The 116418-nt window shown below is 37.8% G+C and overlaps 1 long non-coding RNA gene across 1 annotated transcript; it reads left to right on the top strand.

The window, feature by feature from the left end:
- The first annotated feature begins 7757 nt into the window (after positions 1-7757).
- Positions 7758-95951, top strand: LOC128868090 (uncharacterized). Its single transcript, XR_008455061.1, has 3 exons — positions 7758-10204; positions 35288-35932; positions 94404-95951. It is a non-coding gene; the product is annotated as an uncharacterized LOC128868090 (long non-coding RNA).
- The last annotated feature ends 20467 nt before the right edge of the window (positions 95952-116418 follow it).

The raw sequence follows: 116418 nt of genomic DNA, 5'->3' as shown, positions 1-116418 counted from the left end.
CATAAAATCACGCGTGATCTTACCTCGCTATTTCACACTGGCCAAAACTTGTACATTGCAAAACATTTCTTGCATCCACTTAAATCAAATTTTTTGCTGCACTTGCGTGACTTTTTCATAGTAAATTTCAGCTATCCATTTTGTGTACTTCCGTCCTATTCCTATGTACACTCCCTCAATTAGCCACTTGACCGTTTCGCTTACTCTCGGCTGCCCATAATTAACTTAAGCATATTCAACTTTCCGTCAATCTTGTAACTGTCGCTCTTGCGTGTACGCTTGCCTTCTTTAATGAAGTACAAAAAGAACAAGAATACCGAAAAATCGGTAAATGCCGCAAATGCTAAACATTTTGAAACAGCAACACCCCATTCAAAATGATTTTTAGTGATTTCTTCACTTTCTGTCACTTCGGCTATTTGTTGCTTTTACTTTTTCTGCGCACACAAATGTAGACATATGAATATTTAAATATGTAAATTCATGGGTTAGTGCGTATGTTTGTTCCACCAACACCACCACCACCGCCAGCTCTTCTCCGCCATCGCATATGTTTTGTTTTAGTGTTCTGTGGCTTGCGGCATATTTTATTTTCTCTTCTAATTTGTTTTTCACTTCACTTTGTGCAACCAACTTCATGTCGCACGCTCGCTCAAGTTTTCTGCCCCACACATTTCCATTTTAACCGTTCACACTACTGCCCCCAAAATACAAGTTTGTTTGGCACCATAAAATGCCTCTTCTTCTTCTACCTTTACTGCTGCCACTGCTTCTTGTTTACCTACACTCACATTGTAACAGCAACATAAGCAATAATAACAACAAAAATCACAACAGTTGCAGCAACCACGTTTTATAACGGAGTTTTTATTATTTAGTAGGTTACTGTTGTCCTTATTTCCAGAGATGCATTGCAGGAGCAACTAAAAATAACGGGAATTCGCAGCAACGCCAATAATTTTCTTCTACTTAAAGAGCAAATGTTGTCCTACTGCTGGCGGCTCTCATTTTTGGGCAGTTGAGCGATTTGTTTTTGGCACAATTTGCCGGCTGGCATGCGGCTGTTGGGGAATTTTAACAGAAATGTTAACCGTTTAATGTAGCATTTAACATATTTTATAAAATTAGAACAGATATATCTGGGGGTACGTGGAAAAAAACTGATTGTGAATATTATTAAATATTTAAGGGCTGATTTAAGTTGGTATATTTTTTTAGAGAATACTATTAAATTTTTTATATATTGTCTGTCTACTAAAAGCGTGACCTGCATTGCATGGACTTATAAAACTTATTATATGCAATATATTGGATACCGCCTGCGATCGGGCGCAACGCGAGCCATGTGGGATCGCTACAGAGAGCTAAAAAAGGAAGAGAGACGTATTATCCGAAAGAAGAAACGAGAGGCCGAAATACGTGAGTGCGAGGAGCTTGAGATGCTGACATGGCGGCGAGGAGCTGGTAAGGTACATGCATCAGCTCCTATGCCAAATATGGTCGACTGGAAGCATTCCTGCCGATTGGAATTTAAGTTCGCTCTGCCCAATCCATAAGAAGGGCGATCCTGCAATTTGTGCCAATTACCGCGGGATTAGTGTTCTAAATAACGCCTATAAGGTTGTAGCGAGCGTATTGTGTGAAAGGCTGAAGCCCACCGTCAACCAACTGATTGGACCTTATCAGTGTGGCTTTAGAGATGGAAAGTCTACCATTGACCAAATATTCACAATACACCAAATCTTGGAAAAGACACATGAAAAGAGAATCGACACATACCATCTTTTCGTCTACTTCAAAGCTCATTCGACAGTACGCAAAGGAGTTACTTGTATGCCGCGATGTCTAAATTTGGTATCCCCGCAGAACTAATACGGCTGTGCAAGATGACGTTGCTCACCACCAGCCGCGCCGTCAGAATTGGGAAGGCCCTTTCCGAGCCGTTTGATACCAAACGAGGTTTCAGACAGGGTGACTCCCTGTCGTGTGACTTTTTTAATCTGATGTTAGAGAGGATCGTACGAGCCGCAGAACTTAATCGCTCAGGCACAATATTTTATAAGAGCGAACAATTGTTGGCGTATGCCGATGATATTAACATCATCGGCCTTAACAACCGCGCTGTTAGTTCTACCTTCTCCAAACTGGATAAAGAGGCAAAGCGAATCTGTCTGGTGGTGAACGAGGACAAAACGAAGTACCTCCTGTCTTCAAAGAAACAGTCGCCGCACTCGCGTATCGGCACCCACGTCACTGTTGACAGTTATAGTGTTGAGGTTGTAAAAGACTTCGAGTATTTAGGAACCAGCATTAACACCGACAACAATGTCAGCCTGGAAATCCAACGCAACAACAAGTGTCAACTCTCTTGCCAACAAGTGCTACTTTGGACTGAGTAGGCAACTGAGCAGTAAAGTCCTCTCTCGACGAACAAAACTAATACTCTACAAGGCTCTCATCATGCCCGTCCTAACTTATGGCGCAGAAGCTTGGACGATGACAACATCCGATGAAGCGACGCATGGAGTGTTTGAGAGAAAGATTCTGCGTAAGATTTTTGGACCTTGAAGAACGATGAGCTGTATGAGCTTTACGACGACATAGACATAGCCCAGCGAATAAAGATCCAGCGCATCCGTTGGCTGGGTCATGCCCCCGAATGGATACCAACGCTCCGGCTCTGAAAGTATTCGATGCGGTACCAGCTGGTGGTAGCAGAGGAGGAGGAAGGCCTTCTCTGCGTTGGAAAGATCAGATGGAGAACCACTTGGCTTCACTTGGTGTATCCAACTGGCGCCGATTACTACAAGAAAGAAACGACAGGCACGCTTTGTTAAACTCGGCCAAAATTGCGTAAGCGGATATCGTGCCAATTAAGAAGATTTACAGTATGGATAGTAAAGTTTGGATGGTATCACAAGCGGTGTAGGGGTTAGGATATGCCCGAGGTAAGGTATGCCTGACTTAAAAGGCGACTAAAATCTAGGTCCACCAGTGCCTGAGCAGTATGGGAGCTCACCTGGCAGTGTCTTCGGGTACGATGTCATACCGGAGACCATAACTCGGTACCACGGGGAACAGGAGCCCTCAGAGTTCGCTCAGACCTGTTCTTTGGGAACGGCCCTTCGGGGAGGTTTTCGTGGTGGCTGTGGTTAAGACCTAAAGCACGGGTAGGTTTTAGGCCGATGTGGAGTTGCATTTCATCCTGGTGCCGGGACCCATAGAACGGCAGAGGTATGGGTAGGCCTCGAGCCCTACCAAGGCGGTTAGTGTGTCCATGCCACACTGCCAATTGGTACCAAAATTGTTTTAGGTCCTGATCATTGATTTTTATTTTGATCCGTGTGCCTTTGGGTACCGTGAGTTAGAGCTATCGCCAGCAGGTATTCACGTAAACAAAATTGGGATGTTGTATCACAAGGGTCCTCTAACTGGCCGAGGCGCGTCGAAGGACTGCCACTTCACCTAACCTAACTGAATATTCATCCGCGAATATTGTGTTTGCCCAACTCCGTTCTGAATTTACCTTAACCCATGCAAGTACTTTTTCAATGTGTTCCGGCACTTGAGGCCTTCTGCACATAAATGCTGAACCCTTGGAGCGAAATTTTTGGAAGGCAAAAAATTGGTTCAGCGTGCCCACCATCCAGTATCCGTTATAGTTTGGTGGGGAGTGTCTCGTAAAGGATTCAGACCGGGGCAGTTGTGCAGCGCTTTCTTCAATGGGGAGGGTAGGATCTTCCAACAAGACTCCGCTACAGTCCATAAGGCGAAAACCACCCAGCAGTGGCTAAAAACTCATATTCCTGGGTTGAAAGCCGCAGAAGATTGATCGTCTGGAAGTCGAGATCTGAATCCATTGGACTATTCTGGAAATTATATTGAAAATTTGTGGTCAGAATTTGCCAGAGGCCTATTGAAGGCCTCACAAAAATTTGAAGAGTCTCAAACAATCTTTGATTCGAGCAGCGGCGTCAAATCCATGGAAACCGTGCGTGCTGCAATAGCAGAATGACCTAATTGGTTGAGGGCTTGTGTAAAAGAAAATGGTGACCATTTCGAAAAAATTAAAAAAAAATTTTCTTTAGTATTTACATGAATAAATAAAACTAACTTCAATAAAAAACTCATTATAATTCCATACCTATAAGGGACTTAACTTGTAACAGATCTTATGGCAGGACTAAGTAAAAATAAAATAATTAAATAATTGGCGCGTCCACTTCTGTTAGGTGTTTGGCAGAGCTACTCTTCCTGTTTGTGGGGAGAATTTTGATGTTGTTCCGAAAAAAAATATATATATACATCTATGGTCAGACAGTTAGCGCACTTTATATTATACTGATAAATAATGCAGTTACTTCTAAGAGAGTGCGAATTTTCCTAATTTTGTTTTCAGCATGATAAGAGTTATTTATGGGTCTCTTCAAATGCCCAAAAAATAACCGTTATAATTCTTTCGTATTTGTTATTGCTTATTTTTTCTTGAGTTCTGTCTCAATTACGTTGGACAACTACATATTTAGCGCACATCACGTGTTTTTCTCTTACATGCGATCGGTTCGGCAAATAACTATTTTTTGTGGTGAATATTTAATTAATAACGTCTATTATTTAAATTTTTGCTAAAATGGCTAGAGGAAAGTGTTGTTCAGTTGAACAAAGACAAATAATATGGAAGCTTTACCAAATGGGGACCAATCAAGTGAAGATTTCCAGAATAGTGCATTGTTCCAGAAAAATGGTATACAATGCCATCAGAGATGTCAAGTCGCATGCTAATTTATTAAAACAAAAAAAGTTCGTAAAGCTCCGCCACGTAAAAGTTCCCCCCGTGAGGATCAAATAATTGTAAGGAAAAGTCGATCGGATCCTTTTATGTCTTCACGAACGATAGCGGCTGAAGTAAGGGCAGAATTAGGCTTTGTTGTGTCCAGTAAGCTCGAGCGAAGGCGTCTGAATGAAAATAAAATATTTGGTCGCATAAGCAGAAAAAAACCGCTCCTATCAAAAAAGAATATTAAAGCGCGTTTATCATTCGCGCGTAGGCAACTCTTCGAAAAGACAGAGTTTTGGAAACGAATACTTTTTACGGATGAAACTAAAATAAACCGCATCGGTCCTGATGGAAAAACGTATGTACATCGTGAAAAAAATCAGGAAACCCATCCACGGTACACAAAAAAGACGGTGATGCATGGCGGTGGGAATTTAAAAGTTTGGGGGTCTTTTTCTTTCGAGTTTATGCCAGTAAATTGGATATTTATGCACGACAACGATCCCAAACATACTGCGGGAGTGGTCAAAAAATGGCTTTCGCAGGAAAATATTACCCAGCTCGATTGGCCAGCACAAAGTGCGGATTTAAATCCAATCCAAAATTTGTGGAATGGTGTGTAGACGATGGTTGAACAAAAAAAATTTTAAAATATCGATGATCTTTGGGAAGGTGTACAGGAAGCATGGAACTCTATTCCTTCGAACAGGTGCCAAAGTTTATCACGCAAGTGTGAAGCAGTTATACAGAATAATGGCTATTCTACCAAATATTGATATGGTAAATAATAATAGTCAACAATCTTTTCTCAATTCTTACAAATATTTCATATTTTTTACAGAAATCAAAATTGCGCTAAGTCTTTGTCCAAATCCCACTATGACCAAATAAGAATTACTTCTATTTTATCATATTTTTACCAGGGAAAAGTGTCTACTTTAAGTTATTTTGTCTTATAATAAAGTGTTAAATATATTAAGTTAAAAAAACTGGATTTAATTTGGTTTCATATCATTTAATCGAGCATTATATTGAACTCTTTTTAAGTGCGCTAAACGTTTGACCATAGCTGTATATACTTGTACATATATATCTGTATCCTTCGTACCCAAGTTTGTTTTTAGTTCCTGTTAAAAAAAATATTAAATTTTGATGGAACTTTCTCGAGTTTTTATAAATCTTTTACAAAGTTTGAAATTACGATTATTATGTTTTTTGTTTTAGAATGAAAAAAATTATTGAAATTAAAAAAAAACATATAAGCCAATAGCCGAAAGTTGTCACGTTAATTTCAGGGAGATGTCATATCTAGCTGTGCCTACACTCTTTATTATAATAGGACTATGAATAAGTTCGTTTCGGTTTTACAACAGATGGCGTAACTTGATTATTATTCCATCGATCCACATTTCCAAACATTCATTGGAGAGCTACTGTCGTAAGGCACAAACGTCAGTATAAGTTTTTTATTTGAAGCGTAAACAACAATATTTTTACCACACTTGAAAATGTCGAATTTCGTGCCAAATAATGTGTTTTTGCGGGGAATTCTTCTTCATTATTTTAATATGAAGAAAAAAGCAGCCGAAAGTCATCGTATCTTGGTGGAAGTTTATGGTGAGCATGCTCTATCTGAGCGAACGTGCCAGAAGTGGTTTGCACGCTTTAAAAGTGGTGATTTTGGCTTGGAAGACGAAGAACGCGAGGGTGCGCCGCCAAAGTTCATGGATACCGAATTGGAGGAATTGCTCGATCAAGATCCGGCTCAAACGCAAGAAGAGGTTGCAAAAACTTTGGGAGTTGATCAATCAACCATTTCCAAACGTTTAAAAGCCATGGGAATGATCCGAAAGGTAGGCCATTGGGTGCCGTATGAATTGAAGCCAAGAGACGTTGAACGCCGTTTTTTGGCATGCGAACAACTGCTTCAACGGCACAAAAGAAAGGGTTTTTTGCATCGAATTGTGACTGGCGATGAAAAGTGGGTCCATTACGACAATCCAAAACGTCGGGCAACGTATGGATACCCTGGCCATGCTTCAACATCGACGTCGGCGCAGAATATTCATGGCCTGAAGGTTATGCTGTGTATCTGGTGGGACCAGCTGGGTGTTGTGTATTATGAGCTACTGAAACCGAATGAAACGATTACGGGGGATGTCTACCGACGACAATTGATGCGTTTGAGCCGAGCACTGCGAGAAAAACGGCCGCAATACGCCGATAGACACGACAAAGTTATTTTGCAACATGACAATGCTCGGCCACATGTTGCACAAGTGGTCAAAACATACTTAGAAACGCTCAAATGGGATGTCCTACCCCACCCGCCGTATAGTCCAGACCTTGCGCCATCCGATTACTATCTCTTCCGATCGATGCAACATGGCCTGGCTGACCAGCACTTCCGTAATTACGATGAAGTCAAAAAATGGATCGATTCGTGGATTGCGGCAAAACCGACCGAATTTTTCACAAAGGGAATCCGTGAATTGCCAGAAAGATGGGAAAAAGTAGTAGTAAGCGATGGACAATATTTTGAATATTAAATTTGTAACCATTTTACGTCAATAAAGTTTCAAATTTCGAAAAAAAATCGCACGAACTTATTCATAGTCCTATTAGTACAAAAATAGATCAATTTTATTTAATAAATACTCTTAATTTTATAAATATCTAATGGCCAAATCTATATTCTAATTTATCCGTTACATATTTGCACATTTTCGCGTATTAAAACTTAGGAAAAATCTTGGATTGCAAAATTTCCACCCAAACTCAAACTCTAATTCACAGCTACGCAGCGAAAGCCCTAAACAACGTCCTTGTAGGTTAGGTTAGGTACATACGCAAGCATGACGATAAACACACCGGCAACCGCCAATGAACTATGCACAACATTCAACAGCCGCAACAGCAAGTTTTCGTCACAAGCCTTAAAAGAGTGCCTTAGTGCACGTTGCTTGGTGAGTTTTTCCGGTATACACCACCTGCACGCCTTCTATTATCCTTTTCGGGTCAGTTGTGCTCACCAACGACACCACCAACAAACGAAATACTGGGAAATTCCAGCACAGCGAGTGCCTACAGCAAGGCGGCAGCGGCAACCGACCAGGCAGGATTACGTCAATCGGAAAACCGTTCAGTCGCCGACGAACCTCTCACACGAATTGTGGTAAAAGCGCTTCGAGGTGCCCGCATACAGATCGCCAGCCTGAAAATATGCTTTGAAAAAAAAAAAAATCAAGTAGAAATTAAATAAAACTAAAGCAAGAAAGTGCATATAATATAGGCGCTAGGAAAAGAGCAAAAAATATTTGTGTATGTGCTTGTGGGTCGTCTGCAGTACTGTACTGTCAAGTGGAACAACAGTTATTTTGAGCGAGTTTGACAAATATGTGCAGCAGTGTGGTGAAGTGCTAGAAAGTGAAGGCGCAAAGCAAAGAATTTAAAAAACAAAATTTCAATAACAAAAAAACCAAAAAAAAAAAACAAGAAAAAAAAGTGAGACAACCGTGGAAGGAAATGGCTTAAAAAGTTTTAGACACCAACTTTGCTAAGTCGTGAATAATTAAAACAACAACAACTACCCGAAAAACGAAGTCAGTGGGAAAAGGATTAAAAGTAAGGTATATTCCTAACCTAAATTCCCTAGCACATTTCGTCGCACACACACGCGCGCGCATGCCAGCACACCAACACAAACACATGCAAGCTCGTGTATGTGTGCCGCGATGTGGGTAGTGGTGTCGCTATTGTGTGTTTTGTGCATTGGCGTTGTTGCAGCTGCAGTTTTGCCAGCAGAATAGCAGAGAGTTGCAAGCGCTGCTGTTACTGCCGCCGCCGCGGCTGCTGGTGGGTCCAGTCAAAATACGAGAACTGGTTGCATGTGTATTGGTGTATTGCTGCGATCTAACGTCGTCGGTGTGCGTGTCTATAGCTGTCGCTGCTGCTGTTTCGCGTTTTTGTGCCGGCGGGCGGTCGTTCGGTCGGACGGTAGGTCGGTCGATCGGTCGGTGGGTCGCTTGGTTACTGGATTGAGCTGTCGCTGTGTGGATGTCGGTGTGCGCGCTAGCATTTACAACGTTTCAGTGCTACGGTGTCTGTGTGCGCGTTAACGTGTGCGTGCGCGAAAATCTGTATAGTGAAAGATTTTTTAACTCAAAAATGGCAATATTAGAAAAATATTAAGTTGCATATTTTATAAATTACTTTAAGGTTACTGAAGGTGAGAAAAATATGGAATTCACACAAAAACTAAGAAAAATGTCATACAAAAATGGAAAAAAATTTTATTAAATAAGTGCAAATAGAGGGAAATCAGTGAAGAAATATACTGCTTGTACTTATGCACAAACATATTTGGAGAAATTAATTCATAAAATTAAGGGAAAATTCTATTTAAGCACAGTGAGGAAAATCAAGTAACGTTTCCGCTAATTATTAAGCTTAAGGGCGTAGAGCTCAAACCAGCATTCGATTCTAAAACTGAGTACGGAAAAATGTGAGCTGCGAGAAAAGAACTAATTTGCTACAACAACAAAAAAAAGAAAATGCAAAACAAAAAAAAAATAATTGTGCAGTGGTTGGGTATAATTTTCTTGCTCTCAGCCATATTGCAACGCTCCAACTGAGTCTACGGCAGTAACCGCTGGCATAGTTGGCAACCAGCAGCGCCTATTGGCCATGTGGCTCTATTCCAAGCGCATATAAAATATATTGAGTAACTATATAAAAATATACCAAGACTTCGCACTAAATAATAAACTGCATTTGTAAAAAATATGGAATGTAATGGGAAAATTAAATAAGCAAATAATTGCCAATACTTATAGTGCGAAATTTTCATCCAAATTTGAGGCAAGTGAAAAAAACTTCATAAATATGTAAAAATACATTCCTTTAGGAAACTTGCAGCGCAAAAACCTGCAAAATGTGTATGTGACCAATTCGCAAACAACCAAGCAAATCACATTAAAGGTGGAAAATTTGTGCAACGAGCGCGTAAATTCATTTAACAGTCAGTGACTGACAAACAAAAAGTATTTACCAGCAACACAACAACATGTAGATGTGTGTGTGTGAGTGCTGCGCGTGCATTTGAATAAGCGATAAAAGTTGCAGTAACATTAAATTCTGTGTATGTGTGTATATATAAAAAACGCGGCCTGCAACTATAACAGAAAAATAACGTTGCAAGCGGCATGAAATTTTAATATAAAGTAGTAAAAAACATAAAATCATATAAAAAAGTTAAATATTAATTAAATTATCGCTTCACAGTGAATTCAATGCAAATAAAAAAGTAGAAAAAAAAAAATAGAAATATCAACAAAAAAAAATGTGCTTTCCATATATTAAATGTACATAAAAATCATGCAATAGTAAAATTGTGAAACAGTTTCATAAAACGAAAATAATTGTAAGGTAAGCTAACGCACAAACAAACATACAAATTATATATAAATATAAAAATAAGGAAAAAATTATGAAAATACGATTCGTTTTGCCTATTCAACAAATGGGCTGAAAAGTCCCGGGCCTAACACAAAGATGGCACTAGTTTCATTGCACGCACCTCTTTTTCAGTTAATACTAACCTCAATGGCTTAGGGGTAGTCACAGGCCCGAAAAAATGGTGATTTCCAAACTTTTTTTTTTTCCTAGTCAATTGCTTTATTTTATTACGTGCGCAACTAAGTTCTCGCTGTTTGTCAGTAGATGCCACCAGCAGTGTGTGCTAGTCGATTCCAAAATAACCTAAACCTCATAAACTAAGCTTAGATTTATGGTGATTTTTTTTGGTATCATAAACTTTTGATTTTTTGAAAATGTTTGATTTTCTGCCGAATAATCGTCATTTTCGGGAAGTGTTGATTTTCCTCTTTCGTTCGAAAAAAAAAAAACGGCAGCTGAAGCGCATCGAGAGCTACAAGAAGTTTATGGAGATGCTGCTTTTAGCGAAACAACGTGCCGCGATTGGTTCCGTCGCTTCAAATACGGTGGTTTTAATGTTGACGACCGTCCGCGTGAACGAAGGAAGGAAGGTCGAAAACCTTCGAAGACGCTGAATTGGAGGCATTGCTCAGTGAGCATCCGTGTCAAACGCAAGAAGAGCTCGCTTCAGTATTAGGAATTACCCGTCAATCCATTCCCAAGCGCTTGCATACTTTGGGAATGATTCAGAAACAGGGCTCTTGGGTTCCTTATGAGTTAAAACCAAGGGATGTTGAACGTCGTTTTTCCGCTGGTGAACAACTACTCCAGCGGCAAAAAAGGAAGTGTTTTCTTCATCGCATCGTGACGGGTGATGAAAAATGGATTCATTATAACAGCAATCCAAAGAAAAGAAAGTCATGGGGACTGCCGGGTCATGCTTCTACGTCGTCGTCTCGGCTGAATGTTCACGCTGCGAAGGTTACGCTATGTATTTGGTGGGACCAAGTTGTTGTTATTTATTATGAACTCTTAAAACCAAGCGAAACCATCACTGGGGATCGGTATCGACTTCAATTGATGCGATTGAGCCGAGCACTCCGCGAGAAGCGGCCGCAATACACGGAGTGGCATGAAAAAAACATAGCATTAATAAATCATCTTTCGACTTGGCTTTAGCGAAACTGCAACAAAAAAAATTAATAATTTTAAAAGTAGTTGCTGTTTGTGTGGAGCCCCTTTCTCCAGAACTCCTTTGCGGTGATCATTACAAGCCCTTGAAAATTCATCTAAAATCATTCGGACAAGAGAAATTAGTTTTATTAATAGATAATCTTGTACCTGATCGAAGCTTTTTTTCTTTTCAAATTAACAATATGGCAGCCTCAGGAAATATTTTTTAAATCTTTGAGCAAAAAAAAATTTTTGAAAACAAAATCCTTCGATCAGGCACGAGGAAAAACTCAGGATAAATAGCCTAAAGTGTATCTAAGATATATATAAGGTATAGTTCTCTCTCTCCCTTTCCTCTACGTTATATCTTTTTTCTCTCTCGCGGAACGAAAATCCCCAAAACGTTGCATGGCCTTAAAATTTTACTCTCCATTCTCGCTCGTTCATTGACGCTTAAGAAGTTTCACTTCAAAAATCGAAATTTAACAAAAAAAAAATCCGAGTTTTTTAATTTTTCAAACGCAGTATACATTTTATTCAAATCTACTAAGCGGTTTTTTAGTTACAGTGATCACCAGTTCGAAAAACAAAGTTTTGAGAAAAACGCATTTAAAGTTGTGCTATCGGCTCCGGAGCGCCCGAGCGCCCTTTGTTAATTGTTGAATAACTAACCCTTAGTGCTACTTGAGGAGAGCCAAACTGGCACTTCAACCATTTCATTTCACCTAACTCTTAAAAGGACAGCTGTTCAAATTTCATGATATTCTCTCCATTAGTTCGTGAGTTATTGTGCTAAGAGTCACTCTACTTTTGTTGTTTTCAAAACAATGGATGGAAAAAGAATTTTGCGTTTTAATTTCACACTGCTTCTTGATGGAGAAAAATACCGTTCAAACGAAGCAATGGCTTGAAAAGTGTTATGGGAACTCCGCTCCATCCAAAACAACGATAAAATGATGCTTTCCTGAGTTCAAATAGAGAGGCCGTGGACACACCGATGATGCACCACGCAGTTGACGTTCAAATGAGGCGAGAACACCGGAACACCAGAAAACCAGAAACTTCAAAAAATCCACAAAATTGTTTTGAATAATCGAAAAGTGAAGTTGCGTGAGTGAACTGACATCGTAAAGATATCAAAAGCACGTTCGAGCTTCATATTGCATGAGAATTTTACTGTAAGGAAGCTCTGTTCAAAGTGGGTGCCGCGTGTGCTCACTGTTGACCAAGAACAACCCAACGCACCGTGTCACAAGTCAGTCAAAACAAAGGCACAACTACATGAATTGAACTTCGAATTGCTCCCACATCCACCGAAATCGCCAGATGTGGCTCCCAGTGACTACTGGCTGTTTGCAGACCTAAGAAATTTCGCTCGAATGAAGAGGTTGTCGCTGAAACTGGGGCCCATTTTGAGGCGAAAGATAAATCGTTCTACAAAAGTAGTATTGAAATGTTAGAGCGAAGCTGGACTGATTGCGTTGTTCTTCATGGAAATTACGTTGACGAGCAAAGCTAATTTTGAACAAAAAAAAACGTGTTTTCCTAGTTAAGATCGGGACTTTTCAGCCTATATACGTAAATAATAGTTTAATTTGAATTCTTGATTTATAAACAGATAGTTACTTCATTCTATAAGAAATACTGTGGTACAGTCTGTGTCAGAAGCAAATAACCGGTTTTTTTGTTAATTCGAGATATATTTCGTCCTGCTTTTTGCTGCATAATAGTGCCACTCAAGGGCTACGAAGCCAGTGCTAACTCAGTTTAGTGTCTTTCAAAACTTTCCCGTAAACGCAACCAAACAAAAATGAGTGAGAAGTGCGCGAAGTGTCTTGAGGCGGTATTTTTATGCACGCATTCGAAAGGGCCGAAATTATCTTACGCCGCGGCTGCAAAAGTAATTAAAAAATCAAAAAAGTTTGTTGTGATGTGGAATCATGGTATGCGATATAAAGTGTACAAAAATGTTGATGACTTTTCCGAGTGCGGCTTGAAGCGAGTGACGATAAGCAGGATAAAGTGATCGTCCAACTTTTTAAGCGGGATCCTTCTTTGCGACTACGCCAAGCACGCACAATTCTTGCTAGAAAGGGAATAGATATGAGTATGAACACCATCGAACGTCGACTGAAGGAGGCGAACATATCCTACCGTGCCACATCATCAAGACCTCTGCTCTCAGAAAAACACCTTGAGAAATAACAAAACAAGAAAATGGCGTCACAGTATTGAACTGACCTTCCCAGTCCCCAGACGCCAACCACATTGAAAATGTGTGTGGAACTATGAAAACGTATCTTGCCGGAACGCCAGTCCATGATTTACAGCAACTCGTATGTCAAGTACGCAAAATCTAGTCCTGTTTGTCGACGAGCTACGCAAAAAAGTTGTTTCAAAGCATGAAGGGGATGCCAGGTTATACTCGACAACGATGAAGACTACTCTCGGCTTATGGAGTAATTGCGATTCGTAGTTTTGCACACACTTTCACGTAAAAAAATTCTAAATATATGTCTCTTATACTTTATGAATAATCGCGGTTCCTGTTTTCTGACCCACACTGTAGTTCAAGCATCAAACTTTCTATAAGATTTATAAAAATTGGACAAATTTTCATCAAAATTAAAAAAAAAAAAAATTGGTTACACAGTTTTATAGCCCATTAAGTTTTAGCAATTTCAGGTAATTTTTTTCTCTGATGGCGATTCACATTTTCTCTATATAATAAAAAAAGTTTTTTCTAATAGTAGTCACCCCTCGGCAGATAATGGCACACCTTCGCGTGTGTTTCTGACATGAAAAAGCTCCTCATAAAAAACCATTTCCCTTTCGAAGTCGGAGTAATACGCGCGACACTGTCAGGGGGGGGGAAAAAAATCAAAAATCAATGAGGATATTTAGCGACATCAAACTTGTTTTTTATTGTACTAAAATTAAATAGACCACAAAACTGCAAAGCTAAAAATTTTCTGAAAATTCTGAATAAAAAGTTTGCGAATTTAAGAAATCAAAAGTCGCGTTTTTATATACTTCCATAAATTATGAAACTTGGTTAATGTGTTTGTTGTTACAGAGAGAGATATATTAAAAAAAAAAACAAATAATTAAAATTAAAAAGAATTAAGTCACAACTTATCAATATACTTAATTTTCCACACTCTTTATGCTACCTGCATAAAGAATTGCAAAGCTTGAGTTATTCTGATCCACAGCGAATGTCTGTCTTCAATCAAAGCGGCTAATTTCTACATTAGATACCTAAAACTAATTCTGAAAATTCGTTGTTAATTTTGGTTTGCTGTTTAAGGGGCAGCTCCGCCAGACAACGAGATTTGCAATCAATTTTTGCGAAAAACTGCAGTATTTATTATCTTAAAATAAAGTACATACCTACATACCTAAATGAATACACACAACCTTTTTTTTTAATAAAAAAAAAATGGCGGCGCTACTGCTGCTCAAACGTGGCTCCTTTAATTTATACCATGGAATGTATAGCCTCTTGCAATGAACTGAAATCAACCAGACACAATTTTATCACTAAATAAATTATTCCACTTTGCACTTACCTATTTTTAACGAAAGAAAAGAAAAATGAAATTTTGAAGTGAAAAAGAAAAAATTACACTTTTTTTATAAACAAATTGATCAAAACAATATTTTTAGTGATAATTAATAGAAAATTTGAAGTACCTGCTAAGGCTAATATGTTAAAAAGTATCCCTGTAAATTTTTAAGTTGATATATTGATTGCTTTTTGAGTTATATTCAACAGCGCGGAAAAAACTTTTTTTGGAAAAATGCGATTCAAGTTCGCGTTCTTTTTTATCTTTCGTTCAACGCTCATCACTTCACTGACTGTATAGGGACTTTTTAGACTTTCTATTAAGCTTAAAACATTAAAAAGATGTTCTTTAGATTGTAGATGAGTTTTTGAAGTAAAAAAAAACACAATGTAAAATTTGAAAGTGCTGGAGGAGCTGCAACCCTTAATGTAAACGAAAAAGCATGTACTGTTCGACGTGCGCCGTTTTAATCTGGAAATAAAATGAAAACGATTTGCATGCCTTTTTAGGATATATGCAGCATATTTCTACTATTATAATAGTTAGGGGAAAAACAAATCCATTATTTAAACTTTATTTAAGATGTTTCGTATAGGCCGATTTGAATCAAATACGCACCGTTTAGTTGCCATTTTAAAGGTAGCTTCGTAATACCTCTTTAATAGAAGTCTTGGTCCTTATTGCAAAAAACTCTAGTAATCGATTTTCACAATCTTCTCTTGATACCAATTTCTAATGGTTTCTAATGAGAGAAAAAAGTGGTAAACGCTTGGTGCTAGGCCTGGACTATTTGATGGATCTATTAAAGCTTCCCAACCAAGCTCCCGGAGTGTGTGGCCTTGGGTTACCCTAATGGAACGCAAAACCTCTTCTGTTGACCATTCTGGAAGCTTCTGGTCCACCGCTGGCTTCAAACGGTCCAGTTGTTGACAGTAGAGGGCTGAATTTAGTGTTTGGCCATATGGAAGCAGCTCTTAATGAAATAAATGATTCCTTTGAAGTCCCATCAAATGCATATATAGTAGAACCTCCAGGCTGTTAGTTTTGGCTACCGCTTTCGCACAATATTTTCATATATAATTCATTTCTCATGCCGGTCAACTTCTTTTATTTCTCTGTTTTTATCGCCATTTTCGCCTGCCTGAATGGCTGAACGGAATCGACAAAACCAAAATTGCACTTAATTAGCCTTTCAGTCATCGTAACATCGTTACATCGGCACTATAAACACCATTCACAATTTCAGCGGCCTGGCTTGCATTTTTGCCTTTACCAAAGAAAAACTTTAAAATGTACCGAATTTTCTATTTTCTCTTTGTTGACTTCCATTGTTAACACCCTGTAACTCTCAACTGAATGGAAAAAACAAAGCAAATAGCAACAAAGTTTTTTTTAGTGTAAAATGTCACCTTGGCAAGGAGCATAAACTTAAAATAGTTTGATGGATACTTTATGAGTTATCGGCCACTCCAGCCATCACCGAGAAAATAATAGATTTTCTTTTCCCCAAACTGTTATAATTTTTGTCATTTATGTTTTATAAACTTAAAAAACATTAATTTTCCAAAAACAAATTTTGGTAGGAAAAAAATTCCAGCAACAAAATTATCAATGCTTTATCAAACTAAAAATCAGAAAAATCAGTATTTGGGTTGCTTTGAAGAGTAATGATTTATTCCTTCTCCGACTATCACTCATAGCGAGCGGTTCATTCTTTCGTTTTGTGTGTTTTCTGACTTTTTCGCTATCTGCATAGCCCCAAATAAAGATGACTCAAAAGTGCACTATGCGAGAAGCCATAAAAACACACAAAACAATCACTCCAAATCTCTCTGAAAATTCTCCTTCATTTGCTTCCATTGTTTCTAATCCAAATAATAAAATAATATTGAACTAAACAACACTCAACCACAAAATAAGACTATTGTCAGCGAACAATTTGACACTCCAACGCCACAAATGCAGGAGATCTGCATTCCACAATCCAATTCACAGCTTATTAAAAACACTCAATCTTTTATCCAATCTCTCACTTCACATTCGATACCCACCCAATCGCAAGTTCAAAACAGCAACCAAGCTATTGATATTAATTTACAACATTCCTTTTTGAACACTAACACCAATATAGAAAATTATCTACATTTACCTTCAAACTACTCTCTTGACTTCTCTCATATCAGCAACCCAGATGAAATGAACGCTTACTCTCATATCAACTCTTTACCTCCTGCTGATGACTCCACAATGTTATCAGACAAAGAATGAAAATGCAAAGCATAAGATGTAAATTAACAATTATTGATCAACTAATTCACAAAGCAAAAACAAGACACTACTTACATATATACCCTACAGATTAACTTTTTGTTTTTTCGTTCATACACTCTTTCTATCCATTCTCTCTTTGCCGCATTTTGTTTATTTAATCATGACTAAAGTACTACAATGGAATATCAAAGGCTATTGGAATAATTACCATGAATTGCAACTCTTGTTAAACGAATATAATCCGGCAATTATTGCATTACAAGAAACCCATTTACATTATGGGAACTCTCCCACACCACCCAACGCATTTTGTGGATATTATCACAATTTACCCATTAACACTAGTAATAAACAAGGAATATGCTTGTTAATTAAAGAGGATATCCCGCAGACAAAATTAGATGTCACATCGAACATTTCAACAATTGCAATAGAAATAAACATTGGGTTTAAACTTACCATAATTTCAATGTATATACCACCCGATCAAAATTTTAATTCAAGCGAACTCCTTTCTGTCCTTACGAGCATATCAACACCAATTTTGTTATTAGGGGATTTTAACAGTTGGAGCCCTCTCTGGGGCTCTGATACTGTTAACCAAAAAGGAAAAAGTATTGAAGACGTAATTCTTGCCTCAAACCTAATCGTACTAAATGCCGGGTCTTCCACCCACTTCTCAACGCACAAAACTTTCACCAATACAGACATTTCTCTTTGTAGCCCTAATTTAGCTGCGAAATGCTCCTGGAAAATTTTAAATAATCCCTATGGAAGTGATCACTTTCCAATTATTATAACAATAGAATCTAACCACAACAACGACAGAATAAGGAAACCACCGAGGTTCATTACCGACAAGGCCAACTGGCCAAAGTTCCAAAAGTCCTGCGATGATCAACGTTTAATAATTCCTACTTCCGACAACATCAATAAAGAAGCAGCAAATATTAAAAAGATTCTACGTGCTGAATCCCACCTCCATATATCTCAAACCAAAAATAGACTACTCAAACCATCGGTTCCGTGGTGGAATAACGAGTTAGCAAACTTAAGGCAAAATAAACCAAACGCCTGGGCTAAATATAAAAAGCAACAAAACGAATATAATTTAATAGCCTATAAAAAGGCAAATGCTACCTTCAGATACAACTCCAAATTGGCTAAAAGAAAGTGCTTTGCAAACCTAACTGATTCAATCAACCCCAGCACTAGCCCAAAAGATGTCTGGCACAGTATTAGGCTGATTTCCGGCTCCCACAAACAAAACAAAGTTTCAGTTATAAATACAGAAAGGGGCACCATTACTGAAAGTAAAGAAATTGCCAATCACTTCTCCTCAGTTTGGTCTGCATTTTCTAGCGACACCAACTTTGATCAAGAATTTATAACCGAAAAAAACATGGCCCTTAGTGGATCTGATTATCTCCCCATTCTATTTCCAAAGAAGCTGTTCTCTTAAAAAAACCGATCACTTTTGTAGAACTTAAGGAAGCCCTACGGTATGCTAAAGGAAAAACCCCTGGGCATGATAGAATATGTTACACTATATTGAAAAACGCTTCATTTGATCTAATAAGCAGACTGCTCAGGCTCTATAATAATATTTTCGTCCATGGGATATTTCCACAAAATTGGAAAAACGCCGACATTATGCCAGTTTTAAAGCCTAATAAACCAAAAGCTGACGTCAATAGCTACCGACCAATTTCTCTTCTCTCTTGCCTCAGTAAAACGTTAGAAAAAATTGTTGCAAAACGCATTATGTGGTTTGCGCTAAGGAAAAAACTTGTATCTCCTAATAAAGTAGCATTTAAATCTGGGCAAAGTAACTCAGATGTACTATTATATTTTGATCATTACTTGTCAACCGCTATTTCCAGCCGAAACCATGTCACTGTACTGGGTCTCGACTTTGAAAAAGCGTTTGATAGAATCGGCATACATGTTGTATTGAAACAACTTAAAAAATGGAACATAGGCCAAAAGATATTCAACTTCGTAAAAAGCTTTTTAACAAACCGCACTTTTCGAACTAAAGTTAACTATAAATACTCTGATAGAGTACCTCTGTACAATGGAATTGCACAGGGTTCTCCCCTATCAGTGATATTTTTTATTATTGCTTTTGATGAAATAAGTAACATTATTGAAAAATACGACGTCAAACACTCTATTTATGCTGATGATGTGTTAATATTTTCAAAGAGAAACAACTTAAACGAAATAAATAACATATTCCATAATTTACTAGATGATATATCTCTCTGGGCACTTACTTCTGGAGCTAGCCTATCATATAATAAGTGCAAAACTCTGCATATATGTAAGAAAAAACCCTATTGTAATTTTAGCTTGACCTACAATAATCAGACAATAGAAAATGTTACTAACCTGAAAATATTAGGCATAATTTTTGATAAAAATCTTGGCTTTAAGGAACATTGTAAATACCTTAAATTTAAACTTAATAAGAGATTAAATCTCATTAAATACTTTGCTTCAAAATATAGTAATGTTACCCAAAATTCTCTAATAAATCTAACAAAATCATTAATAATATCTTGCATTGATTACGGTCTACCAATATATGGACAGTGTTCAAAAGGTACCCTCGCGAACATATCAGCAATCTACTATTCAGCCGTTCGTAAAAGTCTTCGAGCTTTTCCAACCTCCCCGACAAAAAATATTTTAGCCGAAGCTGGACTCCCCGAAATTAGTGATAGAGTAAGGTATAATACACTTCGTTTAATTCCAAGGATATATTGTTCCTGTAACCCAATTATAAACAATGACTTAAAAAATGTCATCAGAAGAACCACAAAATTGAAGCGTGAATCAGCTATATACAGAGCGGTGGATGAAACCGCGAAATTCGACGTTTCCATAAAGCCCATGTTAACTTTTCAATCGAGATTCCCACCCTGGGAACTTCCTCCATCCATTTTCATCACTAGTCTACTGATGTATCCAAAACAAAACACCTCTAAACATGTTTATCAAATGCTATTCTTTGAAATCACGAACTATTGGGCTGGAAATTTATTTACACTGACGGCTCTAAAGAAACCGACTCAACTGCATTTGCTGTGGTATCTGATAAGGGAAGCATACTTAGGACTGGTCTTCTATTCCCACACAATTCGATATTTACTACCGAGGCGATTGCTATAAACTTCGCCATTGACTACGCCTCCTCAACTAAAGGAAAATATATAATCTGTACAGACAGTAAATCTGCCATTGCAGCTCTGTCGGGCGCAAACAGCAGAGAACCTTTAATTGACAATATTCGAAATAAATTGTCCCAGCAAAAGGCAAAAATAAAAGTTATGTGGATCCCTGGGCACAGCGGAATTCTTGGCAACGAAAACGCTGATAAAGCAGCGAAAAATGTCAGCAATATCCCTACATTCTGTATCGAAACCTTCGTTAAATCCGACATTCTCTGGATAATCGATAGTATCTATCACTCAACCGTAAGGGAGAAATGGCTTACATACCAACACAGCTACAAATCCATAAATCCAGAACGACTAAAAGCAATTATTCCAACTGGAGCGACACTGCAGCAGACAAAAATCTTTACTCGACTCCAGCTAGGACACACAAATATTACTCACCAACACCTTCTAAAAGGAATGCCTGCCCCGATTTGCTCAGCATGTAACTGCCCACTGTCCATCATTCATATAATAGACTACTGCACCAAGTATAACAATGGCAGAAACAATATCTTTAACGGCAGCAAACCTTCCGAGTTACTGAAAGAGAATTCTCTAGAAAATATGTCGAAAATTTATAATTTTATATATCAAATTGGACTAGTTTATCTTTTATAATTTTGTTTATTAATTCCCTACACATAATAATTTTGATTCTAATATTTTTTTTATAAATAAGTAAAAAATCTATTAGTATTATTTCAGGCCGATAGTCCCAGCTACTAGTGCCTTTCGTAATGTAATATAGTTATTTATAATTATATTTCTAATAAATAAATAAATAAATAAAAATTATTCCTTCTAGAGCGGGTTAGAACTCTTTATGCCTCTAAAGCATCTTTAATTGGAACATTGAATGATGAACCATATTTGAAGTTCTTTGGCTTTTGATTTACCGCTATCTGTATGTACCGAAATATGTATTATTTCGTCGAAGTTGTTGAGCCAGTTTTCAAGCACCTTTTAGTTATTGAATGTAACGCCTGCCCTTCATATGGTTAGACAGGGAGCGGAAAGAAGGTAATCGGTTCGGAGTACTTCACGTTCTTCGCTGAACCGTGTGCAGTGAAAGGTCACGGTGTTTTGCGCTTTCAACTGTATTCGAGCAACTGGGGTAAAAAGGGCAGTCAGCCAGCTGGAAATGGTGTAGGTATTCCAGAAAGCAGCCGTGCCCGGTGAGTGTCTGGGTGAGGAAGTAGTCGATATCGCCATGCTTCCTACTCATTTACCCTTCAAGATTTGGTATATGTTTGTATGTCCATCGGCCTTTTGGTTCATCCAATTTTCTTTGCCATTCAACCATCGATTGCTGCTGTCGGTTTCACTCCTAGCGCTCTATGTAGGTGATACAGCTCCATTGCATGGATGTTAGCTGGTGTGTTTCTGACAACGCAATACGTATTGCATCGTCTGATAGCATTCTGCTGCGCCTGAGGGTTCGGACTACTTCACGCGTATGACTATTTTTAGCCTCCTCCCATATCGGTTGTTTGGCCTATTTTCTGTCCTAATTTGCGGTGTTCATCTTGCAATTGTTCTACAAATGTAGTATTCTAAAGTTTTTTATCGCCGGATGAAGCAGATGATTTTTATGAGACTTTTTTATACATCAGCAATGCAACCGGAGGTGTTTGGTGTTTATTTTGGGCTCAGTAGGCAACTGAGAAGTACAGCTCTCTCTCCCGAAGGACTAGACTGGCACTCTACAAAACGCTTATTATTCCCGTCCTAATAAATGGCGCAGAAGCGTGGACGATGTCAACAGCAGATTAAAGAGTTTTGAGAGCCTTCGAGAGAAAAATTCTACGTAAGATCTTTGGCCCCGTCTGCTTTAGTGAGGACTATCGTATATGGTGGGACAGCGAGTTGTATGACCTTTATAGGGACATGGACATACTTAAGCGTGTAAAAAGACAGCAACTACGCTGGCTTGACCATGTCACCCGTATGAAAGAAGACGCTCCAGCAAGACAAATTTGCAACACGGTACCCCAAAAAGGAAGGCGTGGAAGAGGAAAACCACATCTCCGTGGGAAATATCAAGCACTGCAGGTCCTGTCTTCACACGAGATTTTCAACTGGCACCAACGAGCGCAGGACAGAAACAGCTGGGGCGCCATTTTGGATTCGGCCAAAACCGACACACGGTTGTAACGCCACATAATTTATTAATTATTCTGTACTTTTTTCTTCATGTTCATTCCAAATGTAAATAGAAACGACAGGTGCTTTGATCTGATAACTTTGTGTTTATTTATTCAAAATAGTTCCTTTTGGCTTCGATACGATGCCAGTACAAGCCTTTTGGATGGCCTCTACGGACGCAAAACGTTTTCCTTTCACGGCCAAGTGCAATTTTCCGAATAGGTAGAAGTCCCGGGGAGCCAATACGGTGAGTGATTAATGGTTTAAATGCGATTTCTAGTCAAAAAATCAATCACAAGAGTGGGTCGATGAGGTGGTGCGTTATCATGCAATAAGCGCCAGCTTCCTCCTTTGCGGTATTCAGGGCGAATTCTACGAATGCGATGCAACAAACGCTTCAAAGCGTCAAGATAGAAAATTGCATTGAGGGTTTGGCCCATTGGCATGAACTTCTTGTGGACACTTCCCTAGGAATCGTAAAAACAAATGGGCATCGACTTGATTTTTGACCTCTGCAAACGCGATTTTTTGGATGGTGGCTCGTCTGGGCCTTCCATTCGGCGCTTTGACGCTTAGTTTCAGGTTCATGTTGGAAACTCCACGTTTCATCACCAGTTACAATGTTTAAGAGAAAGTTCTCGTCTTTTCTCGCCTCTGTAATGAGGTCTTTCGAATGTTGAATTCGAAGCTATTTTTGGTTCTCAGTTGCCTTGTGCGGAATGAAACATGCAGAAACCTTTCGTAAGCCCAAATGATCAGTTAAAATGCGATGAATCGATTTTCTGGAGATATCCAACTCTGATTCCGTGAATTTCAACGATCACTTCGGTTCCTTTTTGATAAATTTACAAACAATTTCGATGGAGTTTTTGGTGATTACTAACTTTTTTGACGTATGTTCATTGTCTTTTATGTCCCTACAACCATCTCTGGAACGTGTAAACCATTCATGAACTCTGGCATCGCCATAAACTTTTTCTTTTTCAAATGTTTCGGTAAACGTTTTACCGATTTTAAAACGAAATTTGATATTCGCTCTTTCTTCAAAACTCATTTTTGGACCGGTGACACAAACAGACTGACGCTTGAGACACAATAACTTCGCTTCGAATGAACCGAATGTCACCAAGCTTTCACTGGAAGTCAGCTAGGGATGTAACTTCCAACGCACCAACTCATTAAAAAGATGCTACCTTAAACAAATTTTTATGAGGCCAGTCTTTTTTATTTTGGACTTCACCTTGTATAACCTTGATTGCGTTCACTGATCACATTTGAAAAAAATTTAATATTTTCATAAAAATAATATCAAATTTTTGCTTAAAATTCTATGCTTGGTAAAGATGAACTCCTGTGTTATTTCCACTTTCACTCTCAAGTTGATATTTCATTTAAATGAGAGTAGCTGACTATTTTGCGCAACTTTGCACAACCGCCGTGTCTTCAATAATTAAATGTAAATCAAATGGTGCACCTAAGCCATCTGAAATTTACGTTGAATGCCGCTATCACTTACGATACCCAAATACAATTGCAAACAAGCATGCAAATAAGCAAACTGCCCTAAATGCCCACAGCTCCGCAACAAACCCACTTTGCCTCGTGACCCAAAATTGTAAAACACCGGAATGCTGTGCTTCTATACAAAGGCAGGTAAGTTTACGACAACACCGCAATCGAAATGAACAGCAAATAGTTGCAATTGTGAATGTGAAACCGAAATTGCCAACTGTCAACATAGATACATAAATACATATACATGCAAACATACATATGTATACACACACACACACATACATGCATACACACTAAGTACTCGAATGCATCTTCAGCACGTACCATAAATTTTTGCAATGGAGCTGGTAAATTACGACCTTTGCCAATGTTGTTGGCCATTTTGTGTTCGTAGTTTGTCGAAATGGTGCAGCTCATTTATAGCGAATTCAAAGCTGTACCTTTACGCTTTTACACTTTGCTGCCTTTGCTGCTGCTGCTCTTCTTATTGTTGTTGTTGTTCTTCTTCTTGTTGTTGTGCTTGTTGTCGTGCTTAAGGTAATTAATAAATAAAATTCGACACCGAAGATAAATGCACAGCGGTTGGCTGAGTAATGTGCGAAACGTGCAGTAAAGTGCCATTGATTTGGCGCAGTCACCAACAACAACACCAACACCAACACTACTACTCTTCTGCCAAGTACCTGGGTCAATAAAGCCTCAACCCGCCTGGTTTATGGCTCACTATATCACTTTACGCGCCCTATTTTCATTTGCTCTCAAGTAACTCATTTCCTCCGTACGCTTCTCCCCCCCCTATTTTCCGCGGAACTATTACGGAATTTCCACGAATTCCAACATAATCACCTCATGTATCGCTTCTGGGTCACTAGCGATTTGCTTGGATTTAATGAATTCATTTCGTGCACTAATTACAAATAATGAGCTGCCATTAGGCCCACTGCATTTCGCTTGTTTAACTGAAGAAATAATTAAGTAACTTACAAATGAATATTCAAAAAATTCTTTGCTAATGACTAAAAATACCTCATAATACAATAAAGTTTTCGGCCATACATCATTGAAGGCTGCTTAAGGCAAGGGTTTCCTCCTTCAGTTCGTGTTGTGCCCGCAAATAGAAAACCACGCCAGGTTTGTGCCACCTTCGAACGGCAGATGGGATTTGGTAAGATGAGAAAGCGCTTTCTTGGAGGAAAGGTTTTTGAGAGGGAATCGAACTTGGTTTTCTGCTGCAAAGTAGGTCCTTCAGCTATTATTTTAGTAAAACTCAGAAGGTCGCCCTTTTTATCCTAGAGTTTTTCCGAATGATTTGCTGATATTTCAAAAACGACTATATTGCAATGTGGAAGAGATGCTTGCGTATAGAAATGTAATTCCTGAGTAAAAAGTAAATGAAATTTTGTACAAAACTGTAATGTTAAACTATTTAGAAGCCATCGAAATAATGGTGAAAATGTATGAAAAATTGTTGGTTTGTTTATGACACATTTTTTCTCTAAATCATAACAAATTTTTTGGAAATCAGCATTTCAAAAAATCGGACAAAGTCTGGCCAAATTAAACTTAATGTAGCAAACTACCTAGGAAATGTATTGAAATTAAAATCCCTTCTAGACTGGAATGACTTGAAGAAGATCCATCATCCAACACACCCGTTAAGATCTACACGGTCTGACCTAAAATGGGCACCGGTGTAGGATCAGGGTTATATTGCGAAGAGCTTTCTATTAGTGAATCCTTTAAATTACCGGATTACTGTAGTGTTTTTCAAGCGGAAATGAACACTACTCATGAAGCCTTAAAATGGTTAGAGATAAACAAAATATCATCAACAGATATCTGCATTCTATCAGACAGCCAAGCTGCCCTACGGACCCTGGATGCATTCCAAATAACATCAAGGCGTGTCTTACATTGTCGCCAATCTCTAATGAGATGGCTAAACGGTATCGTGTTATCTGGGTTCCAGGCCACAGTGATATGCCAGGGAACTGTAAAGCTGACTAACTTGCAAAAGTAGGTACCTGTATGCCAAACATAAGTAATTTTATGGGGTTACCTCTCGCAACTTGTAAGCTTCTAGTTATGGACAGTTCTGTAAATCAAAGTTCGATTAGTGCCAATACCTATAAAATTGCTAGGCTAAATTTATGTCTAGCCAAAATTATTATAAAAGTGAGTAGACTTCAAATTAAGACCTTCGTCGAGGCCCTCATAGGACATTGTCTCATAGGAAATCGTGCAAGGAGGTTAGGCGTTTACATGCATGATTTCTGTCGTAGCTGTAGGAAAGAGGAAGAGTTGGAAACAATTCAACACCCGATTTGCACATATTCGGCTCTAGCCAGAAGCAGAAACCGATTTTTAAGATCCTACTTCTTAATGATTATAGATAATTTATATACTTTAGATATCAAAAGCATTTTACGCTTTATCCAAAGCTGGGTATGGTTCAATCTGGAAGGGGAAATGTAGCCCAGCCCCTGCGGCTCACAACGGACTCATTTCGGGGCCTGCGGCTGTCAAACCTAACCTAACCTAGCTATAAAAAATGTACTTTCTTCTAAATCTGCGCAAAATTTTATTAAAATTCGTTGGATGACCCTAAAAAAGTGAAGGCACTGCAATTTCAGTGTTGCACTTTAAAACGTAACGACACCAATAAACAACCGTTATTTGCCAGATTTATTCAGATAAACTCTGCATATTTGAAATCCCTTAAGGGGGGAGCCTGCTTTAGAGGCTTCAAAAAATCGATTTTTTCGTGGATTTTTTTGAGAAAGAAAGTTCTATTCGATTAAAACGAAACTTTCTGGTTTTATTGTTATATATTTCAACTGTCTTCTCAAATTTTTTCATTAAAATATATGACATATTATGCCTGGTACAAGCATTTTGCCGAGGCGCCTCGAGTGTGAAACGGGAAAGATGCAGGTCGCAATTTGCATCGGAAACCAAAAATCAAAAAAGTTTTTATTTTGGTATAGTATAGCTTCTAGTTAAACCAAGAAAATTAAACAAAAAGTGAGAAATTCAACAATTTTTGCTAATTAAAAAAAAATAATTTTTTTGGAAAAACTAATTCACTTTAGATTGTTTAAAAGTGGGTTAATCATAACTTTCTTAAGGTTTTTTAGGTTTAACTTGAAGAGAATTTAATTCCGAATACAATGAATGTTATCTTGTTTCGATTGGACGTTTAACTTTTTCCCTATCTTTCCCGCTAATTAGGAAAAATCACAAAAATAAAAAAACCGAGAAATCGCACTTCGAGCGATCGGGCCGCTCGTATACCTGCTCGACGCTTGCTCACAATTTCTTCTGTAACTCCGAAAATATTTCGAATTTGCTTCTGAAAATTTGAGGACACATTCTTGGATAGTTTGGAAAGACATTTATGCAAAAAAAAAAATTGATTTTTTGATGCCTCTAAAACAGGCTCCCCCTTAACCCTTTGCAGGTATTGGGTATTGAAATTTTCTTTTGTATGATTGATGAGGAAAAAATAAATCGCTTCAAAATAATTTTTTAAGGGTACTGCACTTTCCATATATGCGTATATTGTATGGATGTATGAGTGCGTGTACATATTATTTATACTACAATTTAATTACATACCCATTGCACTACTCTGAGGTAAACAGTCAGTATTGCTTCCACATTTACCTTTCACACACTCGTCTAAATGTAAGTTTGCACTGATTTGCTATTAACTCTATCCGTATGCTTAGTGTATCTATTTACAATACATATATGTAAATATGTATGTATGCATGTAAATATGTATGTATGCATGTAAATATGTAGCAGCTTGCGCTATCAATTTGCGTGAAATATACTATGAAAGTGCCCCATTTCGCTGTTTCCTTCCTCACACACATACACATATACATATATATATTATTGCTTAGTCTATAGGGGAATATTGCCTATTTAAATGCTTAATTACAGATGCATTAATGTACGTAATCTGCGTTTCTGCACTACCTATAAGCCTTTAAGTGGCGATTTGCACATTAATCATTCGCAGTGATGTAAAATAGCGGATATTCCGTGCATTTCAAATTATCTTATGGGAGTATTGTCGGTGTGTTCCAAAACACTGCGGAAGTACAAGCACATACACAGAGAGTCATAACCAGTTTCTGTATATCCGAGTGCACCACCCGTACGTGTTACGAAGACTTATCTCAACCTTTCTTCACTTAGCGGCTGAAAAAGAAAAAGTCTGCCTTGAAGAATTTCAATCTTTCAGCATGTCAGTAAATGCCGAAACGAACGAGTTATCTTTAACTACGGTATAGTCGGATAGTCCTCCATGACTAAGCATCAAATCAGAGCAGTATAAACAAGTGCTTCAAAAGCATATGGGGAGACTCATAATAGGAGGAGACTTCAATGCAAAACACGTTCATTGGGCCTCGAGACTCACAACAACCAAAGGGCGTGAACTCTACAAAGCTGCAAGAGACAACGGCTGAGAATTTGTCTCCACCGGCAAGTCTACTTATTGGTTAATAGAACAAAATAAAACTCCAGATATATTTGATTACTTCGCTGTAAGAAAAATTTGCAAAAAACCACACTGTATCTTTAAGGCGGCAAGCCTCGCCGCGGCTTTAGAAAAACAGTACTTTACAAAGGCTTTTGCAATTTTCTTATCGTGTTAGAGCGAAACCGTGTTATAAGCTGCCGTGTTGAAGGAGGTCTACCGGTACTTGATAGAGATCAGATCTAAAATAGGAGATGGTACATATAAAAGGAAAATATATGATTATTAATTTGGGGAAAAAGAAGTCCATTATTTGCTCATTAGATGGCTGTAGTGATCGAAATCTCGTAAAGTATTGATCAAACAATTTGAAGTTTATGCTAGATGTTAAGGGGACATTTCACACTAAAAAAATTATTTCGCTTGTTCCATTCAGTTACGAGTTACAGGGTGCTAACAATGGAACTCAACAAAGAGAAAATAGAAAATTCGGTACATATTACAGTTTTTCCTTACTAAAGGCGAAAATGCAAACCAGGCCGCTGAAATAGTGAATGGTGCTTATGGTGCCGCTTCTGTAACCGCTAATTAAGTGCATTTTAGGTTTCGTCGACTCCATTCAGGCATTTTTGATGTTAAAGAAAAAGTCGATATTGTCGAAAATGTAGAAAATGCCGATAAAATCACAAAATATTCGAGGTAAAGATCGCCCATAAAACAGTTTTAAACCAGTTGCGCGAAAAATTTTACGCAAAAATAATGGATTTATTTTGCCTCAAACTTGTACATGGACGCTAACGGTACTTTATGACTTTGTTTTTTGCCAAATATGCATTTAGATTGTAATTTATTACAATAACAAAATAAGACGATTATAAAACAACACCCTTTATAAACAAACGCTTGCTGAACGTGAACTAAGGCGCACCAAAGCGAGCTGAGGTAATTGTGGATAGCACTAAAAGCGCCTGGCCCGAAGATCGGAAGAAAGGTCTGGGATTTGCTGCACAGATCTCGTACATCTTCGGTAAAAGCACTTTACTTGTTATTGCATGCTGTGGCATTCTTTTTTCCTATTAGATCCCACCGATGCTCAATATAATTTTGTGCTGTTTTGTAGTACTTAAGCCAAAGCTTGAGTATCTCGGCTGAGTGTTTCGGGTCATTATCTTGTTGGAACCAAAACATTTTTGTTAAGCCAAGATTTTCGGCACTCTGTTTTAAACTCCATTTTAAAAAGTTCAAACTCCTCCATTTATCCATTGTCTATTCAATAAATTCTAACCGGCGCGCACCACTTGCCGCCAAGGATCCCCATAACTTCATCTCAGCCTGAGCTAAGATGTTAAAATCCCGGTTTGCTTGTAGTTTTTTTACTACGTTTTTAACAATGGAATACTCTCTCTCAATAGCCTTGCCAAAATTTTGGGAGCTATTTGTATCTCTCCACAATTTTATAATTACACATTTTTCTTTCCAATACGCTAATTTATTTTTCCTTCCTTTCTTTTCCCCTTCTTTTTTATCGTTTCCCTGTTTTTAAATTATTACGACCTTTAAATAAAATGTGCAACTGAGTACGCAAAAGAATGAAAAGTGAAGTGAAGAATCTCGTTATTTTCTCTTGCTTTTGTAACTTAAGAATAATAAATAAATAAATAAAAAGACGGGTGTCGTTTGAAAAGCTAGCGCAAAGGCAGAGAGATGGCATTACGAGAATCGAAGTTAAGTTTAGTTACAGGGTTCGGCACTCGAAATGTAACCAAATTCGGACCACTCGAGCAGATGAAGGAAAAAAGAAATTGAGAACATTTTTCAAATTGAGCAATTCGTAAACTCCCAAAACGACAGGGTTTATTTGACCAACCGTCCATACAAGAATTTTAGTCATCGATTGGCCACCAGGAGGCAGCACCCGCCTCAACTAATGGTTTGGGCAGCTGTAACCGTGGGTGGGGGCACTCTCATCGTTTTCATCGAGTGTGGCGTCAAGGTAAATGCGAAATATTAACGGAAAAATATTATCGAGGTGGCTTTGAAGCCGTGGGCAGACAAAGATTTCGGTGGCAGACAATGCACGTTTCAACAGGACTTGGCACCGTCTCACAAAGCTCGAGTAGCCAACCAAGAGTAGCTAAAAAACAACGTTCCGAACTTCATAACGCCCACATAATGGCTCTCAAATTCACCAGACGCGAATCCGATGGATTATACTCTGAACTACAACATTCACCAGTCTCGAGACGTTGAAAAAAGCCACTCTCCGCGAATGGGCCAAAATACCTGCAGTCATATTCGGGCAGCTTGCGATTCGTTTCTGGACCGCCTCAAGGCCGTAGTCAAGGCAAAAGGTGGTCATTTCGAGCAAAAGTAATTGATTCTTAATTTTTTATTATTTTCACACATTTTTTACTTTGAATTGAATAAAAGTAATTTTCCAAACTAAATGTATGGTCTTTTTAATTGGTTACACTTCGAGTGCCGGACCCTGTAGTCGAGTTGTTTTTGCTTGGCATTCATTTGATTCGAGGAAGTCGAGTGATTTTCCTGTTCACGTCTCAGCAGTGTCGGTGATAAAATTAATGGAAGTAGGGTTCCAACTCGTTTCATCCCCTCTGTTCTCCAGACTTCGTTCACTCGGATCCCATGGACTACTCTTTGTTTCCCAATTTGCAGAAATGGCCCGCGGGAAAGAGATTTTATTCAAACGAGAAGGTGATTGCCGAAACGAATGCTATTTTTCCGACTTGGACAGCTCGTATCATTCGGAAAGGATCAACTAACTAGAACAGCGTTCAACGAAATATATAAACCGAAAAGGAGGCTTTGTGGAAAATAAAAAAGGGTCACCCCAAACAATTAAGTAGTTTTATTTTTGCACGAAATTTTAAAACGACTCTGGAATGTTTTCAACTATAAATTTGTTGATACTGTGTTTTTACTCAACTTAAAGATATTTCCGAAGTGAACACAGATTTTATGTGGTAGGTGTATGTGCATATTTACATATGAATTAACACTAAATAAATCACTGTGACTGTGGATATGTGAATACATCTGCATGTGTGCATATGTGAGTGTGTGCACAATTGGTTAATTTAAAATGAAACAAGTATTCGTACCTTTTATTTTTATTATTTTAATAACTTCTGCACAAAATAAATCGCACACACATAGACATACATACATACAGAGTTGTTCTGCAGTGTGTGCTAATTGCTTTTCCAAAAGGAAATTGAATATATGCTAAATTAGTAGGAATTTGTGAAATTGCTTGTGGAGTGCTGAGCAAGTTTGATTGAGTGTCGAATGGAGCTGGAAAAATTGTCTAGTAAATATGGAGGTTGCTGTGAAATGTATCACGCTTTGAATTTTCATGGTAACTGATTACTGTTAGTTTGAGTTAAGTGAGATATACTTGGCCCATAAAAAGTGATCCCAGTTAGAGCAGAAGTCGTCTCTAGAAATCATAGGCTTGAGATTTTACTCGTAATGCAGTCTTAGTAGAGCCAGTCTTAATAAAACCTGCTGCACGCTAAGCAGTGACACAGAATACGGCAGAGGATTCCCCAAGGATTACTTATCCTTGGCTACTTGTCGTGTGTGTTACAATTTTCTCCAATCCCAATTTGGTCACTGTAGATGTGTCTCGTTATATATATATATATATATAACTGGAGCGTACACCCTTTTTGGGTGTTTGGCCGAGCTTCTCCTCCTGTTTGTGGTGTGCGTCTTGATGTTGTTCCACAAATGGAGGGTCCTACAGTTTCAAGCCGACTCCGAACGGCAGATCTTTTTATGAGGATCTTTTTTCATGGCAGAAATACACTCTAAGGTTTGCCATTGCCTGCCGAGGGGCGACCACTATTAGAAAAATGTTTTTCTTAATTTTGGTGTTTTCACTGAGATTCGAACCGACGTTCTCTCTGTGAATTCCGAATGGTAGTCGCGCACCAACCGATCGCATTTACTATCCCACAAAGGATTCTTGCGCTATGGTATAGGGGAAAAGTGCCTCGTAGGTAGCGAAAATATGAAGCGAGCGGTCGATTTTATTGGAACTTCGTATAAGGGAGTTCTTGTGGTCGCTGATCACTTGAACGACTTTTAAAAATAATCATCCCGTTTAAATAAAACTTCGTATAGGAATTGTGTCAATGGCGATAGGGAGACCTTAGTTCGGCTGGTGGAAGCCGCAGTTGAGCTTCTTAACTTTAAATATTCATTCATGTAAATAAATAAAATGCCACATGTGATAAAGCAACGCATTACAATTATTCTTACGATTCCGAACACCAACCAGAAATTGAATCAAACAGCAGACGAAAATAGAGTGCAAAAGGTAAAATGTCAAATATCCATCAAATCATCAAATAACGTAAAACAAAATATTAAAAAATAAAACAAAATATGAAAAAATGAAACCCAAAAATAAAAATAAAAAATTGGAAAAAAAACTTATAAAAACACTTTTAATGTTTTAAACAAAGCTTATCGAAATTTAAAAAAAAACATGCATAAAAAAAACCAATAATATCACAAGTTAAAAAAACAATTACATATAAAAATAAAAATTTATAAAAACCTTATGAATTTTTTTTAAATGTTTAAACAAAGCTTATTAAAAAAATTTGTCAATAATATTACAAATATCAACAGAAAATTTATATACAATAATTAAAATTAAAAAACAAAACTTATAAACAAAAAGTGCATGTAGCGTAGTACACATAACATACTAGAAAGAGGGAGAAACCCGAGAGAGCATGAGAGAGAGAGAGAGAGAGAGAAAGAATATATATCTAAATAAATTCACAACATTTGCAGAGAATACAAATAGATAAAATTTACAAAAAACGGAGAAGGTTCGACCGGTGTAGGTAAACGCCGGACACAAACCGTGGCGCACTGCTCCGAGCGTTTATCACCCGCACAAACGCAGCGATTCCAGAACCGCAGCAAAGGCACAAGTTACCGCAAGGCAATACCAATAAATTCGACGCCGGAATGGATAGCCCTTTATAGAACGCACAAGCACTGGCCAGGAAACGGAAATAAGCGCCAAAAAGTAGGAAGAAAAAAAAACACGCCAAAAAATTGGAACCAAAAAACGCCCCAAACAGTAGGCACCATAAATATATTTCCTACCAATTTGAGCCAACAAACAAGCGCCAAAAAGTAGGCACCAAAAATATATTTCCTGGAAGTTTGCACCAACAAACAAGCGCCAAAAAGTAGGCCGTCTTATTTCTCACTAGAAATTAGCAACCACAAGGAAAAACTCAGGAAAAATAGCGTAAAGTGCATCTAAGATATATGTATATATGGTATAGCTCTCTCTCTCTCCTTTTCCTCTACGTTATATCTTTTTTCTCTCTCGCGGAACGAAAATGCTCAAAACGTTGCATGGCCTTGAAAGTTTACTCTCCATTCTCGCTCGTCCATCGACGCTTAAGAAGTTTCACTTCAAAAATCGAAATTTTGAAAAAAAAATCCGAGTTTTTTTGATTTTTCAAAAGCAGTATACATTTTATTGAAATCTACCAAGCCGTTTTTTAATTACAGTGATCACCAGTTCAAAAAACATAGTTTTGAGACAAACGCATTTAAAGTTTTGCTATCTGCTCTGGAGCACCCGAGCGCCCTTTGTTGAGGGGAGAGCCTGGTTTATGAGGTCTAAAAATTGCATTTTTTTGCGATTTTTCTTTTTAAGGAAAAAATTTATTTAGCACTGCAAAGTTTTTTCTATCTTTGATGAACATTTAAAAAGTATAAAAAATTGTTGTATTGGTTAAAACAAGTTGAAAAAAATGTTTAACATAGAAATTAGTAGAGCGCTGCAACTCTGGAGTTTCCAACTTTCGTGCAAGATACAGCTCGTAATTATTATCTAAATCAAAAAATTCAAATGGATTTCTAATTATCATTATTTTTTATTCTAGATGAACTAAGAAAACTGAGAGAAATTCCAAAATTTCAACTTTTTGGAGGTTTTAAAGAAAAAACTGCATTTCTATAAAAAAAAAATTCACTTCAACTTGGTATAAAAATCTTGAAAAATTTCTTTTTATCTATTTTGTTAGTTCAAATAGAAGAGAATTTAATACTGAAGGGAACAAGCTATGATTCATTTCAAAAGGTTCATTAGTTTTTTTTCATTTATGTACGCCAATTCAAAGAAATCATAAAAACGAAAAGTCGAGAAAAGAAGATAAAGCTTGTACTGTAGCTGTCCGGTCACAGCGTAACTACCTAACGCTCGCCTACCTTTGGCTTTGTATCTACGGAAATATTGAGAATTAGGCTCTGTAACTTTGTGTGAATATTCTGAAATATATTAGGAATCGCTTAAAACGAAAAAAAAAAAATTGATTTTTTTGACCTTATAAACCAGGCTCCCCCCTTAATTGTTGCATAACTCAAAAAATATTTAGCGAGCTCACTTCAAATTGTCACACGATATTTTTAAGATATTATACTTTAAGAAAATGTAAAAAAAATCATTGTTTTGAAAGTTCTAACTACTCCTAACCCCATAATGCAAACATCTTTTTTATTTTTATTATAGTTTTTATTATTGAAAAATAATCGATACAGCTGCGCGAATACTTTGTGCTAAAACTCAAGCTGTAAATTTATATAAAAATTTTAATATTTTTTATTTTCACTTTCGTTTCAGCTATCGCTACTGTATTTAAAAATCCAAATGCAAAACAAAAATACCGAAAGAGGAATAAAAAAATGGGCAAAAATATGTTTATTTAGATAATAAATAAAATGTCAATATTTAGCGCATATGGCTAAAAATAATTACCAAAAAAAAAATAAATATACTTGGTAAGCTCAAAGTGTAACGAAACTAATTAAATTACTATAAAATCTTCCGCTAATTACCAAAATAACATCACATAAAACGCAAAGTTGTGAAAAAATTCCATTGAACGCTTCAAAAATTTGGGTGCAAAACAGATGAGTAAAAACACTCTTCAAACCAATTAAGCGATAAAGTTTTAAAGAGTGAAAAAAAGTAAATTGTGTTAGAATAAAAAAAAAAGATTTAATAATAAGAACTCTATAAACCAACAACAAATTCATGCTTAACATGAAACAAATTATACTTTAAAAATTAATATAAAATATAAACAAAAATTGAACGCAATAAAATAAAAACAAAACACCAAGCAGAACATGCACAGGGCGACCAGTTGGCTACCCAAGTGCCAACACGCAACAAACTACAAAAACAATAGTTTTATAAAGCGTAAAAATTAACTTCGTTAAAAGCATTGCCGCAGCACAGGAATGGGAGTGGCGCAGCCAAAAGGTGAGTCCCGCAATAATATACCACTACCAATGCAAAAACAAAAAAAAAAAAACATTTAATAAAAATACACTGTCCCCTCTCTCTTTGCCCCCTTTTCCACTGCGTTTGAGGTGTACGTACAACGCGTGACGTATGCGCAACATTTTTAAACATTTGACTAAGCTCCCCATGCATGTGCTGCTCGCCCATATATGAATGAAGGCACACGCAGGTCAGCCATGTCAGTAGGCAATGGGCGATAACGAATGTAAAAGCATGCCGGCTGCGCTCGAGATCGAATGTCACGCACATACAGCTTGCATGTGCACTGGTGGAAAAGAAATAAAACAATTATTTTAGTTTTATGCTCTTATAAAAACAAATAATAAAAGCAAAGCAACAACGAAAAAACCGAACAAAAAAAAAAAGGCTTTAAAGGATCAAAAGCAAACGCTACCTACGACGGTCGCATAAAAGAGCAGATTTGATGAGATTTATACGTTGCAGGAGCTTTAAAAAAATTCGTGCATGCGGTAGGGTCACAATTCAAACACCAAATATACAGACATACATACATAAATACGTATGTATATAAAAGCCCCGTCATATAGAAAATATACACGTAAAGCTGGGCGCTCGAGTTGGACTGGCTATAAATAAATCTTGCGCATAAAATTCGTAATCTTCGGCCGCTTTTTTTGTCACCATAGTTGCTGTATTTCCAAGCATTCTCACGTTTTATTTTTTTCCTATTTTCCTGCCATTTGGTATTAGTTTTATTTTTTATAGGTAATTTGAAGTATTATATTTTTTATAGGTAAATTCAAGTAAATTCTGTGATACTTAAATCGGAAAAATTGTTGCTACAGTATTCATATATGAACATAAGTATGTAAAGGGTGGTCAATTTAGAGGTATCAGATTTCAAATTGAAATAAAGCAACGAAAATTCAAATTGATTAGGTCATCTATATTATTTTTGTGTAGAACCATTCACGGCATTTATTTGTTAAGATAATCCATTCCAAATATTGGTGCAATCACACCGTAATCCGGCCATCCGTAAACACCAATTTTGATTGACTCACTGGAGGACTTCGGTTGGTGGATAACTTCTCGTGAATATCTTTACGAGTAGTAATGTCAGCTTTCAGTGCCTCAATCGAAGCTGGTTTATACACAAAGCATTCACACTTTACTCACCCCCACAAATAAAAGTCCAAAGATGTGATATCACACGTTGCTGGTGTCCAATCCACTGATCCCAGACGAGAGATAAAATGCTCACCGCAACGATGCAGAAAATTCATTGTTTCGCAGGCTGTATGGCAAGTAGCGCCGTCCGCCGTCTTTTTAGATCCAAATGTTGTGCAGATCACGGGCTTCAATTTCCGGCATTCGAAAAATGAGTATCCATTTTGAACCTACTCGACAAATCCGCAGTAAGTGCCCACCTTGGCTTCTTTCGAACTCGTCATTTGTTAATTGCTTTCAAGATTACCGAAAGGAAAACACTTGTGGCCTTATCTACCGACAAATATTCCTTCAGCACAAACGAGAATTAAATCACAAATCTTTCAAATTCATATTTACCGATGGCTCCAAAACTAACTTCTCAACCTCTTTCGCGGTTATACCTGAGGATCTACAAGTTCTGAGATAAGGTTTGCTGCACAATCACTGCTCGGCATTTAGTAGTGAAATCTTTGCTATATATCAAGCCGCTCTAATAGCCTCCAAAAAGAAAGAGAAATTTTGCATTTGTACCGACAGTCAATCTGCCATAGATGTCGTAAGGAATTTTAACAATAACAGTGCTGCTGTAGTAACTCATGTCCGAGATTTACTTGTGAAGCAAACAAACAAAATTAAATGGATGTGGATACCAGGTCACTGTGGAATTAAAGGCAATGAGTTCGCTGATTATGTCGCGAAAAGTGTTCATAAGGAACCGACTCTGTATTTTGACGTTCTGGAAAAAACTGACTTAAAACGTCTAATAAAGCAGTACTTATATAACAAGGCTCTATTGAAATGGAATGAGTACTTGCATCATTACGCGACAATTAATCCCTTCAGAGTAATGCCTACCTATCCACCGGAATCTAAACATGCACACATTTTGTTGCTCTTAAGACTTCGTTTAGGTCACACGCAGATCACTCACCGTTACTTGTTAAACTCTGGAGATGCATCCTGCTGTTTTTGTGGGTCATCTAGAATATCAGTAAAGCATATCCTAGACGAATGCACCCAGTTTACCAACACCAGGCGAAGGATTTTTGGCACAGTTCTCCCTTCAGAACTTCTAGTTAATACAACATTATCAAATGTAACTATACTAATCTAATACTATATCTAACTTTCTTGAACTGTGTAACATAGCTCATTTAATTTAATATACCTATACTTAGACATATTTTATTTACTTGTATTACACATATATTTCTTATTTTAAATATAAGACTAGCAAATATTGTAATTAATCCTAGTTTATATATTAGTAAAACCAGCTGATGGCCTTGAGCTAGTGCTGTTCTTTTTTTCCTGCTATTTTCTGTATATTCATATACTTAAAATAAAACATGATTCTGATTGTGATTCAATTTTCGGCATCAAAAAGTCCTTTATCATGGCGCGATGGCGTTCGCCCTTCACTGTAACTCGTCCTTGAAAAAATAAGAGTCGATGATTCATCCAGCCAAAGGGCATGCCAAACGGTTGTTTTCCATGGATGTAATGGCTGTTCTTGAATAGCTTCGAGTTGTTCTTCAACTCAAATACGGCAAATTCGCTTATTGACGTAGTCATTAAGTTAAAAATAGGCTTCATCGCCGAACAAAATTCGGATCCCGAAATGCGCATCTTCGACGAGTTTTTCAAGAGCCCTACGACTGAAACTATGATGCTTTGGAAGATCAGCTGGCTTCAAATTTTGGACTAGCTGAATTTTATACGCTTTCAGACCATGATTTTTGCGTAAAATCAGCCAAGAAGGGCCATAAAATAGGCCAAGTTGTTGAGATTGGCACCGAATCGATTTTTCCGGGTCTCCGGCAGATCTTTCATTCACGGCCGCAATATTCTCTTCACTTCGGGCTGAACGTGGCTTAATCGGTTGAGTATATTATCATCCAGTAATCTAAAATTATTCTCAATTTTGCTGGTGGTTTGCCGAATAGTGCGTACTGTAGGGCAGTTATGTACATCAACACAGAGCGTTGATTAGTTGGTTGGCTAAAGTGGTGATTCATCCAGAATCCAATTAGCGCTTCCGCACCATTTTGCTGCCACATACTCGCTACCAACTTGTTTAACGGTTATTTGCAGGGTGACTATGTCTAGTCAGACAGTTGTTCCAGACTCTCCAACAGTGGTTTGCCCAGCGTTAACATTCTGTCCTACCATAGGGTAGGGCATTCGCAGAGAAAATTGAAGATTGTTTTCTTTTTCTCCGTTTGTTTGTTTACAACTGTGCCAGTATGTATTGTGAGGGATACCCATTTTGGCTGCTTCTTCTCCAATAGACCAGAAGCCAGTTACGACTGCCGTTAGTCTACGTCCCGTCGTTTCTTGTTTATCAATGTCGACGATTGCTTGAGGTTGTAGGTGGGCCATAATGTTCTGCTAATTTTGCATTTCGTCTGGTCTTTCCATCTACAATCTGCTATTCGAAGGTATTTTAGAGAAATTATACTCTTGACTGCATCCAGTGATGTGAATACCGATATTCCAAAAACGTTATTCACGACAGATCCCTGGCCAGTTAGTCCGCTTTTTCGTTGCCTTCAATGTTCCGAAGTCACGGGACCCAGATTAAGTTAACTTTATGGTTTTCACTCAAGGTGTTACGGCTATTACTACTTTGTTCCACTACTTTAGAGGTTGTTGCAGCCAGCACCCAGTGCCTGAATTGTTCCAAATTGAATTATTCCGAAAGAATAGCGATATTGCCTTTAAAAGGAAAATCTGCGATTAGTAGCCTACAGGCTTCCCTATTTGCCAGTACTTAAGCCTGAAAGACACTGCTAGTATTAGGGAGACGCGCAGATTTCTTAATTTAAAGTCTGTGAGAATATAAACAAGCTCCAACTCCACAATCCATTTTACTGTCATCTGTATTTACTGTAGTGACGAAGTTATTTAGAGAGAATCCTTTATTCCATTCTTCCTTAGATGAAATCCATTGGAGAGCGTCTATCTGCGGTTACAGCGGCCCAAACAATTACCTGTGGCGGGTGCTGCCTCTTGGTGGCCAAGATTCTGTGCGTTTAGCATTTAGAGTCGGCCACAGTTGACGGGCGATTTTGCAAATGGCTTCATTACGCCATCTTCCGTTTGCTTTCTTTACAATTTCTTCAAGGATGAGTAGCTTACATGTTTGTAAGGGTATCCCTATGTCATTATCTATGTGCTCATCAGACAATTTACTGCCGAGTCTTGCTAGTTCATTGGCTCTACAGTTACCCTCAATGTCGCGATGGCCAGGAACCCACCTCCGCCCACCTTGCCCTCGAGCTTTGAGCCATCTGTGTATACATGGATGGACTTGCCCTGTCTCACATCGTCCCGTTCCCACTCTTCCCTTGAGGGTAGGAGGGTCGTTAACGATGTAATGGCAAGTATAGGCGGGTGTGCATAGTCCACCAGTCCGGGAAGCTCCAAAGTGCCAGCCAGAATTTTACCGTGACCATAATCCGTTTTTGACCACTTGTTTAGAGTGTTCAGCCTTATTGCCGCACTGCGTGCGTGCAGATCTACCGGAAGGAAGTTTAATGTCGCATATAATGCTTTCGATGGTGTGGTTGACATGGCGCCGGTTACCAGAACCTTGCACCTTGTCAAGTTTCTTCATGTTCACACCCTTATGAAGGGCATCCCACCATATTACAATACCATAGTAGAGAATCGGTCCCATTTCCAATAAGCCTTCCGCAGGAATACATTGCGGTCATAGCTTTACGTGCTCTGTCTGCGACTGTGAGACCCCACTTCAGCTTCCTATCTAGTATAAGTCCTAGATATTTTGCCCTTTCTATTACTCTAAGTGGTTTCCCTCCTAGGAATATTTGTTGAAGAGCAGGTGTTTTGTGTTTCCTACTAAAAAGTATCAGATCCGTTTTTTCCGGATTTACTTCTAGTCCTCGACTTTTACACCAAAGTGATAATCTGTTGAGAGATCTTTGTTGGAGGCTACATAATGTTGGAAGGTGTTTCCCCGATATTTCTATTACAATATCATCGGCATATGATATTATTTTGGGAGTTAACGATTTGCTAACTTTTCTCGTCAGAAAACGCAATGTTCGCACACGGAAATTGACTGCTTTCGGCCAAGTGAAGCAACTCTTTCGCTCTCTCCAGTCTGATTTGTTGCTGCTTTGGTGTGAGATCACACGCCTTTTGGTTCTTGTAAGGCTTGACTTTAAGATTATTTTTCAGTATGCGGCGGATGCTTCGGTCAGATATTTTCAGTTCTTTCGCCATTTGATTAGCACTTCGTCGGGGATTTCGCTCAAGTCGCTTCTTCGCTCTTTGGACCATTACACGTGACGTTGCAGTCTTTTAATGAGTTGCTGTAAGACGTTTCGCGATGCTACCAGAGTCATGGTAACGAGTAATGGTGCGATAAACAAAAATGTAGGTCCCTCCATTTGTGGAACAACATCAAGACGCACGAGACAAATAGGAGGAGAAGCTCCGGCAAACACCCAAAAAGGCGAATTAAATAAAACCGCCTAAACAGAGGGCCCTAAGTTTCAACGAAATTGTTCCAGCTCTAAAGCATTGCTAATTGTGACAGTTTTCTTTGTGACATTCACGAACCATGGTTTCAAGAACCTAACGTTTCTTCTATCACGCAACTCCTGTGCGGGACAGCGCAAATAAATTTCAAATACTCCAAGCAAACCAAGGCATTTCACAGAAAGTTTGTGATTGTCTGAAGTTTTATTGAAATTCAATTGAGCTTAATTCACTTTGTGGCGTCTAAGCGAAATTTATTTCTTCCTTGTTTGCTTTTGCGGCAGATGTGTGCAAGTATTTGCGCAATATGGCAGCACGAACACAACTACATACATATATGTATGTATGTATATGTAAAACACATTCTGCCAAGAGGAAGCAAATGAAATGAAGGAAAACATGGGCACCAATAAAAAGTAACAAAAGTAACTGTTTCAAAGTCAGTAAATCAATAAAACGCCGAAAATTCGCTGACGCGATGACTCGCTGAATCGCCATATTTTTGGTGTTGTTGTTAATGCTTTTACATACTTCTGTATGAATATAGTACATACACATACTAGCCTTGTTGTCATTGTTGTTGTAGTCGGCATTGGAGTTGCGTGATACTGCAGTTAGCGAGCAATCGAGTCGCGTGAATTTGGAAATTTTCCTTGTTTTTGTTGTTGTGTAATTTCTGATGGCTCGATTGCTTTGCTGACTTTTGCGCGAGTAGAAGTTCCGAACATACCTACACACGTACTGACTTATGTGCATGAATTTGTGTGCTTTAAATCTGTGCGGAAAAGACAATTGATTTGCAAACTCTTGAGAATTTCGAAGTGTTTTTGTTTGAGTGGCTAAGTGAATTAGTAAATTTTATAATTTAAATAGCGTTGTCATTTATGGCATTAAGCAAAAAAAAAGTATTGATTGTGGAAGAATTTATTAAAATAACAAGCAGTTAGTGAAAATATTCCTTTCAGACGCGCTGAAATCCAAAAGTCTCTATTCTTGATTTTTGGAGTTACACATCTCATCAGTTTTTACTTCATATTGGTTGCTCAATAAGTTTTGCGGACAATAAGAAACCACAGCTTTATGGCTCGGAACACAATTTATCATTTAGTATAGATTTGACGCAAATTTGTACGTATCCGCAGCGCATGCAAAGCTACGCTCATGGCCTTAGACTACCCTCCAACCACTTCAAGGCTAGTCGAGTACTGTAAATCCTGGTTAAACTATGTCGACAGACTTAATATCCCGATTCTAACATAGGTTCCGGGACACGTGGGTATGGCGGGTAACGACATCTCTGACTCTTTAGCTAGGATGGGTGCTGAGGCCAACTTCTTAGACCCGCTTGAGCTCGTTCTGCCACTCCCTTCTGCATCCATCAAAGCCACGCTTAGCAAACGGGTTACTTTAAACCACAAGTGATCTTGGCAAGCTGAGAGAGGCTGCAGATGGACAAAACTGATATTACCTGTCATGTCCGACAACCTGTCGCAAATCCTCCTGTCACTAAGCAGAATGGACTTTAAGCAGCTGATGACGGCCACTTTCTATGGGCGAAGCATATGGAAAAGATAGGTGGATAGTGCACTCTGCCCAGCATGTGGGGAAGAGAATGAGACGGTGGACCATGCCGTGCATCTGTGCATCTACTTAACTTTTGCTCGAATCAGACTTGAGGTCTTTGGCACTGATGTGTTAAGAAGTGACCCCTTTGGCTCCTTGACACCACAAGATCTACTCAGATTTCTTCGGAGGTCGGGTAGATTAAAAGAAAATTAAAAAGGCAACCCAAGTGCAGTACAATGGGCTTAATGTTGCCTGAGAGCTGTACTTGCAAGGCGGTTTTACCAGTTTGCAAGTAATCCAAAGCCAAAATTTTTGGCCGATTTCTTAACACGAGTTCGTTTCGGAATCGAAGTACCAGGTTATGCATATATATCTTTATCCTCTTGTTTTAATTTAGGACCATTGCGATAGATCCAAGTCTCATCCATACATTATCCCTTCGAAAACGCTCTAAATGTTGTTGTTGTTGCACTTCAGTCACAAAATTACTAACTACTAATTACTCACACTACCCAATGAGACCACTAGAGCTTATACTAAATATCTTTCAGTTACTCGATAATTCTCCAATAGGATATCCTGTATTTCTCTACGATTTCTGTTGTGGTTGCTGGTTTTGGACGTCCTTGACGTGGACTGCCTTCAAGGATTCAAGGTCAGCAACTCATATTTCTAATGTACTAATCATAAAGAGTTTTTCTACAAGACAGGGATTTCAGCCATTATTTTAGCTAAACGTACTCAGAAAGATTTTTAGACATCAGAGCTGTGTGGAAGATTTGTGTTTTGACCTAAAGTTCTTTTATGCCTATGTTCCAAGCAACCTGGGCTGGAAGGAGGCGAAAATTCGAACTGGTCAGGTCCTAGAGGAGGAAATGTGACCTCTGGGGTGTGTAGGTCATATTTCTCTTATCTGGGTTCCAGGACATAGAGGGAAATGATATTGCTGATGAGCTTGCCAGGAAGGCGTTGACTGAATTGGTCTCAGAGACCTCATACCCGATCATCGGTATCCCCCTGACTGTTGTTAGAAGGGAAGTGTAAAACTTATTTATCAGGAAAAGGCAGAAAAGATGAGACTCCATTTCTTCGTGTACTATTTCGAACACCCTTTGGTTCCACTACAATAGACAGAGGACTCAGAAAGTGCGGGAGACGCCACACGATTCAATTTCCAATTCACTGGCCAATTGGCACACACGCGGAAAAGCTTTGGGTTACCATTTAACCCACATTGCAAAAGCTGGGGCAACCTTTCAGAGAAGTAGACTATTGATTATTTTCACTGTATATGTGAGGGCTTGGCAGCTAGACGATTAAGGTCACTGGGTGCTGCTTTCTGGACAACCTGGGGTAGTGCGCCAAACTAAATTCCATCAATCTTCTCCATTATATCAACAGCTCTTGCTGGCTATAGATATCTGCCTGATGGAAGTCTCATAATGGTATCGAAACTATTGACACTTTCGTCATTTTGTGTAAAAATTTCAAAAAACAAATCGGCGAAATCTGAGGGAGCGATTGAACTTCGACTGAAAAAATTTAGCCAGGGCAGCTGAGCACTGAAACTGTCAGAAAGAAATACCTAAAACTCGTAGGCGAGAGAACAAAAAAACAAAGTCACATTACGAATATATTAATCTGGTGACATTTATCACCTATTGCGCTAGTGCGACGTCACCAAAATCAGCTGATATTATCAAAGAGAGAGAGGGAGAACAAAGTAATGGCACCACGATAGGCACGACCTTATTATTCTCTCCATCGCCGTTTTATACTGCCTCCCGTGATAGAAATACATTTGAAGAATTTTTATAGCCTGCTGAAGGGCGGCCGCTATTAGAAAAAACTTTTTCTATTACTTTTTGTTTCATGCGCACGGTGGGCCCTCAAGAATGGTAGTCACGCAGAATCCCATTCCTCTATAGCTCCTCCTTCAACATCTGAAAAAACAAAAATTCCACTTTTTAAGCGGCTACTAAATATTGCGACTCACTGCAGTATTTCTATGCTAAATTTATTAAGTTCTTACGCCATCGCTTGACCAGCTTTTAACGCCTCTATTTTACAGCCAATTACAACAAAGGCATTTTATTTATTAATTTGCGAACCTCTAAATTCCAGCAAGGGCAATTAACTTCCGATTATTGATTTTCATGCGGTTGAATGTTTGACGATATTCTGCCGCCCTTCCCCTAAACTTACTCACTAAAGGCCACACTGGTTGACTAAGTTTCCCAGTGGCACAGTGACTCAAATCGCATTGCGAGCAAAGTGCTTTCTATATTTGTTTTTTTTCTTTCTATGTATTGTACATATATACATACAAAGTGAAGTGAAAGCGAAAGGCATGTGCGTGTGTGTGTGTGTATTGATTGCATTTACTTGCAAACTAACTTACATAAACACACATTTTCCAGTCACATTTCATTCTGCTGGCCTTTCACTTCTTCCACATCGCTCCACACACACACGCACAGCAGTAACGCGAGCACTCTACCATTGTAACGGTATTTAGAGTACGTTCGTCGTCGTACATTCTTTGGCCCCTCACCACCATTTGTCGTCATCGATTTTGCATGTCGCGTGCTGCCACGCTTTTATTGTGATTACTTTCAACGATTTTCGTTTGTGCTTCGCATTTTTTCGCTTTTGCCTCATACAACAGTTTTATTGTTGCTGCTGCGTCTTTTTTATCGACATATGTGCATATGTATACTTGCATATGTATGTATTCGTGTATATATAAATTTATGCTACGTCTGCGTTTGCTTTTATTTGTGCGCTCCAACTGCAATTTTATTGAGTTTTATTGCGGCTGAGAGTCAGAAAGTAAGCGGACATTTCCTTTGTCTGTTCCATTATGATTTCGGCGAGAAATCACGAAATCAATTGTTCAGAGGCGTTTTAGCGCTAATAAGTGTAAGTAGCTGTGCAGTGCTTTATTTGCATATGTGTGGGTGCTCACGTGCACTTCGCCACGTGCTTCTTAAGTAGCTAATGGCAATGCGCATTAAAATGAAATCCAATTTACGTAACACTGCAAATTGGAGAGATGTGTAAATCGATTTATAATGCAAATTGACTCATTCACACCTTTGTTTACAATAATTGCAGCGCGACGTATTGCAAAGTTTTCAGCTCAAGGAAACAGTCGCACATATTCGTATAAACGCACTCTTAATTATAGCTTCGCTAACTTCTCTCTCTCTCTCTCTTCTCAATGCACCGCTCACAACAACCTCTAACTCAGATTGCATGTGAAATCCAAGTTTCGTTGTATTGGGCTGGGGAATAAGTTCATAGAGATTTTCTATTTTCTTTTAATTTACAACGATTTTTTTCCTGTTTAGTAAAGGTTAAGCATTCATGCGATAGAAATGTTTCTGCGCTACTAAACAATGTAAATTGTTTTTTCGAGTTATTTAATTTTCTATTAGTTTTGAGGCTTACGAATGGAGTACCCAGTAGGCAAAAATCAACATTTTCGACTCCTGCTCTTCTTTGCTTTTCATCGAGGTCAAACAGCTGTCGAAGCCGCCAGGGACATTTGCAACGTGTGTAAAGAAGGTGTCATAGGCGAGTCTACAGCACGAAATGGTGTGCAAAGTTCATAAATGCCGACTTTGACGTCGAAGTTGTCGATGACACGTTCCGCAATGGAAAGCCCCACCCCTTTAATAACTGTCAGGGGGATACCGATGACCAGGTAGAAGGTCTCTGAGGCCAATTCAATCCCCTTCCTGGCAAGCTCATCAGAAATTTCATTTCCCTCTATGTTCCTATGTCCTGCAACCCAGATCAGAGAAATGTTACCTGCATACCCAACAGATCTGATCTCCTCCTTACAGGAGTTTAGTAATTTCGTTCTGCACATTGGGGTCGCAAATAGGCGTATTTCAGTCCAAAAACCGGTAAAAATTATTAAGGGCTTTTTTCAAATACATCTATATATAGTATAAAAGAAAGTCATGTTAGTTACACTATTTATAACTCGAGAACGGCTGAACCGATTTGGCTGAAAATTGGCGGAGAGGTAGCTTAGAACCAGGAGACGGACATAGGATACTTTTCATCCCATTCGAACGCGTTTCCTTGAAGTCACCATAAAAAGTGGTATAACAAAAACGCGTCTGATATGGAATAACAAAACGCAAATGACAGCCAAACGTAATTGTGTCTATGGTTAAGTGAAAAATTTGATAATATAAATTTTGTCAGAAATGCCGTATGCAAGAAGGATACGAAACATGACGAATGAAACGACTGAAGAAGCACAAGGAATTTCCCGTGAAGAGCGCCGCGTTAGTATGGCTCGACTTCGTGCTTCTCAACCACAAGAGCAAAGCGAGGCAGCCCGTGAAACGGCTCGTTTGGCAATGCGAAATCGTCGAGCGAGTAACAGAGGTCAACAAGTAGACCATTTTCGACGCACAAGAAGAGAATTATCAAGTGCTGATTTGAATCGAGCAGCGTTTCGATATGATTGCAACACTTATTACTGCTTGCATCCTAACGTTTGCATTGAGCCAATGACCTTGTTTGCGAGTATTGTGGCGCATTGAAGTTTTCCGGAGAAACGCCCGGATTGTGCTGCCTTAGTGGAAGAGTGAAATTGCCATTATTGCCACGTGAAGAAATTTCAAAGAAAGTTAGCTCGATGAATTATTACGCATATCGTTTGATGATTCGTCAAAATGCTGACAACTATTTGCGGCGCTTTCGTCGATTGTTTCAGCAGTATTGCGTCGACATGTACGTCAAAATAGAAACGTAGCGTTTAACTTTCATTAGGTTGAAACAAGCCAAACTGCGTTCTGAGGAATGTACATTTACGTGATGCAATTGGTACTGAAGCAAATGCAGCTAATATTGGTCGATTCACTATTCTGCCGGCGACGTACATTGGTAGTGAAAATGCGCAAGATGCAATGACATATGTTCGCCATTACGGTAGGCCAGATGTCTTTATTACTTTTACCTGTAATTCAAAATGGATAGAAATTGTTCAATTCCTGCTTCCCGGACAAACATCAAGTGATCGACACGACATCACAGCACGTGTATTGAGACAAAAAATGCGGTCCCTGATGAACTAGATTGTTAAACAACGCGTCTTTGGAGATACTCGATGCTGGATGTATTCAATCGAATGGCAAAAACGAGGCCTGCCGCACGCATACATTCTTTTTTGGTAAGTGGAAAGAATTCAAACAGACCAAGTAGACAGATGATATCATATGTGCCGAGATTCCCGATAACGAAGCCGATCCAGACCTACATGATGTTGTAATTACAAATATAATTCATGAACCGTGTGGCGCCGTTAATCCCCAATCACCTTTCCAAACGATATCCACGGAAATTAACGGCTTATACTGTTACTGGCAACGATGGTTATCCACTGTTTCGCCGTCGATCACCCGATGATAACGGTCGAACTATCGCAACAAAAGTGAAAAGAATGGATTTCGTTGTCGACAACAGTTGGAGTGTTCCATATTCGCCAGTTATTTTCAAAACGTTCAAAACACATTGCAACGTTGAGTACTGCAATTCAGTAAAGTCCATAAAATATTGTACATTTGCAAATATGTCGCGAAAGGCAGCGATATGGCGGTTTTTGGCATCCAATCATCCAATACCAACGATGAAATTGCGCGCCATCAAGTTGGTCATCCTACTATTATGCATTTGTGCCTCTAGGGCGGAACAAAATTCGCCGGGTCAGCTAGTTTATTAATAAAACACCTTTATGAATCATAATGTTAATATATTTCGCAATAATAAAACAAAATTAAATAAAAATGATCATTTAAATAAACAAAATATATCTAATTCACACTTACTTTGTAAGTTATTGATTTCTGATTTAATGATTATGATGATTAATGATTTATGATTTTTTTTTCTAGTTCTTGAATAAGCTGTGACTTAAACTTCGTCCATTGTCGGTGTACCCGGAATCAGGAGTTTCTTTGCCTCTTCAGAAAACGGTTTTTCTTTTTCTAGAAAATTTTCGGGAAAAATCCACGCGATATTTTCGGAAGTGTTTATTTCTGGCCTCGGCTGTCTCTTCCGATAGCTGTTCGATTGGTAAAATGGTATGAGTGATCACCATGGCACAGTGTATTAATACCTTATGGAGTGTAGGAGACATTGAGTGCCAGTCATACAAGTCTGTGTAAAGTTTTGCTGTAATTTGTGCATATCTATCAAACTCAACAGGATCTACATCGTAGCCGCTTGCAATCACTTCTAAAATAACTCTTAATCGCTCTATAAGCTCTTGATTAATTCCAGTGATCCGAGAAGAGGTTTTTGGGTCATCAAAAAATCTTCTTGACGTATTGCTAGCGTTGGTGTTACCATAACCGGCTTTCGGAATGTCAATAAGGATACCCATTTCTTCTCTGAAACGTTTTTGAATTTTTATTTGGTTTCCTGCAATATTTTTTTCACTTCTTTTGATCGTGCTTGCCATTTTTTTAATGTCTTATTGAATTTTCCATCAATTGACACAATCAATCTCACAGGTACGAGTGAACTCAAAAAAATATTGGCGTCACTGTCTTCACTGTTCTTAAATTTTTGTTTATACTGCTTTTGATTCGACCCATCACAACTCCATTTTCAAATTAAAAGGAGATGTTACTTTTCCAATTCAGGTAATCTACCGATAACTGCCTCTAAATACTTGCAAAGTAGCGATGCGGTGTGGCCTAGCAAACCTTGAAGTTTCATTTCATATCCGGTGTTTCTCACTGTTATAAAATATAATTATCATCGCGATAACATTCCTTCTTTGCCTTTTATATAAGTGAGTAACAAGGGTAAATATCTTTGTTAGCCCCTTGTATCAATTCCCATTGACATTGTGTGAAATCTCCTTCAACAAAGAGAGGCGTGTATTTCCTGACAGGTACTTCTTTTTCGGAAGTCTCAATAACTTCCCTTAATTTCCTGGACCGAGTAGGCGATGCAGTCAAATCCTTTATCATTGTTGACGTGTCTGTATTCCCAGAAGTACCTTCTTTCGCACGTGCTGCGTAAGTTAATTCTTCAGCAGGTATCTTATCCCGTAAGTCTTGTGTTCTTCTCCGTTTGCTTCAGTCGCTTAATTCGTTTAACTGTTTTACTGGTCGCCCCGGTTTCTGTGTATCTGACCATGCAGGTAATTCTGTCTTCGCTACTTGCAAACTGTTCCCGGGGAGGTAGGCTACATTCTAGCGCAGGGCAAGAACACTAACTAGTGAGATATTTCTTGGCATGAGTATGATCGCAAGTGAACGAGAGAACTGATTCAGCTAACCTAAGATCCAGACATCCTAACTCGTACGGGGAAACAGAAAGAAATGTGTGGAGGAAGGGACTTTTAATTAGAGGATGACGACCAACAGCGAGTATTTATTTTTCTAGTTACCGCTTCAAGCTACTGATGAAATATACCAGTTGTTTGAGACTTATACTCGCAATATCCGCAGATGTAGCAAAAAAGTGAGAGCCCAGATGTGTCAATCTTTGCCCGACGAGAGCAGAGCAGCTGAGAAGAAGGTGCTGAGATGATTTCACCTCATCCTGTAGACAGTTTCTTCCAGATGTCCAACTCTTTGCCGGACAAGAGCAGAGCAGCTGAGAAGAAGGTGTTGAGATGATTCCACCTCATCCTGTAGACAGTTTCTGCAGAAAGAACTTGAAGTAATCCCAAGTAATCCCAAAAAGTAATCCCCTACCAAATTCAAGAGATGCGGCTTTGTTAGCCTTAGCAGTTACCTCGAGTGCCCCCGATCTAACCGTGGCCAGAAGGATTTTTGGTCTTTGCACGTTTGTTCACTAGCACAGCGCTCACTGAGTTTTCGCGATTCCCTTTTTACAGGAATATACCACAGATTCTTAAAGGACCCCAATCCTTTCATTTCGCGCTCAAACAGTCTCCAGGCTTCCCTGTCTAGCCAGCTTATCAGCTCAGTAGTTGCCCTCTATGCCGCTATGACCAGGAACACAGAAGAGCCTAATATCGAAGTATTCGAATGCGTCGTGCGAGAAGTCAGCCCGTCTAATTTCGAACGCGCACACAAGACGAGTCGAAGGTTCTCATTGCCGCTTAGTAGTCGTGGTAGGTACATATTTACGTCCTTTACAGTAATCAGAGAGGTAAGCAATCAATCCACTGCTTCGTGAATTGCGACTACCTCCGCTTGGAAGTCACTAAAGCGCTCTAGAAGCCTGAATTTGAGATTGATAGGGAGAACACTCGCAGAACACTTCCCCACCAACTCTTCCATCAAACTTCGAACCATGCGTAAACATTTTGCCATGCCTTGTCTTCAAATACTGCATCCCGTCGACTTCTCCCTTGAGGAAATGTGCATAAAAAGAGTACCGCTCGAAGACAGCGAGGATGCCAATTGATAGCGTTCTTACTTATTCTTCTTTCCCGCTTGCTCTTCTTACCTTCCATAATGGACGAATTTGAGATTCTCGTAGATGTGCGCTCGCTTCTGCGTGAGGACAGCCAACTATTTTAACATACAGGTACAAAAAACCATGAGATCGAATTACAAACCTTGAAAAAATCTATCTATCTAATACTTAAAAATAAATGTAAATACACTAAATTAGGCAATTTTCTAAATAAAAAGGCAAACTTAAATCGGGCATTTAATATTGGGACAAAATGTTGAAAAAGTTATTTGAAGACGGAGCGCAAAAACACTCAACTAATTAATCGAGCATAGAAACAAGTACATTTCGTTGCCCCCCTCCAGCTGTTCGTTAGTGTCATTTAAAAGTCTTAATTTCTAATTAACTTACAAGTCAACATAAAAACAAAATCCCAAAAATAAACAACAACATATTACTGGCGAAAACTTTTTGGCCAACAGCTGTTCATGCTTCTGCCGCCAACCCCATTAGCCTTTGATGTTAAAAAGGAGATGCTCTTAAGAAGAAGATGATTATATTTTTCTTTATTTTTGCAAAACGTCTTTATAGCCCAAGTAGTAGCCATCCTCAGGGATCACAGATTGGCATCAAAATGTTTTGGCTATTTAATTTTGTAATTCGATAGCAACAAGCAAAGATGCGGGTGAGATAACGTCCGTAAAACGCACATAAACGTACACACAGATATTTGGGTAGAAAAACAAGATTTTATGAGGAAAACTTGATTTTCGTTGAAATTTGTTCGCTTTCACAACTTCAGCCAAGGCCCGTTGAATAGCCAGGCGCATACTTACATACATACATACATACATACATACATTTCTATAAGTACTACATCCAAGTTTATTACTTTTTCTCCACTTACGACTCATCCTTTTCGCTGTCACTTGGCTTTGTTGCCAGTAAGCATAAGCAGCTGTGTTTATGTGTAATGGTTTATCCTCTGCTGCCTATACTCGTATTTTTCCTCTCCCACTTACCGCCTCTTGTAAAATTAGGTTGGGTTTTGTTGCAGCTGGTTTGTGATGGCGCTTTGTTTGCTTGCTTCTGGTTTTTTTTGGGATTTTTGTTTTGTTTTTGTAACTATTTGTGTTAGTTGTTGTAGTTTCTGTGTTCATGTTTCGCTATTTCTATCATTTCTATGTTGTTTCTATCCCACGCACATTTTGTTTGCGCTTCACTTGTCGTAATTTTTGATTTATGCCACACCATTTCATTAATCAGTGTTCGCGCAGCATACAAATTTATAGCTTTCAAAGTACTTTAAGTGAGCAGATAATTTTGGCGCAGGTCAAAATTGTAAAAATCATTGACTTTTAATGCGCTGGTGGGTGTACGAGTAAACAGCGATTAATCATAAATGGAATTCAATGTTTAGTTGTTGTCTAAACGACGATAAGTCAGAGTAGCGACTATTAATTAACAGCAGAAATGATGGATGGAGTTTTCTGTATTAGAAAGTTGAGTTGCGTTGCATTGGTTTGCAAGATAAACCATGAGTAGAATGTTATCGAAAAAATAAATGCTTCTCTTGGTACGACTACTCCGCACTGCTAGCATCAGCTAGATAGAAATGGAAGAGATTGAGAAAGACTGTAGTGTACAAGGGAGCGATTTTGGAGGAAAACTAAACTTCATTTTCTCAGTTAGTCAGGCTTTATTTTTCTTTTGTCGCGACAACTCCCAAGCACAGCACTCAAGAAACATTAAATCCAGTGTACTACACTCGGATTCCCTTTTCATTTTCTTTAAATCTACTCGACCTCCGAAGAAATCTGAGTAGATCTTGTGGTGCTAAGGAGCCAAGATGGTCGCTTCTTAACACATCAGTGCCAAAGACCTCAAGCCTGATTCGAGCGAAAGCGGGGCAGATGCACAGAAACTGGTCCGCCATCTCATCATCCACTTCACATGCTGGGAAGAGCACACTGGCTGAGATACCCACCTCCTCCATGTGCTTCGCCCTTAGAAGTCATCAGTCCAACCAGAGCTATCTGCAGTCCCTTCTGCTTAATGAGAGAACGATTTGCGGCAGTCGGTCGGACATGACAGTTACATCAGTTTAGTCCATTTGCAGCCTTTCTCAGCCTGCCAAGCTCATTTGTGGGTTGTAGTAACCCATTTGCTACCCGTGTCTTTGAAGTTGGCGTCAGAGCCCATCCTAGCTAAGGATTCAGAGGTCTCGTTACCCACGATACCCACGTGTCTCGGGATCCATGTTAGCATCGGGATATCATGTCTACCGACATAGTTCAGCCTAGATTTACAGGAATCAACTACGCTTGAAGTGGTTGAGGGGCTATCTAAGGCCATGAGCGCAGCTTGGCTGTCGCTGTAGGCACATATAGATCTGTCTTTCCATCTGTTTTCCACAACAAAGTTCATCGCTTCTTGAACAGCATACAACTCTGGTTGAAGCACAGATGCATGTGAGCCAAAGAGCAAAGTGCAGTTTTATCCCGCTGGATTTCACGTAGGCCCCAGAGCCGGAGCCATGCTTGGTTCTGGCCTTTCTCTGTTTTCGTACATTTTTTCTACAATTTTGTGCCACTTGAATTTTTGTAGAGCAAAGTGCAAGATCGAAGTATTACAAAAATAATGTTGATTTTTAAATAGCAGGCTTAGCAATGCGATAAGAGCCAAGATGTGATGCATAAATCTTAGCCCCGCGAAGGCAGGTCAGCTGAGGAGATGGTGCTGAGATGATTCCACCTTATCGTTCATACAACTGACGCAAAAATAATCCAAAGTGATACCGAGTCTCACAGTATATAAGTATACCTCGCAGTGAAGGTTCTGTAAAGGCAACCACGAGCAACTTAAGTGCTGGGATTTTGCTATCCTCAGGAGCTACCTCGACCGCCTCTGATCCACTCGTGGCCGGAAATTTTTCGCGACCTTACAAGTTTGTGTACTTGCCTAGAGCTTGCAGAGGCGCGCTAACGTGAAACCTATCTCCCCACTAGCAGATCGCAGGTAGTCAACAGAATCCCAATCCTCTCATTATGCGGGATAACAACCGCACAAGTTCCCTGTCTGGCCAGCTCATCTCCCTCGCGGTTTGCAGCAATGTCACTATGACCAGGTACCCAGACGAGCTCTACATGGAAGAATTCGGATACGATTGAAAGTGAAGTCAGGCATTTCCCAGTTTCGAGTGCACCATCATCGAGCCCAAGGCCCTGATTGCCGCTCGGCTGTCGGAGTAGATATTAACTTTCGTGGCAGTTATTACAGAAGTGAGCACCCATTTATTTAATTGAATATCAGTATCAACTTCAGGGCATGGAGATTTGCTGCTTTCAGCCGCCGTCTTCCTCCGGTTACGTCGAGAGCGAAGCGATTTGGGAGTACCCGTGCGCACCAAGGACTCGGTGGCTTCTGTGGGTGTCACTTCCGCCGATCGAGGCCTTTTGGAAGACACAGACGCAGAAGGGCCGATAGAGCCGCATGAGGATTTCTCCCGAATGAGCTTCGCCAGCCTTATTCTCCTTTCCCTCCTTGCCATGCTTTTCTATTTCCCGGCTTCTTTGGGAGGTCGCGCCGCCACCGCAGTGACCTCACAACTCCGGACCTACGAAACCGGGAAACGTTTTTCAGTCTCTGAAGAAGAGGAGATTGCGATAGTAACCCCCGTCTCCTCCAGGATGCTCTCGCGCTCATAGAGCTGAGAGACTTGACCCGAAGCGGGTGGATTGCCACTTTTGTGGGTTCCACCTGGATTGATCAATCCTTCGCTTTTCACTACCTTTGTTTTTGTTCGGGACTCCTCTTTGGCCAATTTGGTTCGCGTATGGCAGCCTGATTCTATGCCAACTTTGAGTCATCACACGAGTGTTGGAACCTAACCATACTCTGAAGGCCGCTATTGTGATACCAGGGCTCCCTATCCTCCACCCGGGAAGCGCCCAATGGGAAATCAGGCAACTCCTCACGGATTAATTGCTTGAGTCTGGTGGGGAGCTCCCTGCAAATACTCCTCTGCCAACCCTTCTATCCAACTTTGAGCCATCTGTGAACAAGTTCACCAAACCCTGCCTCTAAAGGTTGCACTCAGTCCACTCCATCCTTGATGGAATGTTCGTGGAGAATGTTCCACTTGGACTAAGCGAGGGTATACACTGATCCGTTGTCCTCCAAAGTTAGCATACAATTCAAATATTTCTACGTGTCTTATTGAAATGGGGTGGAAACAAAGTTGACAAAGTCCATCACCATAAACAAATATTTTTTTGATCTTATTAAAGACACAGGAACTGCTTCGCCTTTGAGGAGAGGATATCTTGAAGGTCGTGGCTTGTAAACGCGATCATTGGCTGTTTGGCAGGCATTCCTTGAGACTAGCAGTTTTCTCCCTTAAATATTGTAGAAGTTGTAGGGATGAGAAAGGAACAATTGAACACTTCCTTTACAATTGTCCAGCTTTAGCTAAAATCAGAGCAGGCTCCCTAGGAAGATACTTTTTCAATCATCTACGGAGCTGTCTGGCGTGGGGATTGGACCTATCCTGCGCTTCATAAGAGCCACGAAATGGTTTCACGAGTAGAAATAAATGAGTGGCACAGTGGTATCACAATAGGACTGACTGTAAGGTCTAAGTGAGTTGGTCGTACCGACCGACTGCCACTACAATCTAATCTAACCTATTAAAGACAGCTGAATTGTTTTTTGGTTTTTTTTTTACTTGATTATTTGGTACCAGATTTTGCAGTTTTTACAACTTTTTGGTATATGAAGTTAGAGAAATATTTTTAAGGTAAATTTTTAAAGCATTAAAGTACCTACTTTAGGCTGATGGATCAAAAAGGATATCTTAATGGGATTATCTCTAAGGGATTATACCACTGCGGAACTTACTCAGTTGAGTCCTTTGCAATAAGTAAGAAAAAGACCGAGGGAATGCACAAATTCATTGGAAGCCTTCAATTATAGGTTCGCGCTTAAGCACAAAGGTTCACCCAATACAACTAACAAACTTGTCCAACTATGAGAAAACGACTTCGGTCCACAAAAGTGAATGATATATAGTACTCTTGAAGACTAGAATAATGGAATAATTGAAAATCGGATATCAAATCATCAAACATTAAAAATAAATTATTGCCGCAAACAGTTCAGTTAGGTGTTTGGTCGAGCTCCTCTTGATGTTGTTCCACAAATGGAGGGACCTACAGTGCTAAGACGACTCAGAACGGCAAATGGTTTTTTTATGAGGAGAAATACACTTTTTTCATATGACAACCGGTCCGGACTAGAGTTTTATCATCTCAATAAAATCAACTGAATAAAATTACTAAGAAAAACTTAAATTTTTTTTCAACTTCTTTTATACTAAAACTCGCTTTTCCAAAAGGAAAAAGATATTAATTCCTCAACTTACAGGAGGCAGCATAAAACCGCTTTGCCATTTTAAATTTGATATAAAAACGCTGAGAAAGTAAAAAGGTAAAAAAAAGAAGTGCCTTTCTGATAGCAACCAATTCCATTTAAATTGAATTGTAGGCGAAACGACCGACTCGTTTACGCAGATTCACATAATCCCACAAAGCTTGTAGTAAATGTATTTGCAATTTATCTTATTGCCACTTGCCCTCGTTTATTTGTGTGTTTGCCAGCTCATCTGTATTAAGCCTTTGCGTTTCTATGTAGCTGAGCAGAGAGAAGATTGAGAGAAGTGTATAAACCGTTTCTTAATCAGTGACACCCAAAACCGCAACGCAAGTTGTCAAAAGATGAAAAGGAAGCAAAAGGACTACAGGCTTTGCGATTCTTATCTGGCTCGCATGTCACAGATGGGTATTTCTACACTCTTGTTTTTGTTGTTGTGGTTGCTTATTTATTGGTTGTAAGGCACTATACTCTATGCTTGTCTATCGAAATGAGTAAAAAACAACGAAATTTTCACAACCTTAAGCAGCCGATTTGTGCATCTGCGCTAGTAGCAAGCGATCCATTCATCTAAGCTGAACCGAATTGCTTGATTGTCATGTGTGCTTTGCCATTTGTGGACAGCTAAGAAACTTGTCTGTAGCGGCTGATATGTGGTATTTATTTAGGTGCGAAATATTTACTCATAATCTCTAAAATATTAGGGTCTTAAATAAAAGCAGCTACGGCACAAGGACATGAAAATGAAATAAAATAAGAAATAAGGAGCTTAAGAAAGAGTGGAAAGTTGTATTCAAAAGCAGAAAAGTGATATAGTTGTAGAAATCTTTACAATTCTGCTGCATACAGAAGAACACAAAGCACAAATCAACTAAACTCTGTAGAATAATTTGATTTTTTTTTTTTCATATTTATAATTTTATGGGACTAATTTGCACGTAGCAGTTCCGATACTTGGCCTCCAAATCGAAGTGAAACGTGTAAAGGCATGGAATCTTGAATTCACATTGATGAGCGAAATTATCAGTTTACAAATTTATCACATGGTAGAAAACTGAGAGCGGCGTATATCCGAATTTTAAGCTTTATTTTATTTTCTGAATTTTTCAAATGTCGTTTTCCACAAAGAAAAACATTAAAAAACCTTGTACTTCGTAGTCTGTAAAGGGTAATTTCAAGAGTTAGATTAAATGTCCAAAATTATCGGCTTATCTGAAAAATCTCTTGCATACTTTTTGAAAAACAATACAATGTTATATTCAACGACTTTTCGACAGCGTTCAATAGAGTCAGTCATAGTGCCCTACTTAAAAAGCTGGCTGCAATCAGTCTTCATTCTAGCTTACTTAAGCGACTTGTATCTTATCTAACAGATAGAACTCAATTCGTTCTTTTAAACAATATAAAATCTGATGCCATCAAAGTTACCTCCGGTGTATCTCAAGGTAGCCATCTCGGGCCACTATTGTTCTTAATATTTGTTAATGACACTCCAGACAGATGACCTGAAAATGATGACGCTGATGATCTGAAAATCGGTCAGTCGTATAGAGGACGTAACTGACTGCATAAGACTTCCGGAAGACTTAACAAGATTGGAAGCTTGGTGTGATGATAACTCCTTACCTCTTAATGCTGGTAAATGCTAGCACTTGTTCTTCAGTAGACCCTCACAAAAATGTATGAAGAGAAAGACCGGAGGGTCATATTTACATCGAAAATGACATTTTCTCTAAGCAAATAGACTTAATGATTGCCAAGGCTAGATCTATGCTTGGCCTTCTATGCTGAAGAATATGTATTTTTCTCTTGTTAGTTCAAACCTCGAATATTACAGCATTAATTCTTTATGGGGGCATCTTTAAGAAATGGAAACGTTCAGAAACGTTTCACTAGATTTGCCATTCATTCCCTTCGTTGGCCTACAATGCCTGCTTATAAAAGTAGAAGCCTTTTGTTAGCATTGCCAACTTTAGAAATACGAAGAAAAATGTCATCGTTAATGTTCATAAGGAGTATAGCCACGAATCATATCAAATGCCACTTCTTACTGGAGCTAATACTTTTCAATTGTCCTACTCCTGACCTTAGACTCAACAATATGTTCCATTTACCTTATAACAAGACTGCTTACACGATGTATAAGACAGTCTAATCAATTTTTTTTTAATTTTGATATGTTGTCTAACTCACGAAAGACTTTCAAGAACTTCTTCTGGAGATACATTTTTTGAATTGTGACTAATGTAACTCACCGTATTGTTTACCATATATTATATTTAAGCTTTAGTATTAATAATCTATTTGAGTTGTATTTTATTGATGAAAGAATGAATAAATAAATGAAATTTCACATTTCCCCAGAACTGGAATTGAATGGCCAACTCAAAGCCCAACAAAAAGAAAAACAAACAGGAAGTGCAATCTTTGTGAAATTGTGAGGAATCCACCACATAAAAACATTCTATATACAGTGACACCTAAAAAATTTATTATGTTGGGGATCAGAAAATACCGGAAATGTTTGAATAAAACAAAATAAAGTAAAACTTGAGGAAAATTTGAGGCAAATTTTACTTTATCTCCTTCAAAATATGACCCGTCTGAAGCAACACACATTTGGCAACGTTTAACCCAATCCTCCATGGACCCTTGGTGGGCCGACGAAAGGATGTCCTTCAGCTACTTTGTCGCATTCTCTTTGATCTCCTCTATCGACTGAAATCTCCTTCTACGAAATGGTAACTTCAACTTGGGACACAAAAAGAAATCACACGGGACCATATCAGGTGAATAAGGTACTTGCTCGATGGTATTTACTTGGTGTTTGGTCAAATAATCCAGCACAATTTGGGCTCGGTGCGATGACGCGTTATCATCATGCAAAATCTCACATTTCCGGCCGTTTGCGACGTACAGCATCTCTCAAAACGGATAAATAATATTCTTTATTGACTTTCTGGCTCGATGGAAGGTAGTCATGGTGCACTATGCCTTGGCTATCAAAGAAAATACTCAACATAACCTTACTGATACTATTTGATCATAGGGTAAGCTCGCAGCGTTCTTACCGAAGACTTTTATTTAAACAAGAACCAATAATTAACAACCTCTTCCCACTTCTCGATCAATTTGTTTATAGCGATCCGACAAAAATCGCCTGGTGTGGTGTCAAAAAATTTTATTGAGCCAGTTTTTAAGGACCTCTTCGTAATCGAAGGTAACGACCGACCTTCATATGATTTGACAGGGAGCGGGATAGATAGTAATCGTTGGGTGCAAGGCCGGAGATTACGGCGAATGCTGGAGGACCTCACATTCGAGCTCTTGGAATGCGACTTTGACGACTTGTGCAACATGGGGCCTGGCGTTGTCGTGAAGGCGTATAGTTTGACCATGTCGATCAGCCTTTCAGTTGAATAGCCTCATTCATGCGCTGTAGCTGGGCAATGTAGAGCTCGAGCATTTAGCAGTGCACCATGCCCTAACAGTCCCACCAAACACTTTTCATGATCTTCTTTGCAAGGAGATCCGGCTTGGGTATCGGCTTTGGAGTATCTCCTGGAGCCATACACTCTTTTCTTTGCTTCATATCGATGTATAGGCCCCATATCTAATCTCCCGTGACGATTCGCTATTTATGACCACGTGTTGCTCGATGGCGAGGGAGATGCTGAGAAGCAATTTGAATGCGATTTTCTTTGTTTTCTTGTCGTTGAGCCCGTGAGGCACCCAGGCTCCCTATTTTTCGGGAAATTCCATTGATTGCAGGTGATTAAGAATCGTTTTATGATCGCAGCTCATTTTTTCCACAACAGGTTTGGCGACCGGTCTCCTCCTTTCAGACGTTGTTCATCGAAGAAGACCTTCGGCTGTGGAACGTGTCATAGACGTCAAAAACGTCGAACTTTGCAAACCATTTCCATGCTGTAGACTCGCCTATGACTTCTTCTCGTCGCAATTCATCGCAAATGTCCCGGGCTGCTTCGGCAGCTTTTTGACCTCAATGAAAAACGACGAAGAGCAGGTGTCGAAAATGTCGATTTTTGCCTACTGGATATTTTATTTCTTAGCATCAAAACTAAAAAACACTAAATAACTCTAAAATACAATTAACATAGTTTCGTAGAGCAGAAAGACTTGCATCGAATGAAAACTTAGTTTTGGCAAATAGCAAACAAGTCGGTGTAAAATAAAAGAAAATGTAAAATGGCTATGCATCCAATATAGGATGCTTTTATAGTTTCACAACTGGCTATGCAGTCCACAGCGTTTACCTATGACACTGTCTGCGTAAAAAAAAGCATTTAGATTCCTCACAAAGCTTTGTTTTTCCATCCTTCTTTGAAGATAAAGTCTCCAAATCAGCTTGTTCTAATTTTTCTTCCATACCAAGAGCTCTGCATAAGCTAAATAGCATCTGGAAGCATTGACCCAGAATTCGCTCTGCTCAGATCAATTTTTTCTCAAGGCGTATGTGTTTTTATATATTTTTTTCTTGTGCTTTATTACCAATAGCTTGCACCCTTGTCTTCTTTTTAGTTTTTAGTTAGCATATGTTGAGGCTTTTACCTCTAGTCTGTACGGTTTTCTAATCATAGACTCTAATAAATAAAAAGGAAAAAAGAAGATTTTTACGACTTCTACTTTTTCATTCCTGCTGCGAATTCTCCAAAGATAAATTGTGAGACTACAGCAATGAGGCTGGCCGCATGTTTCACTTACAGATAAGCCTTTAAATAATTTTAACTGCCACCATCAACATTGCAGCTTTCATGGCTTCTGAGCAACAAACACGCATCTAACAAAATGATCCAACTTACACGGGTTTAAGTGATCAATTTAAAATAAATGAAGGTTTTGGACTTTAAAAATCAAACGCAAAATTCCTATTACTGGCATATTAAAAAGAGAGAAAAAAATGTACAAATAAAAAGCACAGAATGTCAAAAGGTCAAATAATGGAAAAAAATTACAAAAGCTCAAATTAATAGCGCTTATTTTTTCGCAAAATAAATACAACTATTTTCCACACTTTCCAAAAGTTTCACTACTTCTCTCATTCCTCCTTGCTTGTTTAGCCGGATTCACTGACTGTCATTTGTTTTTATCTCACTTTATTGCTACTTTGACGTCTGCAGCCATATGCCGTATATCCGTTTGCTTCTTTTGTTTTCTGTTGGTGGTTGTCCTGTTGAAATGATGCTCCATTAAATGCGCATGAATTTGCCAAAGCAAGAAAACAAATAACTTAATATTCGTACAATAGTTACCCACACAAACAAATACAAATTGTAGCGTTGAAAGGATAAACTGCCGGCTGGCAACCCCCATCATCGTTTAGTTAATGTGTTGGCCTAATCCTTTAACCGCAGCAAAGTTCAGAAAGCACAAAAGCAAAAACGGCAGTAAAGGCGAAAATAGAAAAGAAAATGTAAATGAAAGTGTATTTGTAGTTCAACCAGCCACAGCACAGCAGTCTGTTGCCAAAGATAATAATTGTGGCAAAATAGACAAACGCCAAAAGCTATCGCCGCCAACGCTGCGAGCCATTTAGTGCGGGTGCCCAGCGCCTAAGCAAATACCTTGAGCACAACTGCTGATACACCAATGCCTACGCCTGTGTGTGTGAGTGTAAATACAAACATTCATATTTATTTACATTTACGCTGATGACTTTTACACAACAACGCAGCAGCTTATAATAACAAATGCATGGCATACGAAACGAGGGAGCATCAGAGTATAAAAAATAAATCTTAAGCCATTATTTTAGTTTCGCTGCCGTCTGTCTACTTATTTGCTAGAGTTTGATGATGATATGATGGTGGTCAGGAGTAGATCCAACAGAAGCAATAAGAAAAGCCAGCAAGCTTATAAAATACGCAAATGACTATATATAGCATTCACGCTTTCATGCATTCGCTTGCCTTTATAATTCGAGTTTGATAACGAACGTAGTTCTTCTTCCCACCCTAAACAGTTGTTAGTGTAATTTAAAGTCGCTTCCTTTTTATCCAAATATTTGTTCATTTTCTATAAAAAAACGTTTGCTATCGACCATCAGCGTTCGCCTTTGTACGATTAGCCACGTTTGCTTCGTTATCTGCACCGCTTGGTTGCTCATCCGCCCGGGTGTACACCCCAACGCAGCAAAAAACTCTTGATTATGGCCGTCAATTTTAACTTTTCGTTAATGCTTCGCTTTTGTTCTAGTGTTGGTTTTATGCTGGTTAAAGTTGGCTTTATATCGTCAGACTTGATTTCAAGGTTCTTTTTTGCGTTGGGGATTATAATATTAAAAAAAAATATCTAATATGTTTTTTAGCGAAAATTCAACGAATGACAGCAGTTGACAAAACTTTACAAGCGAAATGTGTTAAAGCGGGCAAAACCAGCAAGTTAATAAAATTGTTAAAATGAATTAAATATCATTATAAGGATATCAAAGTAAAGATGTTTAATTCATGATATTTTTGAAGAGGGTTGCCACCTTCTTTGAACATTTAATTAATTTAGATTGATAAGATACACGAAATATCATTAATGGGCTTCACAAACTAAGGTGGTTTAAGATTGTTTAATTTCTAAAACTCTCTTAAGAGGGTTGCCACCTGTTTTAAACATTTAATTAATTAAATACTAATGAGAAGATAAACGAAATATTATAAATGGGCTTTACAAACTGAGGTGGTTTAAGATTGTTTAATTTCGAAAACTTTTTGAAGAGGGTTGCCATATGTTTGAAGAATTTAACCAATTTAAATTGATAAGATAAATGAATTATAACAATATAAGTATCAAACTGAGATAGTTTAACAAAGTTGTGTTTCTCCAAAAACTCTGTAGAAGGTTGCCACATGTCTCAAAATTTCAATTTAACTAAACGGATACGGTAAATGAAATATTGGAATCTGGGAAACAAACTGGGATGCTTTAAGAAAACTTAAATTTTAATATTTTTTGAAGAGGGCTGCCACCTGCTTTAAACATTTAATTAATTGAAACTGATAAGATGAACGAAATAGTATAAGTGCGCACAAACTAAGGTGGTTCAAGATTGTTTAATTTCTAAAACTTTTTGAAGTGAGTTGCCACATGTTTGAAGAATTTAATCAATTTAAATTGATAATTTAAATGAATTATAACAATACAAGTATAAAAACAAGATAGTTTACTAAAGCTTAATTTTTGAAAAATCTGCAGAAAATTGCCACATGTTTGAAAATTTCAGTTTAACTAAACTGAACGGTAAATGAAATAATAGGACTATGAATAAGTTCGTGCGGTTTTTTTTCGAAATTTGAAACTTTATTGACGTAAAATGGTTACAAATTTAATATTCAAAATATTGTCCATCGCTTACTACTACTTTTCCCCATCTTTCTGGCAATTCACGGATTCCCTTTGTGAAAAATTCGGTCGGTTTTGCCGCTATCCACGAATCGATCCATTTTTTGACTTCATCGTAATTACGGAAGTGCTGGTCAGCCAGGCCATGTTGCATCGATCGGAAGAGATAGTAATCGGATGGCGCAAGGTCTGGACTATACGGCGGGTGGGGTAGGACATCCCATTTGAGCGTTTCTAAGTATGTTTTGACCACTTGTGCAACATGTGGCCGAGCATTGTCATGTTGCAAAATAACTTTGTCGTGTCTATCGGCGTATTGCGGCCGTTTTTCTCGCAGTGCTCGGCTCAAACGCATCAATTGTCGTCGGTAGACATCCCCCGTAATCGTTTCATTCGGTTTCAGTAGCTCATAATACACAACACCCAGCTGGTCCCACCAGATACACAGCATAACCTTCAGACCATGAATATTCTGCGCCGACGTCGATGTTGAAGCATGGCCAGGGTATCCATACGTTGCCCGACGTTTTGGATTGTCGTAATGGACCCACTTTTCATCGTCAGTCACAATTCGATGCAAAAAACCCTTTCTTTTGTGCCGTTGAAGCAGTTGTTCGCATGCCATAAAACGGCGTTCAACGTCTCTTGGCTTCAATTCATACGGCACCCAATGGCCTACCTTTCGGATCATTCCCATGGCTTTTAAACGTTTGGAAATGGTTGATTGATCAACTCCCAAAGTTTTTGCAACCTCTTCTTGCGTTTGAGCCGGATCTTGATCGAGCAATTCCTCCAATTCGGTATCCATGAACTTTGGCGGCGCACCCTCGCGTTCTTCGTCTTCCAAGCCAAAATCACCACTTTTAAAGCGTGCAAACCACTTCTGGCACGTTCGCTCAGATAGAGCATGCTCACCATAAACTTCCACCAAGATACGATGACTTTCGGCTGCTTTTTTCTTCATATTAAAATAATGAAGAAGAATTCCCCGCAAAAACACATTATTTGGCACGAAATTCGACATTTTCAAGTGTGGTAAAAATATTGTTGTTTACGCTTCAAATAAAACACTTATACTGACGTTTGTGCCTTACGACAGTAGCTCTCCAATGAATGTTTGGAAATGTGGATCGATGGAATAATAATCAAGTTACGCCATCTGTTGTAAAACCGCACGAACTTATTCATAGTACTATTATTTGAATCTGAGAAACAAACTCGGATGCTTTAAGAATACTTAAATTTTGATATTTTTGATGAGAAAATTAATAAATGATACAATTGTATAAAGTCTATATTATAAATTAAAAAATTGATAAGATTGAAACATTTGTAAGTGGGTATTAACCAGATGATACTTGAGAAATTTCCGATATACTCTATGATCAGAAAGTACCGGGAATGTTTAAATAAAACAAAACAGAGTTAAATTTCAGGCACATTTATTTTATCTCCTTCAAAATATGGCCCGTCTGAGGCAACACACTTGTGCCAACGTTTAACCCAATCCTCCATGCACCTCTGGTAGGCGGACGAAAGGATGGCCTACCATCCAGCTCCTTCGTGGCATTCTCTTTGATCTCCTCTATCGACTGAAATCCTCTTCCACGAAATGGTAACTTCAACCTGGGAAACAAAAATTTACTAACTATTATCAAAGAAAGTGTTCGAAAACTCTATGACCCAGAAATTTTTCAAAAGTGTTGCCACTGACTTTATATACTTATATAATATTAAAAATGTATGCCTTGAAATCCCGGCCCAGACTCGGAATACAAGTCTAGGACAGAAAATGTGTTGACTCTGCATTTCCTACCTATTTGTCATTCAAACGAGACGTAATGCGGTGAATAATTCCAAAGGCAGCTAATTAAAAAAGTTTCATATAAAATAAAATAAACTTAAACTCTCTCTCTTCTTTTTGGATAACTAAATCGAAATAGATGTGGTTTTATTTCGCGATTTCACTCCTTTTTAACTTTAGTATTAAATCCAGGCGACAGCCGTAGCCGAATGTGTTGGTGCGGGACCACCTTTCGGAAGTGCACGCGACACCAAAAGGCAAGAAAGGCTTTTCTATAGCAATCGCCCCTCAGCAGGCAATGGCAAATCTCCGAGTGTATTTCTTCCTTGAAAAAGGTCCTCATAAAGAAGTGTCTGCTGTCGGTTTAAAACCGTAGGACCTTCCATTTGTGAAACAACATCAAGACAAATAGGAGAAGAAGCTCGGCCAACTCCAAACGAAGAGTGTAAGCGTCTATTATATATATATATATATATATATTGTAACTTACAAAACGCTTGGTAGATTTCAATCAAATTTATACATTAAAAATTCGTGCCTGATAAAAGGATTTTTTTTAACAATTGATTTCCGGTTTTTTCTCGAAAATCTGCAAAATATTTCCTGAGGCCGCCATATGGTTAATTTTGAAATCAAAAAGCTTCGATCAGGCACAAGATTTGCTATTAATGAAACTTATTTCTCTTGTCCAATTGATTTTAGATGAATCTCCAAGGACTTGTGATGATCACCGCGAGGGACTTCTGGAGAAACGGGCTCCACACAAACAGCGTCACTTTTACTATTATTAATATTTTATTTTTTGAAATTTTGCTAAAGTCAAGTCGAAAAATTATGTATGAATGCTATGTTTTTATTTTTGTAAAGTAAAGCAACTGACTAGCAAAAAAATATTATTGAGAATCATCATATTCTCGAGCACCTGACTACCCCTAATACCTTAACACTCCTCTCAGAACTTGAGCTGCAGGTTATTTCAATTATTATTGATTATAATATTTAATTGAAACTAAGTTTATACATCTCCATCCTGCCTCCAACCTCCAAACGTATATATGTACATCCTCCTATAATTTTTAGGGTACATCCTTTTTTGTATCTTGGCTGTATTCTAATGGCCTGCGCAGTGGTAATAAAAAGCACAATATTCAAACAATCATAGTTTTAGGCTGATAAGCAAGTCATTAAATATGTATTAACTACAGCAACTAGAATAATAAAATCGATTTTGATTATGCTCGTTGTAACTAAATAAAAATAAATGGAAATGCGAGCAAAAGAAAACAAAAAAGAAATTAACATTTAAGCCATTGGGCGCATGTGGAAAGAAATTCCGAGGCAATAAATCTACGACAAGAAAGTGTAGCAAAACGAAGGTAATGAAATGACCCTGACTGAGGTAGAGGCCAGCGCGCAAAGCCGGCATATGAATATAAGAATGTATTCACCAGTTTTTGTGTGCCTGACATACGCGTATATATACGACTATTTCACGGTTCGTGACCTTCTACACTACTGTGGATATGGCTTTGTATACATCGTGTCTTGGTGTACATTTGCACTCATGGGTGCAGAGGAATGTATGTATATGGGCTGGTATTTACAAATCTTCTTGTTGCGCTAACAGGGGTAAGACTGTGGGGAATTGTTGTTTTCCACAACACTCGATGTTGCTTAACCTTTTGCCACTGTATGTGTGTAGGCACGCATACACGTAAATATTAATGCAAATGTGCCTAATTTGTTATTTATAACGTTTGAACATATGTTATGCTATTTTGTTGTGCATGCACAAGCACACCCACGCAGCTATACCTGGAAAGGAAGTTTTTAACTATTAGAGAGTTGCTGGTAAAACTTGAAGCGTAAGACCTCCAAAAGTTATTCTTAAAAATTAAAACACAATAATATTTAGCTCGTTTTTTTTTTTTTTGTTCTTCTGATATAATTTTTTTGACATTTATGAAGAGAAATTGAACGAGGAGTTTAAATTGTCTATTCTTTCACTTTATGGTCATAGAACAAATTTAGGTAGCATCAAGAAAAAAATTATTTTCTGTTTTTCTTTATATTTTTTTTTGGATTTTTTGTTTTTTTTTTTTTGTTTTGGCCAGCATAGGAATTTCCGTACACGTGTGGTCAGTTTGCGGTATGAAATCATTCCTGAAAATTTTTTTTCTGCAGAAAATTTTATAACTATTTGCCGGCTCGCAATATTGATCGAGTTATTCTTACGTAGTACATACAGACAAATTTTTGCCATTTGAAAACAAACAATTGAATTAAAAATTATTTTTTTTTGGTCGATTGGATACATATCAAAAGTACATTTAGATTACACTTAATGGTCCATTGTCTTCGATTTTTCGTAGAGTAGAGCGAAAGTCCCGATTTAGGTTTTGGACGGTTCTTATATCGATTTCTTTCAACTTTCATTTGATTCGATTGATCAACATTGCCTCCTAGCCCTTTTCGTACACCATCCACTTGAGAACTGCCCAGAAATTTTCTTTTTTTCGTGCCTGTGGCACTTTTGGAGGATTGTGCTTTTTTGACACAAATGGTATTTTTTGCTCAGTTAACCAATCCAATGAATTTTCTCAGTTTTGGCAAGCATTGACCGATATAAACGTCAGCATTGATCGCTGAGGCTTTGTTTTTGCGAATCAATGGTTCTGAAAAAGCCTGAGAAAAATGGCCACCCATACTAGCACCTTCAACTGAAATTTTAATTTGCTGGCATATTTAACCTCGTCTGGTGTTGTTTCGATGCTGTCAGTGTAAAAACCGCCATTGTCATTCAATTCATGATGAGAAAATGTGAAGTACGATTCATCATCCAAAATTATGAATTTATCATTCGCAAAGTGTTCACGACGAAGTGCACGGCAGCAAATTGGTATTTTTCGAGTTTTATGGCTGTATATTTTGGTGCTCGTTTACGTTTACGATAAATTATATTGTATTTCTTCAAAATCTTGTGAACACCAAATTTTCGTGCTAGTTTGCGTGTTGATTGACCAACGTTGTTTTTGGCACTTGACAGCAGTTTTTTCGTTGTTGCGGCACTTACTTTTGGTGGGCGACCCGGTATAACTTTATTTTACGCTTCTTTTTTATTCCGGCAATCTTTCAAAACACGAAAAGTAGTCGCACGGGAGATTGGTTTATCTTCAAACACCTTCAGAATTTCACTTGTACTGAGTCGTCCAAACAGATTGGCGACAGGTTTACGTAAATCCAGCTTGTACGGCATTTTGAATGGAAACTTTCGCGTAATATGAATTTGACAGTTAAGTATAAGTACGCTTGGGCATGGCAAGTGCATGGAGCTACATCTGTGTGTTTCTTGATGCACTCAAATATATGTCTGAAGTTAGTTGCTATGCTTAGTGGACATATGATAGACAAAAATGTAAAAAAGCAAATATTAGCAATTAATTCAAATTCAGTATTAACTAAATTTTACAAAATTAGATCCAGAAAGAGCGAAATCAAGCAGACTGCAATTAGATATTGAATTAAAATCTCGAAGTGCGCGACCCATAGGTGCATTACTCGCAAATTTAGGCTTCAAGGATAAATTTTGCGAAGACTTCTTTGTGGCACATAAAAGTTTATACACTCAAGTAGAAATGGACTGTCGAGAGATTCCAAATTAATTAGTATTAGCTGAGAATTGTGCAATGGAACAATGGCCTCAAATCGTTGTAAACTCTGCTTGAGAAATATATTTTCAATGCACTCGATTTTATTCATCGAATGACGTTCACCTAAAATAAAAAAAATATATTAATATAATATATTAAAAATAAGGAACTTACTTTTCTCCAAATCTGTGCAGAACATTATTAAAATTTGTTTGTAAAGGCTTAGAAAACTGAAATCATTGATTTTTTACTGTTGCACTGACGCCAATGAATAATCATTATTTAAGTAGCTGCCAGACTCATTCACATAAAAATTGCACATCTGAAATCCCTTAACCCTTCCTACAGGTAGGTAGGTAGGCTGGCTGTCGCAATGACACACTTAGACCTTTCATGGGTCCAAATTCCAGTTCTTTTGACTCGATCCATTCATTGAGCCAGTTTGCGTTGCTCTCGTAAGAAGTGAACCGCTCTCGAATAAGGGCTGACTGCATTGAATGCAACCGATGGTAGTCCGAATGTGCAATGTCTGGGGCATGCGGAGGGTGGGGCAAAATTTTCCGATTCAGTCCCCCTAAATATTTCTGGACCGATTTAGCAACGCGTGGCCTGACGTTGCCATGCAGTAAAATCAGTTTGTCATGTCTACCGTCCTGTAGTCGCTGTAGATGGACTTCGTTCACCTGGCAGGCTCCAAAAGTGTTGGTCGTTTAGGGTTATCATAATAGATTCATTTTTCTTCGCCAGTGATGATGTGCTCCAGAAAACCGTTTCTTTTCTGCCGGTTAAGAAGCAAACGTCAACAAACGTCTCACGATATCCCTCTCCTTCAATTTATGTGGCATCCAGTTACCTGCTTTCTGGACCATTCCCATCGCCTGCAAACCTTTACCGACGGTTGATCTGCCGAAATCCAATTCTTTAGACATATAGTCAAGGGTTCGCCATGCGCCTTCATCCAATAAAAGTTGTAGTTGGGTATCTTCGAATTTTTTCTATGCCCCTTCACGATCTTTATTACTCACGTGTCGAAACCACTCTGTACAAGTTGTATTTGACGGAGCGTAATTACCGGAAATAGTGATCCATACACGACAAGTTTTAGTTGCACGTTTCCTTAAAGGATAATAATGAAGCCTGTCTTTCCGCAAATGCTGGGAACGAATGTTGACATTTTTGACGTCAGATAAAAAAGGAGTTACGCTTCAAACGAATGTCAACTACTGCAAAGGAGACCTCACACATACACCTTCAAATCACCAGTATATTACTAGGGCGAAAACAAAAATAGTGTCGGCAGTGGACACCTCTTTTACGAAGACGGAAGCTTATTCCTATAGCTGTGTAGGCGATAGGATGGAATGACCCCAACTTAGTGCTATTAACATTTTACAGGACTGTCACACATCGGCATTCAACCATGTTAGACTCCTACACGGATATACCCAGTGACTATGATTATCACACTCCCATTCTTTGCTTCGAAAGAATTTCCTAATGAAAATCCTTTCTAGACTGAAATGGCTTGAAGAAGATCCAACACACTCGTTAAGATCTACATGGACGGATCTAAAATGGGCACCGGATCAAGGTTATATTGCGAAGAGATTTCTATTAGTGAATCCTTTAAACTACCGGATAACTGTAGTGCTTTTCAAGCGGAAATAAATGCTATCATCAGAATATCTTCAACGGATATCTGCATTCTATCAGACAGCCAAGATGCCCTACGAGCCCTGGATGCATTCCAAACAACATCAAGGAGTGTCTTACGTTGTCGCCAATCTCTAAATGAGATGGCCAAGCAATATCGTATAATCTTATGCTGGGTTCCAGGCCACAGAGATATAACAGGGAATTGTAGGGCAGACCAACTTGCAAGAGAAGGTACCTGTATGCCAAGCATAAGTACATACTTTTATAGGGGTACCTCTCGCAACTTGTAAGTTTCTTATTAAGGACGCACTGAACAGTTCTGTAAATCAAAGGTGGATTAGTGTCAATACCTGTGAAATTGCTGGGTAAACATGGCCAAGGCTAAATCTACGTCTGTCCAAGAGTATTATAAAACTGTGTAGACTTCAAATCAGGACCTCAGTAAGGGCCCTCACAGGACATTGTCTCATAGGAAATCATGCAACGAGAGTAGGCGTTTATACGCATGATTTCTGTCGTAGCTGCAGAGATGAGGAGGAGTTGGAAACAATTTAACAACTTTTTTGCACATGCCCGGCTCTAGCCAGAAGCAGAAACCGATATTTAAGACCCCACTTCTTAACGAATATAGATAATCTGTACACTTTTGGTATCAACAACCTTTTACGCTTTGTCAAAAGCTCTGGATGGTTTAATTTAGAAAGGGAAATGTAGCCCAGCCCCTGCGGCTCCCAACGGACCCATTTCGTGGTCTAAGTGGCATCGTTGTCTCTATCTGCGATGCGGCTGCCAAACCTAACCTAACCACCTAACGTCGGAGGAGTTATTTCTAGAATTCTATGTTTCCTGGTATATAAGATGAGTTGAGTTTTATTAGGATCGCTTTTAACCAGTTTTCAACCATGTTTAGTTATGCCAACAGAGTTATTTAAATATAAAGATTGAACGGAAAATGCAATGTTGTTTGGTAGAGAAAAGTTGTGGCTCTGATTTTATTTTAGAAAAATACTTACTTTAAAAACAAAAATAATTAAATAATAAATGGCAGCAATCGTACTGCGCCGGCTATAGGTAAAAGTCCAAAGGAAGCGTAAAGAGAACTATAAGTACATACAAGAAACACCTGTGCGGAAAACCATACTCTTCAGCAAAATTTTGGAATATGACACCCACCAATGCGTGTTCAATTGGACCAAAGCAGCGCATGGTAGGAGTGATTTTAATTAAAACTCAGCGCCTGCTGACTCAGAATAAAGCAAACAGGACTGCCATTGTATTCAAGTGCACAATAAATAAGCAGAGGACGATGATATTCAAGCATTTGTATAATGCGGGGTACAATTCCTTTGGGTGATTGGCATGAACTACATATAAATGTTATAAAACACATTTATATGACGCACACGCACACACATGCAAATTCGCATACTCGCAATTACGCTTGAAGCTGAAAGGCTGCTTATGTATATGAAAATATGACAAACGTGCAGCGGAAAGCAAAAGCAAAAAACCGGAAAGCTTGTGCACCGCTGAGTGGGTGTGAGCTGTATTGAAGTATGCCAGAGTGTGTACACTCACAACGAAGGGCATTTATTAAAAAGTTCAAATGTCATATGAAATTGTCAATAAAAATATTGCCGGAAATGGCTGATAGTCTGTCCGTCTGTCCTACCTTCGGTATGTTTGTCAGTTTTGCTGTGCGATAGTTAGCAGATGCTAAAACTGAAAACTAATAGAAACCATTTGAATGTGGGTGAATAATAAAAATTGAAATAACGCAATTGTGTACCTTAGTGAGCTGAGTTAGTAAGTGCGAGTGCAGTGTGGAAAAATCTACACAAATGTGTTTGTCATTTTCTAATTTCGTACGCTGCATCAGACGAAATGCGAAATTGGGCAGGTATACGCCATGGAAGATCATGGAAGATTCCGCATGCACACCACAAAGCCACTTGTATATGCGCATATAAACTTGAATACTTGCACAGTACGCCTATACCCCTTACATATACACTAATACTCTATTATATGGTTGTGGATGTGTGAGCGGGAATGTTCACACGTGCATGTCATGTGAATTCTTGCTAAAAGCTACGTTTTTATGACGTTTTCAATGGACGCAATGCAAACAAATTTCGCATACATACAACCCTTAATGGTGTACATATATACATACCTGCTTCTGCATGCGTGCCAGTTTGAAACAACAACATTGACACATCACCAGTTTTGACATACGTGTGGGCAGCCAAGCTATTTAGTGTGAATGTATGTATGTGCATATGTAGGTATGTGTAGAGCTTCTGGTGCTTCTGCCAACAATAAATATAACCAAATATCTACAGCATTGCGAGCATTCAACGCAGACAAACGTGCTGAAATGAATTTCACACTCAAGGGAGACATTTCACATGTTATTTCGGCAAAAAATTTGTTATAAGCATTAAGTGTTATTTTGATGTTGCTGTTATTGTTATAATTATACCAGATGTTACTTGTGACTTCGCCAGCAAATCGTTGTGCATTTATGAAAAACTCAAGCGTAACTAGTAATAAAGTTTTCTTCTAACAAAATTTCACCTTAGATCGCTGATCAATATAAATTCAATTGCCTTCAATCTTCTTTGGCCCATCTGAATTTTGCTGAATCTCTAAAGCTGAATTTACTGGTAAAGTCAATGCTCTGTTGAAGCACAAATGAAATCGACAAAGTACTCCTTTCATATTTATTTTATGCAAGTCTTTGAAAACACAGCAAAGTAGAACCCTGCATTTTGATAGATCCGACAATCAATTTGATACTCACACATGGACCTGCTCCCTTTTCTTAAATATATTTTTTGTACATAACACTAAAACTTTCTTATATCTGGAAATACTTTAAGGGGTTAGGGGCAGTCAGATGCTCGAAAATATTATGATTTTTAATATTTTTTTTTTTTGCTAGCCAACTACTTTATTTTAGAAAAATAATACCATAGCATTAATACCTCACGTTTTGATTTGACTTTAGCAAAATTTCAAAAAACAAAATTAATAATTGTAAAAATTATCGCTGTTTGTGTGGAGCCCGTTTCTCCAGAAGTCCCTTGCGGTGATCATCGCAAGCCCTTGGAGATTCATGTAAAATCAATCGGACAAGGGGAATTAGTTTTATTAATTGATAATCTTGTGCCTGGTCGAAGCTTTTTTCTTGTTTTGAAAATTAACAATACGGCGGCCTCGGGAAATAGTTTTGAGATTTTCGAGTAAAAAACCGACAATTAATTGTTTAAAAAAAATCGAAATTAAAAAAAAATCCTTCGATCAGGCAGGAGTTTTTTATGTTTTTCCAAAGCAGTATAATTTTTATTGAAATCTACCAAACGGTTTTTAAGTTACAATGATCACCATGGTTTTGAGAAAAATGCATTTAAAGTTTTGCTATCTGCTCCGGAGTACCCGAACGCCCTCTATTAATTGTTGAATAACTCGAAATATATTTCTTGGACTCACTTCAAATTTTCACACAATATTTTTAAGATATTGTACTTTAAGAAAATGCAAAAAACGAAAATCCAATTTTTTAAATATCTGACTACCCCTAACCCCTAAAACGGCTGAACTAAGCGTTAAATGGAATTAGGTGTATTTGAGTTTGGTACGATAATTAAAAATTTTTCAAGATATTTATTACAAAGACATGCATTTTTGTTTTGCCAAAATAGGAGTATTTTTGATTAATATTTCAAAAGAACTAATTCAACATTTCTGACAGTTTATCGTAAATTAAAATAACCAATTGATGAGATTAAACTCAATTTCGTTGAATACTCAATTCCGTCAAAATGGCGGAAATAGGTGTCTTTACCTTTTCCTTCCCTTTTTGATTGGCGCGAAAACTGCTTACACGATTTTGGCCGAATTGAACAAAGCGCGCCAGTTGTTTCTTTCCCATACTAACCGGCGCCAGTTGGACACACCAAGTGCAACCCAGTTCTCCTCCACCTGATCTTTCCTTCCTCTTCCTCTGCTACCACCAGGTGGTACCGCATCGAATACTTTCAGAACCGGAGCGTTTGTATCCATTCGGATGACATGACCCAGCCAACGTAGCTGCTGAATCTCTTTTCGCTGCGCTATGTCTATGTCGTCGTAAAGATTATACAACTCATCATATCATCGCCTACGATACTCGCCGACACCAACGTATAAAGGTCCGAAAATCTTCTACTAAATCTTTCTCTCAACCACTCCAAAGGACGCCTTCAGTTACTGTGATCGTCTAAGTCTCTCCGCCTTATAAAGTGCTAGCTTTGTTCGTCAAAAGAGGACTTTAGTACTCAATTGCTTACTCAGGCCAAAGTAGAACTTATTGGCAAGAGCGATTCTCTGGTGGATTTCAAGGCTGACATTGTTATCGGTGTTAATGCTGGTTCCTAAATGAACGGAGTCTTTTACAACTTCGAAAATTTTAACATTCAACAGTGACGTGGGTGCCGATACGCGAGTGCGCCGACTGTTTGTTTGATGACAGGAGGTACTTCGTGTTGTCCCCGATCACCACCAAACCCATTCGCTTTGCCTCTTTATCTAGCTTAGAAAAGTCAGAACTACAAGCGCGGTTGTTAAGGCCGATGATTGTACGCTCGTATAAAAAATTGTGCCTGAGCGATTAAATTCTGCTTCTCACACAATTTCTGTCTGTTTGGTGTCAAACGGCTCAGAGAGGCCATTCCCCATTCTGATGGCGCTGCTGATTTCGAGCAGCGCCATTTTACATAGCCGTATTAGTTTCGCGGGGATACCTAACTCAGGCATCGCGGCATATAGGTAACTACTTTTGGTACTGTCGAATACTGCTTTGAAATCGATAAATGGATGTTATGTGTCGGTTATACTTTCATGTGTCTTTTCCAAGACTTGGCGTATTGTGAAATATGGTCGATGGTGGACTAAAGCTACATTGATAAGGTCCAATCAGTTGGTTGATTGTCGGCTTCAGCCTTTCACAAAATATGCCCGCTAGAACCTTATAGGCGAACAGATTCCAGGATCGCCCTTCTTATGGATTGGGTAGAGCACACTTAAATTTCAATCGGCAGGCATACTTTCATTTGACCATATTTTGCGTAGAAGCTGATGCATGCACCGTACCAGCTCCTCGCAGCCATGTTTGAATAGCTCAGCCGGTAGTCCGTCGGCTCCCGCGGCTTGGTTGTTATTTAGCCGCATTATCGCTATTCTCACCTCGTCATGGTCAGGTAGCGCGACGACAGCTCCATTGCCAACGATATTTAACAGGTTCGAGAAGGGTTCCCTCCATAATTCGAACACGCTCTGGATGTCAGTCACCAGATCGCCGTCTTTGTTCTAATAGGAAAAGGTCCCGGTTTTTAAACCTTCTGTATGCCACCGAAATTTCTGGTAACATTTTTTCCCCTTGGCTAGCATCTCAAGCTCATCGCACTCGCGTATTTCGGCCTCTCGTCTGTCACTCTCAGCATCCCTTCTCATCGTCATACCAATTGTTTTTCGGGGTCGGGATTTTATGTTCCACTATAAATAGATGATGTTGTAAGATCCAAAGATCTTCTTGCCCCGTACTTCGCATCTCTTGAATGGCAGTGATGCTAGCTCTTGCTCTCACGAGAACATAAACCCCATTAGCAGACCGGACATTCCACGTGCATACCCACAAATCATTATCCTTAGTTCGTTTGCAGGCGTCGTAATCAGAGTAAGCAGTTATCATCCGAGGCTTGGTTTTGATTTTCATAGAGAAAGAATTTTTACGTTTGGGACCCATCCCAGCGCACAACCAGATATCCTGGGAGGCTAAGCTTTCTCTCATTAGCTCGCTCCCAAACGGATGTTCGGGAGCTACCGAAAGGATACTTGGGCGAAGCCCGGAAGTTCTGAGCTGCTTGGACCATATGTAAAAAAAAGCGTCCTAGCCACTCGCAAGCTAATGGCGATCAGGGGCTTTCCTCACTTGCGACGACTTCTACACATTAAACAGTCCTCCTCTCTCTTGCCAACAACTTACCAAAGATTTTTCTACACTTACCTTTGTATACAATTTTGAAAAACAAATGTCAGCAATGCCATTGAAAACCCTTTAGCGGAGTCGTAGGCGTGAAGAAGTTAGCTTACGCATCGGCTCGCGTGGAAATTTTGTATATTGAAATACAGAGTTAAGTTACTTTGTTTTTCCTTGTTCACTCCTCTCGGAAGCATAGGGCCTCGACAAAACTCACTGTTGCTTTGTTTTCCTTAATCTACAATATTTTGATTTCTGACAGGGCAAACATTTGTTTTATTTTATAATTAAAATATTGATTTTGTGTTAGTTTTTGGTTACATTTTTAATTGCATCCTTTCTCAAAATCTAATTAAGCACCTGTGGTAAATCGCTAAGCCGTCAATAATTCACTTATCCACATCCTCACTTCTGTTGGCCCTTGTTGTGTTTACTAACCTGTTTTTTTTTTTGTGCTTTTTTGTGTTTCTTTGCTTTTTTTTGGTATACACAATTTCATTCTCTATTTTCCCTCCGTCAAAACCACATTCCAACTAATTTGTGGCAATCAGCAGAGCGAATAATATGTCGTCTCCACCCCCACAATTAGCTGTAAAAAGCACGTGTTTCCGCTTAAGTTGCTTACTGAAGTGAAAATGTTGAAATGTTGGGTAGTTTATAAAACCGTGAAGAAGACAAACAAAAGTTAATTAAAATTCTCTGCTTTTTTGCTGTAAAACACCTTTCCTAGTTGACGAGGGTTATTCAAATGTTCGAACAAAGTCTTTATTGTTTCCAAACACCAGTGGCAGAGAAACGTGCGAATGAAAGCAAATTTCAGTGCAGTCATGTTGGAGTGATTAATTATGTGGTACTAATTTTTGGCTTAGAAACGGTTGGATGTGGCAATGTAGGAAAATTGTGTTGAATAAGGGCTTTGAATTTAAAATTCTAACAAAATATTGATATATGATATAATATGAGCTTTCAATTTAAATTTGGTCTTGTGTTGGGGGAGCTAATTTTTTTTTTTTAAGTTTGGCTTATCGATTCATCACGAATAGACTCGCTGGAATAGACGAACAGAAGAAACGCTGGGAAATTGTTAAAATTTATTGTGCAAAATATAATTCAATACGGGATAACGATAAACAAGTCATTGTTGAAACACTACTTTGAGAAAAAGGCCTACCTTTGGGCCACATGGTTCGTGCGATTTGAGTTTTGAAAATTGTTTACTCCCGTTATAAGCAAGATCACGCTATGAAACAATTTCTGGGCTATTGAATTTTTCACTGAATGCTTAGCGAAAATTTTAGGGTCACTGAATTTTTTGCCGAACGCCAAGTAAAGTTCGTAAGTCAACTAAAATTTAATAAAATGGCAACTTAGAATGCTTGACTGCTTATTGACCACTTCAATGGATTCTAGAAATAATTTTTTTGAATTAAAAAACTGCATATAAATTATGAAATATTTATTTGCGAACAGAAAGAATTTACAATAGCATTTCAAGCTTAGCACAGCTAGCGACTAAGTGAACCCCAAGCTGAAATAGAACTGCCATTAACCAATTCGAATTGGATGAGGATGACAAAATTTTGAATTGGTCGAGCCAAGGAGCACCAAAATAGCCCTCAAGGTTCCTAAAATACTCAGGCTAAAAAGCCCATTGTATTTGCAACTCTGGAAAGAAGGTAGATAGCCAAGAGGGAGAAGAGATTGGAAAGAATATAGACAGAGATAGAGACAGAGACAGAGACGGAGACAGGGACAGAGACAGAGACAGCAGAGACAGAGACAGAGACAGAGACGGAGACAGGGACAGAGACAGAGACAGCAGAGACAGAGACAGAGACAGAGACAGAGACAGAGACAGAGACAGAGACAGAGACAGAGACAGAGACAGAGACAGAGACAGAGACAGAGACAGAGACAGAGACAGAGACACAGACACAGACACAGACAGAGACAGACACAGGGACAGAGACAGAGACAGAGACAGAGACAGAGACAGAGACAGAGACAGAGACAGAGACAGAGACAGAGACAGAGACAGAGACACAGACAGAGACAGAGACAGAGACAGAGACAGAGACAGAGACAGAGACAGAGACAGAGACAGAGACAGAGACAGAGACAGAGACAGAGACAGAGACAGAGACAGAGACAGAGACAGAGACAGAGACGGAGACGGAGACGGAGACAGGGACAGAGACAGAGACAGAGACAGAGACAGAGACAGAGACAGATACAGATACAGATACAGATACAGATACAGAGACAGAGACAGAGACAGAGACAGAGACAGAGACAGAGACAGAGACAGAGACAGCAGAGACAGAGACAGACACAGAGACAGAGACAGAGACAGAGCCGGAGACGGAGACGGAGACAAAGACAGAGACAGAGACAGAGACAGAGACAGAGACAGAGACAGCAGAGACAGAGACAGATACAGACACAGAGACAGAGACAGAGACAGAGACAGAGCCGGAGACGGAGACGGAGACAAAGACAGAGACAGAGACAGAGACAGAGACAGAGACAGAGACAGAGACAGAGACAGAGACAGAGACAGAGACAGAGACAGAGACAGAGACAGAGACAGAGACAGAGACAGAGACAGAGACAGAGACAGAGACAGAGACAGAGACAGAGACAGAGACAGATACAGATACAGATACAGAGACAGAGACAGAGACAGAGACAGAGACAGAGACAGAGACAGAGACAGAGACAGAGACAGAGACAGAGACAGAGACAGAGACAGAGACAGAGGTAGTTAGTCCTCTGAGAATTTTCCAGATTTTTTGGCAAATCTGTAAATATCCTCCAGTTTTATAGAACGAATTTTACTCATTCTCATGACATCGGACCCCAAAATTCGTAGCCTTGCTCTAGCAAAGGCAGGACAATCTCAGAGAAAATGCTCAGTGCTATCCGCCTCCTCCAACCAAGACCGGTACATCGGGTCCTAAATGATTCCAATGGTGGTCATATGCTGACCCCATGGATTTTGTCTTGCAATAATACCGACCATCAACCGAACGTCTTTCCATCCAAGTTTTAGTAGAAAGTTTGACAGTTTTCTGTTCGGACTTGTCACAAAACACTTTGCAGCTCTGCAGCATTCTAGATCGGACCATCGCACTTTATGTAAATTGCATACATACTCGCTGATCCAATTCACGATTCCTGCGGAACTGATTCCGATTATTGTCCCTGGCCCTTGTGGAGGAACCACACAGATGCACGGTTGGCCAATTCCTCCGCAATTTCGTTTCTTTGAACACCGGAGTATCCTGCAACCCATATAAGTACAAGCCTCTTTTGTCTTGCGACGGAATTGAGCTTCTTCTTACATTTTTGAACAATTTTTGAGGTTTGCTTCGCATTATCCAGGGCCTTTAGTGAGCCTGACTGTCGCTGAAAACTCCAATCTGTTTTCCGCTCCTTCTCCTCTCGATTATCCATTCGGCTACATTCAGGATAGCAAAAACTTCTGTTCGGAAAACAGTTGCTATTTCCCCCATAGCATTGTGATACGCATTATCATCGGTTAAGTAACATCCGGCTCCAGACCCTATTTCGTTCTTGAACCCATCGGTAAAGAAAATATCCGTGAAACCTGGATTGCTCCAGTGCTCACGCAAAGGAAATCTGACATCGAATTTCCTTCTAAATTAAACTGTGGGTATCAGGTCGTCTTTAGGTGCCAAAAACAGTGGATACTGCTCAGATAGCATCTTAAAGATTTATCTATATTATGTCCCTAAGTTCCGTCTTCGTGCCAGAAACCATATTTATGGAGTCTACACATTACTTTTATTGCTTCCTGTTGTAGCTTAAGATCCAAGGGGAGCAAATCAGTAATAGCATTAGAGCATCGTCGGAGGTTGTACTCATGGCACCCGTAACGCATAAACATACACTTCGTTGCAGCCTGTATAGTTTCCGCAGTGTGGACTTAACCATGCTCCGTCACCACCAGACCACAGAGGCGTAAGCAATAAATGGTCTGATAAGTGCTGTGTATATCCATAGGACCACAGCAGGTTTCAGACCCCAGGTTTTACCAAACGCTCCGTGGCAGTGAAACTTGTGTCTCCCAAGGCAGCTTCCTATTTCTAAATATTTAACTTCATGGAAAAGACCAAGTGTCACACCTTTTAGTGTTGGAAGACTAAGTCCATCCAATTTCCGTTTACTCGTGAACAAGACTTTGGTGGTTTTGTTTGGATTGACGGAAAGACCTTGTCTCGTACACCAGCCATCGATTTTGTGACTTATCAGATGTTAGTGACTTATCAGATGTTAGCGCACAGACATCGTCCGCATATGCTTGGATATGAAAACCGAGTCACTGCATTTCTGCTAGTAGAGAGTCTACCACCAAGCACCGCAACAGCGAAGAAAGAACCCCCCCTTGAGAACATTCTTGCTTGAATGAGGGTGAACTTCATTGCTCTTTGCAGTTAACTGCACTGGCTCTCACAGCAGACGACTCACACTTGCATTGTATGTAACTGCATGTGATGCTGTGGAGCCGTAGGTGTGTGATGTTCGCTAGTTGGAGAGCAGATAACATGTTCATTTACGTAGGTGAGCAGCAGTTCTTTCTGCTTCACTTATGTACATATCGCAGGTTTGCTTGTTATGAAAACAAAAAAAACAATGCATTCTCAAAAACAATTGGAAAAGAGTAGCAAATTCGCTCCGCCTTTGAGATCATTTATTCTATTGAAATTCTAGTTGCATTCTATTTCTTCTTGCTTCCTGTTTGCTTATTCTTTCTTGTTTTCCTCCTGTTTGCTAGCTGTTTCATATAGAAGTGTTTACTGCGAGTTCAGATCCTTTTTACAAATCTCGAACACCTATTTTTAGATAGTTTATTTAGTGCCAGCTCTATAAAAAAACGAGTGCAAACATTCAGATTCTGTGATAACATCTCTACTGTTTATGTAGTAGTAAAATAGTGATATTTTCGAATTTAGAAATACTGGTTGAAAATGTTTCGATAAAAAATGAGTTATATTATTTTTCATGGCACCAATACAGTTGCCTCACTGGTGGAGCGACGTACCTTAGACTTAGATTTTTGTGAAGTGAAATATCTGGGGTTCTTTTGACATAAATTTATTTATTTTTTCATGTTTTAGAAAAAGCGTATATAAAATTGTTTTTTGAAAAAAATTTTATTTATTTGCCCAAAGCTTTTGGAAATATTTTTTTTTTTTGCCATTTTTAAATTTTCTTTTTTGTGATTTTTTTTTTTTACTTAAGGTACTTGACCACCTTGGAAAGCTAAAAAGTACAACATATTCAATAATTTTTTTTTCATGTTCTGTATAATATATTAAAATAAATTTTTTTTTTAATTTTTATTTAGAGCTTATATAATACAAAAAAAAAATTGATTTATTAAAATTTCTTTTTTTAACATATATCCAGGAGGCGCCAAAGTCGAGGCCTGAAGAAAATTATGTCTTGCGGCGGACAGTTAATCTTAGAAATGGTAATTCTAAAACAAAAGAGAGAAACAAAATTTTCAAAAGGAAGGTTCCTTGCGTGAGAATTTACCACAAACTGACAAAAAAAAAAATAATAAAAAAATGGCGGATGTTTGAAAAAAAGTTAAGAAAACACCCCTGTTTTTCACAATGTTATGCTTAAAAAGCAATACTTTATTAACTTTTTTTTTGCAAAATGTGGTAAATTGGCATACAAAACATCTTAACAAATAAAACAAGACCAAAATCATTAAAATCGGCTAAGCAGTTTCGGAGATAAAGTGTCCGCCATTCGAAAAAAAGTAATTTCTGGAAAAACTGGAAAAACGCGTTTAAAGTTAAAACTTGCTATTTTCTTTCAGCTGAGTCAGCAAGTAATGAGTGCAGGATGCGCCTGCACATTTTCACTGATTTCACTTTGTTAGAATTCGAATTTAAAAAAACAGTTTCAGGTGATGATTTTTAAAAGTATAAGGATTGAAAAAATGTAAAAAAAAAAAATTTAATTTTTTGAAACTTATAAGGTGGTCAAGTACCTTAATACTTTTAGCTATCCTATATTCATAAAGTTTCATAATGGGATTCCCAAAACTTTCGGTCTCTTTTAGCATTAGCATTTTTTTTTAATTTTTTGGTATAATGAGAACTTAAAACAAAATGTTTTTTTGGAAAAAAATTTAATTTATTTCCTAAATAATTTTGGAAATAATTTTGTTTTGCCATTTTTGAAAATTGTTTTTGATATTTTCTGCATTATACTTTTGGTTATCCTCTTTTCATAAAGTTTCATAGTTGGACTCCCATAACTTTTCAAAATATCTTCGGTCTCGTTTAATATTAGAATTTTGTTTTAATTTTCAGAAAAAAGTGTACTTTTAAAAAAACTTTTTGGAAAGAAATTTAAAATATTTGATAAAAAGTTTTGGAAATTATTTTTTTGCCATTTTTGAAAATCCTTTATTCATATAAAGTTTCATAAATTTTCAAAATATCTTCGGCGTCTCCGTTTTTTAATTTTTTAGCATAAAGAATAATTAAAAAATATTTTTTGCAAAGAAATTTTATTTATTTCCTAAACATTTTATGGAAAGAAGTTTTGTTTTCCATTTCGGAAAATTTTTTTTGATATTTTTTTTTCATTAATACTGTGAGCTATCCTCTATTCATAAGGTTTCATAGTTGGATTCCCATGACTTTTCGAAATATCATCGGTATCTTGTAGCATTAGTTTTTGTTTCATTTGATAACCACTGAAGTCCACAACTGAGAAAACACTTTATATTATTTATTTTCTTGGGGTAATTCTTTCTGATATCAAAAATTTATTTGTTATGTATAAAATTCTTAAATACATCCATTAGGTTAGCCTTTTGCGGTACGCGGTAGCCAACTCACTTAAATCATTCGAGGACTAATTTATGGAACGAAATAAACCAATGCAATTCTTGAATAAAAGTCCAGTAGCGGAAGTACCAACGAATTGATTATTGTAAATACTTTTGACTAAGCCTCAAAATATATAGAAACCTTGCATAGGAGTACTTTAAAAAAAATGCCATTAAAATTATTTCTATGCAATATTTTAATACCATTTTTTTAATAGAATTCCTATCAGCTCATATTGCTTCCGCTTCATTCATCGCAAATAGTTATCAGCAAAATATATCCAGCTATTAATCAAAATAATAATATTCATTAAATTCCACTGCAAATTTGAGCAGCCCACCAACACAAATTGCCAACAGCGTTGCAAAAAAAAAATGACCTTTTAATCAATTTCAGCTGCCGGCTATCCACTATTTCACTTTATTCAATCATGCTTATGATTGGCATTATCCCTTTTAGTATTTATTCATTCAGCATAATGTCACTGCTGTTGGCTGGCAGCTACCCACCATTCTGCTGTCATCCGCCATGTCATACCATAAATGCCCTCTAGGCTTCGTTGTGGTTTGCCACTACGCGCGCAACAAAAATTGATTGGTTTTTCCATCAAAATTATAGGAAATAAAATGAATTGAAATTTGAAAATGAATAAAAATTAATAATAAAAAATACAAAAATTAATAATGAAAAATACAAAAATTACTAATAAAAAATTAAAAAATTAATAATAAAAAATTAAAAAAAATAGTACAATAGTAAGAAATAAATAATAAAAAAATTCATTACAAAAAAAATATAATGAGATCAGAAATTAATCGAAAAAAAGACATGCTTATGCCGATTTATTCATATATTCCAAGTCAAATGATCCAAGTATTTCCGACATTGTCTTTAATTTTTCTAAAAGTAAGTTTTTAGGCAGGCTCAAGTATGGTAAGACGTAAAGTGAGAAAAATTAAAAAAAATTTTAAAGTTTTGAGATTTATTCAATGTTGAATTTTTTTTATAGAGTTTTGTGAAGTGAAATATCTTCGGTCTCTTTTGACATAAATTTTTATTTTTTAGAAAATTTTTTATTTTTTGGAAAGAAATTTTATTTATTTGCTGAAAACTTTTAGAAATAATTAATTTTTTTTTTTGCCACTTTTGAACTTTATTTTTTTGTTATAGTTTTTCATAATACTTTTGACAATCCTTTATTTATAAAGTTTCATATTTGGATTCTTATAACTTATCAAAAAATCTTTAGTTAAATAATATATAAAAATTAAAATATAAATTTTTTTTTATTTTTTAGATAAAAAATTTACTTTTAAAAAGTGTTTTTTGAAAAGAAATTTTGATTTGCCATTTTTGCACAATTTTTTTTTTGGGTTATGTTTTTTTCATTAATACTTTTGGCTATCCTCTTTTCATAAAGTTGCATAGTGGGAGTACCATCACTTTTCGAAATATCTTCGGTTTTTTTTAGCATTAGCATTTTTTTTAGTTTTTTTAGAAAGAAATTTAACTTATTTCGTAAAACATTTTAGAAATAATTTTTTTTGCCATTTTTGTAAATTGTTTTTTGAGTAAATTTTTTTTTTTTTTTTCATTAATACTTTTAGCTATACTCCATTCATAATTTTTCACAGTTGGATTCCCACGACTTTTCGAAATATCTTCCGTATCTTTCAGCATTCGTTTTTTTTTTAAGTGAAACTGCTTAGGCGTCGATGGACGAGCGTGAATGGAGAGTAAAATTTCGAGTCCATGCAACGTTTTGGGCATTTTCGTTCCGCGAGAGAGAAAAAAGATATAACGTAGAGAAAAGGAGAAAGAGAGCTATTCCTTATATATATCTTAGATACACTTTAGGCTATTCACGTCTCCCTTTTGAGCGGTCCTTCGTCTTTTCTCCCACTCCTACGCTAAGGCTGTAGTCTAAGTAGTACGACGTTACTCGAATTGTAGGATCAAGAGAGAACCACGTATACATTATATACAAGACGTTAGAATATAACAGAGAGAGAAAGAGAGTGATGCGTAAACGTACAGCACTAACACCATATTACTATAGTAGATCGAAAGAGAGCAAAATGTTGTTAGAATAGGATAGATAGTATTGCGCATGCGCGTGCCTTGTTAGTGTTAGACGCTATATGTGCGCACGGCTCTAACGCCACGCCAATACATCGGAGCGATAGAGAGCAACGTATAGTTCGAATACGACAGATCGTATTGTGCGTGCTGTGGCAGTACGCGTTGGCGACAGACACTTTATATACGCAGTTGATATACCAGGTGTTTTATTTTTGTAAATTTTGTCTCTTTGTATTCTCTACAAATGTTGTGAATTTATTTAAATATATATTCTTTCTTTTTCTCTCTCTCTCTCTCATTCTCTCTCGGGTCTCTCCCTCTTTCTTTGTCTGCCTTGAAAGTTTCCCTTCTGTTATGTGTACTACGCTACACGCTTTTTTTTTTGTAATTTCTTAGTATAAAGAATACTTAATACATGTGTTTTTTAGAAGGAAATTTAATTTATGTATTTGCTAAAAATTCTTTGGAAAACGTTGATGTTTTGTCATTTTCGAAAAACACACTCAAATTCTTTTCATATTTTTTACTTACCATAGCTTTTGGTGTTATATTCCACATATCTTTCACAAAAGATAAAACATCTCCAAATCATTCCAATGCCGCCTTGTTCGCCAGTATAATTCTTCGGCCAGCGTTCGTCTGAGCTACGCCTCGCTTACGACATTCCATCGACTGCAAACGAATTGAATTTGGATTCATAGGTAGAATTGGGATTTCCTGAATACTTCTTCTTACATATGCTTGCAGTGCCATGTTAACTGACTGGTCTGTGGCCATATCTGGGCAACATCGATGTATTTGAGCTGCAGTTCCATCAAGATGGCGCTGCATGCCACATAAAGTCGGCCACAAAACGCTTTAAGTTTCGAAGGAAAGATTTGGCGATTGGACAATTGGACCCGACGATGATGCGAGCAGCAATTATTTTCAATTTCCTTAGTCTTCAGGTCCTTAGTCCTCAAGTCCTTAGTCTATGCTAGCAACGAGTCAAATCGGATCAAATAGCTGAACGAACTTTGCCGGGTGGAGTAATGCCATCGGATGATATGCGCCGCAACATTTCGCTCAATAAAACAAGCCCAAAATCAAATTTGCACCAAAAACGAAAAAATGAGTCTCCAATTCCGTTAAACGAACTGCGCCGTCGTTTTGACAACAGCGAACTTTTCTCCGACAAAGTTCGCTCAGCGATTTGATTCTGTTTCTACTTTAAATGGAGTGTTTAGAAATATTTCGAAGGCAGCGCGGTCGACTGGTGTGAAGTATGTGAAAATTACATAGTTTATTGTAACCTGATCAACAAATTTGTCGGCCTATTAGCGAAAAACAGACAACGTTTTTAGAAAGGGTCTTCGTATTCGCATATTCTGATGTCTTTTTTTTTTGTTTTTTTTTTTTCCTTGTTCACTCCTCTCGGGAGCGTAGGGCCTCGACAAGTCTCTTCCATCGTACACGGTTCTGTGATGTTGTTTTCCCACCGTCCCATGAGATATCGACATCTGCTAGTTCGCGCAACAGCGACCTTCTCCAAGTGTTTTTTGGTCGACCGCAACCTCTGCCCCTTGCGGGTTCCAGTCCAGTGCCATTATCGTGATGCTATCTGGTGGTTTTCTCAATGTGTGACCTATCCACCGCCACTTTCCGCATTTGATTTGCCTAGGGATCGGTCCCTCGTTTGTTAATCTTCACAGTGCGTCGTTACTGATGGTGTCTGGCCAAAATATTCTACAGATGATGCGGAGGCATTTGTTGATGAAGGATTCTAGCCTCTGTGTGATGATGTTAGAGACCAGCTATGTTTTGCTTCCGTACAACAATACAGACTTCGCACATTAGCTGAGTATTCGCATTTTAGTGCGTCTGGCGATTTGCGAACTCGCCTATTCTACTGTATGCATACGCCCGAACGCCGCCCTTGCTTTGTTTAGCCTACAGTTAACATCTTTCATCCGCTCCACCATCTGCCGTGATGATGCAGCCAAGGTAGCAGAAGCTTTCGACGAATTCGGCCGAGCATCCGTCAGCCAATATCCGCCTTGCGTTACTGTGGTTAACTCTCATAGCCTTGGTCTTAGCGATGTTAACCTCCAGTCCGGGGGTGCGTGCCAGCGCGACTAGTTTGTCCGCCTTCGCTTGGATGTCGGAGAGTTTGTGAGAGAGGAGGCAGATGTCATTGGCGTAGTCTAGGGCCTCAAGATATCTAGTGGAACTCCATACGATGCCTTTTTTGTGCGAGGTCAGTTGGCGCATGACGTCATCAAGGACGATGGTGACGAGAAGGGGCGACAGGGGACAATGTTGTCTTATGCCCACATTGGAAGTGAATGGATCACTGATATCGCCTTCGTGAAGCACTGCCAGTTCGGAGTTCTCGTTGATGGCTTTAATGAAGCGGATTATCTTGGCGGGAACTCCCTTTCTACTCGGTGCCAGCTAAATGGCGTCTCGTTTGATAGTGTCATACGCCTTCTTAAAGTCTACGAATAGCATGTAGAGCGCGGAGCGCCACTCAACTGATTGTTCTACTATAATCCGAAATGTGTTGGCTTGATCAACACAGCTTTGGTGAGGGCGAAAGCGAGCTTGCTCATCTCTTAAGGAGCGTTCGATATCTCTTAGCCTGCTTTGTATGATCACGGCTAAAATTTTGTAGATGATGTTAAATAGGGTAATTCCTCGCCAGTTTCCGCAGTCACGCAGGTCGCCTTTCTTCGACAGCTTCACCATAATACCTTTTGTCCAGGACGGATGCAGTTTTTCATTGCTCCAGACGGCGGTGATGTGGGGATGAAGAATTTACGCTGATATTTGTGGGTCGGCTGTTATTAGTTCAGGCTGTATGCCATCTTCGCCCACAGCTTTGTTGAGCTTCAGCTTCTTAATTGCATCTTTAATCTCCGCTAGGCTAGGGCAGGATGTTGTTATTTTATTGCTGGTTGTTGTTGTGCTGCCCACTTCAAAAGCTAGGTATGCTGGTAAGAGCAATGTTGCTAGTTGCTTCAAAGTGTTCTTTCCATCTGCGGAGCTGGTCATCATTGGAAGTCAGCAAGGCACCAATCAGATCTCTGATCGGCTGGTTGCTGTTACTCCGCTGGTTAGTTAGGCGGCCAACTATGCGGTACAGCTGTCTCATGTTGTTTACCCCTGCTGCCCCTTCGGCATCGCCAGGAAGGTCTTCAACGAACTTTCTCCTATAATTTTTGCTGATTTTTTTACTTGCTTCGCCACTTCTCTGTAGTCTGGCCGAAGGGAGCCATCGCTGATAAGTTGCCTTTGAAGTTCATTTCTGCGCTGAATAATGCCCCAAGTGGTGTCAGAGATCCAGGGTTTGCTGTTGGTGGTCTTTGTTGTGTCAAGTTCTTCTTGAACGATCTGCCTGAGCGTGGCGTTTGTAGCTTTTGATGAAATTTCTAATGTATTCTGATGTAATTCACGATAATATTTTTTTATATTTTCAATGTTCACACAGGAGGCCCCAACATTTTTATTATGCATTGTCTAGGGTATTAATTTCTGCTACACTAATCTTTTGTTTGATTTGCCTCTATAAACATTTAATTTAAAAAAATTTAAGCACTTTTCTTATCTGCACCCTTTTTTAATAGTCTAACGAAATAATAAAGCTGTCTCGCACGTAAAGCAAACAAAACTTCAGCAGTGCGAGTCCATCACATTTTCTCGAAAGGTGAAGAAAAAACAAAAGAAAAAAACGAAGTGTAAAGAAACAAATATTCTATAAAAAATAAGAAAGCCAATAAGAATTACAACAGCAGAGGTATTTGAAAAAAAGGTCAATGTAAAAAATGTAAAACATCCATAAAAACTGTAAGCAAGCACTGCAAATCCCTTGAGACAACATAGCGGACAGCTTTCTTTTCTGTACTGCCACGCGTTTTGCTTGTACCAGTAGATTTTTCTCTGTTCTTGCTTCTTCTTCTTTGTTGTTCTTTTTTTTTGTTTTTTTTTTTTTTTGTCTTTTTTTGTTCTTTTTTTGCTTTCGTGCACTTTTTGTGCGCTTCCATTGCGGCTCACATCTTCTATGTTACAATCTAATAAATTGTCAGCATAATGGCACGCCTAAATGTAGGCCACCAAAAACACCAAAAATAAGGGCTAACTAGATTATTGGTACATATTTGATAGAAAAAAAGAAAGCCATTTTCTTCAATGCAATACAAAGAGAGCAGTGGAAAATTTATGGCTATAGCTAAAAGCAAGCAAAGTAAGTGAAGCGTTGAAAATATTGCCTCCCTGTATCCTGGGCGATAACCATTAATTCGAACGAAATCTTCATAGGAAATGCAAAGGCACGAAATAAAAAATGAAATCTACTTTAAAATACTGCTTATCATAGCTTAAGAATTATATAAAGCACAATGAGCTCAGAGCCGAGTCGAGGAATTTCAATCATATTGGCACGGCGCTGCGAGGAGAAGCGCTGCAGTGCACAGGCAAACCAATTTTCTGATTTGATAACAATCAGTTTTAGTTTGATTACAGCGCTTTGACTGCTTTTCACTACTTTCGCACAATGCTGACAAAATCAATTGTATTCTCTCTACTAGACTTATTACAATTCAACTACTCCTACACTCCCGACCGCTACAGTTTTTCATTGATATGGCGCTGCCTCCTGCATGCGATTAGTCTCCATATGTTTATATATATATGTGTGTATGTATCAGTATGCCCATGTATGTGTGTATGTATGTTTGCTTGTTTGTATTTTTGTGGATTACCAGGTTCGTTTGCACGTAAAGCACAGATTGTGTGAATTAATGGCGTCTACTTTTTCTGACAAAACCATTTTATTCCAATCATTGATTGTCATTGCGTTTGGTCGGCATCTGAATGGCTTAGCTGTAGGCGCACGGATTTGCTGCCATAAAACAAAAAAAAAAAACAGTGCTGTTTCTAAAAATAGGTATACATGTTGATGGAGGATTTGCGCGCTGTATGTAAATTCGGTAATCTGTTTGCAGTTTAATTGTGCAATTGAGCATTAAAGTGGATTTGCAAAATAGTTTATTTTGCGATCAGCGCTCACTGAGTCATAATGATATGGAATTATACTTCTATGCAGGGAATTAGGTGGGCGTTATCGGCGAAAGAGATAGCAAATTGCACTATACAAATAGATTAGAAAAGCAATATAAATGCGACTATATACATAAATGTTGATAGTTTGTTTCTTGAAATTTAATTTTGTAAGTTTTTATAAAATATGCCATAATTCGGCGTTTAGGGGGATAATTGACATTACAGCTAGGATTTTGCTGATTCGCCAAATAATGACGATGGTATACTTTTTAATGCTTGAATACTTTAATACTTGAATACCTAAATTTTTCTTATTGTTGTACTTTGTTTGAAGTTAAACAGCTAACAAACTCCTGGAATTGAAATTTGAAATTTGAATAGGTTGAGCCAAGAAGCACCAAGAGATTTGGTGGCTCCTAAAACACTTAGACTAAAAACCCCATTTTGTATTTAGAGCTCTGGAAAGCGGGTAGATAGTCAAGGAGGAAAGTAGAAAAGGAGATAGGAAAGAATAGAGGCAAAGACAAAGATAGTTAGTCCTGTCTTTGACAAATCAGAAAATATCCTCCAGTTTTAGGGGACGAATTTTACTCATTCTCACGACATCGGAACCCAAAACCCATAGCCTTGCTCTAGCAAAGGCAGGACACTTCAGAGAAAATGCTCAGTACTATCCGCCTCCTTCAAGCAAGACAAGCGCACTGGGTCCTCAATGATTGCAATGGTGGTCATATGCTAGCCCCATGGTTTATGTCCTGTAATAATATCGCCCACCAACCGATCATCTTTTTTTCCAAGTTTTAGTAGAAAGCTTACAAGTTTTCTGTTCAGACTTGTCACAAAACACTTTACAGTAAACAGATTTCGGAAATGTAGGCGCCAGTCCATTGCTACGGGTTATATAGAAAAAATTCGTGCCTGATCGAAGGATTTTTTTTTTTCAAAAATCTCGTTTTTTCGAATTTTTTCTTGAAAATCTGAAAAATATTTCTTGAGGCCGCCATATTGTTAATTTAAAAAAGAAGCTTTGATCAGGCACAAGATTATCTATGAATAAAACTAATTTCTCTTTTACTATTGATTTTAGATGAATCTCCAAGAGCTGGCGATGATAACCGCAAGGGACTTCTGGAGTAACGGGTTCCACACAAGCAGCGATAATTTTTACAATTATTAATTTTTTTTTTATTCAAATTTTACTCAATTCAAGTCGAAACTTGATGTATTAATCTTTTGTTTTTATTTTTGTAAAATAAAGCAACTGACTAGCAAAAAAAAATATTGAAAATCATTTTTTTTTCGGGCCTCTGACTACCCCTAACCCCTTAAATTTGGAAAAAAAATATTTGGTTACAATTTTTCATGAGACATATATTTTTGGAAGTACAGTAGTATACTTTTATACGTTAAGCGTAGAAGTGATATATACATATATATGGGGCCTCATAAAACAAGTTATAACTTCATTTGTTTAGAACAAGATGTTTAATTTGGCTCCAGGAGCGGCCTGCACTGTCCGCTTCTGCTGCTACTTGTCGCCTCCATGTGTTGGCTGGTCTCCCGCACCTACGGCTTCCTTGGAGATTCCAGTCTAGTGCTGTGCTTGCGAAGTCATCTCGTGGTTTGCGCAATGTGTGTTCGATCCATTTCCACTTGCGACGCATAATTTCTATGTGTACTGGGGTTTACCCGGTAGCCACCCAATGATCAGCGTTGCTTATAATATCGGACCAGAATATCCGCATTATCTTTCGTAGGCAACGCTTTAGGAAGGATTGCAATGATTGTGATATGCCTATTATTAACTTCCACGTTTCACATCCATACAGAACTACCGGCTTCACGTGCGCATCAAATATTTTCAGTTTTGTGTGCCTGGAGATGTGATGTTGATCTCCATACCTTGTATAGCATGCAAATGCAACGCGTGCCTTAGACATTCGGTTGCGTATGTCAGTTGTTGAACCGCCGTTTTTTGAAGTTATGCTCCCAAGGTAGCAAAACAGCATCTACATCTTCAAGCGGCGTGTCAGCAATATCAAGGACTTACGTTTCGGTGGTCTTAATCCGTATAACTTTATTCTTTGCCATATTAATTCTTAGACCTGTTTGTGCATGGCATACCGCTTGTAGTTTAGTTGATGCATCTGAGTATTTATGCGAAACAAATGTTGCCGCGGAGTCTAGGTTTTCAAGCTGGCCGCATAAACCTCAGGAAATATCCCTGCTGACCGCACATGCTTGTCGCATTGCTAGGTCCAGGACTAGAGTGAACAGGAGTGGAGATAATACATATCCTTTCCTAACTCCGGTTCGAACTTCGATACTACCACATAGACCATTTTCGTATTTGACGCAGAGAAATGCGACTGTGCAATACTTCATTTGCTGAAAACTTTGTGAATATGATTAACGAATCTGTGTACTTGCTCGGTGGTACCGTGAGTTTTTCTGAAGCCGATTCGATGATTTGGATTTAATTTTTGGTCTTCACTTATGTGAAAATTATATAGAAATTAAATTAAGTTTGATCTCCGATGTAACAAATAAGTCAACAATATTATACCATATACCAGTTCTAGACAGTAGACGCGCATTTTATAAGAAGCTATAGGAGCTGTTCTCCGTGAGAAGCAAAAAATGTTGCATTTCTTAAGATTTAGAGGGATACCATTTATGTTATACCCATAAAAAAACTCAGCATACCACTTTGAGAATGTACAAAACCTTCCAAAGAAAGGAAAGAACATTTTTATTCGATTTAAAAAAAAATTTCATATTACAGATAATTTTCTAAAATAAATAATTAAATAATAATACTGAATAATAAAATTTAATTTTCTTTTCATATTTTCTCACGCAGCATTGCAAATATGCGCAACTTGCACAAATCTACATCTCAGATTGTTGGACATTGCGTATGAGCAATAATCGTCCGCATTCTAATGCCCAGCTGCTTCAAAGACACCAGGAGAGTAATTGAGATATTCGTTAATACTTTGCCGTGGCAGTGTTAGATAAATTTAAAGATACCAAACTAGGCTACATTGGAATTAGCGTGAAATGCCACAGAGACACAACGAGGCAGAAGCGATGGCCTGGCCACTCAGTCTAACTATACTGAACCAGTTAATGGCCGCGTTGCTGTTGAGGCAGTTGACGAGTGAATTTATTAAAAATGCATGGCAAGTCATAACGGCGCCCATGGCGGCTACAACAACAAGCTTAACAAGGCGAAGTACTTGCTTGAAAAGGCAGCAAATGCAGAGATAAGTCAGAATATCTTTAAAAAATTGAAAAAAAAAAAAAAAAATATAAAAATATAAAAAATTGGTAAAGAAAAATCTACAACAACATATACGAAGTTCTTAAGTAATGATTTAAAATAATAAAAAAAAAATACTAAGTTTAACAGTAAGCAACGAATTACTTTGCCAAGCCAAGTCAGCAATTACTGTACGTTCAAAAAAAAACTTCTACGTTTAAAGTTCAATGACAACTGAAATGAACGCGGAAACCTACTAAAATTGCGCATTTGTACAAAGGAAAATTCCCCAGTTCAATGCTTGCATCTGCTGTACATTAAAGAATTTCATAAATGCTAGAAAATGCTAAGAACATAGCTAAACATGAGTGTCCAGCGCGACTACCAAACGAGAAACATTACAAAAAATTGTAATTCTGATTGGGATAACAAAAAATATTAAATAAAAATAACAACAACATAAGATAATAAAATATAATAACAACAAAATAATTAAAAATATATATGAAAAAAACATATTAAGAATTCAAAGCATAAAAGTAATAAAGCTACCACAACAAGAAAAAATCAAACAACGAACAAAAATACGATGAAAAATATCAAATAACAGAACGACTAAAAGCAGCTGCCAAAAAAGTCAAACAAAAGCAACACAACAACAAGAACAAAACAAATAACAACTTCTTCTATAATCGACTAATCAAATATTCCAGTAGACCAGCAAAAAACATACAAGCAAATAGCATACAAAGCAAAGCACAAGCGAAGCAAAATCGAACTAATCCAAAATAGAAACGAAAAAATACGCAACGAGACGACAGCATAAACCAAAAAATCCATCAAGATGAGTGATGACCAAACAACACCCAATGATGATAAAGGTAAGCCAAAGTGTGCCAAAAATGTAATAAAGATAACACACTGCCACCAGTGCAGCAGGTTCAAGTAGGCAAAGCCACTAGATGGGAGCAAAAAATGCCGAGGTATTCATGTGAAAAATGACATAGAAAGCCCGGCGTGTAATGATAGGTCAACTGGGATCAGTTGTGTCGGTAAGTGAGGTCAGAATGTGGTCAAAAGAGGAAGTTAAATCGCAAGGTAGCACATTTTTGGATACAAGGGGACATGAAAATATTTGCGGAAAAGTTATAACAAAATGTGGGTTGAAAAAAATTTTGTTTGAGAAGTCTATGAATATAAATATGAATTTTTGCAATTTAAAGGCTGAATGTAGAATAAAATTTTATTAATCTATATTACTATGGTTTTGCATATTCTAATGACATAAATTACAACAAAAACTTAGCCACTTAAAATGGTGTTTTTTGGGTGTTTCTTTAAAAGCGTGTAAAATGGAAACAAAAACATATTTTTTTTTATTTTTGTGCTCAGTATTTTATTTCTTGATCCATTGTTAAAAAATAAAAAATTTTTGTTTGAACATACGAGGTGCTTTCAAAAAGTTGTAAGTCTTCAAAATATACAGGTGCAGGTATTCGTGAAGTATAACAGATATATAAATAAAATTTTTTTAGATGAAAGTATTTACAATTCTACGAATCGCAATTACTTAATAAGCCGAGAGTTGTCTTCATCGTTGTTGAGTGTAACCTGGCATCTTCTCGACATGCTTTGAACCAGCTTTTCTGCGCAGCTCGTCGACAAAAAGGACCAGATTTTGCGAACTTGACGCACGAGTTGCTTTAATTCATGGACTGGTCTTCTGGTCAATGCGTTTGGCATCTGGGGTCTGGGAAGGCCAGCCCAATACTATGACGCCATTTTCTTGTTTTGTTGTTTCTCAATGGGCTTTTACTGAGAGTAGGGGTTTTGATCATGTGGGACGGTAGGATGTGATCGCCTCCTTCAGTCGACGTCCGATGGTGTCGGTACTCACATATATTCCCTTTTTAGCAAGAATTGTGCGTGCTTGGCGTAGTCACGAAGAAGAGTCCCGTTTGTACGTTTGGACGATCACTTTATCCTACTTTTTTGTCGTCACTCGCTTCGAGCCGCGCTCGGAAAAGTCATCAACATTTTTGTACACTTTATATGCGATATACCAAGATTCCACATCACAACAAACTTTTTTGATTTTTTAATTACTTTTGCAGCCACGGCGTAAGATAATTTCGGCCCTTTCGAATGCGTGCATAAAAATACCTCCTCAAAACGCTTCGCGTACTTCTCACTTATTTTTGTTTGGTTGCCTTTACGGGAAAATTTCGAACGACACTAACCTGAGTTAGCACTAGCGTCATAGCCTTGAGTGGTAGTACGCAACAAAAAGCACAACGAAATATGTCGTCAAGTTACAAAAAAAAACCGGTTCTTTTCTTCTGATACAGACTGTATGCTGCTGGCGACATGGACTCCGGCACTCACAATTGTCTGAAATCAAAAAGACAAAAAAATGTTCTTGTTCAGTATAAATGTCGTTATCGTGTGAACTGCGACCTTCATAAAAATAATAAAATTTGACAAAATGGCGGACGCTCAAAGTTGAAAAATCGTTTCTTGAACATTTCCGAAAAAAATTCTAAAAACTTTGTTATCGAATGTTTGCGGTTTACACGATAACGCCATCAATTCTACGTCTATTAAATTTTATTTCATCAAAATCGGTTCAGTAGAACCGGCTATAATATAACCTGCATTGTCCATGTGAAGACCATTTTTTGAAGGCTCACAACTTTTTGAACGAACTTTGTATAACCAAAAACAAATTTTTATTTTTTACAAATGAATCAAAAAATATAATGCTAAAACCAAATATATAAAATCTCGTTTCGTTTCCGTTTTACACGCTTTTAAAGAAACACCCAAAAACACCATTTCAAATTCGACGAGGACATTAAAGAATTTTTTTAAACTAAATTTCAAAATTTATCTAATCTTTCTGGTGTTCCCACGGTGTAATTTAGTAGAAATGAGAAAGTATTTTTCTATTTTGCGGAACTCCACTTTACTGGTTGTGAAGAACTCTTGCTTGAAGGCAACTTCAAAGGATTTATTATTGATTATTTTTCTTATTAATTAGCAGAAATATGTGGTTATAAATTTTCGTTTGTATTTTAAGCGCATTTCTGAATGTGTAACTCTTCTTCTCTGTGATTGGGGCTATAACCACTTACGCGATTTGGGCCGAGTTTAACAAAGCACGCCAGTCATTTCTCGTTTCTTTCTCGTGCTAACCGGCGCCACTTGGACACACGAAGTGACGTCAAGTGCTTCTCCACCTGGTCTTTCCAAAGAAGTACAGGCCTCCCTCTTCCTCTTTTACCAGCAGCTGCTACCGCATCGAGTACTTTCAGAGCCAGAGTATTTGTATCCATTCGGGCACACGACCCAGCCAAGGAAGCTGCTGGATCTTTATTCCCTGCGCTATATATACGTCGTTGCAAAGCTCACACAGCTCATTGTTTTATCCTCTACGTTACTCGCCATTGCCAATGTGCAAATTTTCCGCAGAATCTTTCCCTTAAATACTCTATAATTGTCTTATTAATTATCTTAAATCATTAAGTCAAAATTTTTAGTAGCACTTAAAGTGCATACTTCTTACAATTCAGTAAAAAAATTTAATTCTAATGCTTTAATAATCATAAAAATATTTACTCAATACCTTCATTTGTCATAATTTCTACCTCTCAATACGAATGCACTACAATTTAATGGATTTCCATATTTTTGTTCATTTTCTGTTTTACATTTTACTTACGCATTTCCTCAAATAACTCGAGTGCACACTCTTTACCACCTATTTTATCTACCTCTCTTGGCTACTAACTACAACTTAGTGTTTATTTTCACTTTTCAAAAGTCATCACCAGTCTCTGCAATATCAGGATTTTAGCCTGCGTTCTAGCGCATTCAAACGTCAACATGTTGCTCATGTCTATGGAAATTGATTTGAAAGTAATCGTGTTTGTATGTATAGGTGCATGGTGCGCAAATTTTTTGCCAGAAAGCCATTCAATCCGGTTTGTGGTCAACGAGTTCAATTCTCTAGATCGATGCGTGCAATGGATTGCTTATTGCTTTTTAATTTACTGCCCAAGCATAACGGACATCCGGGCGTATGAGTAACTTTAGAGTACCTCATTGACGAATTGGAAATTTGATTGGGTTTAAGCAGAGTTGCTTACATACACAAATGTATGCATGTAAAGTCAAATGCATCTTCATACAGAATAAAAATCAGTACTATTTTCTAATCAGCATTATGAAATGTGCTATATTTTAAGACTTTCACCAAGATCTTTCGGAAATGTATTAAGGGGGAGCACCGCTGTGAACGCGTGAAATTTAAGTGACTTTTATGCATTTCTTTATAAGTGGGGATGATTATTTGAAGATCGGAAAAATTGTAGTTTATTTAGCATATATTCAACTATACTGACACACATTTTTATTAAAAAATATAAAAAATTACAATTGTTATTAATATTAATACAATAACGTCATAAAAACTGATGATCCATGGTGGCCACGATACATCGGTGAAAAATCATCTGAAAGCAAAAAACCAAAACAAATCTTAGTCTATACATCAATGGCTATCGTTGTATGTTGCGGTTTTTTTTATTTTTATTTTTATTTTTGTTTTTTTTTTTTGAGAAAATGGTGCAGGTTGGAAAAATGAGTTAGTGTTTTTAATTTTTTTTTTTTGATTACGAAAGGCTTGGAAAAATATTAATTTTTAGAATTTATAACAACAGCTATGTACGACTGTAGCCAATACATGTACAATTAATAAAAAAAAAATTAAAACCGGTTCATAAGTCTTCGAGAAATCGGGGCCAGAAAAGTCGTTTTAAGAAAAACGCGTTTAAAGTTTTCATTGGCCGTTGTAACTCACTATCTGCACTTTTTGTATTGGGTATAACTTCGTCAATTTTCAGGATTTTAAATTAATTAAGAAAAATCACAGTGGTGTTCCGAGCTGATCCGATTTGAAAATGCCGCCAAAAATCGATGTTTTTTTTTTTCAGATAAAAAGGATTTTCCTTAAATTATCATAATTTAAGTTGAAAATATTTAAAAAATTTATTAACGTTAACAAAGTTATTAGATTTACGATGTTATTTTTGACGTTTATTGAAAGATGAGTTTCAGCGAAACATGAATAACTCAGCCAAAATCTCAACCGATTTACACGCATCAATTGAAAGATATTCTCCCAACCTATTCACTTATTAGTTTTTTACGGAAATACCACTTTAAAACATTTTTATACAAATGTTTTAATCTCGAACTCTTCTGCAGTCAAAGTTATTTTTTTTTAATATCTTAAAAAGTAATTTCCCTTAAAATATCTGCCATTTCAATAATTTTTACAATAATTCGTTTAAATATATAAATACATAAAGAGAGAAATAATAAATTTGTGGCAATAACAATGTTGTCTGTCACAGCTCAAAAATTAATCAAAAATTTTCTGAGCATTTCCATACGTTGATGCATTTAGCTTCAGTAAACCACATCTTGCTTTGAAAATTTTCGTAATATCAGCTAGCCGCATATCTTCTTTAATATATGATTCCCCTTTTGAGTAGTCTAAATTTTTATAAATTCGCGTCGCGCTTGACTGTGCTTTTTACCTTGTTGATATCTTTTATTTTCATTTTGGTAAGAAGTTGCACACAGCGATTTTGCCAGTCTGTAGCGGTGATGATTTCTTCAAACTTCAAACCGAACTCCATTCCCATGTCGTTCAGATACTTAAGCCGAAACACATTTTAACTTATGCTATCGCGCTCGTTTCGAAGAAGAATCTGCTTGGTCGTAGCAGACCTAGCTCATATATCCAACAGCTTTCTTCTATATCTGTGGTTCCGAGTGAGCTGTAGCATGTTCTACTTGACCATCTTCCGCAGAACTCGGTGATAGTCCCGTGCAAGTTTAAAATTGAAAGAGTGAGACACCAGGTTTCTAATTATCGTCTGGCAACTTCTATAGTGCTTGTTACTTTAGCGTGGAGCGGACTTCAGTCATCGTGCAAAGCATAGGTTTTAAGGTAGGCTGCGCGAGAAAATTTTACCCTTTATGTATCTCCTTTGCCTTGGTGCGACAAATTCCAAAACAATTTCAAAACACACGAAAAAATCAATAGATTCGCGAAAGTAGAGGTCGAATATAGAAGAAGTACGTTTTTAGCATTTTCCACTGACGAAAAAGTTTATAAAAAAAATATTGTATAAATTTCAAGGATATGATTAAATACGAAATGTATTAAAATAAAAGAAACCGGTGCAACGTAGAATAGTAATATGAATATAAAATAAACTAGAGAGTTCTATTTAATTGAAAAAAAAAAATTCTTTGGTGCACAAGGCCGAATAAGAATTGAAAATAGGCTTCCACCACTTTATTCTCGAAAGCCGCTGAAAATTTGTAAGGTCTAGACGCCTTAATTTTTGGTGTTTTTAAAACTAAGACAAAAAAAAAATGAAAGCATATTTACTATCCATTTTGTTTTATGGTTTTTATAAATATTGGAAAGGTATAAAAAAATTAATAAAAAATAAATTAAAAAATCGTGGAATTACAGGCCGGCGGAGTGGGGGCCACATAAAAACCGGTTATCCATGGTTGACATGATTCTAACACTCATAGTGATCTAAAACAAACAAATTAAAAAAAGTCTTCATTAGTTAGGATGTCGCTATCCGATTACGCCAAATCAAAGACAAAAAAACAAATTCTCAACATGGCGTCAACTTTAAAAAAAAATTTGTTTACCCTCTTTTTTACCTTTTCAAATTTTTTAAAAATACTTCAAACTGTATAGTAAAAAATTCTTATCAAACCTCAAAGCGATCGGTCAAGTAGAACTTGAGATATCATGACGATCATAGCAAAAAAAAATAGTTTGGAGAAAATTGCGCTTGAAGTTTGAGGAACAATTCCAATAGAATAACTCAGATCATAATATTTACTACTCACTCACTCCTTCGAACCAACGTTCTCTCTGTGAATTCCGAATGGTTATCACGCACCAAACCATTCGGATACGGCGGCTACATAAATGTATAGAATAAATAAAGGTCGTGTGAGATACAAAAGATTTTCTAGAAAGAACGAGTTCTCAAGTCGTCCGGTAAAATCTGCCGTTCATTGTGCGATTCGCTTCACTTGACCGGCTTAGACGCCACGTCACAAAATCCACTGTATCTCCAAATATAATTCGAGTTTTTAAAAATCCGTTGAAGGGTATATTTTTGAAGGTCTAAACTTTGAAAATATGCAAAAAAAAAAAAAAAAAACGATTTTTCAAATTTCTAGACCAAAATACCCCCTTACTAGTTACTTTGGGAAAAATATGTGTTAAGAATCACTATGTGCATTACCACATCTTCGAATTTTGTCTACCTAACCTTTTTAAATTAGGAAAAAAACATTTAGTTGCTCCCCAGACAAGTAATAAAAACACTACAGCCGAGCTGTCAGAGCTTGAAATGCAATAAAAAAACGCATGCAACTACTAAAACTCTTTAAAATCTGACTTATGTGCTGTAAACATGTTAGAAAAGAAATATACCTTACAATTTGTGAGTTTTTACTCATTACAAGAAGTCCTTAAAAAATTGCCCTACAAAAAACAGCTAAAAATTTTTGTCTCACTATTTCTCAACGAGGAACACCAATTTTTTTACTGCTATTGCCCTAGATAAAGCTCAAAAATAGCGCTCACTTAAATTCTCATCAAATTAAAGTTTTGTATCTCATTTCTACTTTAGTTGCAAAACTTTCATTTTCCTTTGCGCAGTTTACAAAACTCATTGCGACAAACTCGACTACAGTGAAATGAACTGTTGAAGTTTTGATAAACGACGTGCAGAGAATTTCCATTACAACTTATTATAGTACACTTTTGCAACGGGTGTTTTTCTATATGCTTCAAATTCATATAAAAAGAAATGCCAAATAGTTCACTTGGGCAGCAAAGTACAAAAAAATTCGAGTATGTGGTTTTTATGGAAGAAAAGACATGACAGCTCAGCGAAAAAAAAGTGGTAGTTTTTTATAGTACTTATTCTTCTTCTTTTATTTAGGGAATGCCTGTTTTTCTTCACACACATTCTCAGATATAAAATTTTATTGTTTATCATATGAATAATATTGTATTATATACTGAATTATATATTTAAATACATCATTGATATTAATTTTCTATTGAAGTTGATATCAAGCTTTGCGCCCATCTTTTCGGCGGACGCCGTCTGCCCCCTGGAGTTCCATCACGTGCAATCTTTATTAATCGGTTTTTGGAAGCTCTTGAAACTTGCTCGTTCCACGCCCGTATTCTCGATCTAATAAATTTGACAATGTCGTCAGTGTTCGTCTGTATTCTAATATCATGGTTTCTACAGCAAACGAGGTGGTTTTTCCTGCTATCGTCTTTAATGTGTGTATTTCTGTAGAGCGTAATAATTGTTTCGTTCCGTTGTGTTCTCTGCGCGTGCCTCTGCACCGTATGTTAATATAGGTGTTAGGATTATTTTATACTCATGCGTTTTGCTTTCCACATTCTTGTATTTGTTCTTCCATATCTCGAAAAAATTTCGATATTTTAGCCGTTGCCGACCAGTTTTCCCAACCCATTCTTCCCAAAACTTTTTTCCCAATGCTTACTTTTCCCAAAGGCAAATGTTCCCAAATTTTTTCATCCAAACTGTTTTTCCCAAGACTTTTTTCCCAAAAGTCATTTTTCCCAAAACTTTTGTTCTACGCAAAAATACGGTGGATTGCGTAGCCGGAGTTGGACTGATGAGGGTTATGTTTTTGAAGCGCGGCCAAAGGCCGCCCACGCGAAAAGGAGTTCTACGCAAAAAAAAAACAAGTTTGGGAAAAATAGGATTTTAATTGAATTGGGAAAATTGTTTTTGGGAAAATTGGTTTGGGAGTTATTTTATTGGGAACAAAAATTTTGGGAAAAATTACTTTTGGTAAATTTCCAGTTTATACCTTATTGGTTCCTTAGATATTACTGAGGATTTTGTTTTTACAGTTAAAACTTAACTTAAACAGGAATTAAAACGGCATCGTCTGCTTAGCAAATAATTGTTATGTTTTGATTGTTTAGTTTGTAACTTTCATGTTGGTTAACTTCAGAAATAATTTTATCCATCATTTTTGCGTATTTGGAAAGGCCGAAGCTTCTGCAATTACGTGTCGAAACTTCAAGCCAATCAGAGCAAAGCTAAGCGAGTTATAGCACTTTTACTGGAAGGTAATATGTCAAAGTTTTAGGCCAATCAGAGCAAAATTGAGGGAGTTTGAGCAATTTTTCCGAGGAGATTTCATATATTAGTTTTGTTGTGGGCTTAATGAATCCCCTTGTTGTATTCCGCGATGCTCTCTATACTGTTGGAAAATTTCTTATTTACCTTAACTTTAGTTGTGCAATTGGTATTGAGATTCCTAATAACTTCAACAATATGTCGACGGAATTTTTTCTCTTTTATAGTTTCCAAGACGTTATCTAGCTTGACTCGGTCGGAAGATTTTTTAAGGACTACAAAACACATGAAAACTGGACAATCAAACTCAATTTATTTTTCCATAGCACCGTACTGATAACACAACTTAATGTCATAAAGTGCCTGGCCACTCTAAAGTTTAATTGTGATACCCAAACTTTACTCATATTGGTTAAAACGCCACTTATTCCGAAAATAAATGATAGCATTTTTTTGTACGGGTTCGCCTCAAATTCACAGTTGAAAAAAATCAAACCAATACTCAATTCAGCTATAAAAGCTGCCGTGGGGGCACTGCGCTCTAATCCAATCGCTAATATACTCTTCGAAGCCAATATATGGTCGGTAGAAAGTCAGAGAGATTTGACCACGGCAAGGTTATTTAAAACACTTTTTGTATCAAAACACAACCTTCTTCATAACATCGCCCAAAACTACAAGAAAAGAAAATATATACCCAAGCAAGAGCCAGCCATAGGAAAATATTAGACCCCAATGCAAAATTCAATCTACCTACAAAACATCCAAAACATATCATCCACAACTGGTCTTCCTGGATACTAAACCCTAAAGCAGTTAATACTACCCTAAGTAACTTAAACAAAAACAACACGAGCCCAATCCAGTATCAAACAAAGTTTATGAAATTAAAGAGAAATACCACAACTATACCTTCATCTACACAGACGGATAAGATCGAAAACAATACTACATACATAACCTCACAAAACGAAGTTTTAAAAATGTCAAATCTACCAAGCTATAGCTCAAAATACTCTGTAGAAATTATAACCATATGGGAAGCTATAAACCAAAAACTTTGCAATATGTTCTGATTCCCTCACGGCCATCAACTCAAAGCGAACATATACAACTACGACCACTATCCAACCACCATTAGAAACATTATGATAGCGAAATACCCTAAAATCAAACTAATTTGTGTGCTGGGACACGCCTACATAACCGGAAATGAATTCGCTGACTACACCGCCAAACAAGCACATCAGACACCATCACTAATGACAGATAACTTCAACTTAACCGACATTAAAAAACATATAAAAAACATTAACTTATTGTATAAGATTTACTCTTTAAGTTATTTTTTTTAAATAAAATAAAAAAATAAATATTTTTCCATAATCGCTTTTTACGAAATCCTTGTTGTTCTTCTTGTTCGTGCAAGTATGGCTTTAATTTTGATGATAGGAACTTTGTGAAAAGCTTTTCAGTGGAATACAGGAACGTTATTCCGCGACAATTATACGAAACTTCTTTTTTGCGTTTTTTAAATATCGGAATTGTTATACTTGTTTTCCACTCTGATGGAACTTCTTCGTGATCCAAGATGGTATTGAAAAATTTTACAAGCTCTTGTTGAAGCTGTATTCCGCGCTATTTCAGTATCTCATTTGTGATGTTGTCATGGCCAGGTATTTTTCTGTTCTTTAAAGCTTTTATCGCATATTCAATTCAATTAGGCTTTGCAACTCCGCTTTCAGTTTCATATTCAAAGCAAGAGTCAGATGTTGTCATGGTATCGTCCTTGTATAGCTCTTTAAAATACGAGTCACTGTATATTGGGTGTAATTTGACAGTTTCATTTATTTCTAATTTAGTGTTTTTTAGCATCTTCCACACTTTCCTTTACGCACTATATATGTCTCGCTCCATCGATTTTGTAAAACCTTCCCAGCAGGATTCCTTAATTTCTCTTATTCTTATATTTGTAGCGTTTCTTTGGTCTTTTTAGCGTTGTATACTTTCTGAAATTCTTTAAGTAAGCATTCTTAACTAAAAAATTCCGCACCCAGAAAAAAAAAAAATGTGGTAAAATTTAAAAAAAAAAATGGAAAAAGCTTGAAAATTTGCGCTATATAGCTTTTTTTGTAGTATTGACCACATTTAATGTAAGAAAATTCGAATGTATTTATAATTTTGCAATGGGGTGTATATGCGAAGAAATCATTGGGGACCGCGTTAATAGTGGTAAGGGCAAATATGCCTTTTGAAGTTTGAAGGTGGAAACAAAACCAAAACCAGAAGATTTTCAAACTCTTGAATCTCTAAGTTGCTAACAATAGATGCCGAATGTTTCTGTGGTGATGTGACATTCGGTACATGAAGCCACTTTAATGGGACGAAGTTTTTGAGGAATACTCTCAAAAAAGTAAATTTTTTATTAGCTTTTGGTGCTGCAGTTTGACTTATAAGAATATATTATATTATTTATGGATATTAAAAACTTCTTTAAATGAAGTATAAGAGTTAACACAAAAGAGTTAATGGCGAATAATATAGAGGTAGTACTGCGTGCATAGAACCTTTCAATGACTTTCGACTGTCGTATGGCCCTAAAAACACCCTTTAGGTACTAACGCGCTTTTTGCTGCTCTGTGCGGTGAAGGCAGATTTAAAATGTGTTGTCATGCAGCTAAAGTTTATAGGTGCTTAGCTGACTTGCACTCGATGCAATACCAGATAGGGTTCATTGTTTATGTGTTTCGAAGAGTTCACCCGCGTGGATACTGTTTCAATTGCGAATTTAAGGAGACATACAAAGCACAACAATTCAAAGAGCTGCCCTTTATGCACCTAATTCTCTAAGAATGAAGCAACCAAACTTTAATGAGAAGCGCAAACAAGTAATATTTTCTACTTAGGAAACACAACAGCTAACATTAACCGCAGCGCAAATTTTTTGGTTTCACAAAAACACGCTAGGCAGAAGGCAAAAGGCAATAGGCAAAAGTTTTCAAGTTGAGCATTAAAGTTAAAATAAGCCTGTGTGAAATAAATCGACAACAAAAGGAAACCACTGAGTGTACGAAAGTCTGTATTTTTCTTCAAATTTCGGCTCGGAGTTGGTACTTTGCTTGATTGCTAAAAATTTGACTTACATTGCTTTGGATGTGTGTGTGTGAAGGGCTTTGTATGTGCTTGCAAATGTGTGTGGGTCGGAAGGGCTTATGCACTCAAAATGCACACAATATCCGCTTCCGGCTAAGTCGAGTAAGGAAATCTACATACGTTTGCGTGAAAGTACATACACATAAAGTGGAATATGCTACCATTGAGTTTAGTTGATGGGTTGGACGAAAAGTTGTATGAAAAGTTGGACGAAAAGTTCGACGGAAGTTGGAGTATGTACGATTTCACATACACTGCGTTAAGAGCTATCGTACGGTGACTTATTGGCAAGTTTTGACAACTTGTTTCTCCTTTCTTATTTAATAAGAAATAACTTAATTTATAATTTTAATAGGACTATGAATAAGTTCGTGCGGTTTTTTTTCGAAATTTGAAACTTTATTGACGTAAAATGGTTACAAATTTAATATTCAAAATATTGTCCATCGCTTACTACTACTTTTTCCCATCTTTCTGGTAATTCACGGATTCCCTTTGTGAAAAATTCGGTCGGTTTTGCCGCAATCCACGAATCGATCCATTTTTTGACTTCATCGTAATTACGGAAGTGCTGGTCAGCCAGGCCATGTTGCATCGATCGGAAGAGATAGTAATCGGATGGCGCAAGGTCTGGACTATACGGCGGGTGGGGTAGGACATCCCATTTGAGCGTTTCTAAGTATGTTTTGACCACTTGTGCAACATGTGGCCGAGCATTGTCATGTTGCAAAATAACTTTGTCGTGTCTATCGGCGTATTGCGGCCGTTTTTCTCGCAGTGCTCGGCTCAAACGCATCAATTGTCGTCGGTAGACATCCCCCGTAATCGTTTCATTCGGTTTCAGTAGCTCATAATACACAACACCCAGCTGGTCCCACCAGATACACAGCATAACCTTCAGGCCATGAATATTCTGCGCCGACGTCGATGTTGAAGCATGGCCAGGGTATCCATACGTTGCCCGACGTTTTGGATTGTCGTAATGGACCCACTTTAATGAAATATTTTTTTTTAAAAAGTCAAATTAAACAAAAAAAAAAAAATGTTTTATTAAAATAGTGAAATTTTTATAACATTAAAAAAAGCAATTACAGTGAAATTTTTTATAAAAAAAAAATATTTTATTAAAAGTAATTTTCGAAAGCAATGCAAAATCAAGCTTCATACTTTTTGCGAATAAAAAAACTTTTACATTTTATCAATACTTTACTATTTTTAATCAAAATAATTTAATAAAAACTTTTTTGCAAAAACAAAAAACTAAAAAATTGTATCCGAGCTTCACGAGCTTTAATAAAAATAATGTTGAAAAAACATGCAAAATGAAGCTTCGTACTTTTTACAAATAAAAAAAATTAAATTTTATAAAAATTTCACGATTTTTATTAAAATATTTCAATAAACACTTTTTTTTATGAAAATATTTTAATAAAAATTCCTTTTATGAAATTTTTTTTTTTTTAATAAAAATTTCTTTTATAAAAATATTTTGTTAAAAATATTGTATTACAAATAAAAATTAGTAAAGTATTTTAGTAAAATTACAATAATTTTAGAAAACTATTCAAAATCGAGCTTCATACATTTTGCAAATCAATTTTTTTTAATTCTATCAAAAGTTCACAAAAATAAATTTAGATTTTTGGTACAATAAAACGCAAGTTTGGAAAGGCTCGAAATTGCGTTAATTTTTCAAATTTTTTTTTATTTTTTTGCTGATGGTGTTTTGTGTTTTCATCCATATGAAAAAATTTCTAGAACTCCACAAAAAAATTATAAAAAATCAACACGATTTTTGAGCGCTTTCAAACTTACATTTTACAATATCAAAATTCAGTGAGCTTAGACTTTGCAGTTTAAAACAAAATTTTTTTTTTAATTCTGATTAAAAAGTGGGAAATTTGTATGTAAATTTATTGATTTTTATAACTTTGGGTAACGTTTGAAATCTGCATTTTATTATATAAAAATTCGGTGGTTTTTAGGTTCGCAGTTAAGGGGGTTATATACCTTGTGAGCCCGAAAAAATGGATGATTGTCATAATTTTTTTGAAATATGTTCTAGAACTTTTATTCAAATGTGGCATATATCATACCGAAAGGTAACTCTCGAAGAATACATTTGGGTGTTTTTATTTTTAAAAATGTTATTATTTATTGTTGATATCGCCCCTCCCCTGAAACGCCGTTTTTTAGAAGAGGCTCACGGTAGCGCATGAGCAGCTCAACTGAAATCAAAAAAATTAAGTGATTATTGTAGAAAAATGTTTTGTAGTGAATCTCAACGGTTTATTTACCCAAAAAAAATTTTCTCGATATGAAACCGTTTTTGCACCTAAAAAACGTTTTTTGAGGGGTTGAATAATTAAAAAAAAATTAATGCCAGCGAACTATGCAAATACTTATAAAATGTGAACCGTTCAGATTCACGAGGTTATAGCTTCGAATCATTACAAAAAAAGTTTATGCAAATCGGTCAAATAGTTTTTGATAAATAATGATCACCGCGACGGTAATTTGCAAAAAACACGACTTCGAGATAATCGCGTCTAAAGTTTTGCGTGCACTTATCGTTCCAAGAAAGGATAAAGTTTGAACCCCCTATTTATATGGTTTTTGTAATAGAATGAACTAAATTTTCATAAAAAACTAAAATATAATCAAATAAAGCCTCAGAACTTGTCAATAAGCCCCAGTCTTATAGCTATGCAACACAGTGTAGTTTAGTTAAAGGACTTTAAGGGCTGATTGACAGGAAAATCTGTTATAATATGCGAGAAGAAATTTGAAATAATTGATGGAAGCATTCAGTTTTAGAACATCTGATATGATTGGCTTAAGCCGTGAAGCCGATTTTTTTTCTTTCAGCCTTAACTTTCAAACTCGATCTCCTTTAAGATATCATTACGACCTTGTCAATCCAAAACTAGGTATTTTCTGCAAAGCTGCTGATTGAATTTCTGTCACATGATTATTTTTGATCGACGATCAGGATATCTTTCAAGATGTTGGTGCACGCATTTTCGAGAGATTCTAGTGCCATAATCCTATTAATCGAGAAATGCACTTTTCTAAAAATACTAAAGGAAAATATTGCGGAGCATCGAAAGCGATTGAAGGCAAAAATGTGATTCGTAGCATAAAAGACTTAACGCAAAGGTAGGCTAATAAACCCAATGATCACGTGCGTAAAATCGTCTCGCCCCAAAAAATTATTTTCAAACCAAATCATCGGCACTCCATCTGCTCCAAAACAACTATTTTTTAATCCTTGATAAATTGTACGGTTAGATGGCATTCTCAACTGAAAATAAACAAACTATTTAGGAAAAACATCACATTGCATATTACCTCGCTCCTAGTCCGCACATAGGGCGGTAGCGCCAAAGTTCATACAGCGAGCAATATGGAAGCTTACAGTCATATACCAAAAGTCTCTAAGTTGGTGGACTTTATTGGCGAATAAATTCATGACTTTATGCATAATTCTCCTTACACTAGTACGACTACAATCGAGATGCTGAGATCTGCGACGAATTGATGTTCCCGGTTTCTTTTAACATAAGCAGCAGTGCACTCGGTTAAGTGGACCGGGCAAGGAATACAGTAGAGCCATTTCCTCGAGCACTCTTCACAAATTTGCTTCTTAAAGTATGCAATATTTGGCAGCCTAGCATTTACAAAGAAAGTTTCGAATGTATCAAAATGGTATTCCAGCGCAAAGCGACCCTTTCCATACCATCGATATATGGCACTGGGTTTCAATCAAGCAGGGTAGATTCTTCTTGAAAGCCAGAGAGAGTTTAAACACATTTTCGTGGGAGCGGCTAATTGGATTCACCAAAAGATCGCTCGGGCTCAAGACATGGAGAATTCGGACTAAGAAAACCTTCTTCTAGATATAATAATGCGCTTCTTTAGAAAGGCAGCCAACTATTTTAGAGGAAGGTCACCTAAGCTAACTTCACTAAACCTTACTACTCATGAAATCTGCTGAAGATTTGATAACTCAAAACTCGCATAAACAGGGTTTGATTGAAAAGTAATGAGCCTTATTTTTTTAAGCAATTTTATTAAATACTTTTGGCTTATACAACTAATATTCTTCAAAATAGGACCCTTGAGCGTCAATACACCGGTAGTAGAGGTCCTTCCACTGCTGGAAACATTTCTTAAACTCATCCGCCGGAATCGCGTTCAATTCGGCTGTCACAGTTTTTTGGATCGCCTCGATGGAGTCTTTTCGGGCGCGGGAGCAAGAAGAAGCCCGAAGGGGACAGGTCTGAGCTGTAGGGAGGGTGGGGAAGCACCGGAACCCCCATCTTGGCCAATGCAGAGGTGCAGTGGAAGGCGGTGTGCGCCGGCGCATTGTCGTGATGAAGGGTCCAAATGTTGACGAGGTCGGGCCGAACTCGGGGGACGCGGTTTTTCAGCCGAAGGAGCACTTCTTTGTAAAATGCCGCATTGTAATGCTTCTTGGAGGTACAAACTCCTTGTGGACGATGCCTCGAGAGTCAAAAAAGATGATCAGCTGCATTTTCGCCACTGCAAAATCCTAAAACACTTTTAAAACAGCTTTCACGCGCGGAACGATGTTGACTGCAGCGCTGTTGCCAGCGAACTGGGACCGGTTTCTAGTGGACGGGGAAGAGCCAGCGATCATTTTCCCCCACCAGCCGATTCGGTTAGCAGACGCTCCGCGCGGGAAGACTCATTACTTTTCAATCAAACCCTGTAGTATTTCTATAAAAGTTTGTCGGTGCCTAGAATCCATGTTCACTTTTGCGTCGATAACTTAAACGCAACAATACAATTTCAGAAAAAACTGTTTGCCGAAAAACCATGCTAAGAGGGGTGCGATCAAATTCAACTCATACTTTTGGGTTTGCTTGCTCAGTATAAAAATGTACGTGACTCATATCAGGTCATCACTCGCTGTGCTCGCCAAATAAGTTGCGCGGATCAGCAAATTTGCTGAATATTACATTTGTGGAAGTTTATGCGCTCCCAAACTATTTTTGGTATTTTTGCTGAAACAGCCAACCTTTATTATTTTCTTATTTACTTGCCTGACTTGACCTGCCAAAAACGATAACTGAAACGGAAACTTAATTAAAATCATAGCTGTAAGTAGAGAGCTACTAAAATTTGCCCCACAATCTCCTCTGTACACAACCTTTCGCGCCAGCCAAGTGCTTGCTGCTCGATTATTGTTTTTTGGTGTATGAACAGTGACTGCTACATACATACGTACTACGAGTATTTCTTAGCCTTCAGCAGTTTTCGCTTTTGAATCCACTGCCTGTTTGGTCTGTTGCCAAATCCTACAGGCATATCACTTTCCACTGCCAAATGCAGAGCCTACGTGGATTCAAGTGCGCATATACATAAGTACATAGGTATGTGTATATACGTATGTAGTGTTAGTTCAGCATAAGTGCCAAAATTGTGATTAACGGGTGCTTCAAGGCTGGTTTAAAAATTTAATTAAACAAACAATTTTTTTTTAATAGTTACTATTGAATTTTAAAAATTTGGGAAAATTATCTAGTTTTAAAAATTTTTTTATAATATTTTTGGAATTTAAGAATTTGCGAAAAACTTTGAATTTTTCAAGTTTTCAAATACTTTTGAATATCAAAAAGTATCGAAAAACGTTTCTTTTAATTTTTTTTCTAATTATGAGATTTTACTAGAAAAGAATTTAAATAGGTAAAAATTTTGGAAAATTATCTGGTTATAAAGAAACATCCTAGTTTTCGCAATATTTTTGAATTTTAAGGATTTTTGAAAAACTTTGAGTTTTTAAAATTTTCAAATACTTTTGAATTTTAAAAAGTATCGAAAAACATTTCATTTACATTTTGTTTTAATTATACGATTTTTTTTAAATACTTTTCCATTTAAAAATTTTTAAAAAGCTTTTAATTTAAAATTCCTCAAATTGGTTTTGAACAAGACGTGGAATCATATTGCAATATGGAAATACTGCCCTAACTTAATCTTGGTTGGAACGCTCGCTAGGTTTGATGTTGAGAAAATGTGTGAAAGCTAGATAAAGCTTATCAAAGCTATATAAAGCTTATGAAAGCTTGTTTCAAATACAACAAAAAAATTGTAAAGGAATCGCGAGTCAAAAAAATAGACAAACTCAACTCACACTTCTTTTTCTTGTTTGGCGCTATAACCGCTTAAGCGATTTTGGCAGAGTTTAACAAAGCTTGACAGTCGTTTCCTTCTAATGCAAAGCGACACTAGTTGGACACATCGAGTCAAGCCAAGTTCTTCTCCACTTAAGGGAGGGGTCTAGGGTTTGAGCATTTTTTTTAATGAATTTTTGAGACTTTGCTTTAGAGATATGAATAGTGAAAATGTGTTTAAACTTTTTGTATATTATAAAGCATCATTTCAACAATATTGTACTAAATTTTTGTAAGAAAATATCGGGAAATAAGCCGGTGAGGTAACTTTTCCGAAAACGCCTTTTCCAAAAGGTGATTTGCGGTGACTATCGTATCTAGTTGTAGAATCACCTGAAATAAAAAAAACAGAATTATTTGGTTAAATTATCACCAAAACCTCCCCCCACTGGCTCCGATTTTTTTTTTTTTCATTTTTACGTTGCCAGCGCGTTTTTGAAGCAAAAAGTGCGATTTTCACTGATTTTTTCGCTGTATAAGTGGAAACCGCCCTTAATGTAAAACAAAAAAGTGAAAAATCTCTCAGGGGGGGGGGGGAGGTATTTTATATATAGAAGTTGTATACCAAATTTGAAAAGGATCGGTTAAATATTGTTGACGTTCTAATAGTCACGGACTTTGAAAAAGTGGTTTCGAGAAAAACGTAACGCTCCGCTCCAAACGCTCGCAGCTGTCGCAGAGGAGTGGGGACAAAAACGTCTATAACTCCAAAAGTTTTGCTCCGATTGAGCTGAAAATTTGGGACAATATTTTTGAGATGATTTACTATAAGAAAAAGCTATTTCCAAAAAATCGATTTTTTGAAAGTCAAACCCTAGACCCCTCCCTTAAACTTTCCAACGCAGAGGAGGTCTTCCTTTTCCTCTGCTACTACCAGATGGTACCGCATCGAATACTTTCAGAGCCGGAACGGTTGCATCCACTCGGGCCACATGATCCAGCCAACAGAGACGCTGGATCTTTACTCACTGCGCTATGTCTATGCCATCGTAAAGCTCTTACAGCTCATCATTCCACCGCCTCCGATATTCGCCGTCGCCAATAACCTTTAACTCGAACAATACAAAGGACGACTCATCGGATGTTGTCATCGTCCACTCTTCTGATCCATAGTTTTGGACGAGAATGATGAGAGCCTTGTAGAGTGTTAGTTTTGTTCATCGTGAAAAGACTTTACTACTCAATTGCTTACTTAGTCCAAAGTCATTAGACGCGTACACCCGTTTTGTGTGTTTGGTCGAGCTCCTCCTCCTATTTGTGGCATGCGTCTGATGTTGTTCCACAAATGGAGGGTCCTACAGTTTCAAACCGACTCCAAATGGAGTTTTCGTTTTATGAGGAGCTTTTTCACGGCAGAAATACACTCGGAGGTTTGCCATTGCCAGCCGAGGGCCGACAGCTATCAGAAAAAACTTTTTCTTCATTTTGGTCTTTCACCGGGATTCGAACCTTCGTTCTCGATCAATTCCGAATGATAGTCACGCACCAACCCAGTCGAAATACATGTTTCTTTAGCTGCTTTTAGGTTGATATTGGATAAGTAAACTTTCAGCCATCTCAGAAAATACTAAAAGATCATAGCGATTCGTTGCAATATCCTTCCAGACAGCGGTTGATCGTAGGGATCCGTCGGAGCTTGTAAGCTTTACACTCAACCGGTCAGTGTCCGATGTAAAGCCAAGTAATAAAGATCATTATTTCTTTAAGCACATGGAGACGATTGCTTAGATGTAAGTAGGCTAAAGATCATAAAAGAAAGGATGATTTGTGCTTATGGCATAAAATGTATTACATGAAACTTGAATTGCTCCACAAATGGAGAGACCTCCAGTTTCAGACCGACTCCGAACGGCAGATATTTTTTATGAGAAGCTTTTTCATGGCAGCAAAACACTCGGGGGTTTGCCTTCACCTACCGAGGAGCGACCGCCAACAGAAAAAAACTTTTACTATCAATCTACAGTTTCCTGCACGGAGATTCGATTATAAACACTCCCGCATGGTAGTCCGCACCAACCCATATGATTACGGCAGGTGAAACTTCCTATACTAAACACTATAATGAATCTGAGGAGTTTGTCGTGAGAAAGAGCATTCAGCTGCTCCATTCCCTCTTTAATCTAGCGAAATCCGATCAAAAACAGAAGAAGTACGCTGAATTACCATTCTTCGCCCGATAGAAGGCACGGATTTGGTTGGCGATCGTTCATATGTAGCTCTGTGTTAGAAACGTGAACTATACCGCGCAATCAATCCAACCCAGATTAACGCGCAAGAAGGTTCCAGTGTACTTTTATTGAAATAAAAAAAGAATCATGCACTTTGCACTGCTTTCATTGAGCTAAACGCGCAGACCTGATCTCAGCCAACAAAATCTGGCCAGATTGGAGCGAGCAACTGGCTAGAACGACCAGAAGCCAAAGTTTTCGAAAGGAACCCTTTCTTCGTGCCCCATTAAAAGAGCAGCAAGCCGCATACAAACACGATACGCTGAAATCTCTAAAGCCGTAGATTGGTTATTGTATTGCATCCACCCTCCAGTCCCTAGCTGACACCAAGCTATTGTCACCAGTGTTTGCAAATGTTTCCTGATTGTACACAAATACACAAACTGGGTCGCATAGATATTCAGTTTCCCTCTAGGTGCGCAAGTTTCGAATTGTGGATTACGTCCATTTTCCGCTTTGTGCTGTATGCCACTGCCATTGCCATTCATCAGTGTGTGTTTCTGCCTATCTATTTCTATCCCAATCACTTTGAAATTCAGCGTAAAGCCACTTGGTTACGCTGCTTTAACTCTGAGGCCAATGGCTAACCTCCTGCGAGTACAGCGGGTGCTTCGTCGGCGACCGCACGATAAGCCCTACGCACTCTGATTTGGCTAACCTGTGTGCCACTTTCAGCTCTCTGGTGTACAATTTATGCAGCACAGCTTCTGTCCAATTCAAGGCTGCCTAGAAGTCTATCGATTTATCAACTGATGCAAGTAGTAACGTTGATTTTGTTGCCTGTTAG

The sequence above is a fragment of the Anastrepha ludens genome, chromosome 6 (assembly GCF_028408465.1).
Source record: "Anastrepha ludens isolate Willacy chromosome 6, idAnaLude1.1, whole genome shotgun sequence".
In the NCBI taxonomy this organism is placed as follows: domain Eukaryota; kingdom Metazoa; phylum Arthropoda; class Insecta; order Diptera; family Tephritidae; genus Anastrepha; species Anastrepha ludens.
This window is presented reverse-complemented; position numbering and strand designations above follow the sequence as displayed.